The following is a 118,140-nucleotide window of genomic DNA, read 5'->3' as shown; positions in this document are numbered from 1 at the left end:
TCTCCTTCTTGGTCAAACTGCCCTTACACATTTGTTGAAAAACAAATGATATAGTCCCATTAAGCGCAAACCAGATGAGATGGCATATCGCGGCAGAATGCCTGTGGTAGCCATGCTGGTGTCAGTGACTTCTTTAGAATTCAAGGCACACTTAACCAGCATGGCTACCACAGCATTCTGCCGCGATATGCCATCTCATCTGGTTTGCGCTTAATGGGACTATATCATTTGTTTTTCAACAAATGTGTAAGGGCAGTTTGACCAAGAAGGAGAGTGATGGAGTGCTGCATCAGATGACCTGGCCTCCACAAGTGAGAAAGTTAGACTGAGGTTGACCATACGGTAGGATTTTAAGTGAGGAGTCAACACAGCAGTTCTTTACTTTTGTTGCCCGTAGTGATGCTTTYATTAGCAAACGTGAAGATAATAAGCATGGCGAAAAACGTGACAATTATTTACAAAAGGAAGTAACAAACCTGACGATAAACCTGACGATAAACCAAATGAAAAGTTGCGATCAAACAACCCAACACCTGTCCCTTCCCTGACCTAGACATAAATGACAAATCTTAAATACCTTACCTGGGAACCCTCAATAAGGACCATACTATTTATTAACCAATCCTCAATTAGCAGATTCAAATACAGCCATGAATCACAAACTGATTTGGGCAATAATCAATATTAACAATCAAAACAGCAAATGCATCCAACAGGTTTGTAGAGTCACAAGCTTGATGTAGTAATTGCATGCTAGGAATATGGGACCAAATACAAAACATTTGACTACATTTTAATACACGTAAGTGAATTTGTCCCAATACTTTTGGTTCCCTAAAATGTGGGGACGATGTACAAAAAGTGCTGTAATTTCTAAACGGTTCACCCGATAAGGATGAAATGACCTAAAATGAAAGCTGACAGTGTGCACTTTAACATCATAGTTATTGTATCATTTCAAAACAACCCAATGTGTCAGCTCACTGTATATCACTGCACTGGTTTCCCCTACTCGGCTATAAATGCACACATTCCCAGACAGAACGATGGCATCCAGGCATGCACAGGTTTTATACAGTATCATACACTCTCATTTACCTTTCCTTCACGACATGTTGGCCAATAAAAGGAAAACAGTCCAAGCCAAGGCTGTGTTCAGGAAGGCCAAGGAAAAAATGGTTAACATTGAAACATACTTTCCCCATTGCACCACTGTATAAATGCATAGTAACGTTGACAGGCATGAATCGTCCCGACGGGCTGGATATAAGCTAATATTTTGGTCGTCAATCTTAAAGCTGCAATATGTAACTTTTTGGGCRACCTGACTAAATTCACATAGAAATGTGAGTTATAGATATTTCATTCGCATTGAAAACAAGTCTAAGAAGCGGTCGGTCTGTTCTATGTGCGCGATTTCTATGCTTCCCGTGCTTAAGTTGAATTTTTGCCTCTTTCGGTTTTGTACACCAGCTGAAAATACAATATTTTTCGTTATGGAAAATATATTTCACAGCTGTATAGATGGTACAATGACTCTCTACACTATCCTGTTGTCACAGAAATKGAAATTAGKGGAACTATTAGAATTTTAGCACCGAGTCCGCCATTTCCGCATAATGCATCTTTATTTGGAACTTAGGTTTGTTGTTTTTCCTGTCTCTGTAGGCTCCCTCCATGATTGTTGAACCRTCCATTATTTTCACCTCAAGTCTCCCACAGAAAGTTAAGACTGTTAGTCTCTGTCCCCCAGGTGAAAGCCCCAGAGCAGCCTCAGCGACCCCTGACCTGTGCCTTCCCTCTGACCTGCCCCAGCGTCTCGCCCAGGGGGCCCTCTGAGGAGCGTTGTGTCTGCACTGCCCCCAGCAGCCCACGCCCTGTAGTCCTGCAACCAGATGACCCCAGTGACCCAGCCGGGGAACTGGCTGCGCACCGACCCAGGCCTTGAAATGCCTGCCTTACCTGGGGGTCTGCGGTGTCTGACTCCTGGGTCAGAAGTTAGTATTGTACAGTCATTAGCCTATTTTTCTAGGATGAACACATTTTATTTCAACARCATCTTCTAATACTATACGAAACCATAGGTTGTGTTGAGTAGACCTTGCCAAACCACTGTGGTGAAAGGACACATTTTGATAAGACAAATACATACTATGGCTGATAATTMATTTATTTTCTGGGAACTTTTTCGTAAAGCCTTTAGTTTCAGGGACTGTGGTTAGGCTACATATTTGGTAATCGGTGTGTTCGAAGATGGCTTGAAGACTAGAATACAACAAAGGACTAGAGGGCGAAGAGACTCCTTGTCTGCGATGATACTCGGTTAATAATGTATAAAGTGTGTGCTGACATTACCATGGAAGGCTGTTAMATTACATTACAAGGCTGTCTATAACCTAGGACAAGACAATGTTTACCAAACTGATCGTCTAGAGGCTGGTTTCTTAAATTAGCCTAAACCTGGACTAAAAAGCGCGTTCAGTGGAGAATCTCCATTGAGAGTGCCATTTAATCCAGGACTAAGTGTAATCTGTGTCAGGGAAACTGTCCCTTAACGTAATGAATTTAAACAGGCGAGTTGTGAAATAGGACTAATCATTTTTCTAAAGTTTTATGAACCAGAAATATGCATCACTAAAGTAATTCACTGTGTTTTGTAAATTACATTATTTTTGACTTCTGACTAATTTGGGAATAATACTAGTCATTTGTTTTCAAATTGTTCTTAAGACATTATGATGATATGTTAGTGATTTATAAACTGGGTGGTTCATGCCCTGAATGCTGATTGGCTGAAAGCCGTGGTATATCAGACCGTATACCATGGGTATGACAAAACATTCAATTTTTTCTGCTCTAATTGTTGGTAATCAGTTTATAATAGCAATAAGGCACCTCGGGGGTTTGTGATATATAGCCAATATACCACGGCTACGGGCTGTGTCCTAGCATGTCGTGTTGCGTCGTGCATAAGAACAGCCCTTAGCCGTGGTATATTGGCCATATACCACACCCCCTTGGGTCTTATTGCTTAAATATAACTCCAATAACTTTGTWCTGCTGCATTGGGTGCCATCTATTGAGCCCTGTTTATACCTGGTGCTAACATCTGTACGGATCTTGTCCACATTCTCATTATGCCCACATTTTTAGACAGGTGTAGACTATTAAAAGAACTGATCCTGACGAATTGATTGGATGAAAGGTCAGTARTGAGAATATTAATGCTGGTCCAGGTGGGTGGAGTTTGCACTGGGTGAAAAGTGATGGCATTTGTTTTGAAACTGGACTGTCATGAGCTGGGTTTCCCCATTCAAAGCCTATGGTGAAGTTGGCTCAAAAACAAGTGATGCAGGTCTATCAAGCACGTGGAGTAATGATTTAGGGCTGGATTCAATCTGCATTGCAGAAGTRTCGCAGAATTTCCATCTTATAGCTCAATTGAAATTTTAAAGGTTATATTCCTGCGTTTGCAGAGACTGAATATTCGGCTCAATCGGAAATGACCTYTTACATTATAACGCGGATCTTCCGCGATATGGATTTAATCCACCCCGTAGGAGTTTTTACATGCAAAAGTGTTGTTCGCTCTTGCTAAATCCCAATTCAACTTTTTATAATCTACTGATATAAAGAAATGACTAATTCACTGAACACTTTATTTGGCACAGAAGGTCACAGGTTCTAATCTTGCTGATGTATATTTATTGGAGAACTAAACTAGGGGTATTCTTGGTTTAGGATCAGCAACACTGATGGCTAACACTACATTTGGGTTATGTCCGTTTCAGTAGACAAAGTGTCTTGTAAAATGTAGAGTAATGTATAATTCTGCAAATAAATAATTTTACCACTGGAAGGCAGCATTGTTCCAGAGAAGTTATCTGTATCTCACACAAATGAATCATTCAGAAGTGAATTACACATTGTTGGTCTTGTTGAGTATCTGAAATGTACAAGTGTAATACCAAAGCATAAAAACATTTAAATCTTTAAGGCTTAAGTGTATCATACAAAAGCATTTTCTATGGAGTTGATTTACCACTGCGTACAGTGCATTCGGAAAGTATTCAGACCCCTTGACTTTACCCAAATTTTGTTACGTTCCAGCCTTATTCTAAAATGGATTAAATAAAAATCCTCAATTTCACACAGTGACAAAGCRAAAACAGGGTTTTTAGAAATGTTTGCACAGGACCCCCTAAATATTCAGACCTTTTTGCTATAATACTCAATTGAGCTCCGGTGCATTGTTTCCATTGATCATCCTTGAGATGTTTCTAGAACGTGATAAATTCAATTGATTGGACATGATTTAGAAAGGCACACCACTGACTATATAAGGTCCCACAGTTGACAGTGCATGTCAAAGCAAAAACTAAGCCATGAGGTCGACGGAATTGTCTGTAGAGCTCTGAGACAGGATTGTGTCGAGGCACAGATCCGAGGAAGGGTGCCAAAACATTTCTGCAGCCATGAAGGTGCCCAAGAACACAGTGGCCTCCGTTCTTAAATGGAAGCAGTTTGGAACCACCAAGACTCTAGGAAGATCCCTACTGTGAAGCATGGTGGTGGTAGCATCATGCTGTGGGGATGTTTTTCAGCGGCAGGGACTGGGAGACAGGGAAAGATGAACGGAGCATGAAGATGAAGTACAGAGATCCTTGATTAAAACCTGCTCCAGAGTGCTCAGGACCTTAGACTAGGCTGACGGTTCTTCCAACAGGACAATGACCCTAAGTACACAGCCAAGACAACGCAGGAGTGGCTTCTGGACAAGTCTCAATGTCCTTGAGTAGCACAGCCAGAGCCCAGACTTGAACCCGATCGAACATCTCTGGAGAGACCTGAAAATAGCTGTGCAGCACCTCCCCATCCAACCTGACTGAGCTTGTGAGGATCTGCAGAGAAGAATGGAGGAAACTCCCCAAATACAAGTGTGCCAAGCTTCTAGCGTCATACCCAAGAAGACTCGAGGCTGTAATCGCTGCTAAATGTGCTTCGACAAAGTACTGAGTTAAGGGTCTGAATACTTAAGTAAATGTTCTGTTTTTTTGTTTTTAATACATTTTGCTGAATTTTCTAAACCTGTTTTTGCTTTGTCATTGTGGAGTTTTGTTTTTAGATTGATCAGGGTGGAAAAAAACATATGAATCAATTTTAGAAATTGAATAAATTCCAGGTGTCGGAATACTCTCCRAATGCACTGTATTTGTCACCAGGGCTGGGATTCAATCCGAGGCACGTTGTAGAGTGCTTGACTTTAAAGATCATTTCCTAATGAGATATCTGCAGCGTTTACTGTAAATGCGATCTTCACGAATGTCGGGAACATTGCCTTTAAAAAGTGAATGGTCAGCAGTGCTCTACAGCGTGCCTGGCCGGGCCCAGGTTTAATATGCTCAACAATGTTCATTACTAATGTCAATTTTATTGTGTCATGAATCTTACCAAAAAGTCCAGTTCGATGGCACTGATGACAGTTTAAGGCCAACGACCCCGGCCGGCTCTAACCAAGTCTTCCATATTTAGATTGCACAGACATAATGGCCTTTTTATATGTTTTGGTAGTTGGGGTACTAGTCTGTTCCACTCCTTATCATGCTAAACTGTTTGGCATATGATACAGAGTATAAGGACTGGAATATTATCGGAAACAAACTTGTACCCAGGCTATCGTTTCAGGCTTTTGGCCTCATATCAACTTTGATATGAGTGCTGTAGCACCCCCTGTTTGTCACAGGATGCCATTGCCCTGGTGAGTCCTGCTCCTGCAGCCTATCCATTCCAGGTCCTGAGCCCACTGGCCTTCTCTGGTCATGCGCACCTTCACCGGGTCAAACCTCCAGTACTGCTGCTCTCGAAAGAAGTAGAGGCGCCCGTCGGGACGGGTCAGCGCACCGTTGGTTCCCTGGGGCACCCCGGTCCAGTCGGCCAGCCGGCGCGGGTAGTAGGGCTCGGATCTCAGTGTGTGCAGGTTGAGCACGGAGTAGCGGGAGCCCTTAAAGAGGACCATGTGTCCCAGGGGGGCGTAGTAGAAGGCACAGTCTGGGTGGCAGGGGAGGCCGGCCTGGCTGCTCCTCCTGGGGAAGCCAGGGTCCAGGGCACTGCCCGAGTAACGCCATATACGCTTACCTGCAGAGGGAGGGTAGGGAGAGACAATTCAGCGCAATCAACACTACTTCCTCACTGAGGTACTTTATCCTGTTTGTGCTTTAGCCAGGTCCTCTGCTGTGTTATTTCAGTGTCATCCAAACCATAGTCAGGGGAGTTGGCTAAAGCACAATTATCTGGGACCAGGTCACTTCACACGATCATTCACTGACTAAAGTGAATTGAAGGAGATTGCTTTACCTTTGAAGAAGTACCACTTGCTGTCCAGTGGGGAGAAGGCYGCGGCCTCGATGGCCAGCGGGAGGTGGCGCCAGCGCTGCTGGAGAGGGAGAGGTGCGCTCACGTTCCCCTGAGCCGACACCATCCAGTACACACTGCCCCGGAACACCAGCACTGTGTGGTTCTGGTCTGAGCACACGAAGACAGACAAGAATACATMAAAATATTATATTTAAGCAATAAGGCCGGGGGGGGGKGGTGTATGGCCAAWATACCACGGCTAAGGGCTGTTCTTCTGCACAATGCAACRCGGAGTGCCTGGATACAGCCCTTAAGCCATGGTATATTGGCCATATACCACAAACCCCCGAGATGCCTTATTGCTATTATAAACTGGTTACCAACAATTAGAGCAGTAAAAATATTTTTTTTGTCAGCCGATCAGCATTCAGGGCTCAAACCACCCAGTTTATAATATCCCAATGAATAACTTATGTGTTTGGGGGGGGGGTTTCAAATGATTGTGAGCACAGTCGTGCCCTACCCATAGTGATGGCATCAAAGACCCCCTGGCAGTAGAGGGGCTGGGTAATTTCAGGATGTCCCTCGGGCTCCTCAGCCAGCTCCCACTCCTGCAGGGCTGAGCTGAATGCCTGGCCTGTTAACCTCATGGGCCGACCCCCCAGAGGCTTCCCTGGGGAGGACAGAGCGAGGGAGACCATCAGTAGCCAACTCATCTGACCAACGGAGGGGTTGGAATGACAACTGTAGACAGAAGGGGGGCTGGGCGGGGATATGTTGGCTGGGTGGGGAGGTTGGGGGGTGGAGGTCCACTTTGCATTTCTTTTCCTGTACATACTGAATTTATTATTACTTAAACTCTGTAATATGATCAATACTTTGTAGTTATGTACCTCTTAAAAAATATGTTTTCTTTTCTTCTGAGTGGCAGCCCACAGGTACAAAACTAGTATATGTGATATGAAAGTATAGGAATTTAAATATTGTAACCGTTACCCCCCCAATGAAAAAATACTGTGTTTGCTGAAGCACATACAGATCCAGGATCAGGCCAGATAAGAGAATGAGACCATATGGAATGGGAGAGTAGATTGTATACAGACTCAAGTTCCAGTAGTTTAAGTGATGGGGTGATAAGCGATGAACACTATGATGTTGATGTATGAGCGTTCCATTGCGTCCGAGAGAATGTTTAGTCAGCCATCTAAACTAAACTCGTACAAGTGTTACTTCCACAATCTATCWGGTACATGGCCACTGATTATGAACTACCATGTGAATAAAAATGAATGTTAAGACAAATATTGGCTCACAGATTAATTTACTGCTCCAATGGGACAAATGTTGGTTGATACTTGATAAAGGAAGTCTGCATGCCAATGTATTTTTTTCCCTTTAAAAAAATATGAGAAATACAAACCAAAAACAATGACAGTATTTTCTCTAAAACGGACATCATGGGAACAAACAACCCTCCCAAGTGGAAACAAACAGAACAATATTCTCAAATAGTCAATTATATAAACAGTAAAGCTGGCCTTCCCAGGAAACTTGAGTTGCTGTGTACTGGACAAAGGGTTGCAAAGTTACTGGAATCTTCAGTAGTTAAAATCATGACTTTAGTAATGTTTACTTGAATAACAAAATGTATATAGTATTCATTTGTTATATCTGTGTCCATATTGTCCATGAGTTTCTAGTAGATAGATCATATGGTTCAAGAGAAAATAGCCTCATTAATGAAAAAATCATCTAATCAACAATGGCATCATTTTCAATTACCTCTGCAACTCATCCAATATTGACTTATTCACAACTGCCACCAGTTTGACACCAAAACATTGACACCAAATACATATTAACATAGTAAAATAAATAAAAGTGTAAAACATTTTACAAAGGATATTTCATGCTGAAACCCTCATATAAAACACCAATGGTATTCACTAAGTTGATGGTTTATTTTTAGGATAATGTTATACAGTTTTGCATTCTATTTTTTATTTTWAAATCTTACTTAATTATTTTTATATATTTTACATGTGGTAAGACCAGAGAGGGCCAGAGATGACTACAGACACCTGTGATAATCTGAAGTATCCAAAAGGGCCACTAGATGTCTTTACATAAATGACATAAAATCTTTGAAAGATACGAACATTCTGGTCATTTACTGGTATAAGTCAAGAATGTCATTCTCGTTGAAAAGAATGAAGAAAGACACATGTGGCTACTGCAAACGGATGTCAAACGAAACACAAAGCTGCATCCTATGATAAGGCTCTGGACATCACACACCCATTTTGTTTGCAACAGGCTGAGCAAACATTTGTCTTCGCAGTGATGATATCAGCATCCCTGAGGAGAGGAGGAAAATCTGAAAAGAATGCAACCTGGCAGGAAGAATAAAACAGAGATTCTTTGCTGAGAGCAGTGCTACTGTGTGTAATCTAAACATACTGTGTACTTGGGTCAGTCTCTACACAGACAATTTAAGAATATATAACAATTACTAGATTACAAACTTGTGTGGCCAAGTCTACTGCAAAATCTCATACACTGTGACGTTACATTATCACTAAGACAAAGGTTCCGTCCCAAATGGCACCCTATTCCCTATATAGTGCACTACTTTTGACCAGAAGCCCTATGCGAGTCCCTTTGGGCCCTGGTCAAAAGTAATGCAGTAAGAAAAAATACGGTTTCTGAAGCAGATGCCGCGGCCGTATACCCCGACCACAATGGTTAGAAATATGTAGGAAGGTTCTTGGTCAGATTCAGTACAGTGAAGTTATTCAGGTCAGACAGACATCTGGTTCCCATCATCACATGGTGTTAACACACACGTATTCTGCCCGCAGGGCACTGCATACCTTAATATCTCAGAAGATACACTGTTTGTTTTCATCCCATTGTTCTGTATGAGTAACCCAATACCACAATCAGCAGTGATAATGCTTAGAGACTTGATATAAAGGGGAGCAGATCTGTATCAATATATGAAATATGCCAAATGTTTTGAACTAAAAAGGAGTAGAATGTACTCAACTGTATGTCTTTTCATTTCAATTGAAAAAACAATTGTTTACAAAGGGGTGGTTGATTCTCCTCCACAAATCAAACAGAGAAAGGCATCTAGAATTGGCATGCATACAAGACTACATTTTGTTGGATCCAGGTAGGACCGCTCAATAGCCACGGAGACATTCCTGGATAAATGCCTGCAGGTGGATGGATGGGACTCATCATACAACAGCAGCATCAACCTGTGGAAACCTGTCTTACACATGCCAGGAGGGAGCGAAAACCTCCACGGCAAATTGCTACTCCATTTGTTCTACATAAAAACATGTAGGCTATGCATGCAGACTAGGGCTGAATATTTCCCAGGTATTTTACAAATGTTCCATCCCGAGAATAAATCGCTTTTCTACCGGGTAACCCCAGTATTTCCCAGCTAAAACCGGAAGTGTCATTCAAAAGCATTATAAAGCACAAGTAGGCCTATGTCTGGATTTGATTAGAATATTCAAGCCTGAGGCTACCTGAGCCTGAACCATACATTAAATACATTTTATGAGTCCTACATTGAAGACATTCATCGAGCCCAAGCCCAAAAAAGCCCAAATGATTGTTATCCAATATATATATATGATAGAGGCTACTGCACATTATGCACAACAAAAGCCAATAAATGTAGCTAGTTATATGCACTCTTGGGTAAATAAATGAAACAAGCTCCAGACAGCTAATCTTTTTGAGTGTGAACTGTATTACTACTGTACTGCATTGTCTTACACTGTATTATYTGGACTGGAATTACGCACATCGTTCAAACCATGATAAAGCAGGGAGAGAACATGCGATTCTGGTGCAGCACATACAGCTAGCGAATTAGATATTCATTTTGAAATTGAATAGGGCCTATTTGTATAATTAGTAAGCTGACGCATATATAAGCATACCTTTCAGAATATTTCCCCTGATGTTATTAGCCTACCTCCTATTTCTCTCTCTATTGTTGCTTCATCCTTTCCTCACTGTCAGCACCTTTGCCAGCGATTACAGCCTCGAGTCTCTTGGGTGTGACGCGACAAGCTTGGCACACCTGTATTTGGGGAGTTTCCCCCCATTATTTTCTGCAGATCCTATCAAGCTCAATCAGATTGGATGGGGTTTGGACGCTGCACAGCTATTTTCAGATCTCTCCAGAGATGTTTGATCGGGTTCAAGTCCGGGCTCTGGCTGGGCTACTCAAGGACATTCAGAGACTTGTCCCGAAGCCACTCCTGCATTGTCTTAGCTGTGTGCTTAGGGTCATTGTCCTGTTGGAAGGTGAACCTTCACCCCAGTCTGAGGTCCTGAGCGCTCTGGAGCAGGTTTTCATCAAGGATCTCTCTGTTCTTTGCTCCGTTCATCTTTCCCTCGATCCTGACAAGTCTCCCAGTCACTGCCGCTGAAAAACATCCCCACAGCATGATGCTTCCACCACCATGCTTCACCGTAGGGATGGTGCAAAGTTTCCTCCAGACGTGACACTTGGCATTCAGGCCAAAGAGTTCAATCTTGGTTTCATCAGATCAGAGAATCTTGTTTCTCATGGTCTGTGTCCTTTAGATGCCTTTTCCTCAGGAGTGTCTTCTGTCTGGCCACTCTACCATAAAGGCCTGTTTTGGTGGTGCTGCAGAGATGGTTGTCCTTCTGGAAGGTTCTCCCATCTCCACTGAGGAACTCTGGAGCTCTGTCAGAGTGACTATTGGGTACTTGGTCACCTCCCTGACCTAGGCCCTTCTCCCCCAATTGCTCAGTTTGACCAGGCGGCCAGCTCTAGGAAGAGTCTTGGTAGTTCCAATCTTCTTCCATTTAAGAATGATGGAGGCCACTGTGTTCTAGGGGACCTATAATGTTGCAGAATTTTTTTTTCTGTGCCTCAACACAATCCTGTCTCTGAGCTCTACGGACAATTTCTTCGACCTCATGGCTTGGATTTTTGCTCTGACGTGCAATGTCAACTGTGGRACCTTATATAGACAGGTGTATGCATTTCCAAATCATGGCCAATCAATTCAATTTACCACAGGTGGACTCCAATCAAGTTCTAGAAACATCAATGGAAACAGGAGGCACCTGAGCTCAATTTCGAGTCTCATAGCAAAGGGTCTGAATACTTATGTGAATAAGGTATTTCAGTTTTTTATTTTTAATACATTTGCTAACATTTCTAAAAACCTGTTTTTGTTTTGCCGTTATGGGGTATTGTGTGTAGATTGATGAGGACAGTTTTTAAATGTAATCAATTTTAGAATATGCCTGTAAAAAAGTCAAGGGGTCTGAATAGTTTCCGAATGCACTGTATATATAGGGCTATATATATATATATATCACTCTAGAACAGGTTTATTTACAGTATTTTGGATGCAATTTGAATGGAGTTGGAGGAGAGAAAAGACTGAGTGCTTGCGTGTGCACTGACTTAAAGCAGCGATATTTGAGTGACAGGCTGTTTTAAAACTCTGCAGCTGCATAAAAAAAATACATCTTTACAATAAAAAAAATAAGATGACCTCCGAAAGCCAGACGGAGATGGGTAAATTAGACCAGATGGAGATGGGTTAATTAGACCAGATGGAGATGGGTAAATTAGACCAGACGGAGATGGGTAAATTAGACCAGACGGAGATGGGTAAATTAGACCAGACGGAGATGGGTAAATTAGACCAGCCGGAGGTGGGTAAATTAGACCAAGACGGGGGGGAGTGGGTAAATTAGACCAGACGGAGATGGGTAAATTAGACCAGACGGAGATGGGTAAATTAGACCAGACGGAGATGGGTAAATTAGACGCGCATTCGGTCTTTATATTACTGTAGCATAGACTATTCTGCAGAAAATGTAGGCCTGTCTGTCACAAGAAAAAAAAGTTACCATGATGAGATGATAGGTCTGCATGCGTCGTGAACTGCGCTCCATACTGAGATGGGCGGTCTGTCCCCACCCTGAGCGTTGACGATTCATCATGCAGAGGCCATAGAGAAGCCAGATTTAGACAAAGCATATCATTTAACCATTCAACCCTAATGCAGAGCCCAGTCCGCCATAACAGGAGCTCTGTTCTCCAGTAACACTAACACTGGGACAACCCATCTACCCTCGTGACAGCACTGTCAGGTAAACAGTGTGTGTGGAGGTATAATAAGGTCTTAAGTGCAGTTGAGAGAGAAGATTTACTGTATACTGAACAAAAATATAGAYGCAACATGCAACAATTTCAATTTGAGTTACAGTTCATGTGAGGAAATCAGTCAGTTGAAATAAATTCATTAGGCCCTAATCTATGGATTTGACATGACTGGGAATACAGATATGCATCTGGTCACAGATACCTTTAAAAAAAATGGGCCTCACAATAGACCTCAGGATCTCGTCACTGTATTTTTGTGCAATCAAATTTCCATCGTTAAAATGCAATTGTGTTCGTTGTCTGTAGCTTATGCCTGCCCATATCATAACCCCACCGCCACCATGGGGCACTCTGTTCACAATGTTGACTTTAGAAAACCGCTCGCCCACACGACACCATACACGTGGTCTGCAGGTGTGAGGCCGGTTGGATGTACTGACAAATTCTCTAAACGATGTTGGAGGCGGCTTATGGTAGATGAACATGAACATGCAATTCTCTGGCAAAAGCTCTGGTGGACATTCCTGGACATTCTGGACAAGCTCTGGTGGACATTCCTTCAGTCAGCATGCCAACTGCACGCTCCCTCAAAACTTGAGACATCTGGCCTCCCGGGTGGCGCAGTGGTCTAGGGCACTGCATCGCTGCGCTAGCTGCGCCACCAGAGACTCCGGGTTCGGAGTCTCTGTGGCGGGCCGGGCGCAGTGCGCGCTAACCAAGGGAGCCGGGTGCACGGTGTTTCCTCCGACACATTGGTGCGGCGGGCTTCCGGGTTGGCGCGCTGTGTTAAGAAGCAGTGCGGCTTGGTTGGGTTGTGTTTCGGAGGACGCATGGCTTTCGACCTTCATCTCTCCCGAGCCCGTACGGGAGTTGTAGCGATGAGACAAGATAGTAATTACTAGCAATTGGATACCACGAAAATTGGGAGAAAAGGGTATAACATAAAAAAAATATAAAAAATTTAGACATCTGTGGCATTATGTTACTGTATTTGACAAAACTGCACATTTTCGAGTGCACAAGGTGCACCTGTGTAATTATCATGCTGTTTAATCAGCTTCTTGATATGCCAGACCTGTCAGGTGGATGGATTATCTTGGCAAAGGAGAAATGCTCACTAACAGGAATGTAAAAAAATGTGTGCAAAAAAATTGGGAAATATGCTTTTTGTGCGTATGAAATAATTCTGTAATCTTTTATTCCTGCTAATGAAACATGGGACCAACACTTTACAWGTTGCGTTTATATTTTTGTTCAGTATAGTATACAATGAGGTAATTGAGTGATGTCAGTCTGTCTCCCTCTCTTTCTAGGGAGCATTTGGACAGTTCTGCTTGTTTAATGATGCAATTCCTTTCAACACTTTTTGCTTATAAATCTGACTGAGATGGCTGTCGACGCTCCATTTAAACTKACATACAGACAGATGGTTTAATTCACAGACATGCCTTGTAGTGTATACAGTATATGACATCATTGGTTTTAACCTGAATGGAGGACATTGTATATAATTTACCATAGAGCTGCTGCACTGCAGCGATGTCATCCCAGCTGAGGACCAGGGCGCGGCCTAGCTTCCTGTAGTAGGGGGACATGAGGGAGTGGCGCACCGGTGAGTGCTCCAGCCCCAGTGTGTGGCCTATCTCGTGGGCTGTCACCATGAACAGGTTGTGGCCCTTGTGTCCGTACAGCGTCCACCTCTCTGCCATGTCGAAGTGGGCCTCCCCCCGGCAAGGGAAGAAGGCATGTGCTAGAGCTCCCCCTATAGGACAGGAGAGGAGAGGGCGTGTGAGAGGTTTGGACAGGACAGGAACTCCATTGGCCCCTCTCTGGTGCCCAGATTTGGGTGATTAAGCTCTTTCTTTACTTTAAAAGAATAGTAGGGCAAGTTTTTACGGACCATGTGACCTGAAAACTAGCTATGAATTACAGCCCAGGGTCAGGTTACATGGTCAGGAAAAAAGCTCCAGGCCCCTTGTTAATATCCAGTAGGGTGAAGATGATGTGGGGCCTGACCTGGGCCATCAAAGGCGTTGCTGGCCCCGTCATTGTGCTCGCCCTCGTAGAACGCCAGGCGGATGTCCGTGGGGCCCTCTGGGACCTCCTGGAAGGCCAGGCCTGACACGTTGCTCCACAGCTGAAAGGCGGCGCGCACCGCAAGCCGCACGGGGCCCGGCGCAAGGTGACGTGGCCAGTTCACGATCCTGTAGGTCAGGTGACGCTTGTACCATTTCTCACCTGCAGGGGCAGAGATGACACAGAGAACCATGGGTACATGCCAATGACAAAAAATAAAAAATAAAGGACTGCATGGCACACCACCACATTGCTCATTATAATAAAATAAAATACTTTTCCCACCAAGTAAGTTTAAATGTGATATGACAGTGTTGGTATTTCAACATTTGCAGTAGAATCACATACATTGCAACGTCCTTAAGAGTCTATTGACGCACATGTCAATCTAAGTTAAATAATTWAAAAAATCACCATCAACATACGTCAGTTTAAGCCAGTTGAAGCTTTTTGCACGGGCTGCGTCTCAATCCGCCGCATCCTCCTATGTCGCCTTTCCGCATCTGCGCGGAAGGTGGCCGAGCTACAGTGGTGTTTGTCAGACCTTTGAGACATACGGAAAATCGGTCTTCTCATGAAAACGTCTGCAGCGTCAAAACGGCCTACAAACTCATGAACATGATGGTGTTTCCCATTTTGCTCTACGACCCCCACAAGTGTCATGGGTCTCATCTGAAGGTAACCCATACAATGGAAGTATGGAGGTGGTTTTGTGCCAATACAAATAGGGGGTTCAATGTCCCAAAAAACWAAAATATTTCCTGAGATTTTTTATATCTCCAAAACCTTATTCGTTATGACACATTTATGTCTTTTTTTTACCATCTATAAATGTGTTATTCAATGTATTTCTATGGGCAATAGTAGTAAAGTTCCAAACTGCCTCTGGAAGCAATGTCAGCACAAGAACTGTTCGTCGGGAGCTTCATGAAATGGTTTTCCAAGGCCAAGCAGTCGCACACAAGCCTAAGATAACCATGTGCAATGCTAAGCGTCGGCTAGAGTGGTGAAAAGCTCGCCCGCCATTGGACTCTAGAGCAGTGGAAACGCATTCTCTGGAGTGATGAATCACGCTGGCATTCTGACGGACGAATCTGGGTTTGGCGAAAGCCAGGAGAATACTACCAGCCCGAATGAAAGTGCCAACTGTAAAGTTTGGTGGAGGAGGAATAATGGTCTGGGGCTGTTTTTCGTGTTTCGGGCTAGTTCCCTTCATTCCAGTGAAGGGACATCTTAACGCTACAGCATGCTAGACAATTCTGTGCTTCCAACTTTGTGGCAACAGTTTGGGGAAGGCCCTTTCCTGTTTCAGCRTGACAATGCCCCTGTGCACAAAGCAAGGTCCATACAGAAATAATTTGTCAAGATAGGTGTGGAAGAACTTGACTGGTCTGCACAAAGCCCTGACCTCAACCCCATCGGGATGAATTAGAACGCCGACTGCGAGCCAGGCCTAATCACACAACATTTTTTACTTTTAAAAACCTTTATTTAACTACGCAAGTCAGTTAAGAACAATTTCTTATTTACAATGATGGCCTACCCCGGCCAATCCCTAACCCAGACGACGCCTGGGTTAGCCTGGAATCGAACCAGGGTATGTAATGAAGACTCTAGCACTGGGATGCAGTGCCTTAGACCACTGTGCCACTCTGGAGCCCAAATTCACTAATGCTCGTGGCTGAATGGAATTAGAGCATCCAAAACATGCTCAATGGGTGACATGTCTGGTGAGTATGTTTACAGATCCTTGCAACATGGGGCCGTGCATTATCGTGCTGAAACATGAGGTGATGGCGGAGGATGAATGGCATGACAATGRGCCTCAGGATCTCGTCACGGTATCTCTGTGCATTCAAATTGGCATCGATAAAATACAATTATGTTCGTAGTCCGTAGCTTATGACTGCCCATACCATAACCCCACCGCCACCACGGAGCACAAACCGCTCGCCCACACAACGCCACACACGCTGTTTGCCATCTGCCCGATACAGTTGAAACCGGGATTCATAAGTGAAGAGCACACTTCTCCAGCGTGCCAGTGGCCATCGAAGGTGAGCATTAGCCCACTGAAGTCGGTTACAACGCCGTAGTGCAGTCAGGTCAAGACCCTGGTGAGGATGAAGTTGTGCAAAGAATGAGAGAAATAAGCTTTTTGTGCGTATGGAACATTTCTGGGATCTTTAATTTCAGCTCACGGAACATGGGACCAAAACTTCACATGTTGAGTTCATATTTTTGTTTAGTATAGTTGAAAAGTTGCTAATTAACACAATGCTAAAGTTGTCTGTGATGAGATTCAAACACGCAACCGTTGAGTTGCTAGACCTTGGTTAGCTAAAAGTGTTAAGGTTAGGGGAAGGGTTAGCTGACATGCTAAGTAGTAAATAGTTGAAAAGTTGCTAATTAGCTAAAATGCTAAWGTTGTCCGTGATGARATTTGAACACACAACCTTCGGGTTGCTACACCTTGGTTTATACCTTAGGTAACCTTCTGTAATGTACCCATACCAAACGTAATATATAACAATTTGAGTGTCTCGGATTTATGTTTACTATGTTACGTCTAGTCTATGAGACCAGGCTGGTGATTTAGGCATAATTACAGTGCATTCGGAAAATATTCAGACCCCTTGACTTTTTCCACATTATGTTACGTTACAGCTGTATTCTAAAATGGATTAAATTGTTTCCCCCGCTCATCTATCTACACACAATACCTCAGGATGACAAAGCAAAATCTGTTTTTTAGATATTATAGCAAACGTATAAAATAAAATAAATATCACATTTACATAAAGTATTCAGACCCTTTACTCAGTACTTTGTTGAAGCACCTTTGGCAGCATTTACAGCCTAGAGTCTTCTTGGGTATGACGCTACAAGATTGGCACACCTGTATTTGGGGAGTTTCTCCCTGTCTTCTCTGCAGATCCTCTCAAGCTCTGTCAGGTTGGATGTGGAGCAACGCTGCACAGCTATTTTCAGGTCTCTCCAGAGATGTTCGATCGGGTTCAAGTCCGGGCTCTGGCTCTGGCTGGGCCACTCAAGGACATTCAGAGACTTGTCCCGAAGCCACTCCTGCTCTGTCTTTCCTGTGTACTTAGGGTCGTTGTCCTGTTGGAAGGTGAACCTTCACCCAAGTCGGAGGTCCTGAGGCTCTGGAGCAGGTTTTCATCAAGGATCTCTGTACTTTTCTCCGTTTATCTTTCCCTCGATCCTGACTAGTCTCCCTGTCCCTAGCGCTGAAAATAAATCCCCACAGCATGATTCTGCCACCACCATGCTTCACCGTASGGRCGGTGTCAGGTTTCCTCCAGACGTGACGCTTGACATTCAGGCCAGTGTTTTCAATCTTGATTTCATCAGATCAGAGAATCTTGTTACTCATGGTCAGTCTTTAGGTACCTTTTGGCAAACTCCAAGCGAACTGTCATGTGCCTTTTACTGAGGAGTGGCTTCCGTCTGGCCACTCTATCATAAAGGCCTGATTGGTGGAGTGCTGCAGAGATGGGAGAACCTTCCAGAAGGACAACCATCCCCACAGAGGAACTCTGGAGCTCTGTCAGAGTGACCATCGGGAGTGACCATCGACCACCTCCCCCGATTTCTCAGTTTGGCCGGGCAGACAGCTCCAGGAAGAGTCTTGGTGGTTCCAAACTTCTTCCATTGAAGACTGATGGAGGCCACTGTGTTTTAGGGGACTTTCAATGCTGCAGACATTTTTTGGTACCCTTCCCCTGATCTGTGCCTCGACACAATCCTGTGTCAGAGCTCTACAGACAATTCCTTCGACTTCATGGCTTGGTTTTTACTCTGACATGCACTGTCAACTGTGGGACCTCATATAGACATTTATATRCCTTTCCAAATCATGTCCAATCAACTGCATTTACCAAAGGTAGACTCCAATCAAGTTGTAGAAACATGTTAAGGATGATCAATGGAAACAGGATGCACCGGAGCTCAATTTCACGTCTCACAGCAAAGGGTCTGAATACTTATGTAAATACGTTTTTTTTAATTTTTTTTTATACATTTGCAAAAATAAAATAAAAAATGTTTTCGCTTCGTCATTATGGGGGTATTGTGTGTAGATTGATGAGGGTAAAAAATTTATTGAATAGATTTTAGAATAAGAGGGCTCCCGAGTGGCGCAGTGGTCTAAGACACTGCATCTCAATGCAAGAGGCATCACTGCTGTATGCTTGACTGTATGTCCCAGTCAAGGGTTTTTTGTTGCACCCATTTGTTGGGGGGTAAAGCTAAATGCTTTTTTTCTTTACAAGACTGTAATCGCCTCATGTATACACGAGATTACACAATCTAGAAATCACTAAAGCAAACAACCACACACAGCATGCAAAGCATACAACAACGAGAGGAAAACGTCTTAGCAGGAAACAACCATTACCCAGAGATTAGTGGAACCGGCTGGAGCCTGGACCGTAACAGCCTGGCTGTATCAGCCAGAGATTTTTTTATATTTTTTATTTCACCTTTATTTAACCAGGTAGGCTAGTTGAGAACAAGTTCTCATTTGCAACTGCGACCTGGCCAAGATAAAGCAAAGCAGTTCGACACATACAACAACACAGAGTTACACATGGAATAAACAAACATACAATCAATAATACAGCAGAAAAGTCTATGTACAGCATGTACAAATGAGGTAGGATAAGGGAGGTAAGGCAATAAATAACCCATGGTGGCGGTAGTAATTACAATATAGCAATTAAACACTGGAATGGTAGAATGTGCAGAAGATGAATGTGCAAGTAGAGATACTGGGGTGCAAAGAAGCAAGATAAATAAATACAGTATGGGGATGAGGTAGATTGGATGGGCTATTTACAGATGAGCTATGTACAGGTGCAGTGATTTGGTAGCTGCTCTGACAGCTGGTGCTTAAAGCTAGTGAGGGAGCTAAGAGTCTCCAGCTTTAGTGATTTTTGCAGATCGTTCCAGTCATTGGCAGCAGAGAACTGGAAGGCGAGGCGGCCAAAGGAAGGATTCTAGGATTACTTCTGTCATATGATATGACATGACACCACGTTGCCCATATAGTGCACTGCTATCAACCAGAGCCACCTTAATCCATAATGCACTACTTTTGAACAAAGCCACCCTACTCTCCATAAAGTGCACTACTTCTGCAGCCTCGCAAGCCAACTGATCTCATGAGCTTGCATGAATGTTCAGTGTTTCCCCTATATGCACTTTCATCTACAGCGCACCGCCATTTAAGTGTAGCCACCAAATGTTTTATCAAATTGGGATGGTAAACTTAAACGTCTAAAACTCGTTTGAAGAAATCACAATGGAGCAATATATTTTTAAGTAAGATCATCTTTGAGAACTAACAATCACCCCCCMAAAAATCTAGCCAGTCAGGGAGAATCCAAAATTCCAAAAATGTCATGGCATGGGGCCCCAATTGATTATGTTATAATGTTTGAGTCACTCAGATAGCATAAAACAAGGTATACAAGTCATGGCAAAATGTGTATAATTAATTCGCTTAGAAACAGGCATTTTTCTYTCTGCCCCATGGCAAAATGTGTAGAAWGTCAGGAAATTAGCTCTAAAACAGCAATTGTCTTTGCGGCCAAGAGGGCCTCTAAAACTACCATGTAATGTCATGGGGCCCCCATTGATTTTGTTATGTTTGGGTCACTCAGATGGCTTATGCCTTGCTCTTATGCTATGGCAAAATGTATATAATTGAAGGACATTAACTTTTTTATCTGAAAATGTTTTCTCAGCCACATGGCAAAATGTGTAGAATTGTAGAAAATTWGCTTTGAAACGGCTACATTTTGTTTCTGCTGCCAAGAGGACCTCTAAAACCGCACCATTGGCAACGCCCACTACCATGCTGCCCCCCCTCATTTCTCTGCCTAGGGGTAACACTGCAGATATCTGCATAGCRAACATTCATGTAAACTCGAGAGATCAGGTGTCTTGCAAGGCTACTACTTTTGACCGGAGCCAACGCATTCCCCATATAGTGCTGTGGCCAGAGCCGAAAGGCGTGTCAATTGGGATTAGGCCTGTCAAAGATCAGCCACAGAGGAGAGATGTAACTGGGAGGTCTCACCAGACACCAGAGTTGTAGTGAGTGTAGTGCACACTTGAGCCATCTCGATCCTGGACACAGAGATAGAGACGAGGTTTAGATTTAAAAAWATATCTACCCTTTGACTAGATAACCAGCCTCTCACCCACTCCTCCCCATTAGGCTCATATGGCAAAAAATGCAATAGCCAGCCGACAGCGAGCGAGAAACATATTGCGAAGTCAGGCCTTTTCTTGGTAATCTGGACATTTCGATGATTTAAAAACTACCTAAGACTTTGGTGAATTTGTAATTGTTATCAAGAGTGCGACCTAGCAGGAGCATGCTTTGAATCTGCATCCTTGAAATACACGTGCGTGGTTTTACGCGCTATTACACACTGAGTCGAGCTAAATTACATAAGGATGGACAACATTCGTGGCAGCCATAATATAATGAGAGAAAATACATGTCAGTGGAGGCTGGTGGGAGGAGCTATAGGATAATGGACTCATTATAATGGCTGGAATAAAATGGAGTCAAAAGTGGTTTCAATATGTTTGATACTGTTCCGTTTATTCCTTTCCAGCCATTAAAGTGAGTCTGTCCTCCTATAGCTCCCCCCACCAGACTCCACTGAAGTGTGTGGCTATTACAAATCTGAATATTACGCACCATATTCTAGAACTATTGTGCATTACGAGTCATTATGGCGCAGCTGTCACAAAACGTCAAAGAGTCATGCATTGATTTCGTCAGTTGCGTTCAACTTTGAGCATTACTTGCATCTTACCAGTGTGTTTTACTTCATCCTTTCCTTATCCGTGTCTTCTCGTGATATTGAAAAGTAATTAGCTAGTCTACTTGTTTCTTTTAAAGTGATTATTATTGAACAATTGTCTTTTTCTTTTGTAATCAARAGGGATCTGCATCCATACATTCAGCCTGTCATGGATAGAAGCGTGGATGCCCATGTGCAGACGATAGCGGGCCTGTGGCGAACTCTCCTGAGGCCTTCCTGGTGAAGATGCAAAAGCTCCGCTGAGAGCTTGGTGAGTTGACTGCATTAATGCAGYCTGTCCTGGATTAAAGTAGCGATGCTATGGACGTTTCACCACAGCGCCCCCCCCACACCTGGAACTCTCCTGTTAGGAACGTTCCTGCTCCAACAAGAGGTAGCTAACTTGATTACATTAATTGAACCTGTCCTGCTGTATCATTTTACATTTGAGTCATTTAGCAGACACTCTTATCCAGAGCAACTTACGGTTGATCAACTTTCTCGTTATCTATCTCAGAATGGTCTCAGAATGGTCACCAGTCAGTGTTCAAGACGGGTCACTCAACTGAGATTGCTCTTCTGTGTCAGAGGCTCTCTTCACTGCCAAAGCTGACTCTCTCTCCTCTGTTCTCATCTTCCTAGATCTATCCACTGCCTTCGACACCAYGAACCATCATGTCCTCTTCACCCTCTCAGGGCTGGGCGTTTCAGGCTATGCAAACTCTTGGATTGCATCCTACCTGCAAGGATCTGTGTCCGCACCATGTACTCTTACTACTGATTTCCTTGTCCCATCGTGCTCTAGCGACTACATGTGGCGGGGCAGGCGCCTGCAAGCTGACTTCGGTCACCAGTTGTACAGTGTTTTCTCCGACACATTGGTGCGGCTGAATTCCCGGGTTAAGCGAGCAGTGTGTCAAGAAGCAGTGCGGATTGGCAGGGTCGYGKTTCRGAGGACRCATGGTTCTCRACCGTCRCCTCTWWCAAGTSCGTTCAAGAGTTGCAATGATGGGACAAGACTGGATCTACCAATTGGATGTCAGGAAATTTGGAAGTAAAAGGGTAAAAAAMGTTTTTTAAAGAGGCAAGGAGGGGAAAGAGAAAGTTGGAAAGAAATGAATCGAATGCAGACGTCGAGAGGTTGAAGTAGCCAAGTACAAAGAACGGTGAGCCAGGAGTCAGGACATTCGCTTATCAAGTTGTCAAGCTCATTGAGGAGCTCTCCAAGGGCACCTGATAGGTGATAGATGACAATAATGTTAAGCTTGAGTGGAAATTAGTAGACCTGTGCCATCACCGCAATGGCCAGATGCTCTYGGACAATGAGAGAAAACATAGTCAGATGAAGAAAGAGAAGCTGGAGTAGCAGTGTTCTCTGGTGTGATCCATGTCTCCGGCAGGGCCAACAAGTCAAGGGACTGAAGGGCAGCATAGGCTGAGATGAACTTCGCGTTCTTGACCACAGATCGGTTATTCCAAACCCTTCCAGAGACCCGGAATTCCACATGGGTTGTGCGCGCAGGGTACACTAAATTAGAAGGGTTGCAGCCAATCAGTGGGGAGCGTCTGTAAAGCCTACAGAGGCGCAAACAGGTATAGAAAACAGACATATAGTTGACAAAGTTACAAAAGAGCAACATGAGATAATCTGTAAATAACTAGGTAAGATACTCAAGTGAGATAATGGTGTGKAGTCTTCCTCTCTTTCCTTCCTTGAACAACTCGGGAGAACCRTCTTACAGCTGCCATTGAGGAACCACGGGAGACTGAAGAACTAACACTAATTGCYTAGCAGAGGTGGAGAGCACGCATCCCTGTACTAATTGCTGATTGCCAAGAGAGGTGAAACCACTCCCCCTCCAATACAGCCACTGATTATCAAAAGAAGTCAGAAATTGCCCTGCCCCTTATCCTGGTTGATGCAAATTATGAGCAGTCAGCAGTTCACACACCAAGTAGGCCACTGGGAAGACAGGTAGCACTTAAAGTAGATGGCCCTAGCTATAAAAAAAGACAGTACTAGACCACAACAGATAAAGACAAAAAATATATACTTATCACTCCTGGAGATATCAGGAGTCCTCTAGCTATAGATTGAAGCCAAGTGGACACTTCACCACAGWTATGGACATGGCCCCTCTCCCCTGAAGCCTTCCGAACACAGATGCAGCTGCTCCGCCAAGAGGTTGTGGAGCTTAGTGCTTCTATCAGCCAAGTTCTGGATGAACCCGAGACAACCTCCTTGGACACACCGACACCACCTCTTCCTAAAGCCGCCTGGGCCTCCAAGGGTGAGCCTCGGAGGGCCCTGAGCCGGTCCTCCATCTCCAATRTTATGGGCAAGTCATGGCTGTTCTCCATCTACCCTCACGGTGACCTCATTGGCCAACCAGTTCCTGAGGAGAAGCCTGTGGTTATGGCTGACAAGGCTTACTCAACGCCCAAGAATGTGTCTTTCTGGAGGACGATGACATGTTGTTTTGGGAAGAAGGAGAAGACTGGATCCACTAAGAACATCAAGGTCAAGAAGAAGACCAAGATGGAAAAGGTAAGATGATCAATGGCTCATCAGTCATAAATAAATATAGCCATATGTCATTATCTGCCAGTGTACCATGACCTCTCCTCTAAAGTCTTATCTCTGTTTTCTGCTTACAGGACACTGCCATGACCAGGGGATATTGCTCCACGTATTTCAACCTCTTAAAACTGCTCACAAAGTAATATGACGAAYGGGTGAAGAAGTGAACTAGGAGTTTTATCGAATCGTTTTTTTCATATAGCCTTTATTTAACCAGGATAAACCTCTGTCAAGGGAGATCTGACAAGATTCAGCAGGAAAAAACCTGGTTGCCTGATCCAAAGACAAACATCCCCTATCCATAAGGATATCCAGAATGGGAGCGATCATAACATGTTTATCAAGGCTAGGGTGGTTAATGTTGTTAATTAGGTTTTCAATCAACTTTTCTAAATGAGCCTCTGCGTGTCTTTCATATTATGATAACTTTGGGGTTCTGCCATTAGAAAAAAAGTCTGAACATCATTCCCATTGTGGTGATCTGCAAAAAATAAATAAATGTAAAGCTCCTTTTAAACACTATCATTCAGTACCCTATGTTGGTATGGGTTGTGAAGTCTTGTCAATCAAAGAGAAGATGGTCGATAAAATATTAGACTGCCCACCACCACACTATCGCAAAAGGCAGTATAACTAAAACAGTACAAATGCAGGGTCAAGTTAAGTGTAATCAGGCAAATGGTCTCGGTGGACTCATCCAGAGGAGATCAAAGACCATTTTACATGCAGTTACGTCCACGCTGACATTTGCACAGTGGGCAGTGGCCTTGAGCCATTGCCTTGATTCCAGCACTCATAGACCTCTGCTGAGTAAGACGGTCCCACCGGAGACCAACAACGGCAGGAAGTTATACTGAAGACATTCCTTGACTTCCCTTATGGAAGTAATTAGAATTATGGCCTGTAAAGTAGTGTTGGTGGGGGGGGGGGGGGGGGGGAGAAATCCCCATCTCTCTAGGAAGTGACCAAGATCATCTGATAGCGATGGTTGTTAGTAGAAGAGAACAGTGGTGGTGGTGGGAGTTGGGTCTTTCTTGTACAAGAGAGCATGTTTGAGGCAAACACAGACTTGGCTCTATCCTATCACTGGTCTGTCTGAGAGATGTAAGGGGCCAGTATCCTCAGAGGGAGACTTCCTAGAGAGCCACAGCACTGAGCCAGTGCAGCATCTATTGTACGTTAGCATCATAACGTACAGTCATATCAAATAATCACAGTAATATATGGCTTAAAAGATTTGATACCCATTCACACCTCAAACCAGCGAGAAAGCATGTGGTCAGTCAGGGCTGTGGTTCCAAAAAGGCACACACCTCTCACAAACACGGAGCATTCACAACCTGCACTGCTTATCTTGAACAAGGGTGATGGAATGTAGCCTCTGTAAATATCAGTGGGAACCTGCGTCAGATTCCCACAGCTAGTCTTCCAGGATAAGAGCTACAGTACGTCTGCTTGTTATTCCCGGGWGGCACGATAGTAGCACCTCCTTTCCTCTGCGAAAAAACAGTGGCAAATGAAAACAATCTGATCCAAGTCATTTATCGGTTTTATGTCATCAAAACCACATACAGTGAGCTCCAAAAGTATTGGGACAGTGAGACATTTTTCAATGTTTTGGCTCTGTACTCCAGCACTGAATTTGAAATTATACAATGACTGTGAACCATATCGGATGAACCGTTCAGAAATTACAACAATTTTGTACTTAGTCCCCCCCCCCCAATTTTAGGGGACCAAAAGTATTGGAACAAATTTTTATTGTATTTAATCTTTATTTAACTAGGCAAGTCAGTTAAGAACAAATTCTTATTTACAATGACGGACTACCCCGGCCCGAGCCTAACCCGGACGACGCTGGGCCAATTGTGCGCCGCCCTATGGGACTCCCAATCACGGCCGGTTGTGATAAAGCCTGGAATCGAACCAGGGTCTGTAGTGACACTTCTAGCACCTTAAACCGCTGCGCCACTGAGGAGCCCAAATTCACTTATGTGTATTAAAGTAGTAAAAAGTATTTGGTTCCATATTCATTGCACGCAATGACTACAAATTTGTTTGATGCATTTGCTGTTTGTTTTGGTTGTGTTTCAGATTATTTTGTGCCCAATAGAAATAATTGGTAAATATTGTATTGTCATTTTGGAGTCACTTTTATTGTAAATAAGAATATAATATGTTTCTAAACACTTCTACATTAATGTGGATGCTGCCATGATCACAGATAATCCTGAATGAACCGTGAACAATGAATGAGAAAGTTAGGCTCCAAATATCATACCACCCAAAAATTGCAAACCTCCCCTGTTATTGTAATGATTCGAGTTCAGCATGTCTTGGGGGTATGATATTTGTGCGTCTGTAACTTTCTCACTCATCATTATTCACGATTCATACACGATTATCCGTAATCATGGTATCATCCACATTAATTTAGAAGTGCTCATTATATTATATGAAAAGGGAAAAGTCTGGTTGAAACATCAGGGACGTGTTCGTGTTCAAAAATGTGTGTTTATTTTTGGAGTCCAGATAGTCCCTCTCCTTATCAGTTTGTTTTTCTTCTGTTTTGGTGCCCAATGAACACGACCCTGGTCTTGCCTGAGGTACACCCGACACCTGTTGTAGTCGTAGCTTTCACATGGAGGTGAAACAACATCTGCCATTACCATTCTTGTTTCGCTTAATAACACTCCTGCTCGTCATATGAGTCATTTCTCTGAAACGGCGATGACAAAGACAGCGGCTCGTCTCAGGTCTCAAAACAACAGAGATGTGTTATTTATCCAGCTAGCGAACAGAGGACAGGCCTCATCAGGTACTGACTTGGAAGTGGGAGAGACCGTCCGACGCCACTACATTCCCAGAGTATTAGCCAATCCCCTGCGAAACAGAGAGGAATGCCGAGTGTTCACAGTTCAGGCTACGAGCAGGAACAACGGGAGGGATGGCTGCCTCCTCCTCATGGTCACTGACACGGCTGTTAAAGTGATTGTTTTTCCTCTCATGTAGTGAGAGACCAGATATTCGTCTAACATAAACAGTAGACACAAGCAGAGGATCTGTGCAGGGTCAAAACATCTTAAGAGACCCAAGTATAACAGTCAACCACCACATGCATTGGGAGTCACACTGGTGTTGGTGTCAAACTGTGGCAGTGTTTCAACTGTCAATCATACTTCCTCGGAGGAAAAAGAGGTAACCTTACTGCTTTGACTGAAACGGTATGCTTATGTATAACCAAAATCCAGAATATATGTTCTGATCCAGTGGGGAATTTATGGTCCAATTCATCTGCAGTGAATATGCTAATGAGACTCCATAGAATGCAGTGTAATTCGCTAGGTACAGGTAGAGTTGAGTAGATAACCACTAGTGCCCCTGCAGCAGAGGGGTCGTTCGGGCCAAAGAGTGGGACATCAGACGCTCTTCTAAGCCTTAACTACAGGCCCTCRGTGCTATTAGTCATGGGCTTCACGACAGGAGACCCACCCAGACCACGGTGTGCACACTTTCTGAGCTCTGGAGCGACCACAGCCACAGACTCCACAAGCATATCAAAATAAAATCACACGCCGAATACAACAGGTGTAGACTTTACCGTGAAATGCTTACGTACGAGCCCTTTCCCAACAATGCAGAGTAAGAAAATTTGCCAATTAAAAATAGAAAACAGTAACACAATAAATTAACAATAACGAGGCTATACATAAAGAGTGCCAGTACCGAGTCAATGTGCAGGGGTACGAGGTACTGTAGTTGAGGTAATATGTACATGTAGGGAGGGGTAAAAGTGGCTAGGCAATCAGGATAGATAATAAAATGAGTAGCAGCGTATGTGAAGCGTGTGAAAGTGTGTGTGTGGCATCAATATGCATGTGTGTGTGTGTGTGTGTGTTGGAGTGTCCAGTGTGCATTGAGTTAGTGCAAGAGTCAGTGCAAAAAAGGGTCAATGTAAATATTCAGGTTAGCCATTTGATTAACTGTTCAGCAGTCTTATGGCTTGGGGGTAGAAGCTGTTCAGGAGCCTTTTGGTCCCCAGACTTGGCGCTCCGGTACCGCTTGACCTGCTGTAGCAGAGTGAACAGTAAATGGCTTTGATGGCTGGGGTCTTTGACAATTTTCYGGGTCTTCCTCTGACACTGCCTGGTATGGTGGTCCTGGATGGCAGGGAGCTCTGCCCCAGTGATGTACTGGGCTGTCCACAACACCCTCTGTAGCGCCTTGCGATCGAGAGCGGTGGGGTTGCCATACCAAGCGGTGACGCAGCCAGTCAATATGCTCTCAATGGTGCAGCTGTAGAMCTTTTTGAGGATCTGAGGAACCATGTCAAATCTTTTCAACCTCCTGAGGGGGAAGAGGCTTTGTCGTGCATTCTTCACAACTGTGCTGGTTTGAGAGGACCTTGTTAAGTGCTTAGTAATGTGGACACCGAGTAAGTTGAAGCTTTCGACCTGCTCCACTACAGCCTCGTCAATGTGGATGGGGGCAGGCTCGCCCCTCCATTTCCTGTAGTCCCCGATCAGTTCCTTTGTCTTGCGGATGTTGAAAGAGAGGTTGTTATCCTGGATTCACACTGCCAGGTCTCTGACCTCCTCCCTGTAGGCTGTCTCATTGTCATCTGCAATCAGTCCTGCCACAGTCATGTCGTCAGCAAACTTGGTGATGGTGTTAGAGTTGTGCGTGGCCACACAGTCATGGGTGAACAGGGAGTACAGAAGGGGACTAAGCACACAACCCTGAGGGGCATGTTGAGTGTCAGTGTGGCAGATGTTGTTACCTACCCTCACCACCTGGGGGCGGCCCATCAGAAAGTTTAGGATCCAGTTGCAGAGGAAGGTGTTCAGTCCAAGGATACCGAGATTGGTGATGAGCKTGGAAGGAACTATGGTGGTGAACGCTGACCTGTTGTCAATGAACAGCATTCTCACATATGTATTCCTCTTGTCCAGTTGKGAGAGAGCAGTGTGTAGTGCAATAGAGATTGTGTCATCTGTGGATCTGTTGGGGAGGTTTGCGATTGTTGATGTGTGCCATGACCAGCCTTTCAATGCATTTCATGGTTACAGATGTAAATGCTATGGCACGATAGTCATTTAAGCAGATTACCTTTGGGATTACAGACCGAGATGTTGAAAATGTAAAGACAGTTTCCAGCTGGTCTGTGCATGCGCTGAGAACACGGCCTGGTATTCCATCTGACCCAACGGCCTTGTGAGTGTTTACCTGTTTAAAATTCTTACTCACATCGGCCACGGAGAGCGAGAACACACAATTGTCCTGGACAGCAGGGGCTCTCATGCCTGGCTCAGTGTTGTTTGCCTCGAAGCGAGCATAGAAGGCATTCAGCTCGTCTGGGAGGTTTGTGCTGGGGAGGTTTGTGTCACTGGAAAACCCACGGTTGTGCAAATATACAGAGCTCAACAACATGAAACAAAAGCAATTGTTACCTTGGCGCGCCACTGACTACCTGCTTAGGGCACACACGCACGCACRCACACACACCTTTGAGTGTATTCCCTCACCTGGTTGAGCATAGCGTTTCCCGCGGGTTTGTGACCCATTGGACGCCATCTTGCCTGTGAAGACTGCATAGACTCTCTGGGCCCAGACCTGATGGCTGCCCTCATCCTTTACCCCACAGCGCGGTGTGCCCATCTGCTTCAGGGTGGCACCATCCAGCTGTCCTGTGACGGGCAGGTGGGACAGCCACTGAAACTCCCTGTGAGAGAGGAGGTGGTGAAAAAATKAATACAGATTAGCATACCAATAAACAATACATGAAACAAACTCTGTCTTGGTCACAATGAGGAATACATTTTGATGTCATAATTTCAGTGTCATTGTCCCTGCTGTATTTAACTCACGCAAAGAGACAATCATGTTCTCAAACCTCATTACTCAAAGAGTATATCTAATGATTATATTATACACTCATTGCTGGGACAGACCAGATACAACTTCAATAAGCACTGAGGTGTGAAGTGAAAGGTGTCGAGCCCTTTGGACACAACAATTGGCAGGAGAAATAAAAGCTTTTCCCAAGTGGGTGTGACACCTACTCCCGTTGCCTGTGGCACTGCTGCTTGGATTCCACCTGGCAATCTGTTCACCGTCTTCCCTGGCCTGTCTCCCCCTGTCTGGTACAGTTACCCCCACCACACTCCCCCCTCTCTCCCGAGCTTTCGCACGCGTCCTGCACACACGCACTGTTGGGGCGAGTGACTCTAAACTTACAATGGCTAGCCCTAAGTCGTTATATATTAGATTTTTTTCTTGTGTATTTTGCTATTTGCCTCATGACTCCTGCATGCTTTGTTGACTACGAACTTTCTTTACCCAACCGTGGGACAGACTATGTTTGTTCCCACACTCGGGACTCTGACTATCGGTTACACGACTTTTGGCCTCCCATCCTATTCTAACCACCTCTCACCGGCTTTGTATTCATGTTACCTGATGAAATTGCTATACAATATGATCTTGTTGCCATCTTGCCATCTGATGCACATTCAGATGTGACAAATCAGCACTGCAGAGCTCTYCCTGTCCTGTGCTGTGCATAGATTGTATTGCTGTTGATGATATCTGGAAATGTGAATGTACACCCTTGGCCCATCTACTGTTGCTGGCCCCAATTCTGACTGGTGCTCTGATATCGGCTTCACTAATTTCTGCTCTCGTAAAAGCCTGGGTTTTCTGCACATTAACACTAGAAGCTCATTACCTAAAATGGATCAATTGAAAGTGTGGGTTCACAGCTCCAATCCAGATGTGTTGGTCATTACTGAGACGTGGTTAAGGAAGAGTGTTTTGAATACTGATGTTAACCTTTCTGGTTATAACATTTTTCGGCAAGACAGATCTTCCAAAGGTGGGGGAGTGGCAATCTTTACCATGGATCACCTTCAGTGCTCGGTTGTCTCCACCAAGTCTGTCCCCAAACAATTTGATTTGCTGGTTTTAAGTATTAAACTTTCAAATAGCTCTTTGTTGACTGTTGCTGGGTGCTATCGTCCTCCATCAGCACCAGCCTGTACCCTACCTGCCTTAAGCTCTCTCCTGGCCCCTTACACTAAGTCTGAATTTGTCCTGCTAGGTGACCTAAACTGGGATATGCTTAAACCGCCTTACCTCACAAATAATCCTGATAGGTATCAGCCTGGTGTTTTCTGTAATGACCATAGTGATCACTGTTTTACAGCCTGTGTTCGTAATGGCTGCTCAGTGAAACGACCTGCCCTGATTTATTATAGACGCTTGCTAAAAACTTTAATGAGCAAGCCTTCCTTCGTGAACTGGCTTCTGTAAAATGGTATAGAATCAGTTTGATCCCCTCTGTGGAAGTCACTTGGACCTTCTTTTTTTATATTTTCAGTGATATTGTTAACAAACACGCCCTCATAAAGAAAATTAGAATAAAAAACAGACCCTGGTTCAACCCCTGGTTCGACCGTGATCTTGCAGAGTTACTCCACCTCAAGTATTGCATTTGTGAAAGGCCCGGGCACACGCATACTCAGGCTGACTGGCTCTCATTCAGGCAAATGAGAAATAAGTGCACTCAGGCTATCCGGAAGGCCAAAGTTAGTTASTTTAAGCAGCAGTTCTCTCTCTGTGGGTCTAACCCCAAGAAGTTCTGGAAAACTGTTAAAAGACCTGGAGAATAAACCCTCCTCACAGCTGCCCATGTCCCTTAACGTTGATGGTGTGGTTGTTACTAACAAGAAGCACATGGCTGAGCTCTTTAATCACCACTTCATTAAGTCAGGATTCCTATTTGACTCAGCCATGCCTCCTTGCCMRTCCARCATTTMCTAATCTCCCACCCATTCTAATGTGACAATCCCYAATCYTTGTCCYTYTTTTTCCCCTGCCCCGCTACAAAGTTTCTCCCTGCAGGCAGTCACTGAGTCCGAGGTGCTAAAGGAGCTCCTGAAACTTGACCCCMAAAAAACATCTGGGTCAGATGGTTTAGACCCTTTCTTCTTYAAGGTTGCTRCCCCTATCATCGCCAATCCTGTCTCTCCTTTCTGGGGAGGTTCCCATTGCTTGGAAGGCATCCACGGTTCGTCCTTCAGTGGCACCCCAAGCTCTTCTCAATTTATCAACAACTTAGCTCAGGCAGTAGGAAGCTCTCTCATCCATTTATWTGCAGATGATAYGGTCTTATACTCAGCTGGCCCCTCTGGATTTTGTGTGAAATGCTCTACAACAAAGCTTTCTTWGTGTCCAACAAGCTTTCTCTACCCTTAACCTTGTTCTGAACAGCTCCAAAACAAAGGTCATGTGGTTTGGTAAGAAGAATGCCCCTCTCCCCACAGGTGTGATTACTACCTCTGAGGGTTTAGAGCTTGAGGTAGTCACCTCATACAAGTACTTGGGAGTATGRCTAGACGGTACACTGTCCTTCTCTCAGCACATATCAAAGCTGCAGGCTAAAGTTAAATCTARACTTGGTTTCCTCTATCGTAATGGCTCCTCTTTCACCCCAGCTGCCAAACTAACCCTGATTCAGATGACCATCCTACCCATGCTAGATTACGGAGACGTAATTTATAGATTGTCAGGTAAGGGTGCTCTTGAGCGGCTAGATGTTCTTTACCATTCGGCCATCAGATTTGCCACCAATGCTCCTTATAGGACACATCACTGCACTCTATACTCCTCTGTAAACTGGTCATCTCTGTATACCTGTCACAAGACCCACTGGTTGATGCTAATTTATAAAACCCTCTTAGGCCTCACTCCTTCCTTATCTGGGATATCTACTGCAGCCCTCATCCTCCACATACAACACAAATTCTGCCAGTCACATTCTGTTAAAGGTCCCCAAAGCGCACACATCCCTGGGTCACTCCTCTTTTCAGTTCGCTGCAGCTAGCGACTTTAACGACCTGCAACAAACACTCAAACCAGACAGTTTTATCTCAATCTCTTCATTCAAAGACTCAATCATGGACACACTTATTAACAGTTGTGGCTGCTTTGTGTGATGTATTGTTGTTTCTACCTTCTTGCCCTTTGTGCTGTTGTCTGTGCCCAATAATGTTTGTACCATGTTTTGTGCTGMYACCATGTTGTTGTCATGTTGTGTAGCTACCATGCTGTGTTGTCATGTGTTGCTGCCTTGCTATGTTGTTGTCTTAGGTCTCTCTTTATGTAGTGTTGTCTCTCTTGTCGTGATGCGTATTTTGTTCTATATTTTTTTTAAATGTGGTAGGCCATCATTGTAAATAAGAATTTGTTCTTAACTGACTTGCCTTGTTAAATAAAAATAAAATAAAATCAATACCCTATAATGACAAAGGGAATACCCAATGAGTCAATACATTGTAGAAGCACCTTTGGCGGCGATTACAGCTTTGAGTCGTTGGGATCAATGTCCTGTTGGAACGTAAATCTTTTCCCCATTCTAAGGTTGTTTGCACTCTGAAGCAGGTTCTCATCAAAGATTTGCCTGTATTTGRCTGGCTTCATTGTTACCTCTATCCTTACCACATGGGGGAAAGGCGCTGTGCCGTGARGTGTTGCTTTATYTGTTTACTGTTCACTTGCACTATATAAGATGGAAAGGAGTTCCAAACTCATGGCTCTGTACAATACTGTASGTTTCCTTGAATTTGTTCTTGACCTGGGGCCTGTGAAAAGACCCCTGGTTGCATGTCTGGTGGGGTARGTGTGTTWAAAAAAAATWATTCACCTGTTTTTAACCAGGTAGGCCAGTTGAGAACAAGTTCTCATTTACAACTGCGACCTGGCMAAGATAAAGCAAAGCAGTGCGRCACAAACAACACAGAGTTACACATGGGATAAACAATAACACAATAGAAAAGTCTATATACAGTGTGTGCAAATGAGGTAAGATTAGGGAGGTAAGGCCATAGTGGCAAAATAATTACAATTTAGCATTAACACTGGAGTGATAGATGTGCAGAAGATGAATGTGCAAGTTGAGATACTGGGGTGCAAAGGAGAAGAAAAAAAAAATAACAATATGGGGATGAGGTAGTTGGGTGGGCTATTTACAGACGGGCTGTTTACAGGTGCAATGATCGGTAAGCAGCTCTGACAGCTGATGCTTAAAGTTAGTGAGGGAGATATAAGTCTCCAGCTTCAGTGGTTTTAGCAATTCATTCCAACATTAGCAGCAGAGAACTGGAAGGAAAGGCGGCCACAAGGAGAGTTGGCTTTGGGGAGACCAGTGAAATATACCTGCTGAGCGCGTGCTATGGTTGGGTGCTCCTATGGTGACCAGTGAGCTGAGATAGGGCAGACTTTTACTAGCAGAAAAACTTATAGATGACCTGGAGCCAGTGGGTTTTGGCGACGAATATGAAGCGAGGGCCAGCCAACGAGAGCATACAGGTCGCAGTGGTAAGTGTATATGGGGCTTTGGACAAAACGGATGGCACTGTGAAGACTGCATCAATTGCTTGAGTAGAGTGTTGGAGGCTATTTATGAACATTGCCGAAGTCAAGATCAGTGGATAGTCAGTTTTACGAGGGTATGTTTGGCAGCATGAGTGAAAGGATGCTTGTGGCGAAATAGGAAGCTGATTCTAGACTTAATTTGGATTGGAGATGCTTAATGTGAGTCTGGAAGGAGAGTTACAGTCTAACCAGACACCTAGTATTCTGTAGTTGTCCACATATTCTAAGTCAGAACGTCCAGAGTAGTGACGCTAGACTGGCGGGCGGGTGCGGCAGCGATCGGTTGAAGGAGCATGCTTTAGTTTACTTGCATTGAGAGCAGTTGAGGCCACGGAAGATGTTGTATGGCATTGAAGCTCGTCTGGAGGTTTGTTAACACAGTGTCCAAAGAAGGGCCAGTATACAGAATGGTGTCGTTTGCGTAGAGGTGGATCAGAGAATCACGAGCAGCAAGAGCGACATCATTGATGTATACTGAGAAAAGAGTCGGCCCGAGAATTGAACCCTGTGGCACCTCCATAGAGACTGCCTGAGGTCCGGACAACAGGCCCTCCGATTTGACACACTGAACTCTATCTGAGAAGTAGTTGGTGAACCAGGAGAGGCAGTCATTTGAGAAACCAAGGCTGTTGAGTCTGCCGATAAGAATGCGGTGATTGACAGAGTCGAAAGCCTTGGCCAGGTCGATGAAGACGGCTGCACAGTATTGTCTTTTATGGATGGCGGTTATGATATCGTTTAGGACCTTGAGCATGGCTGAGGTGCACCCATGACCAGCTCGGAAACCAGATTGCATAGCGGAGAAGGTACAGTGGGATTTGAAATGGTCGGTAATCTGTTTGTTAACTTGTATTTCGAAGACTTTAGAAAGGCAGAGTAGGATAGATATAGGTCTGTAACAGTTTGGGTCTAGARTGTCTCGCCCATTGAAGAGGGGGATGACCGCGGCAGCTTTCCAGTCTTTAGGGATCTCAGACGATACGAAAGAGAGTTTGAACAGGCTAGTAATAGGGGTTGCAACAATTGCGGCAGATCATTTTAGAAACAGAGGGTCCAGATTGTCTAGCCCAGCTGATTTGTAGGGGTCCAGATTTTGCAGCTCTTTCAGAACATCAGCTATCTGGATATGGGTGAAAGAGAAGTGGGGGAGGCTTTGGCAAGTTGCTGTGGGGGGTGCAGAGCTGTTGACCGGGGTAGGGGTAGCCAGGTGGAAAGCATGGCAAGCTGTAGAGAAATGCTTATTGAAATTCTCGATTATCGTAGATTTATCGGTGGTGACAGTGTATCCTAGCCTCATAACAGGACTTTACAGTGTCCCAGAACTTTTTGGAGTTTGTGCTACAGGATGCAAATTTCTGTTTGAAAAAGCTAGCCTTTGCTTTCCTAACTGCCTGTGTATATTGGTTCCGAACWTCCCTGAAATGTTGCATATCGYGGGGGCAGTTCAATGCTAATGCAGTAAGCCACAGGATGTTTTTGTGCTGGTCAAGGGCAGTCAAGTCTGGAGTGAAGTTTTTAGTTCTACATTTATTGAATGGGGCATGCTTATTTAAGATAGTGAAGAAAGCACTTTTAAAGAATAACCAGGCATCCTCTACTGACGGAATGAGGTCAATATCCTTCCAGGATACCCGGGCCAGGTCGATTAGAAAGGCCTGCTTGCTGAAGTGTTTTAGGGAGCGTTTGACAGTGATGAGGGGTGGTTGTTTGACCGCGGACCCATTACAGACGCAGGCAATGAGGCAGTGATCGCTGAGATCCTGGTTGAAGACAGCAGGGGTGTATTTAGAGGGCAGGTTGGTCAGGATGATATCTATGAGGGTGCCCGTGTTTACTGATTTAGGGTTGTACCTGGTAGGKTCCTTGATAATTAGTGTGAGATTGAGGGCATCTATCTTAGATTGTAGGACGGCCGGGGTGTTAAGCATATCCCAGTTTAGGTCACCTAACAGTACAAACTCTGAAGATAAATGGTAGAAGAGAGCTATCTAAGGCCTGTTGAGCAGGACTGAGGGCTCTACAGTGAAATAAAACAATAAGAACTAGCCAAGACAGCAGGAGACAAGGCATATTGACATTAGAGAGAGGCATAAAGCAATCACAGGTGTTGATCAGGAGAGCTAAGACAACAACGGGTAAATGGCGATGAATGGGCAGAGCGGGTCAGTTAGGTACATACAGGACCTGAGTTCGAGGCTGGGGCCGACAGGTAAACAAAATGAGGTACCGTGTTATTAAAACAGTCCAGGGGGCATCAGCGGTGTATGTGTCAGTGCTCTTTTTAAGCAGACTATGCAAACAATTTGGAATTTCCAACACATTCATGTTTCTTAAAAAACAAGAAGTGACGCAGTCCGTCTTCCTCGAATCTTAGCCAAGAGAGACTTGCATGCATAGTATTAATATTAGCCCTCTGGTTATAATGAAGAGCAAGACGTGCCTCTGTTCTTGACCAACTGCAGCTTAACTAGGTCTTTCTTTGCAGCACTTGACCATATGACTGGACAATGATCAAGATAAGATAAAACTAAGGCCTGCCGGATTGCTTGTGGACAGACCTCTCCCCATCTTTACAACCATTGAATCTATATGTTTTGACCATGACAGTTTACAATCTAAAGTAACACCAAGTAATTTAGTCTCCTCAACTTGTCAACAGCCACACCATTCATTACCAGATTCAGCTGAGGTCTGATGCGTATGGTTGAATCATCAGCATACATGGACACACATGCTTTGTTTAATGCGAGTGGCAGGTCATTGATAAAAATAGAAAAGAGTAGAGGCCTAGAGAGCTGTCCTGTGGTACACCACACTTCACATGTTTGACATTAGAGAAGCTTCTATTAAAGAAAATCCTCTGAGTTCTGTTAGATTGTCACGATCGTCTTTATGTGGAAGAGAGGACCAAGGCGCAGCGTGATACGAAACATCTTCTTTAATTATAACGAAGACGAAACAAACACTTTTACACACTAATACAAAAAACGACCGTGAAGCTACAAACCTACGTGCACACATGCAACATAGACATAGACAATTACCGACAACAGCCTAATGCCTATGGCTGCCTAAAATAGGCTCCCAATCAGAGACAACAATAAACAGCTGTCTCTGATTGAGAACCAAACCAGGCAACCATAGACTTTCCTAAATACCTACACTGAACACAACCCCATACACTCTACAAAACCCCTATACAATACAACCACCCAAGACGAGACAAATATACACAAACATCCCCCATGTCAACACCTGACCTAACTAAAATAATACAGAAAACAAAGATAACTAAGGCCAGCGTGACATAGATAGATAGCTCTGAATCTACGATATGGCAGAGGTTGAAAAGCCATAACAAATAAGTTTTCTAATAAGAGGTTATGGTCAATAATATCAAAGGCTGCACTGAAATCTAACAGTACAGCTCCCACAATCTTCTTATTATCAATTTCTTTCAACCAATCATCGGCCATTTGTGTCAGTGCAGTACATGTTGAGTGCCCTTCTCTATAAGCAGGCTGAAAGTCTGTTGTTAATTTGTTTACAGAGAAATAGCATTGTATTTGGCCAAACACAATGTTTTCCAACAGTTTGCTAAGAGCTGCAGCAAGTTTATAGCTTTGCTGTTAGAACCAGTAAAGGCCGCTTAACAACTCTTGGTAGCGGAATGATTATGGCTTCCCTCCAGGCCTGAGGACAAAGACTTTAGGCTCAGATTAAAGATATGACAGATGGGAGTGGCTATAGAGTCAGCTACCATCCTCAGTAGCTTTCCATCTAAGTTGTCAATGCCAGGAGGTTTGTCATTATTGATCGATAACAATAATTTTCCCACCCTCCCCACACTAACTTAACAAAATTCAAACTACAATGCTTTTCTTTCCTTAATTAGTTTTTGTTATGCATGAGTACGATGGCTCACTGTTCGTTGTCCCTGGCTAAATTTGGCTAAGTTTTCCCACTTTGCAAATGAAGTTAATCATTCAAATAACTGGCAACATCAAATGTTTTGTGATGAAATAAGCCATCTTGATTCAATGAAAGATGGAGTTGAATTTGTCTTTCTGCCCATAACTTAATTTAAAGTTCTCCAAAGTTTTTTTTCTCCATCATTCTTTATATCATTGGTCTTGGCTTCATAATACAGTTATTTTTGTGTGAGTTTGGACATCATTTCTCAATTTGTAGTAAGTCAGCCAGTCAGATGAGCAGCCAGACTTATTAGCCACTCCTTTTGTCCATCTCTTTCAACCATACAGTTTTTCAATTCCTCAACAATCCATGGATCCTTAACAGTTCTAACAGTCAGTTTCTTTATCTTAATTAATCAAGTGCAGCATCTGGATGCTCCTTATTAATCAGACCAACAAATATTTTTAACATCATCCACATAAGAGCCACAGCAAAATCGTTGTATGATCTCTATACACTGTTTTAGGCCCAGCTTTTGAACTTTATACAGCCACTTATTGTGATCACTGCATCCAATGGGTATGGGGTATGTGTGTACAGTCGTGGCCAAAAGTTTTGAGAATGACACAAATATTAATTTCACAAAGTCTGCTGCCTCAGTTAGTATGATGGCAATTTGCATATACTCCAGAATGTTATGAGAAAGTGATCAGATGAATTGCAATTAATTGCAAAGTTCCTCTTGCCAACTGAATCCCCAAAAACATTTCCACTGCATTTCAGCTCTGCCACAAAAGGACCAGCTGACATCATGTCAGTGATTCTCTCGTTTAACACAGGTGTGAGTGTTGACGAGGACAAGGCTGGAGATCACTCTGTCATGCTGATTGAGTTTGAATAACAGACTGGAAGCTTCAAAAGGTGTGTGCTTGAATCATTGTTCTTCCTCTGTCAACCGTAGTTAGCTGCAAGAAAACAGTGCCGTCATCATTTCTTTGCACAAAAAGGGCTTCACAGGCAAGGATATTGCTGCCAGTAAGATTGCACCTAAATCAACCATTTATCGGATTATCAAGAACTTCAAGAGAGAGCGGTTCAATTGTGTGAAAGAAGGCTTCAGGCGCGCACAAAGAAAGTCCAGCAAGCGCCAGGACTGTCTCCTAAAGTTGATTCAGCTGCAAGATCGGGGCACCACCATACAGAGCTTGCTCAGGAATAGCAGCATGCAGGTGTGAGTGCATCTGCACGCACAGTGAGGTGAAGACTTTTGAGGATGGCCCGGTGTCAAGAAGGGCAGCAAAGAAGCACTTCTCTCCAGGAAAAACATCAGGACAGACTGATATTCTGAAAAAGGTACAGGGATTGACTGCAGAGGACTGGGGGAAAGTCATTTTCTCTGATGAATCCCCTTTCCGATGTTTGGGGCATCCGGAAAAAAGCTTGTCCGGAGAAGACAAGGTGAGCGCTACCAGTCCTGTGTCATGCCAACAGTAAAGCATCCTGAGACCCATCATTTGTGGGGTTGCTTCTTCAGCCAAGGGACTGGGCTCACTCACAATTTTGCCTAAAGAACACAGAAATTAATAAGGAATGGTACCAACACATCCTCCGAGAGACAACTTCTCCAACCACCAGGAACAGTTTGTGTACGAACAATGCCTTTTCCAGCAAGATGGAGCACAAAGGTGATAACTAAGTGGCTCGGGGAACAAAACATCAGTATTGGGTCCATGCCAGAAACTCCCCAGACCTTAATCCCATTTAGAATTGTGGTCAATCCTCAAGAGGCGGGTGACAAACAAAACCCACAAATTCTGATAAACTCAAGCATTGATTATGCAAGAATGGGCTGCCATCAGTCAGGATGTGGCCCAGAAGTTAATTGACAGCATGCCAGGGCGGATTGCAGAGGTCTTGAAAAAGAAGGGTCAACACTGCAAATATTGACTCTTTGCATCAACTTCATATAATTGTCAATAAAAGCCTTTGRYACTTATGAAATACTTGTAATTATACTTCAGTATTCCATAGTAACATCTGACAAAAATATCTGTGGAAATTAATATTTGTGTCATTCTCAAAACTTTTGGCCACGACTGTAGATGGCTGAGGAAAAAATCTATTTAATCCATTTTGAATTCAGGATGTAACACAACAAAATGTGGAATAAGTCAAGGGGTATGAATACTTTCTGAAAGCACTGTATATCAACAGTAGAGATTTGAACTCTACATTCCAGAGTGGTTAGGAGAGGGTTCAACAGAGGATGTTTCCCAGTTCGGTGGTAGTGAGGGAATATTTTACTGCCTGCCTTTTTACATTACCCCTCCATGGGTTGGCCCACAGACCTACACCCTCCCCTAACACCATACAACCTGACTCAGCTACCAGGTTAATAGCCTTGTACTGACTCTAATCAGCCAACAGAGATGTTGATAAGTGCATTTTTCAATGTAGGACGTTGAGTGCATAATCCAATGTAAGTAATTCGATTATGACTTGGAGTCTTCGGGCCAACATAAATATTCTGCTCCACTGGGCAACAGGCTCTCTGATTAGGAAGACTACTCTATGCCCCACTGGTTGAATTGAGAAGAGAGGGTGAGGCTGTGAAACACAGTGTGAGAGAGACAGAATAGCAAAGTCTTAGCCAGTGGAGAATGTAAGGGGACAAAGAGAGAGAAACCGAAACAGAACAGAAGTGCATGAAGGGGATGGAGACAATTCAAAAGTGATAGAGAGAGAGTAGTACAGTACCGGACTGCTGTTTTGACCTCTGCGGCATTGTGTATGTGATTGTCCTGGTGCAGGTAGCCATATTTCTCCAGGAAGCCCTGCAATAAAYGTTACATCATTCTTTTTCATGAGACTCCCACACTTACTTGGCATTTAAACATGATCAAATAAGACATTAATTTGCCTCAGCTTGAACTTTTACAAACTTCAACTATTTCCTTAGGGCCTCTACATGTCTTTAAAAAGACATGTTATAGTCAMTGTCAGGTGGTAGCATGCTAACTTTCCCCCTCATCCCTCTGGGTGACTGAGGAGAGGAGTGATGGAYTCCGGACCACCCATCTTACAGAAAGAGAGTAGGCAGACCATCAGTTATCAGGTTCTAACCACTGGGCTTGATGTTAACAACAGGCACCGACAGGAAGAGGTATGATTAGAGATGTTATGGGGGGGGGGATAAAAAAAATCAACAGATGACAACTCAGTTCAGAGGTGCTAAATACTCTCGGCTGGCGAACGGCAGACAATCCTGTGTGTGTCCGACCCCTTACACACAAGGAATGTGGAGAGAGAAGTTACATTGTCAAACCACTCTAAAATGTCACAGATGTCTCAAGTTTTGAGGGAGCATGCAATTTGCATGCTGACTGCATGAATATCCACCAGAGCTGTTGCCAGAGAATTTAATGTTAATTTCTCTTCCAACATCATTTTAGAAAATTTGGTAGTACGTCCAAACCGCCTTCACAACCGCAGACCACGTGTAACCCAGGACCTCCACATCTGGTTTCTTCACCTGCGGAAATGCTCTGAGACAGTCTCAGGGAAGCTCATCTGCGTGCTCGTTGTCCTCAACAACAGGGTCTTGACCTGACTGCAGTTCGGTGTCGTAAACAACTTCAGTGGGCAAACGCTCACATTTAATGCCACTGGCACGCTGGAGAAGTGTCCTCGTCACGGATGAATCCCGGTTTGGCAGTACGTTCAACCGACATCACAACCGCAGACCACGTGTATGGCGTTSTGTTGCCAAGTGGTTTGCTGATGTCAACCTTTTGAACCGTGCCCCATGGTAGTGGTGGGGTTATGGTATGGGCAGACATCAACTAAGGACAACGATGGCATTTTCTCAATRGCAATTTGAATGCACAGAGGTACTGTGACGARATCCTGAGGCCCATTGTCGTGCCATTCATCCACCTCATGTTTCAGCATGATAATGCATTTCCCCATGTCGCAAGTATCTGTACACAATTCTTGGAAGTTRAAAATGTCTCAGTTCTTCCATGGCCTGCATACTCACCAGACATCACCCATTGAGCCTGTTTGGGATGCTCTGGATCGACAGCGTGTTCCAGTTCCCACCAATATTCAGCAACTTCACACAGCCATTGAAGAGTGGGACAACATTCCACAGGCCACAATCAACATCTGTGACCAACAGATGCATATCTGTATTCCCAGTCATGTGAAATCCATAGATTAGGGCCTAATGAATTTATTTCAATTGACTGATTTCCTTTAAGATCTTTGAAATAGTTGCATTTTCATTCAGTGTATATTGAAATACTGAAACAGCATAACAAATTGAGTTAAACATTTGTCAGACTATAATTTAGGTTTGAAAACTGAAACTGTAATGAAGGTGTTGTGTATAACCAAAGTGGTATAGGATAACTCATTTTCATTTGAGTATTTATACCTGCCAGCATGTAGCTGTGGAATCTTGCTGGAAGGTAAAATGCCTGCTAGAGCTAGATGGAAGAGACTCATCAGGTCATATAGGGAAATTAATAAATCGACAAAACCCATCCATCCCTAAGCACAAGATTTTGAAAAGACGTACGAACGTCTTGCGCTCATGCATTAGATTCTAATGGATTTTACACCGACAGCCATTTTCTCTTTGGTTTCTCATTATCATAGCTCAATCGGGGGTAGCCTGCCTACCCCTCTAAAAACAACCACTCTAAACTGACAGTTGCTGTGGGCGTATGCTACCTGGCTCAATTTAGATTAGTCAAATTATKATTTTCATTCAACTCTACACTTTATATACTAAACGCAACCATTCTGTAWTTTTTYYCCACTAATAGGTATTTTGACCAATCAGACAAGCTCTGAAAAATATCTGATTGTGAACAAATATCAGATTTGGCTACCTGTGTAAACGCAGTCTTAGTGTTTTAGAATATCTCGTCAAAAATAGTCTAGTTCTAAAAAGTTTCAAGCAGTAAACATTAGAAAACTTCTAATAAGCTACAGATAACACACGTACCTCAGCCTCAGGGGTCCCGGCCCGCCAGTCCGTTAACACCGGCGTGCAAACAGTTGACTTTATGAGTATTAGCGCAGTTATAATACATGGACCGATATGCCACAATTTATTSTGGTCCGGAGAGTCTCGCAAACTCATTGTATAACACTTGCAATACCATTAGATTAACGCAGACAAACATACATTTAAATCCAATTCAGATATTTCCAAGTACTGCTTGTCTAATGTGCAACAACCAAGGATATATCAATGTGTGTGATCCCCGTGCTGTGTCATTTTCCTCACATAGGGGAGGGACAGTACCGCCCACAGCTCATGGGCTGGATGAGAACTGAAATCAAAATACTGTACATTGAGAGCATGTCAAAACTTCCCTTCTCTTGGCACGTTGTATCGACCACATAAATATTGTTCAAATTAATTTATATATTTTATTTAACGAGGCAAGTCAGTTAAGAACAAATTCTTATTTTACAATGACGGCCTACCCCGCCAAACCCTCCCCTAACCCAGACAAAGCTGGGCCAATTGTGCGCCGCCCTATGGGAATCCCGATCACTGCCAGTTGCGATACTGCCCAGGATCGAACTAGGGTCTGTAGTGACACCTCTAGCACTGAGATGCAGTGCCTTAGACCGCTGCAACACTCAATAGACCCAAAATTTACCTGCAGACATTGAGAAAAGCTGACATGCTTAATTCAATTGCTAGTATTTGACAATTTAGCAATTAATACCCACACATTCAATATGTATGTAGATTCCCACTAGAACTTTGAAGTAAAWCACACAGGAAGACACTAAGATCAGAACAGTTTAATATCATTTGGAAAAAAGAGAAACCCAAGTAAAACAGTTCATTTCAATTTTACAAAACAATGATACGAAGTCTTAGAAGTCTACCTCACAATGCCTGGACTTAGAATCGGAGAAATGAAAATAAACAATAAACACGACATTTGACCCTGCCCACTTCAACAACCCTGCTTATCAGCCCAAAAGTCCTTTCACAGTAGTTGCACATCTTTACCCTGACCTCCCGACAAGACAGATCAGAAGCAATACATGTGATGCATTGGTAATGAAAGGAATGCAAATCAAAGTGTATATCAATCCCCCCTCCCTTCCCCTAACCCCTGGGCTGGAATGGTGTCCATGTGAATCCTTAGTATGGCCGGTCTCTTCTGTCTTCTCTATGGTCACCTCTGAGGGAAGAAAACAATAGACCCATAGTCAATTATACCATACCATGAAGGCATTGGCATTCAGTCAGATAATGCTGACTGGTGTTCAGCTARCTTAATATAAAAAATAAAATAAAAAKCACTCATTACTATTAGAGAAACAAAAAGGACAAAAAAAAGTTAACCTAATTCAATATTCTACAGTTCACTATCACATGTCAGGTACACCCTCTTCTGGTCAAATATTGAACTGCATGGGAGGGAAATGACGCAGTAATCGATTTACCTTCCTCCCATCTTGTAGCCCCTGTCACCACCATATCCACCTCCGCCATAACCACCGCGGTCACCTCCACGGTCACCACCGCGGTCACCTCCACGGAACCCCCCACGGCCTCTGTAGCCGCCGCCGCCGCCCCTGTCACCACCATACCCTCCTCTGCCGCCGCCACCACCACGATCTACAAACATAAGCCAGCTGTTAGAGCAAGTTCTGCAACAGAGAAGTAGTAGTTTATAGTATTAGTGGTTAAATGACTCAACTTCCGCCTATAGTCTACTTGAAACCCAGGTCTCTCTACCGCAGGCTCATAGCAATATCCATCATTACATACCTCCTCCGCTGTCCCCTGGTTTCGGTGTGCCACACTTGTTGCATTCGTATCGTCKYGCAAAGTTCATGTTGCCACAAGAACTGAAAAGGAGAGGGGAACAATTGTCAACCATCACATTCAAACATCATTTAGTGGCACATACAATGGATGACTCATGAAAATTGTTTTAATTGCACCTGTCCCTCTTCAAACAAAATATTGCAATAAATACCTGTTAGGACATGGCCAGTCCCCTCCCTTAATGTCAAAGTTGGGTCCACCACCACCACCACCACCACCACCGCCGCCGCCGCCTCCAAACCCACGTCCACGTCCACGGCCTCCGAAACCTAAATAGCGACATCAAATACCACTTGCTTCAACAATGGGGTTCAAAGAAAGCTCAGTTCATTCTTCAGGAGTAATTTCCCAGAAACAAAATAATTAGTCTGGCTTGCAAAAGCAGAAACACTTTAAATATTGTACCACTTATTTCTGTCTTCTATTTGTTAGTTGGGCTTGCAAAGCAGGAGTACCCACTTTTAAATATTAAAAAATGYCTTATTATAGTTATTCTTTAGCACTCCTCTTACACCATTTAAGCTAGAAACGCAGTTAACTGTAAAATGTGTAGACCGCTCTGGATTGACTTGCTTGTATATAACTGATATCTTCTATACCTTTCTAAACTATTTGTCTATCTTAATTCACTTTTTAAAGCATTCTAAAAAGGTCCCATTGTGACATGACATCCAACATTCCAYTCACTGTAAATGCAATAACGCAACTTGACACAAATCAGCTAGTTTGACACTTTGCCAACTTAGATAAATTAGTATAAAATCTTCTTCTGCTCTGCTATTAAAATCTGAACAAAAATAATCAACCGATCAAATGAACGTTTAATTTATTTTTTAAACAGAATCAATAACATTTCCTCAAACTTTTTWAAATAAACAAACGAAATTGAACACTTTCACACGTTAGAATAAGACTTAATACGCTCCACTTCTCCGCTATTCAAATCTGATATCAGAACAAAATATATGCTACCAATCAAAAAAAACTAAAAACTGCGGATTTAGGAAACTCATTACATTTTTGCCAAGCAAGTGTAATCGAAAAGTGTTGCAGGACTTTCGACTTAAACTTAGAAGGTATGACATCTTGGTCTACTTCTCTGCTATACAAAACAAAAATCTGAACAGAATTATTTACTACTATCAAAAGTTATAGCTGTTTGTCGGTGTTGAGTGACAAAAAGTAGCTAGCTAACGTCAGCTTAAAACTATGGATAGTCGCAGATGAGCCCATGGGGTAGCACAGGCAAATGAGGGTGAAAAGGGTGATTGAATTTTGAACAATAGTGTAATGAAGGGGTTGGAATCCTATTATAATTGTTAGCAGTATTATTTATTTTTTATGTTTGGAGCGCTATAGCTCTGAAGTGGTAAGGCATACAAATATCAAACTTTGTGGGAYGGTGTAAAATTATGCACAACTACATCTGGTTACACGTGGTGCAACTGCCAAATAGTGGTGCTATAAACCACCTTCGACCTCAGAGGTTAGCCCCGCCTCCTCATTCAACCTAGAGTCTTGGAATTTGGTACAAAGGTTACTCTACCCAAGGAACAAACTTGCCTCTTGGACCAATGATGTCACCGTGATGGATCAGCCGCCATTTTGAAAATGGAGTACGTGTCATCTTTTGACACCGCTAAACAGATTTCTCCAAAACGTTGTGTACAACACCTATAAACCAATATCTTCATATGTATAATAAAACGGGGCCTGGAACTGGTTGAGGGAACAGCCCCGAAAAATAAAATGTGAGGGATCAAAACAGAACCTGGAACGAAAGTGATCCATACTGTTCCGGAACAGAACCGTTATTTTACGCTCCAGGCATTGTTTTCCTATTCCCACAACAAAACGCCTACGGAAAGCCCTCTGTCACTCAGAAACAAATGTATGTCTGCAAGCTTAAAATCTTTTCCAGAGCGTGTGCAGGCTACCTGCCCCTCGCCCTTCTGAAGCATAGGCTACTGTAATGACGTTACAAGATTGATTTAGAAGATAGGGCAAGATAATTTGAATTAGCTAGAGAAAAATCGATTCACTTCACAATGCTAATTAAGGATACTATAGGCCTATTGATCACAATTCACGTTGCATTTATTAATTGACAAAATACACAAGCTGGTTAGCTAGCTAATTTAAGATTATTAGTTACCTAGCTAGCTCAAAGAACATTCAAAAGTTCCTACATGGAAGCCACTATTGATCAGTATAATTCCATGTGGACCAAATTCAGAGAATGCATGACATACTGTAACAAGATGCCCAGCGAGTCAAGCCTCCTCAACCCTCTTGCACTCCAATCCCCCCCATTTCTCCTTTGCCAAGAKTATCCATCCACCTGACAGGTGTGGGATATCAAGAAGCTGATTACACAGATGCACGTTGTGCTGGGGCCAACAAAATGCCACTAAAATGTGCAGTTTTGACACAAAACTCCACATTGAGGGGGCGTGCAATTGGTATGCTGACTGCAGGAATATCCACCAGAGCTACCAAATAATTTAAGGTTAATTTCTCTACCATAAGAGAATTTGGCAGTACGTCCAACCGGCCTCACAACCACATGTAACCATGCCAGCCCAAGAACTCCACATCCAGCTTCTTCACCTGTGGTATCATCTGAGAGCAGCCACCTGGAGGACAACTGATGAACTGAGGAGTATTTCTGTCTGTAATAAAGCCTTCTTTGTGGGGGAAAACTCATTCTGATTGACTTGGCTATGCCCTCCCATGGCTGCACCCCTGCCCAGTCATGTGAAATCCATAAATTARGGCTTAATATATTTAAATTGACTGAACTCAGTAAAATCGTTGAAATTGCTGCGTTTTTGTTCAATATACTTCCATGTGTGTCTTTAGAAAGTTTTCAGGCTCCTTGATTTATTCATACATTTTGTTGTGAACCAGCCTGAATTCAAAATGGATTAAAACTTTTTAATTTTAATTTTATTACAAATCTTACCCATCTACACACAGGACCCCATAATGACGAACAGATCCACTGATATCGCAATCTCACACAACACTGCCCTTTCCGACCTGGACAAAGGGAACACCTATGTGAGAATGCTGTTCATTGACTACCGCTCAGCATTCAACACCATAGTGCCCATGAAGCTCATCACTAAGCTAAGGGGACTAAACACCACCCTCTGCAACTGGATCCTGGACTTCCTGACGGGCCGCCCCATGTAGTAAGGGTAGGCAACAACACGTCTGCCACACTGATCCTCAACACTGGGGCCCCTCAGGGGTGTGTACTTAGTCCGCTCCTGCACTCCCTGATCACCCACAACTACATGGCCAAACGACTCCAACACCATCATTAAGTTTGCTGACGACACAACAGTGGTAGGCCTGATCACCGACAAGACATCCTACAGGGAGATCAGAGACCTGGCAGTGTGGTGCCAGGACAACAACCTCTCCCTCAATGTGAGCAAGACAAAGGAGCTGATCGTGGACTACCAGGAAAAGGCGGGCCGAACATGCCCCCATTAACATTGTCGGGGCTGGAGCGGGTCGAGAGTGTCAAGTTCCTTGGTGTCCACATCACCAACAAACTATCATGGTCCAAACACACCAAGACAGTCGTGAAGAGGGAACAACAATCCCTTTTCCCCCTCAGGAGACTGAAAAGATTTGGCATAGGTCCCCAGATCCTCAAAAAGTTCTACAGCTGCACCATTGAGCGCATCCTGAACCGGTTGCATCACCGCCTGGTATGGCATCTGCTCGTACAGCCCAGTACATCACTGGGGCCAAGCTTCCTGCCCTCCAGGACCTATATAATAGATGGTGTCAGAGGAAAGCCCGAAAAATTGTCAGAGACTCCATTCACCCAAGTCATACTGTTCTCTATGCTACTGCACAGCAAGCGGTACCGGAGCGCCAAGTCTAGGACCAAAGGGCTCCTTAACAGCTTCTACACCCAAGCCATAAGACTGCTGAACAATTAATCAAAATGGCCAGTGGACTATTTACACACCCCCATTTGTTTTGTACACTGCTGCTAATCACTGTTTCTTATCTATGCAGTCACTTCACCCCTACCTACATGTACAAATTACCTCAACTCAATTACCTCACGCACACTGGCTCGGTACCAGTACCCCCTGTATATAGCCTCGTTATTCCAATGTGTTACTTTAGTTTAATTTGGTAAATATTTTCTAAACCAACAGAGCAATTCAAGAAGAGTCGAGGGTTTGTAAGTAAGCATTTCACTAGAAGGTCTACACTTGTATTCGGAGCAAGTGACAAAGTGAAAACATGTTATACATTTTTTCAAAATTTACAGATCTCATTTACATAAGTATTCCCAACCCTGTGTCAATATTTTGTAGAAGCACCTCTGGCAGTGATTACAGCTTTGAGTTTTTCTGGTTAAGTCTTCAAGAGCGTTCCACACTTGGACTGTGCAACATTTTCCACTATTCTTTCCCCATAACTCTTCAAGCTCTGTCAAATTGGTTTTTGATCAACGGTAGACAACTATTTTCAGGTCTTGCCATAGAATTTCCACGTAGATTTAAGTAAAAACGGTAACTCAGCCACTCAGGAACATTCACCATCTTCTTGGTAAGTAACAAGATGTGGCCTTGTGTTATAGGTTATTGTCCTGCTGAAAGGTGAATTAATCTCCCAGTGTCTGGTGGAAGTCATACAACCAGGCTTTGCAGGACTTTCCCTGTGCTTAGCTCCATTCCCTTTCTATCCTAAAAAAACTCCAGTCCTTCACGATTACAAGCATACCCATAACATGATGCAGCCACCACCACTATGCTTAAAAATATGGACAGCGGTACTCCGTAATGTGATGCATTCACAACAAACAAACCGAGTTTGTATTCAGGACAAAATGTTAATTGCTTTGTCACATATTTTCCAGTATTACTTTCAGTGCCTTGTTGCGAACAGGATGTATGTTTTGGAATATTTTGTATTATGTACAGGCTTCCTTCTTTTCCCTTTGTAATTTATGTTAGTATTGTGGAGTAACTACAAAGTTGTAGATCTAACCTCAGTTTTCTCCAAACACAGCCATTAAACTCATTAACTGTTTTAAAGTCACCACTGGCCTCATGGTGAAATCCCTGAGCGGTTTCCTTCCTTTCCGGCAACGGAGTTAGGAACGACGCCTGTATCTTTGTAGTGACTGGGTGTACTGATGCCATCCGAAGTGTAATTAATAACTTAACCATGCTCAAAAGGAACATTCAATGGCTGCTTCTTTTTTTACCCATCTACCAATAGGTTCCCTTCTTTGCGCGGCATTGGAAAACCTCCCTGGTCTTTCTGGTTGAATCTGTGTTTGAAATTCACTGCTCGACTGAGGGACCTTACAGGTTCTTGTATGTGTGTGGTACAGAGATGAGGTAGTCATTCAAAAATCATGTTAAACACTATTATTGCACACAGAGCAAGTCCATGCAAGTTATAACTTGTTAAACATATTTGGACTCCTGAATTTATTTAGGGTTTCCATAAGAAAGGGGTTGAATACTTAACGCAAGACATTTTAGCTCGTCATTTTTAAATTAATAAAAATAACGAAAAACAAATCCACTGACATTATGGGGTATTGCGTGTAGGCCAGTGACAAAGAACATCAATTTAATCGATTATAAATTCAGGCTGTAACAACAAAATGTGGGAAAAGTCAAGGGAAGTGAATACTTTCTTAAAGGCACTGTACTTCCATAATTTTTTTCACTGGTACCGGGCTACCTTCAAAGGAGTCTTGTGGTCATCCTAGAGAAAAACGGACATGTGCGGGTTTTTGAGACGCTCTAGACGTTTTGGTAAGAAGACTGATTTGCGGATTGTCTCATGGTCTGACAAACACCCCTGTAGCGTTGTGTTGTGCAATATGTGATGCAGGCTTGCAGTTTGGCATCAGCTCTTGCATAAGTGATGGAAGAAATTGTGTACTAGTTTTCAATAAAGACAACTTTTTTTAAAGACAACCTTCCACCGCAGATGCAAAGGCTGCCATTGGCTTACATGCTGACCACACCGCCCGGCATCGCGTGCGTTGCAAAATAAACACACACATACCTGTTAGTCAATAATTTCATCCAAACTGCTCGCACGAGTCAACGAGCGTCTGCGTAGCCAGGTGCTAAAAATACAACTTTGTACTATTTTAGATGCTTGACGCAGTGCAAGTCATTGGTTTTTAGGAGCATACACCCACGTGGGTGATGGAGTGGCGTGTGACCCTGATTCATTTGGTGGTGGTAATTGCACATCAAAGTCGGTTGCAAACTGCCATATAAAATCCACATTAGAAGAATGAACAAGGAGAAAAACTAACCTAGTTTCCCCTTTTTATTAATTGTTACAGTAGAGAACACACAATTCTGTATGACTCAACATGGGTCAAAATTCTACAAAGAGCCAGTCCCCTCAAAAATACACAAAAAAGGACCATATACATCCCAGCTAAAATAACCCAAKGTTTCTTTTCCAGGACAAATTAGCTATCAATAGCAAGCTACCTAAATATCCATGAATGTTTCGATCCGTCTCCAAATTAATTTCGTTGGTTCACAGGTTTGGCATTTTAATGTCATGAACATGTCTGGTGGGGACAGACAAAAATATACATGGCACACGCCAATTAAATTTCTGCGAGGGCACCGACAACTCTATGGGGTTATTAATACACAAGCGAATTTGTTCCAATACTTTTGGGCCACCATAATATTAAGTTGCACGCACGCCCCTCACCCCCCAATACTTTTGGAGCTCACTGTATATATACACACACTGAGTATAGCAAACATTAGGAACACCAACCTGATATTGAGTTTCACACACCCCTACCCATCGGGGAATGGATTCTACAAGGTGTTGAAAGCCTTCCACAGGGATGCTGGCCCATCTTGACTCCAATGCTTTCCACAGTTGGGTCAAGTTCGCAGCATGTCCTTTGGGTGGTGGACCATTCTTGATACACATGGGAAACTGTAGAGCACAAACCAGTGCGCCTGGCACAGACTACCATACCCTGTTCAAAAGCACTTCAATATTTTGTCTTGCCCATTCACCTTCTGAATGGCACACATACATAGTCCATGTTCCAGTCTCCTCCCCTTCATCTACATTGACTGAAGTGGATTTAACAAGTGACATCAATAAGGGATCAAAGCTTTCACATGGTCAGTCAGTCATGGAAATACCAGGTGTTCTTAATGTCCTGTATACTTAGTGTATATACATATTTTAAAACGATTGAAACTCAGCCAGCATTTCGAAGTATATCACCCAAACCTGGTTCACGCCAGAGACACCAAATCATCGTTGACATGATCAGGCAATCCTATCCACAAACATACTTTAGAAGAGCTGAAGAAAATCTATTTTTCATCAAAGAAAATGTTCATCTAGTATTTAGCATCAAGATCATTTATTCCATTACCCATTAGGGGCATGCATCTTTCCCTTTCAAGACAATTCGATCTAGATACACGGGCCAAGGTAGGCTTTAATTTGAAACGATGAGGTGCGATTCTGTTTGACTAGAGGAACGAACCCATGAGATTTCGTTCGATGCGAATAAATGCGCTAACATTTGTTGCAAAAATATAAACATTCTAAAGAAAAGATAAAAAGAAAATCTTTCAGAGTGAAGTTCTCTTCTCCTCCCGACCGCGTTGACCATGTAGCGCAGCTCTCAAAAGTGATTGCTGTCCTTGTTATGAAATCATCAACTTTACCCTGAATCTAAAAAAAAAAAGACTAAATAAACAGTGTTTAAAGCAAAACTACTAAAACTATTGCTGATGGTGAACCTGAAGAATCAAAACAAAATTTTAAATGGATGTAAGCCCAGATCAGCAGGTTGCCAAATATGTTGTCTCCGGTAGCATACTTTCATTCCGGTAAAACAGCATTTTCAACAGTGCATGATGACAATTACATTGGTTCACACCAAGCATCTGCACAGACGGGGCTCTCTACCTGAGCAGAGCACATGCCACTTCGCCTTTCCATTCTTCAAAATGCCTTATTCGGTGGTAGTTAAAAATCAGGAATAGTCCTACCGCCAGTTGGTCAGCACGCTCTGTGCAGAGTTGTACTGCCCCGACGCATGCTACATTTGGGTTCTMAGAATGATGCACTCATATCTTAAATAATTTTACCAGATTCCAATTCGTATCTGAATTGTTATACCCTTATTGCCTGCCAATGGATTTAAAGCTCATCTTTAGCACAAAGATAATCTTGTGTTTTTGGGAAACTCACCCGCGGGTAATTACAGCAACATTTGAATGGTTTGTCACCAAAACGTGAATGAAACGTACCTCCTCCGCCACCTCTTCCTCCTCCTGCACCGCCACCCCTCTGCGTGAACTCGGCTCTTCGGGTGGCAAAAGACACTTTGAGGGGTTTCCCTTGGAATTCTTTGCCTAGAAGAAAATTAGACATGGATGAGAATGTAACAGAAGAACTGAACACAGCATAAGAGCATGGGAATATAGAGTACACCCTTACCGTCAAACCACTCAATGGCTGCTTTGGCGGAAGGTGGATCATCAAATGAGACCGTGGCCTCTCCTTTCAGTCTTCCCGTAGCCTTGTCAGAGTACAGGTTGATCATGGGCAGGCCAGTCTTCTTGTTCAACTATCAAGACAGGACACAAAGATTAAACACTAGGACACATACATCTGGGTTGCCATTAAGACTGGGAATTGCCAGGGAACTCACGATAAGTTATCACGACACTTAGGTTCCAACACATTATTATCGCAATTATCACGATTCTATATGTATTGCGATTCGATACTGGGATTTTATTGCGATTTCATGTTCCAAACATGTTGCTCACTATAGGTTTGCTGGAGAGAACATTTATTTTGTTAAGACACGGAAATAAAAGCGCTGAAAACATGTTTGCTCACTAATAAGATGGATTTCTTTTGGCCGCAGGTACAGCAGACTAGCGCTAGCTAATGCTACCTAGCAACAGACCAAAAGTTTGAGTCAAAGTATCGATATAAGATTGCAGACCTGCCAACATTTGTTTTTGCTTAAACCTTTTGTCAATAGGGGGGCGCTATTTTCACTTTGTAAAAAACCGTGCCCAAATTAAACTGCCTCGTACTCTATTCTTGCTCGTACAATATGCATATTATTATTACTATTGGATAGAAAACACTCAAGTTTCTAAAACCGTTTGAATTATATCTGTGAGTAAAACAGAACTCATTTTGCAGCAAACTTCCTGTCAGGAAGTGAAAAATCTGAAATCGTGGCTCTGTTCCAGGGCCTTCCTATTCATTTGCCTGAAATCTATGGATATACATGCACTTCATACGCCTTCCACTAGATGTCAACAGGCAGTGGGAGGTGGAATGGGGTGTCTAGCTTGATCTGAGGTCGAACAAGAGCTCTTGGAATGACGTGACCCCAATTTCCTTTGTCAAGCAAGGCGCAGGAAGGACATCGCCATTGGCTTCTGAATAGCGTTCGGTATAGACGTCTAATAACTCCGGCTTTGATTTTATTTGATACATGTGATAATATCATCGTAAAGTATGTTTTTTCAATATAGTTTTATCAGATTATTGAACGTTTATCGGGAGTTTTGGCGTTTTCCGTTCTCTGCGTTTGGTGAAGATGGACATCTTTGCGCCACATGGCTTGCTATGGTTGCTAATTCGACAGGCGAAGAGGACATTCTAAAACCAAACAACAATTTATTCTGGACAAAGGACTCCTTGTACAAGATTCTGATGGAAGCTCAGCAAAAGTAGGAACCATTTATGATGTTATTTCGTATTTCTGTGGAAAATGTTTAGTTTCATTATTCAGCGTTTTGGCGGGCGCTGTCTCGCTATAACGTAAGCTGTATGTCGTACTAAAGTTATTTTTAAAAATCTAACACAGCGGTTGCATTAAGAACTAGTGTATCTTCCATTTGCTGTACAACATGTATTTTTTAGTAAAGTTTATGATGAGTTATTTGATTAGATTAGGTGACTGTCCAAAATATCTCTGGATAATTTAGTGCATTTTGACTACGTATTCACATTGTAAAACCACGATTTGTACYGCTAAATATACACATTTTCGAACAAAATTGTGTAACATGATGTTATAGGACTGTCATCTGATGAAGTTTGTCAAGGTTAGTGAATAATTTTATATCTTTTGCTGTTTTTTTGCGATCGCTACCTTTGCGGTGAATGAATGCGGTTGTGTGGTTGGCTATTGTGGTAAGCTAATATAATTCTATATTGTGTTTTCGCTGTAAAACACTTAAAAAATCTGAAATATTGGCTGGATTCACAAGATGTTTATCTTTCATTTGCTGTACACCATGTATTTTTCATAAATGTTTTATGATGAGTATTTAGGTATTTCACGTTGCTCTCTAATTATTCTGGCTGCTTTGGTGATATTTTTTTATGGTAGCTGCAAAGTAAAACTATGAGTTATACCTCAAATATGCACATTTTCAAACAAAACATAGATTTATTGTATAACATGTTATAAGACTGTCATCTGATGAAGTTGTTTCTTGGTTAGTGACTAATTATCTCTCTATTTGGTCGGTTTTGTGATAGGTAGCTATGCGGGGGGGGGGGGAAATGGTGAAAATATGCTGTTGAGTCTTTTGCTATTGTGGTTAGCTAATAGAAATACATAGTGTTTTCGCTGTAAAACATTTTAAAAATCGGAAATGATGGCTGGATTCACAAGATGTGTATCTTTCATTTGGTGTCTTGGACTTGTGATTTCATGATATTTATATGCTAGTATTTACTTGTGGCGCTATGCTAGTCAGCTTTTTTACTGATGAGGATGCTCCCGTATCCGGGATGGTGACCAAGTATAAGTTAATAACGATGTTGGCGTTAGACTGCCTCAGTAGGAATGGTAAGTTAGACTAATGGGTACTTGGTAATTGGCTGCTATTCAGTAGGTCACTAGATATACATTCAAATGGGTTTTTTTTGGGGGGGGGGGGGGGGTAAGTCAACTTCCCCCTCAGGAAGTTAGTTTTTCAAAAATGCTAAATGCACCAACTGCCATTTCCTGAAATCTAGTTTTAAATTATTTCACACAATGTAGCCAAAACTGAAGTATTGTGTTAGACCCTAAATGAAATTGAGGTGTTCTCAATGACTCACAGTTTAAGTTAAATGTAGGGGTAATGATTATTCTAATTAAATAGGTGTCTTTATGTGGCTAGTCTAGTAAAAATAGAAGCCTATTTTAGGGTTGTTTTTTTGTACCAGCGTACTTTGACCTCAAATTGCGTGTGCGGTATGCAAAACGTGTGCAGGTTGGCAGGTCTGATATGCCGCTCCCCGTCACTAGTAGCCACGCAAGTGGACAGGGAGACGCATTCCCCGTCCAGAAACAATCCCTACATCCTAGCCACTTAGATGAAATATCTAGGCCCTATGGGGAAGGGGCTAATGGGTTGCCAATCCTTACCTTAATAATCCCAATCTGTTTGAAGTAGTTGCCCACTTCATCACTTGTGACATCTTCTCCCAGTCCCTGGACGAAGATGGTGTTGTTGTCAGAGTTGTCCTCCCCACCGCTGCCGCTACCTTGGCTACCGCCGCTACCTCCAGCTGGGGACAAACACCGAGGTACTACTCAGCAGATGCATCACTTGAACCAGCCTGTTGTTCTGTGGCATTTGCTTGCGAGAGACTAGAGGTCAGCGTTAGGCTGGCATGATTGCAGGGATAGTCAAACCCTAGATTGCTTCTTGTTACCCTGAAATTCAAACGAGCATGTGCAACTCACTTGGTTCATCCCTTGAGCCGAAGTCTCGAGGACCTGAAATACAACAAAGAGGAAAGGTGGGGAAAGCCATGAGAACCTGCACTTTGTACACTACACAACTTTATTCAACATCCATACAAGAAATCATCAACTCTACCAATAGTGTATGCACCAGGCTACGTTAACATTTAGAATAAGGCAGTTTTTACAGCTTTCTGCTGCAGTGTTGCGACATTCATATAAAATCGCTCAACACCTTACAACACGGGCAGAAATGATTGAGTTTARAAGATAAATAAAAAATTAGAAAGAACTCTCCAGTTCCTAGCCAGTTTCATCCTTCGCCACAGCACACTTCACATCCTTTGTCATTTACATTCAACCTTGTCCTCATGCAACAATACCATTATGTATAAACTTCAGGCTTCTTGTGCTAAAATATCTAAAAGAGCAATTATGAGAAATCCCCCTCCCTAAGAACAATAGGCGGAGGTCTGAGGTTCTGACAAGAAAAAGGTGACATTCAGTTTGTTCTGCTTTCTTTCCTACTCCCTACTCCTAAATCAACCTTTTTCCTCCCCAACCGAGACAGTTCTGATGCTCGTCACTTACCACCGAAATTTTTGTAGCCACCACGGTCACCACCTCTGCAGAGGAAAAATTGTAGATATGATGGGTTTCCTTTGTCACAACAGAGCTCAAAGCTCCCCTACATCCCCATCAGTATGCACTCCTGCCATGGTGTGCGACTATCGTGGAAATGCTCTTCCCACTCACATGGGAAAGTGTTATGTCTGGGATGTTTTAAGATCAAAAATGGACAAAACTGGACAGAATGCCCACTATATACACAGGTAGGTTCTGATGAGTGAAGAGGCACTGATGGCTAATGTGTAAATTTAGATTGCTACAAGACCAGATTAGCTTAGAGTATTCAATTGGATAAAGTTTTTGGATWAAAAAAAAGTCAATTTAAAAAGTACTGATAGCACGAAATGGTTTGAATAGCTGCGGCACTCGACAAGTCGAGTGTTCTTCCATTGAGTGCTTATATATGAGCTCCATTAGCTGAGGTCCAAGTTTAATTTCATTCACTGAAACCTGTAGTATAAAATGTAGATCCAAAGTTAACACAATACAAATGTCTCCATGTCAAATATACAACACTTAAATGAAACCTGTTGATGTACAGCAGCTTACAATGTTTCTTGGGTTTAACTTGTGAAAATCAGGTCACTTCAATAACAGATCATTCTGGGGGCATTGTTTAAGGCGCTCATGAGGCGGTTCTCAAAGCAAAAGGGGGGGGGGGGGGCAAAATAATCCTCATTCCAGCTAGAATATAGTCTTAACTTTGCACAGAGAGTTTTCAATAGCGAAAAGCATCCATAATAACAGCCAGCAGGATTCGTAGCACGTTTGATATACATGTGCAGAAGCATTACAACTCTCCTCTGATGTCTATTACTTGTCAGGAACCATGTAAAATGAAATCTCGATGGTCAGAAATGTTGAGAATGTGACAGCACTGCGGCAGAACTACTGTACTCGTTATTCAATGCCATTACCAAAGTGGTTGTTAAAAGCTTCCAATTACAAATGTCTCAATTACAAATGATAGCCAAGGATAAGAAAAGTAAATCTTGATAAAATAATGGTTTAGGCTACAAGTCTTCTACACTGAAAGCTACTTGGCCAAGATCTATAATTGCTTGTCAAATACAAAAAGTTTCCAGAACTGCCATTGTAGATAGATTGCAATATGAACTGATGACTGGCAAGCGACAAAGTCCTGACTATTATATTCAACAGCCTTGTTAATGAAGATGTACAAAAGCTGGGGTCTACAGGATCCTTGGCTGGTGAAGYGACTCAATCCTCAACACCCTATCTAGTTCATAAAGGGGGTCAGGTGAACAGTGTCACCTTAACTCCTTGCACCACAGGAGTCAGTAGCAGACACCCCACCATGTCATCTGTCCCACAAGCCATTTGAGCTTCACATTCATTGAAATTTGCTAGCAAGGCCATAATCAGCCAGAATGTTGCATGCATATTTATGATTGAGATGGAACACAGGTTATATCCTCACAAGTCACTTAAACCACATAAATACAATTCTAATTCTATGAGTGAAGCCTCAAGGTAAAACATATAGCACATCTAGGGCTGGGCGATATCGAATTAATGTTTAAGCGCGATGTTCCAAATTCTGTATCGCAAGATAAGGTTTTTATTTTTGGTTAGTTTTTATGAGCGTTGTCTTCTGGTCTCGTCTCCTTCACGCCTTCCCACACAGAAACCAAGCCCCTCAACCTGCCACTCACAACAAGACATACTATTCAGTGAATTAGGAAAGTATTCAGACTCCTTCCCATTTCGTTACAGTCCTTTTCTAAAACTGATTAAATTATTTTCCAATCAATCTACACACAATACCCCATAATGACAAAGCGAAAACAGGTTTTTAGAAATGTATTAAAAATAAACAGAAATACCGTTACATAAGTAATTCAGAACCTTTGCTACGAGGCTCGAAATTGAGCTCAGGTGTATCCTGTTTCCATTGATCATCCTTGAGATGTTTCTACAACTTCATAGGAGTCCACCTGTGGTAAATTCAATTGATTGGACATGATTTGGAAAGGCACGGACACACGTCTATATACGGTCCCGGAGTGGACAGTGCATGTCAGAGCAAAAACCAAGGAACGAGGTCAAAGGAATTGTCCGTAGAGCTTCGACACAGGATTGTGTTGAGGCGCAGATCTTGAGAAGTGTACCTGCATTGAAAATGTCTGCTGCATTGAAGGTCCCCAAGAACACAGCGGCCTCCATCAGTCTTAAATGGAAGAAGTTTGGAACCACCAATACTCTTCCTAGAGCTGGACGCCCAGCCAAACTGAGCAATCAGGGGAGAAGGGCCTTGGTCAGGGAGGTGACCAAGAACCCAAGTCACTCTGACAGAGCTCCAGAGTTCCTCTGTGGCGATGGGAGAACCTTCCACAAGAACAACCATCTCTGCAGCACTCCACCAATCAGGGCTTTATGGTAGAGTGGCCAGACAGAAGTCACATGATAGCCCACTTGGAGTTAGCCAAAAGGCACCTAAACGACTCTCGAACCATGAGAAACTCTTTGGCCTGAATGCCAAGAATCACACCTGGAAGAAACCTGGCACCATCCCTAAGGTGAAGCATGGTGGTGGCCGCATCCTGCTGTGGGGATATTTTTCAGCAGCAGGGACTGGGAGACTAGTCTGGATCGAGCTAAATATGAACGGAGCAAAGTACAGAGAGATCCTTGATGAAAACCTGCTCTAGAGCGCTCAGGACCTCAGACTGGGACAAAGGTTCACCTTCCAACAGGACAACGACCATAATCACACAGTCAAGACAATGCAGGAGTGGCTTCGGGACAAGTCTCTGAATGTCCTTGAGTGGCCCAGCCAGATCACAGACTTGAACCTGATCGAACATCTCTGGAGAGACCTGACAGAGATTGAGAGGATCTGCAGAGAAGAATGGGAGAAAGTCCCCAAATAGAGGTGTGACAATCTTGTAGCGCCATACCCATGAAGACGCGAGGCTGAAAATCGCTGCGAAACGTGCTTCAATAAAGTACTGAGTAAAAGGTCTGAATACGTCTTTTTACACACACACATATGCAAACATTTCTAAACACCTGTTTCTGTTTTGTCATTATGGGTTAGTGTGTGTAGGAAAAACTATTTAAATCAGTTTTAGAATAAGGCTGTAACGTAACAAAATGTGTGAAAATTTAAGGGGTCTGAATTTTGTATATGCAATGCATTTGGAAAGTTGTGGACACGCGCTCAAATTAGTGGCTTTGGCTATAATTTTTAAAAGATTGAGCACACAGCCGCCATAGACGACCATCGGCAGAAGAACAGCCTTACTGAAGAGCTATGACTTTCAACGTGGCACTGTCATTGGATGCCACCTTTCCAACAAGTTAGTTCTTAAGATTTCTGCCCTGCCATGGTCAACTGTAAGTGTTGTTACTGTGAAGTGGAAGCGTCAAAGAGCAACAAAGGCTCAGCAGCAAAGTGGTAGACCACATAAGCTCACAGAACGGGACCACCGAGTGCTTTAGTGCCTAAAATAGTTTGTCCTCGGTTGCAACACTCACTTCGGAGTTCCAAACTGCCTCTGGAAGCAACATCAGCACAAGAACTGTTTGTCGGGAGCTTCATGAAATGAGTTTCCATGGCCCCCCCAAAAAACGCACACAAACCTAAGATCACCATGAGCAATTCCAAGCAAGCTGCTCAAGTTGTGTAAAGCTCCCCGCCATTGGACYCCGGAGCAGTGGAAACGCGTTCTCTGGGGTGATGAATCACGCTTCACCATCTGGCATATCCGACAGACGATTTCGGGTTGGGCAGATGCCAGGAGAACACGACCTGCCCCAATGGCATAGTGCCACTGTAAAGCTTGGTGGAGGAGGAATAAGGGTCTGGGCTGTTTTTAATGGTTCGGCCCCTTAGTTTCAGTGAAGGGAATCTTAACGTTATAACTTACAATGACTTTCTAGACAATTCTGTGCTTCCAACTTTGTGGCAACAGTTTGGGGAAGCCCTTTTCCTGTTTCAGCATGACAATGCCCCCAGGCACAAAGCGAGGTCCATACAGAAATGGTTTGTCGACATTGTTGTGGAAGAAATTGACGTGCCTGCACAGAGCCCTGACTTCAACCCCATTGAACACCATTGGGATGAATTGGAACGCCGACTACCCGACCTCACTAATGCTGTTGTGGCTGAATGGAAACAAGTCGCCGCAGCAATGTTCCAACATCTAGTGGAAATCCTTCCCAGAAGAGTGGAGGCTGTTATAGSRGSKAGGGGGGGGGGGGGRSGRMGACACACGACATACTCCATATTAATGACCATGATTTTGGAATGAGATGTTTGGCCATTTAGTGTAACTTCGTCCTCTGACAAGCAGTTTAAACTAATTGCATTGGATGTTGTCTAACAGAATTTCATATAGACTAACGCTTACATTATTTTACAGTAATAGACAAGAACTTAGCCTTTCTAACAATAACCTTATGTCTCAACTCCCAAAATGTAGAACAGAGCAGACCCTACTAACACGAGAGTATCAACATGTGGAGTAACATGAATGCTCAGTTTGACGCGTGCGGCACCATGTACYGCTAGCATAATTTTAGCCACAGACTTACTGTATGTGCTAGCTGACTGGTCTGTTTCATAAATGCTCAATGAGCATAACAAGACGCATTTACAGTTGAAGTCGGAAGTTTATAGACCTTATCCAAATACATTTAAACTCAGTTTCACAATTCCTGACATTTAATCCTAGTAAAAATCCCTATCTTGGGTCAGTTAGGATCACCACATTACTTTAAGAATGTGAAATGTCAGAATAGTGGAATGATTTATTTCAGCTTTTATTTCTTTCATCACATTCCCAGTGGGTCAGAAGTTTACATACACTCAATTAGTATTTGGTAGCATTGCCTTTAAATTGTTTAACTTGGTCAAACGTTTCAGGTAGTCTTCCACAAGATTCCCACAATAAGTTGGGTGAATTTTGGCCCATTCCTCCTGACAGAGCTGGGGTAACTGAGTCAGGTTTGTAGGCCTTCCTGCTCTCTCACACACACACTTATTCAGTTCTGCCCACTAATTTTCTTTAGGATTGAGGTCAGGGCAACTTTGGAAGTATGCTTGGGGTCATTGTCCATTTGGAAGACCCAATTGTGACCAAGCTTTAACTTCCTGACAGATGTCTTGAGATGTTGCTTCAATATATCCACATAATTTTCCTACCTCATGATGCCATCTATTTTGTGAAGTGCACCAGTCCCCCCTGCAGCAAAGCACCTCCACAACATGATGCTGCCATCCCCGTGCTTCATGGATGGGATGGTGTTCTTCGGCTTGCAAAACTCCCCCCTTTTTCCTCCAAACATAACATTGGTCATTATAGCTAAACAGTTCTTTTTCCTTGCTGAGCAGCCTTTCAGGTTATGTCGATATAGGACTCGTTTTACTGTGGATATAGATACTTTTGTATCCGTTTCCTCCAGCATCTTCACAAGGTCCTTTGCTGTTGTTCTGGGATTGATTTACACTTGTCGCACCAAAGTACATTAATCTCTAGGAGACAGAATGCGTCTCCTTCCTGAGAGCTATGACGGCTGCTTGGTTCCATGGTGTTTATACTTGTGTGCTATTGTTTGTACAGATGAAMGTGGTACCTTCAGGCGTTTGGTAATTGCTCCCAAAGATGAACCAGACTTCTGGAGGTCCACAATTTTTTTCTGAGGTCTTGGCTGATTTATTTTGATTACCCCATGATGTCAAACAAAGGAGGCACTAAGTTTGAAGGTAGGCCTTGAAATACATCCACACCTACAATTGACGTCAATTAGCCTTTCAGAAGCTTCTAAAGCCATGACATCATTTTCTGGAATTTTCCAAGCTGTTTAAAGGCACAGTCAACTTAGTGTATGTAAACTTCTGACCCACTGGAATTGTGATATAGTGAATTATAAGTGAAATAATCTGTCTGTAAACAATTGTTGGAAAAATTACTTGTGCCATGCACAAAGTAGCTATTCTAACCGACTTGCCAACTATAGTTTGTTAACGTCTTATGGCTGCAGGGGCAGTATTGAGTAGCTTGGATGAAAGGTGCACAGAGGGGCCCAGAGTAAACGGCCTGCTCCTCAGTCATAGTTGCTACTATATGCATATTATTATTAGTATTGGATAGAAAACACTCTGAAGTTTCTAAAACTGTTTGAATTATGTCTGTGAGTATAACAGAACTCATGGCAGGCAAAAACCTGAGAAGTTCCACTTCCTGTTTGGATTCTTTCTGAGGTGGCAGATTTTCAACCAAGCTCATTGAAATTACAGCGAGATATTGATGAGTTTTCACTTCCTACGGCTTCCACTAGATGTCAACAGTCAATAAAACTTTGTCTGATGACTAATGTGAAGGGGGGCCGAAGGAGACAGGAATTCACCACTGCCACGAGCTGACCATGCTTTGACCACGCGCGTTCACGTGATAGGCAGCTCCGTTCCATCGCTCAACTGAAGTCAATCTAATTCTCCGGTTGGAACGTTATTCAAGATGTTAACAACATTCTAAAGATTGATTCAATACATCGTTTGACATGTTTCTACTGACTGTTATGGAACTTGTGGACATTGTCACGTTATAGTGGACGCGCTTTGTGACTTTGGAATTGTTTACCAAACGCGCTAACCAAAGTAGCTAATTGGACATAAATAACGGACATTATCGAACAAATCAAGCATTTATTGTGGACCTGGGATTCCTAGGACTGCATTCTGATGAAGTTCATCAAAGGTAAGGAAACATTTATCATGTATTTTCTGGTTTCTGTTGACTCCAACATGGTGGCTAATTTGGCTATTGTTCTGAGCGACGTCTCAGATTATTGCATGATTTGCTTTTTCCGTAAAGTTTTTCTGAAATCTGACACCGCGTTTGCATTAAGGAGAGGTATATCTATAATTCCATGTGTATAACTTGTATTATCATCTACATTTCTGATGAGTATTTCTGTTGAAACGATGTGGCTATGCAAAATCACTTGATGTTTTTGGAACTAGTGAATGTAACGCGCCAATGTAAACTCATATTTTTTTATATAAATATGAACTTTATCAAACAAAACATGCATGTATTGTGTAACATGAAGTCCTATGAGTGTCATCTGATGAAGATCATCAAAGGTTAGTGATTAATTTTATCTCTATTTCTGCTTTTTGTGAAAGCTATCTTTCGCTGGAAAAATGGCTGTGCTTATTGTGGTTTGGTGGTGACCTAACATAATCGTTTGTAGTGCTTTCGCTGAAAAGCATATTTGAAATCGGACACTTGTGGGATTAACAACAAGATTACCTTTAAAATGATATAAGACACATGTATGTTTGAGGAATTTTAATTATGAGATTTGTTTGAATTTGGCGCCCTGCACTTTATCTGGCTGCTGTCATATCGATCCCGGTAGCATGATTGCAGCCATAAGAAGTTAACAAGAAATATGTGGAGTGATTGAAAAATGAGTTTTAATGATTCGAACCTAAGTGTATGTAAACTTCCGACTTCAACTGTATATAAAAGGAATTGTCAACTCGTTCTCATTCTGAGAAATAAGCATCTTATCCAGGTAGGCCACTTGATTTCAATATTTAAACTAGGTGAACTGGCAGGCTGTTCCAAGAGTTGGAGATGGACAAGCGGGTCTATTAATAACAGTTCTACCTTGTTAGCAAGCAAATAGATCTTGAAATAAAAAAGATCCCCTGGCTACTCACTAGCACATGGGCTTGTGCTTGAGAAATTGAGCCCTGTGTTCATTTTCTATGCCTGCTTCAAGACGTTGGTCATTATTAGTGGATGTTCATGGTTAAAAAAWAWATATATATATATWTWTWTTTWTWTATATATATTTTTWTTATTATTATTATTATTATTATTTTAATCATTTTTCCATACAAACTTGAAAGCCAGAAATCTGTGTATTGCAAAAAAGCGGGTGAAACTATTTTGATAAAATAATGGTTCTTATGGTTGTGGAAGGCTTATATTTAGCCTAGGTATAATTTTACAAGCCCTGAATTCATTAGATTATTCCTGACCATTTGAAATGCAGTGTGTTGACCTTTAAATGTGCAACAAAGCGTAGAGAACTTTTCAAAAATCGAGATATCGTTAATCGTCCATGAGTGAGAAAAAATAAAATCGAAATGACTTTAGGCCATATCGCTCAGCCCTAAGCACATCCCAGGTGGACATTGATGTGGGGGGGGGGCTATAGCAGGATGGGGTAGGGGGTGACGAGGTATTAGTCCATGTGGATGAGGAGTGGTGTGATGGATCAGAATGGGTTATATCATGCATTGCGTTGGAAGGAACATCTACCTGGCATGGGTGTTGCAGAAGTACCTTGCGGGTGGTCACGCTCTGGAACTTACCCAATACCGGATGGAGGGCCGTCTCTTCCACCCCTGTCGTATCCCCCGCGCTCGTACCCACCACGCCCTCGGCCTCTATACCCGTCAGAAGAGCCCCTGTCTGAGCCCCCATCATCTCCACCATACCTCCTGCCTTGACCGCCTTCACCTGGGGCAAAACACAGGCACACAAGCCCTTTGAGTTATGTGGTGTTGTCTTTCTTTGCGCACGTTTGTATTTCCGGTTATATATATATATATATATGAATGGCACTTTGTTTTATATATATATGAGACTTTTCTGCAATAAAAGTTTTTTCTTTTCTTTAATGGGTGGCATTCAGACATCTTAAACAGTCCAGTCTGGCCGATCAACCTTGGTCATAAATTGCTGATCCTCCAAATCATAATAAAACAAGGTATGCAGACCTTTGCAGGCCATTTGATCAAGAAAAATCATTGCCATGTAATATATACAGTGCATAGGGAAAGCATTAAGATCCCTCGACTTTCCACATTGTCACGTTACAGCCGTATTCTAAAATGTATTACATTTGTCCCGCCCCTCAATCGACACACAAAACCCCATAGAGACAAAGCAAAAAAACAGGTTAGGACATTTTTGCAAATTATTTGAAAATAAAAACCTAAAATATAACATTTACTTAAGTATTCAGACACTTTACTCAGTACTTTGTTGAAGCACCTTTGGCAGCGATTACAGCCTCGAGTCTTCTTGGGTATGACGCAACAAGTTTAGCACACCTGTATTTGGGGAGTTTCTCCCATTCTTCTCTGCAGATCCTCTCAAGCTCTCAGGTTGGATGGGGAGCAACGCTGCACAGCTATTTTCAGGTCTCTCCAGAGATGTTCGATCAGGTTCAAGTCCGGGCACTGGCTGGGCCACTCAAGGACATTCAGAGACTTGTCCCGAAGCCACTCCTGCGTTGTCTTGGCTGTGTGATTAGGGTCGTTGTCCTGTTGGAAGGGGAACCGTCGCCCAGTCTTGATGTCATGAGCAGGTTTTCATCAAGGATCTCTCTGTACTTTGCTCCATTCATCTTTCCCTCAATCCAGACTAGTCTCCCAGTCACTGCTGCTGAAAAACATCCCCCACAGCATGATGCTGCCACCACCATGCTGCACCGTAGGGATGGTGCCAGGATTCCTCCAGATGTGATTCTTGGCATTCAGGCCAAAGAGTTCAATCTTTGTTTCATCAGACCAAAGAATCTTGTTTATATGGTTTGAGAGTCCTTTAGGTGCCTTTTGACAAACTCCAAGTGGGCTGTCATGTGCCTTTTACTGAGTGGTGGCTTCTGTCTGGCCACTCTACCACAAAGGCCTGATTGGTAGAGTGCTGCAGAGATGGTTGTCCTTCTGGAAGGTTTTCCCATCGCCACTCTGGAGCTCTGTCAGAGTGACTTGGATTCTTGGTCACCTCCCTGACCAACGCCCTTCTCCCCCGATTGCTTAGTTTGGCCGGGCGTCCAGCTCTAGGAAGAGTCTTCCATTTAAGAATGATGGAGGCCACTGTGTTCTTGGGGACCTTCAATGCAGCAGACATTTATTGGTACCTTTCCCCAGATCTGTGCCTCGACACAATCCTGTCTCGGAGTTCTACGGACAATTCCTTTGACCTCATGGCTTGGTTTTTGCTCTGACATGCACTGTCAACTGCGGCACCTTACATAGACATGTGTGTGCCTTCCCAAATCATGTCCAATCAATTAAATTTACCACAGGTGGACTCCAGTCAAGTTGTAGAAACATCAAGGATGATCAATGGAAACAGGATGCACCCGAGCTCAATTTCAAGTCTCATCATAAAGGGTCTGAATACGTTTGTAAATAAGGTATTTTATTTTTTGCAAAAATGTGTTATGGGGTATTGTGTGTAGACAGAGGAGATTTTTTTTTATTTGATCAATTTTAGAATAAGGTGTAACATAACAAAATGGGAAGGGGCCTAAATAGCTTCCGAATGCACTGTAAATTGATAGAATAACTAACCTTCACTTCGACCTTTGTAGCCTCCTTGAGATTGTTCATAAGAGCCGCCACCGGCGGTGCCGCCATACGAACTTGGCTGACTGTATGACGACTTGTCAGCACCACTATATCGTGAGAAGTTTTCACAACAATTATTCCCGAGACACCAACAAAGACTTTAATAATGAACAAAACAGATTACTGAAAGGTAACATTTGCAATGAGATTAGTCCAGTAGAAAGGCAAAGTACATAACGGCAAGGAATACTGTGTTTATGTAGTGCCAGTGGCCTTACCCAGCAGCGGAATCCGAACCTTGTTGCCCATAGACATCATAGGGCGGCTGGCCATAGCTTGCCGCCTGTGTTTGGCCATAACCCTCTGCTGGAGAAACAAAAATGGAAATGTTATGTATTAAAAACAGCAACTTCTAGACCTCAAATAATTTCCCAAGACTCCAAAAATGTAACATACCAGACTGTCCATAGCCAGCATAACTCTGTCCACCAAATGAGCCACTTCCATTTCCTTGACCGTAGCCCTGCAATATGCATTTAATTGTCATTATCTGAACAAAAGTGGGATGAAATTAACATAGAAAATAGTTTCATACAACATTCAGTGAGAAATTGAGGGGCCACACATACCGGCCCACTCTGCTGAGCTGGAGGATAAGCTCCATAGCTGTGGGAGGGAGAGCTAAAGTTAGATATCTTAGAGATTCTCCTGAACTTTCGTATACTTCTTAGCCTGTAGTTCTGAAAGTAGCACTCACGAGCCAAAATTGGTGCCCGAAAATTGCATACGGTCTCACATGTGCGCACCACGTCATTGCCCCCCAGTGTCCCACCCCCCCTTACGCTGTGTCCACTGCGCCGTTGGGCCCGCCCAGCAAACTCATTGGATAACACTGGGCAGGCCTCAAATGAGAGGGGGAGAAGCTCATTGGCTAGATCTAGAATTGCTTGGGGGCTCGCACACTTTGGGGAAAATGGCATGGCACAGCTTCAAGAAAAGAGTTGCTTTCAACCTCGGGATTTCATGGCTAGTTGAGGTAAGAAAGTTATTCGGCTCATAGATCATGCATGTATGAACTACACATTGACATATCCAGCCCAAAGCGGGAGCAAAAAATAAAAATAAACTTTTAGCCACCAAAGTACTGGAACATGTCTTTAATGCAACATGTACACCCCCCAAACAACCGATTTGGAAATGCATTTCTAATGAGCAACATCAGATGTCCACTTATGGATGAGTTTGTTGCTAGAGCATTTAACATAACTTAGACTCCCGATGTCTCAAAGCTATTGGTTGGACTCAGTTGTGCATTGTTCTGGTTGCAGAAAACAACCCCGCCACAATATAGCTGGTTTCACCCAAAAAAAACGTTTCCTGTCAAAGGCATATGTATAAATCTTTAGGAACTCTATTTACCAGATGTAAAGTGAAATGTCCCTTGCTATCAAATAAACATCTGAATCCAACTTTTGTCTGAACAGCACCATATTCCTGTAGATTTAGACAGCAGGCTGCCATAAGACAACACACTTCATGCTAGACATTCTACCACAAAATATACCACTGTGTACACAGCAGGAATATAGTGTGGTTGGGACAAATTGTATTCAGACTTATATTTGATAGCGAGGGTCACATTTCACATCTGGTAAGTATAGTTCCTTGAGATGTTATATATGCCTCTGGCAGGAAACGTTTTTGAATGTTGCCAGCTATATTCTGGTAGGGTTATTTTCCGTCGCCACCCACCAATACAATTCAGGGAGTTCAACCAATACAGACTCCCTATGTTGAGCCCCAAAGCTACCACAACTGGGGATGTACTATCAATTAGTTTACCCGTCAAGAACATATCGAATTAAATATTTAAAGTGATCAAGCATTGTGTGGCTAATTGGAGAGTTTACACACAAATTTATGCAATTGCTTAAGTGGTAACTAAATATAAGTTTCATGGCAACTTGAAAGCGCCGAGTGGCTAATGTATTCATTGTGATTTCACGTTACCTTTGAGCGCCAGGCTGACCGTAGCCCGAATCTGTGAACGAGAAGGATATGGGTGATTGGGTGGCAAAATTGCTACAATGTTCGCTAGCTGGTTAGCCAATGAGCCATCTAGCTGTTAGTTAGGCATTGAACATGTCTCCTAATATGAATAGCAAAGATCGTACCAATAGGACGTAAACCTGTAACGTTAGCTAACTTATCTCGCTATATTACTTTAACTTATTTCGATATCAAGTAAACTTAGTTTGATAAGCTGTGACTTATATTAAATGTTGTTCCCATCTAATGTTATCATAAAGATAATGCATGCAAGTCAATAMGAAATGCATATAAATACCCGGTGTAAATAGCAGGCCTTGGATAGCTGGCGTTAGCTAGCTAACTATCGTTGCTAATAATATGCGTGATACTCGTAGACTAGCTAGCTAACGTTAGCGTGCTAGTTAGCACCGTGCTAACAGGACCACGCTGCGCGACAAAAATGGCGGTCAATTCTCATCTAAAAAGGGAAACTAAACAAGAAAGATGGTTGAGCGAATCAAAATAACTAAGTGTGATTTTACACAAAGCGGCAGACGTTATTTTCGAAAGGGTAATAAATTCGCCAACAAACTATGGCTGGTGTTCATTCTCTAATGGTCGCGCTTGAAAGCTTGTTAAACTAACGCTACTTTAACTAGCTAGCGTGCTAACTGAGCCAGCAGTCTCATTAAATGTTTTTTTATTTTTAAATGTGACACATAAAATTCATATTGAACACATCGCATACACTTAGTTCACAATAAACTTACCAGAGGCCATTCTCCTCCGTTCTTTATTTTTTTTTCTCGATGAATCACTTTTCAACAAATTAAAAACCCGGTAACAGCAGCGCACAGTCGCACATACACTGCGGCAATTGTGAACTCTAACCTACTGCTGGGATGAACCAACTTTTGAGTACATTTACATTTTTTCTTACGCATAATAATTTGAAACCAAGTAACCTTCAAAACATGTGTGTTGAACATTGTTAAGTTCGTATTGAATAAATGTGTCATAACTAGTGACACGGCACATGTTATACAGTAGTTTGCTAAAAATGAATACCCCTATTGTTAAATAATTGTGTGTTCCATGTAGAGCCGTTCTCTTCTTTCCCTTTGATTTCATCTTTAACAGCCCATTGCGTGGGAACGATCTAGCCCAAAGGTTTATACTATAACGCAGAATTCAAGGACTTAGCTAACTTCCCAAAATAGTCTGAAATAATTTAGTATTTTTCAGAAAGATGAAATTCAAATGGCCATTGTATCTTTGACTCAACAACCAAAAATAAATTAGTTTAGCTTTCTTTAAAGGGAAGTTCACTMATTTTTCATGTGGCCTTATATTCACCCTTTCTGTGCTTGTAGTTTATACCCAAACAGCTTTTTAAAAATATTTTGTTTTGAGGTATGATTGATCCTGCTTTGTAGTATACCCCCTTTGTGGCTGTGATATATTTAAATTGAGACTAGTTGTGACCAGTTATTATGCCTGCTCATCTCTGGTAAAGGGTAGACAGCAGTCACATAGGGCCTCCATCCATCAAACATACTTTAATCCATCTGCTCTTCTTGCATCCATCCATCCTTCCATTTAATAATTGAAAATAACAATACCATTTCATTTTCTAAAATTTGATCAGATTAACAGGACATGAATAAACTTGACTATTTATTTAATATTTTTTATTCATTTTAAAAAGACATGCCAAGTTACATTCATTCAGTTGAGACACATATTACTTTATAAAATGGAATGTGGACAAAAAAGTAACAGGAATGGAATCTATGTCTTCACAGAACATGGTTTCTCTCCAATATTTTTTGAAAAATGTCAGTGAAGTGAACAAAGGGATGCCAAATTTAAATGGGAGACAGTTGAAAAGAGGTGGTAGAAAGTAAATCTCGACAAGTTTGAGCAGCATCCGTCACATTTAACATCAACAAGTCAGTTAAGAACAAATTCTTATTTTCAATGACGGCCTAGGAACAGTGGGTTAACTGCCTGTTCAGGGGCAGAACGACAGATTTGTACCCCGTCAGCTCGGGGATTTGAACTTGCAACCTTTCGGTTACTAGTCCAACACTAACCACTAGGCTACCCTGCCGAGTATTTAAGTACAGATATGCATATTATTTACTCATCCCCGCCTTCCAGGCTTACTTGTTTTTTCTATGTCAACCATTTGCATTTCCATCCGTTTTGTCACCAAAGCCCCATATACTACCCACCACTGCGACGGGTATGCTCTCGTTGGCTGGCCACTACATATTCGTCACCAAACCCACTGGCTCCAGGTCATCTATAAGTCTTTGTAAAGCCCCACCTTATCTCAGCATAGCAGCACCAGCCCCTAGCACGCGCTCCAGCAGGTATATTTCACTGGTCATCCCCAAAGCCAACACTTCCTTTGGCCGCCTTTCCTTCCAGTTCTCTGCTGCCAATGACTGGAACGAATTGCAAAAATCACTGAAGCTGATCTCCCTCTCTAACTTTAAACATCTGCTGTCAGAGCAGCTTACCGATCACTGTACCTGTACACAGCCAATCTGTAAATCGCACACCCAACTACCTCATCCCCATATTATTACTTGCACATCTATCACTCCAGTGTTAGTGATAAATTGTACTTGTAATTATTTCACCTCTATGGCCTATTTATTGCCTTACCCCCTTACTCTTCTACATTTTTACACACTGTACATAGATTTTTCTATTGTGTTATTGACTGTACGTTTGTGTAACTGTGTTGTTTTTGTCRCACTGCTTTGCTTTATCTTGGCCAGGTGGCAGTTGTAAATAAGAACTTGTTCTCAACCTGGCCTACCTGGTTAAATAAAGGTAAAATTTAAAAAAATATGTTTTTACATTTGCATCAGGTATACAAATTCTACAGGGAACCTAAAAATCATTTTCATTGATATTTAGAAAGGCAGTCTCATGGAAAATAAAAGCCAAGAATTTCTCCTCAATAGAGGGATTGACTACTTAATTACACCATGATTCTTTTTTCATGCCTTGCTAAAGGTTACTGTGATTGATTAGAAATGTACAGTAACATCCTCATTGCATAAAAGGCTAAATATCCCTTATCCAAATGCAAAAGGTAAACAAACACTAATATTTTCAGTGACTGATTTCAGAGACAAAAAGATCTCACTTTTTATTTCACAAATCAAAATATTTATAATGCATTCTGAATACCCAGATTAGGTCAACTTCCTAAAGAAAAGACTTGCACCGTATGAGTTTTGTATTTAAGCCCACCCCCCCCACTTTGCACCGTACAATTATGTACAGCTACAATATATCATCTCACTCACGATGTCGACAAATGTGATACTACATTTGACACTGCCAAACTGATGGCCGACTGACATGAAATATCAAATCAGAATGGAGGATAACCAACCATTATTGTGGTGCATGAAGGCTTGTGTTGCTCCATGGAAATAAAACAACCAGAGATGACGGCAGCGATATCCTTCCCCGGTGGTCACAAATCTTGGTCCCGGAGAGCTACAGGGTGTGTAGGCTTTTATTCCAGCACGGCACAAACACACCCATCTGAACTAATCAAGGTCATGATGATAAGCCAATCAATAGAATCAGACGTTTTAGTGYTTGGCGGAAAACAAAAGCCGGCACACCCGGTAGCTCTCCAGTACCAGGGTTGGTGACCCATTATAACCATTACTGACACAAACTGGCACAAATAAAGGATGTGGTTGGATCCTAGGGGTTTTAGCTCCAGACGTCCTGCGAGTACCGTCCCTTGGTCATCAGTTTCTTGATGTAGTCGGTGGCCTGAGTGCGTGTCATGCCGCCCAGCTCCTCTGCTATCTCATAGAAAGCTGTCTGCACATCCCTGGCCATGTTCCGCGCATCCCTAAAAACAGGAGCATTTCTCTATAAGACATTTGTCTTTTAACACTTGTTTGAGGATTTTGTGAATTCAGGAGTGCTTTCAAGAAATATGTAAATTCAATTTCGAACAACTTTATTGCCATGGGGCAAATGTTACTGGAGAGGATCCTTCCTTACCCGCAGATGTATATGTGTGCGTTGTCTGTGTGGATCTGCCTCCACAGGTCCTCCTTGTTGGTCCTCAGGAGATGCTGCACGTATACCTGGAGAGACAGTGAGAGGAAAGAGAGATCTATCATCCTCTTGAGCTTCCAGTCTCCTTCAAGCAAAAAACTGATCTTGCAAAGAAACGCATTCCTCTTTCCTCATGAGATGAGGCAGCACAAACTCAATCCCTCAGGTATCCTCTGAGGGCTAGCCTAGGACTGTATGGAGTATGTGTTGACCGTCCCCACTAATAGTACACCTAATGGTACAGAATCAGACAGGTATAGATAAAAGGTCTATACTACCAACAACCATGATCGGCAACACTCAAGAACGCTATGGAAATAGGAGTACAATTTTGTCTTGGTGTCCCAACTGCAGGGTGTGTAGGCTCAGATAACAATATGGCTGTATGGTGGCCTACGACTATCTAGTCAAATTCTAGCTACCAGAAAAGTACTGTTCACCATTTTAAATAAATGTTTAAGGTCCTAGTGCTGAATAACTAATAAAACAAGTATACCTTTTGCTCCTGGTCCCGAGAGAAAGCGATGTTGAGCTTCGTGATGACACCCGTTCTCTCAGCCTCCTCCAACTCCTCCTGGTACAGATAGTCCTCGTTCTTGTGCCTGCAGCCAAAGTACAAGACCGTCTCCCCCACCTCCTTGCCTACAGGAAAAWGCAGACCAATTGGCTTACTTGTATCCATACAAGACCATTAAGGTGCTTTATTTTAGTCAATGTCACACAGAACATGACAACTCATAAAGAAAGACTATGCAGCATAACAAAACAATCAGGAAATCGACACACCAGCAGCATACCACCCTGCATACCACTGCTGGCTTGCTTCTGAAGCTAAGCAGGGTTGGTCCTGGTCAGTCCCTGGATGGGAGACCAGATGCTGCTGGAAGTGGTGTTGGAGGGCCAGTAGGAGGCACTCTTTCCTCTGGTCTAAACAAAGATCCCAATGCCCCAGGGCAGTGATTGGGGACACTGCTCTGTGTAGGGTGCTGTCTTTCGGATGGGACGTTAAACGGGTGTCCTGACTCTCTGAGGTCATTAAAGATCCCATGGCACTTATCGTAAGAGTAGGGGTGTTAACCCCGGTGTCCTGGCTAAATTCCCAATCTGGCCCTCAACCATCACGGTCACCTAATAATCCCCAGTGTACAATTGGCTCATTCATCCCCCTCCTCTCCCCTGTAACTATTCCCCAGGTCGTTGCTGCAAATGAGAACGTGTTCTCAGTCAACTTACCTGGTAAAATAACGGTAAAAAATAAATAAATAAATAAACATACACAAAACATTTCCATGCATCTATGCCTAGCTTCTATTACGGCGTCTACCATGTACCTTGCTGTTTCAGCCACCCTCGCTCCTGGATGAAGCCCATGAAGGGAGCGATGCCGGTCCCAGGACCGACCATGATGACTGGGTTGCTGGCCTTGAAGGGCAGGCGGAACTGAGACTTGCGGATGTACATGGGGACTGTGGACTTGCGGCCGTTGTCCGCAACCAGTTTGTTCTTTAGCCAAGTGGTGGCCACTCCCTTGGTGAGGCGCCCCGTTTTAGTCGTGTACTCCACTAGCACAGCACAGATGTGGATGCTATTGGGGTGGACCTACAAAGAGAAGGCATCATTAACCACTCTTTTTAGAACACACTATTGACCTACAATGGACGCTTAAAGGTCCAATGCAGCTGTTCTCAACTAAAATAAAACAAAATTAGCTTCTTAGCAAAGACCAATATGTCAAACAAGAATTTTGCTAGGACTGTCTGGAAGTGGTTTGAGTGGGGAGGGGGAAACTGAAAATGTGCTGTTATTGGCAGAGAGGTTTGGAATGTATTGGGCTATTAACGAACTTACCAGATGGTGATGTCACCATGGAAGGCCAAAACTCCCTCCCACAAAACAGGCCRAAATTTCAGGCTCTCTTTTAAAACAGCTCTTACACTAAAAGGGAATTATCATAATTTTCCCACTTTCAAAGTATTATTCCAACCTCAGTGTGGAAATATATATAAAACACAGGATGCTAAATTATTTGACTGCAGTGGGCCTTTAATAAAACTTGGTCGTTTGACATTATCTGAATGTACTTCCTAGTGGAAGACAGCATCCGCTAAATAACTATTGTAAATGTAACATGAAAAATAACTGTATTGACATAGGAGCTAGGGTGTGGGGTCATTAGGGGTGATGTACTGGCGTATATTCACTAGAAATCATACGAAATAAATGCCTGCTTTAGTTTTTTCTGTTGCAAAACGTTTTGCTACAGTGCATGGATACACCCCTGTATATAGGCTCACTTTGGAGGAGGAGGCAATGGAGTAGTAGCGGGCCTGCAGGCGGGGCATGAGCTCACACAAGTGGTCGATGGGAGGCCGCAAGGATGGCAGATCCTCCAGGATGGCCAGGATGTTCCTGTTGTCTTCCAGCACAAATCTCTGGTACAAAGCCTAGTGGAGACCACAACAACAACACTCAGCTGGGATAACATGGAGTAGGTAGRAGTTGCCCTTAACCACTGATCTGTAGTCAGGAATCTGAGATACATGAGGGTCAGATATATTTACCATCCTCCTAAATTGGTTAAGGTTGGCGTTAAAATGATCCTAGATCTATGTTTAGCGGAAACCTTTCACATGGTGTTATAGGCTTATCAAGGTTGAGCTCAATTTCATTTAAATTCAGTCAGGAAGTACATTTAAATTCTTATAAAAAAAAWTCTCACTGCTTTCTGAAGTTTGCTTCCTGAATTGACCCCAAGTCTGACGCTTAAGCGTACTTTCCCACTACCAATAACCCATCTTCGGTATGTGGAGGTAATCTTGACTACTTTGATTCAAATAGGAGTAGAGTTAACACGGTGTCAGAGCCACACACCTTGCCCTCGGGAGCAGACGAGGCCATCTTGTGCATGTTCTCCTGGTCCTTGGGGTCGGTGGCGTACTGGGCCAGCTCGTACAGGACGTTGGTGCGAGGCGGATGGATGATGTCCAGGTAGTGGGTCAGAGCCGTACGGTAGGTGGTGGGGCAAGGGAATGGGTGCTTCTTATTGGACTCCTCTGATAAACGGCATCAAATAACATCACATTAACATTGGTTATACATTAAGGGACAGTTTCCCAGACACAGATTAAGCCTAATCTTGAACTAAAAAGTAATCTCAATTACGCCTTTTATTTTTAGTCCAGGACTAGGCTTAATCTGGGTAAGGCAAACCAAACCTAAGACTTAGAGTAATAAGACAGTTGGTGAATACACAAAACCTTCTTCTGCTTCAAAAAAAGTAAATACAGTGAGAGTAACATTTCAAGAGATGTCCAAACAGAATGTGTGTGTTTAAGGATCTTCAAAAGACATTGAGAGATATTCGGAGGACTGAGTCAAGGTGTTGCGTCAGGTCAGTGCCGTACCGTCAAGGTTATTGAGAGAAATAACCGTATCAAGGTCCACGCCAAGGATCTGTCCCAGCTTGTTCACGATCGCCGTGTCATTGGTGGGATATACGGCAACGTGGTCTCCCGACTCATATCTACAAAGACAGAATGACAAAGGGTTTTTTCTAGTTATCTTTCCACTATGTGAAAAGGCATAATTACATCCAAGAAGTGTAGCCTATTCCTTTTAAGGAAATACTGTCTGGGAGGTAGAGATAGATTGGTAACTATACAGAGACAAAGTTACGTCTCTCTTGGCTCTCTCTCTTACCTAATCTTGGAGCCTGTAATGTCGACTTCAAGGTGCATGAGATGCCTGTTGCCTGCTTTGTTGAGCTTGCGGTTAACAATGACTGGAGCCAGGAAGGGGTTTTTTGCATCAAAAGGCCTGGGGGAAAAGGATCAATAGAATTTCAAACCAGTGAACTGTGCACAACAGCATGCAGCGACAACATAAGGTGAATCATAGAGGTGAACATAGATGGATGAAGCAGTGTTGCACTTTAGCATTCCAACAAGGAAATCCCCTTTAGCTCCACTAGGGGGCAGTAATACTCGTTTTGAGTGAAATCTATAAAACATCATTTAAACTCTGTAGCAGATAATGATTGTAATGATAAGTGAAGAGGATAGGGTAAAATAACTCACGGTTTCTGGGTCTCAAAGCTCTTCAGACTCCCCAACTCTCCTGTGTACACCTTGTTCATGTTGATGTCATTGTGCTCCTTGAGCTCGTACTGACGAATGCTAATGTAGAGCGAGAGGGCCTACAGTTAATCTGCAAATCGCTCCTGCCATACTCTTTGTGTGTGTGAATTGTGGAGGGACATTTTTCATGTGAAAAAGACAATAAATTGGGCTAAGTACCTGGAGTCCTCTCCTGAAGCCTCCACTCCAAAGTGCTCGCACATGGCTGGCCAGAACTGCTCCCTCCATGTCACAAAGTCCTCCTCCAGGCTGAACAATGAAAAGAAGCAGAAAACACCCTCTTATTTTGATCTCGACATCAGGGGTCTGAAAACATCRGTCACACTTTGATTCGGGAGTGATCCAAGGTTATGTACCAATTATTTCTCCTTCCTCACAAAGTGTGCACTCGTTCACTTCCCTCCACTGATTTGAAAGGAAATTGCTGGTATAAGAAATATGGTGGAAACTTCCATTAGCCCATGCCTCCACTAATTCAACGCCTTTAGATTTGTGGGAAGTAGTAAACAAGTGCACTCTTCAGGAGAAAGGAGATATTGGGACGCACCCCTCCAACGCAGCCTCACTCACTTGCCGTCGTCGTCTCCCATGCCCAGGTCGAAGACCCTCTTGGCTCCCAGCTCCTCCAGCCTCTTGTCCACATACGCTCCCATGGCATTGTAGTGTTCATATGTCTTGTTACCCAACGCAAACACCTGCAGGGAGAGACATGTCAACATCAGTTCAACATATTCAATATAAGATAGTATCCTATATACACAATATTTAAAACACGCACACAAGACACACAGAGACATGCACACACACTGAATGCAAGCTCCTGCTGCTAGTACATTGTGAAAGTTTATCATCTTTCACTCAGTGTAATTAATGCTGTTTTTTTGGTCTAGGACAGAAAGACAATGGCAGGGAGTGAAAGGAGCCCAAGTGACCATTCAGAGTGCCCGGCCAGATTCACTTAAGTCAGAAGTTAAATTCTTCACCCCATTGAGGGCAGGACCGTTGGATAGACCCCGACAACGCCCAACCAGCCAGGATGGCACGCATGTCAGCTATGGCTGAAGCCAGAATTCAACCAAACACATAAAGCCTATTTCTTGCATGTTGTCATTACTCATCTCGGTCTCGCACTAAAGTTCATCGATGTGAAATACATTTGCCAAGCGTTCACTTTCAAATGTGTATGGAGCCAATATACGTGTTTCTCGGGCAAACTCTGTCCCTGATTATGAATGACGGGGAGGAGAAAGAGAGCGAGAGAGACAAAGAGATACTCACTGTGTAGTTGACTCCATTCAGTTCCCCGTCACTCTCCTGCAGCCAGTCATAGAAGTCCTGGGCGTTGTCTGTGGGGTCTCCCTCACCGTAAGTGGCCATGCAGAAGATGGCCAGGGAGTTGTCAATCTCAGCCAGACGGGACAGCTCACACTGTGAATTAAAAGATGCCAAGACATTATAGAGATTTGCTATTACACAGGCTGTACGCCATTCAGGGTACTAGTAGCTTTTCAATTGTAAAGAACAGGTCCTTGGCTCAAGAGACTAATACTGATCTGTGCTATAAAGCCTGTGTGAAAAGCAAACAAACCATGACTGAAGCGAAACCTGGACCAGTGTGAGTTGCGGGTCCAAGACCCAGGACCAGAGTACCAGGTATTGTGACGTGGCAACACGAGTCGCATGGTACTTTTTGCCCGTTGTAAACAACCTAGCTTGCTAACGTCAGGCAGAATGCAAAAATCGCACCCAATTTTTGTAAAATTCTAAAACGATCCAGGAAACTGGAACCAGGGTACCGAATTTCAACGCCCTAAGATTGTTCCTTTGAACCATATAAACCCTGATATTGAAATGTCGTTAGTTACCATGTCGTATTCCTCGGGGTCGGCAGCCATACCCTTCATACCGTAGCGCTGGGCGTCTTTGGACAGCCGGTTGGCAAACTCCTCGCCCGTGCCTGTCTGAGAGCCGTAGAATACCACAATGTTCCTACCCTGGAGAGGGAAACAGCAGCAACAGTTGGAATGAGGGCCAGGAGTTTTTTTACTGACCACATGACCTGGAGCCAGGAAAAAACTCCAGGCCATAGTTATAACCAAATCCCAACCCACCCTGCTGCCATTCAACTTTTTGCTGTCCAATAACGAGGTAAAATACTACATTATACAAGTTAGAGTATTATGTTCTGTGATAGAATAAATACACTAGGAATAGCTTCCTAATATTTAGTTGCAACCCCCTTTTGCCCTCAGAACAGACTCAAATTGCCGTAGCATGGACTCTACAAGGTGTCGAAAGCTTTCCACAGGGATTCTGGCCCATGTTGACTTTAATGCTTCCCACAGTTGTATTTATATATATATTTATATTTATATTATATTTATATATATTTAAGTCATTTAGCAGACGCTCTTATCCAGAGCGACTTACAAATTGGAAAGTTCATACATATTCATCCTGGTCCCCCCGTGGGGAATGAACCCACAACCCTGGCGCTGTCTCTTATACACATCTAGATGTGTATAAGAGACAGGTACAGGTGACACAATATTCTATAGGATTGTGAAAATCCTATAGAGTACCACAGTGTGAGTCATAATACCCACAAAAACAGAGGTCAAACAGGGAAATAGTTATTCCACCATTCATTTCTCTCACTGGAGATATTAGAAACACATAAAATAAGGGTTTAGTGAAGGCTTACTCTGGTGTGACGTTTTGATAACCATGTAAATCTCTCTAGAACAAGCTGACTTGTATTTACCCCCCAAAAATGAAACGCTAATAAGCTGCTAATGTGGCTATCATAAAGAACTACAAATGCCACGATCTGGACGAGACTGCCAAATCGATTCAAAGGTAAGAATCTCTGGGTTAACTATGTTAGCTAAATGTACTATTGGTATTTATTAAGGATCCCCATTAGCTGCAAAATAAGGCAGTTTATACAATTTCAAAAACATTACAATACATTCACAGATTTCACAACACTGTCTGCCCTCAGGCCACTACTCCACCACATACAGTTGAAGTCGGAAGTTTACATACACTTAGGTTGGAGTCATTAAAACTCGATTTTCAACCACTCCACAAATGTCTTGTTAACAAACTATTGTTTTGGCAAGTCGGTTAGGACATCTACTTTGTGCATGACAAGTAATTTTTCCAACAATTGTTTACAGACAGATTATTTCACTTATAATTAACTGCATCACAATTCCAGTGGGTCAGAAGTTTACATACACTAAGTTGACGGTACYGTTAAACAGCTTGGAAAATTCCAGAAAATKATGTCCTGGCTTTAGAAGCTTCTGAWAGGCTAATTGACATMATTTGAGTCAATTGGAGGTGTACCTGTGGATGTATTTCAAGGCCTACCTTCMAACTCAGTGCCTCTGATTGACATYATGGGAAAATCAAAAGAAATCAGCCAAGACCTCAGAAAAAAAATTGTAGACCTCCACAAGTCTGGTTCATCCTTGGGAGCAATTTCCAAACGCCTGAAGGTACCACGTTCATCTGTACAAACAATAGTAAGCAAGTATAAACACCATGGGACCACGCAGCCGTCATACCGCTCAGGAAGGAGATGCGTTCTGTCTCCTAGAGATGAACGTACTTTGGTGCGAAAAGTGCAAATCAATCCCAGAACAACAGCAAAGGACCCTGTGAAGAAGCTGGAGKWAACAGGTACAAAAGTATCTATATCCACAGTAAAACGAGTCCTATWTCGACATAACCTGAAAGGCYGCTCAGCAAGGAAGAAGCCACGCTCCAAAACCTCCATAAAAAAGCCAGACTACGGTTTGCAACTGCACATGGGGACAAATATCATACTTTTTGGAGAAATGTCCTCTGGTCTGATGAAACAAAAATAGAACTGTTTGGCCATAACGACCATTGTTATGTTTGGAGGAAAAAGGGGGMGGCTTGCGAGCCAAATAACACCATCCCAACTGTGAAGCACGGGGGTGGCAGCATGTTGTGAGGGTGCTTTGCTGCAGGAGGGACTGGTGCACTTCACAAAATAGATGATATCATGAGGCAGGAAAATTATGTGGATATATTGAAGCAACATCAAGACATCAGTCAGAAAGTTAAAGCTTGGTTGCAAATGGGTCTTCCAAATGGACAATGACCCCAACCATACCTCCAAAGTTGTGGAAAAATGGCTTAAGGACAACAAAGTCAAGGTATTGGAGTGGCCATCACAAAGCCCTGACCTCAAYCCTATAGAAAATGTGTGGGCAAAACTGAAAACGCGTGTGCGAGCAAAGAGGCATACAAACCTGACTCAGTTACACCAGCCCTGTCAGGAGGAATGGGCCAAAATTCACCCAACTTATTGTGGGAAGCTTGTGGAAGGCTACCCAAAACGTTTAAACCAAGTTAAACAATTTAAAGGCAACGCTACCAAATACTAATTSAGTGTATGTRAACTTCTRACCCACTKGGAATGTGATGAAAKAARTAAAAGCTGAAAGAAATAATTCTCTACCATTATTCTGACATTTCACATTCTTAAAATAAAGTGGTGATCCTAACTGACCCAAGACAGGGATTTTTACCTGGATTAAATGTCAGGAATTATGAAAAACTGAGTTTAAATGTATTTGGCTAAGGTGTATGTAAACTTCCGACTTCAACTGTATCTACAGTACAAAACCCATGTGTACGTGTGTGTATAATGCACATGTTATCGTGTGTGTGTGTGTGTGTGTGTGTGTGTGTGTGTGTGTGTGTATGCATGTGTCTGTGCCTATGTTTGTGTTGCTCCATAGTCCCCGCTCTTCCATAAGGTGTATTTTTATCGTTTTTTTTGTTTACTGCTTGCGTCAGTTACTTGATGTGGAATAGAGTTCCATGTAGTCATGGCTCTATGTAGTACTGTGAACCTCCCATAGTCTGTTCTGGACTTGGGGACTGTGAAGAGCCCTCTTGTGGCATGTCTTATGGAGTATGCATGGGTATCTGAGCTGTGCGCCAGTAGTTCAAACTAGGTTTGCAATTTGGGCAATATTCAGAGGTGGAAACTTTGTGGAAATTAACAGAAATATATGCAAATTATTATTAATACCATTTAAAATGTAGATGTTTTTTGCATTGGATATATTTACCATATAATGGAGACAGAAACAGAAACATTAACCTTTTACCTAATCATAAGTAGACATAATTGCAAATGATTAAATCCTTCCAATAGAAACTTTAAAAACGATTTAGTTACGAATTGAACTTTAATTAAATTAGTTGACTCTTCACATGGGATGATGTCACTGAACAACAAAAGGGAATATTGAATGACCCCCAATGATCCATCGCATCTCCCAAAAACGTTAAACATACATCTGTAAAATGGTAGTTTAGAAACTAAAGCTTGGTTGTCTTCCTGTCAGGCTTCCATGTCTTCTCCCTGGACCTCCTCAATGTCCACCTCTTGAACATCAGACTCAGAGGTCTCATCTTCACTGTCACTTTCCAACCTTGTTGAGGATGGCTCATTGTCAGGTTCAAAAAGCCAGAAATTTGCCTGGATGGCCACCAATTTTTCAACCCTTGTATTAGTCAGCCTGTTGCTTTGGTGTGTGTGTTCCCAAACAGTGACCAGTTGCGCTCTGAGGCGGCTGATGTTGGGATTTAGAGGATGGAGGCAACAGTGGAAAGAGCCTCAGATCCACAAAGTCCCTTCCACCAGGTGGCTGATGAGATATGTTGCCACGACTGCCATATTGCATCTCCATCACAAAGCCATTGCTTGGAAGTGTGCTTCGCCAGACTGCCAAGAACCATGCCCTCATCCAAGCCAAGGTGGCGAGACACAGTAGTGATGACACCATCGGCCTTGTTGATCTCTGCACCAGACAGTAAGTATGCTGTGTACACGCTGCGACGTGTATGGGCTTCAGGCAGAAGTCTTCATGCTTTTTGATGTATTTCAGAACCACGGTTTCCTCTGCTTGGAGCAACAGTGGGCAGGGCATTACAGATTTCTTCTCTTACATCTGCAAGCAGTCTGAACATCAGACAGGATGGCATTGTCACACTCAATCAAAGCAATGGCTACTGCTATAGGTTTCAGTAGTTTCAGGCCGCTTACCACTCTCCCCCAAAATACATCATCCAGGAGGATCCTCTTGATGGGGATGTCCGTATCGGCAGATTGTGATATGGCCATTTCTTGGAAAGACTCCTTCCCCTCCAGGAGACTGTCAAACATGATGACAACACCACCCCAATGGGTGTTGCTGGGCAGCTTCAATGTGGTGTTCTTATTCTTCTCACTTTGCTTGGTGAGGTAGATCGCTGCAAAACTTGATGAACCTTCACATACCTAACCATTTCCATGGCTCTCTTGTAGAGTGTATCCATTATTTTCAGTGCCATGATGTCCTTGAGGAGCAGATTCAATGCATGAGCAGCACTGCCAATGGGTGTGATATGAGGGTAGTAACTCCTCTACTTTAGGCCAAGCAGCCTTCATGTTCCCAGAATTGTCTGTCACCAGTGCAAATACCTTCTGTGGTCCAAGGTCATTGATGACTGCCTTCAGCTCATCTGCAATGTAGAGACCAGTGTGTCTGCTGTCCCTTGTGTCTGTGCTCTTGTAGAATACTGGTTGAGATGTAGTTAATTATTCCTTGCCCACCTACATTCGACCACCAATCAGAGATGATTGTAATACAGTCTGTTTTCTCTATGATTTGCTTGACCTTCACTTGAACTCTGTTGAACTCTGCATCCAGTGAATGAGTAGCTAAAGCATGTCTGGTTGGAGGGGTGTATTCTGGGGGAAGAACATTCAGAAATCTCTTCCAATACACATTGCCTGTGAGCATCAGAGGTGAACAAGTTGCATACACCGCTCGAGCAAGACATTAATCAGCATTTCTCTGACTACGTTCCTCCATTGAGTCAAAAAAACTTCTGATTCCAGGAGGACCATGAGCTGTTGCTATTTAAAGGTGTCTGATTCATCATTTTCACCTTGAATAGAAGTAGAGGGACTTTGGTCAGAGGTTGCTTGTTGTGAGCGCTGTGGGAACTTTATGCACTTGGCCAGATGATCCTGCATCTTTGTTGCATTCTTCACATATGATTTGGCACAGTATTTGCAAATGTACACAGCTTTTCCTTCTACATTAGCTGTCTCCACACATCAGATAGTGTCCGTGGCATTTTCCTGTAAATATTAGAAAATAATGAGTCAAAAAAAATATATACAATTCCATGTACAGATAAATAGTTAAGCAGTTAGATTAAACAACTCCTTTGTAAGATAAATGTTTTAAAATGAAACATATGGAAACAAGTGAATTAACACTCTTCAGTTAGCAGGCTCAAGCAAGCTAAAACCCACATGGTAGCAAAAACTAACTAGCAGAAATTGTTAACAAGTTAGAAATGATTTAAAAAACACACTTTGCGGTAGGCTACTATTTACACGTTAACAAAAAATAATGTATGTCAAAGAAAATATATTCACCCCACCCAGTATTGTAATGAAAACTCACCAGTAAACATGTAGTCCTTGGCTCAGACAGTGTAGTAGTGTGGGCTCAATAGCATCTCATTAGTGTGCAAGACCTTGAGAATCAGCTGTACATGTGATGGAAGAATGCACTGTGCATGGCGAGGGTTGCAATTCCATTGAATTGGGGATAGTTTAACCAAAATATGCCACAAGACCTAGAATTGCCTTGTGTGTATCCCACAAAAAAGGTTCACTGTTATAAGCTAACTTTTTTGATGAATTTAAGCAAAATTCCCCGTCTTAATGTCCCATGGAAAATTTCCGGGAAAGTTTACGACCATTTGCAACCCTAGTTCAAACAGACAGTTCTGTGCATTGAATGTCAATACCTCTCATAAATGCATGTAGGGATGAAGTCAATCTCTCCTCCACTTTGAACCAGGAGAGATTGACATGCATATGATTAATGTTAGCTCTCTGTGTAAATCCAAGGGCCAGCTGTGCTGCCCTGTTCTGAGCCAATTGCAATTTTCCTAAGTCCCTTTTTGTGGCACCTGACCACATGACGGAACAGTAGTCCAGGTGTGACCAAACTTGGGCCTGTAGGACCTGCCTTGTTGATAGTGCTGTTAAGAAGGTAGAGCAGCGCTTTATGGACATACTTCTCCCCATCTTAGTTGTATCAATATGTTTTGACCATGACAGTTTACAATCCAGGGTTACTTCAAGCAGTTTAGTCACCTCAACTTCCACATTTTTTATTACAAGATTTAGTTGAGGTTTAGTGTTTAGTGAATGATTAGTCCCAAATACAATGCGTTTAGTTTTAGAAATATGTAGGGCTAACTTATTCCTTGCCACCCACTCTGAAACTAACTGCAGCTCTATGTTGAGTGTTGCAGTCATTTCAGTCGTTGTAGTAGCTGACGAATAGTGTTGAGTCATTCGTATATATAGACACACACTTTACTCAAAGCCAGTGACATGTCATTAGTAAAGATTGAAAAAAGTAAATGGGCCTAGACAGCTGCCTTGGGGAATTCCTGATTCTACCTGAATTAGGCTGGATAGGCTTCCAGTAAAGAACACCCTCTGTGTTCTGTTAGACAGGTAACTCTTTATCCACAATATATCAGGGGGTGTAAAGCCATAACACCTACGTTTTTCCAGCAGCAGACTATGATCGATAATGTCAAAAGCTACACTGAAGTCTAACAAAACAGCCCCTCCAAACGTTATATTATCAATTTCTCTCAACCAATCAGTCATTTGTGTAAGTGTTGTGCTTGTTGAATGTCCTTCCCTATAAGCATGCTGAAAGTTTGTCAATTTGTTTACTGTAAAATAGCATTGTATCTGGTCAAACACAATTTTTCCCAAAAAGTTTACTAAGTGTTGGTAACAGGCTGATTGGTTGGCTATTTGAGCCAGTAAAGGGGGCTTTACTATTCTTAGGTAGCGGGAAAGACTTTTGCCTCCCTCCAAGCCTGGGGGCACACACCTTCTAGTAAGCTTAGATTGAAGTAAATGGCAGATTGGGGATAATAGCGGACGATATTGCCACTCCTGTAATTTTCCATCCAAGTTGTCAGACCCCGGTGGCTTGTCATTGTTGATAGACAACAAATATTTGTTCACCTCTTCCACACTCACTTTACGGAATTCAAAATTACAATGCTTGTCTTTCATAATTTGGTCAGATATACTTGGATGTGTCATGTCAGCGTTTGTTGCTGGTATGTCATGCCTAAGTTTGCTAATCTTGCCAATGAAAAAATAATTTAAGTAGTTATCAGTTGGTTTTGTGATGAATCATCCATCTGATTTAACCTCTTGAGAATACAGGGGGTGCTATTTTCGCATTAGCATAATTTGCTCTACAGATTAAACTGCCTCTTATTCAATTATTGCTCTTACTATATGCATATAAATAATACCATTGGAAAGAAAACAATCCCTAGTTTCTAAATCCGTTTCAATTTTGTCTCTGAGTGATACAGAAGTCATTCAACAGCACTTTCCATGACCAAGAACATAAAATCAAGATGTTTATGCTGGCTTCAAAGCTCTGCCTATATATGGTCGTGCCTCCTATGACCCGAAACACAACTCACTGGCCTTCCTCTGGGTGTCTAGAGGACGTCAGAGGAAAAATTTCTTGTCTATCTGGGACTGACGTGAAATGAGAGCAAAATCTTTGGCATGACCGACAACTTCCGGTTCTTTGTTGCATGGAAATTGGAGCTACGTTTGTCTTCTGTTGTGCAGCCATTATTATCTCCGTGTCGAAGTTTGTTTGATACATGTGACCAGATCATCGTAATGTATGTTTTTTCAATATAGTTTAATCAGATTATTTGAATTTTTTAGGGAGTTTTTCGGTGTTCCGTTGTTAGATTTTAGTATCGTTTGAGAAATCCGTGCCACTCGACCGGTACCTGTGCTAAATGGAGTGGGAAAGGAACGACTCTGATACGGAACCAAACACTCATCTTGACAAAGGACACTTTGATCAACATTCTGATGAAAGATCAGCCATAGTAAGACCCAATTTACGATGTTATATCATATCTGTTGTGCATGTGATCTTGCCGTGGGCGCCCAGCCGAATCTGCCTGGTATAGCTATGCTAATTTAGCGCTACATTTTGTTTTCGTTATAAAACATTTAAGAAATCTGAAATATTGTTTGGATTCACACAGATGTTGGGCTTTCAATATCTGTACGCTGTGTATTTTTCTGAAATGTTTTAAAATGAGTAATTAGTTATATGACGTTGGTCTCTGTAATTGTTCTGGCTTGGTCGGCCACTTTTCAGATTGCAGCTGCATTGTAGAACTGTGATTTATACCTGAAAAATGCACATTTAAAAAAAAAAACTATGGTATACCATAAATATGTTATCAGACTGTCATCTTATGAATTGTTTCTTGGTTAGTGGCTATATATATTTTTATTTAGTCGAATTAGTGATAGCTACTGACGCAGGGAAAAACTGTTGGGAGTGAAAAAATCCTCTCCTTTGCTAACGTGGTTAGCTAATAGATTTACATATTGTGTCTTCCCTGTWAAACATTTTAAAAATCTGAAATGGTGGCTTTATTCACAAGACCTGTATCTTTCATCTGGTGTCTTGGACTTGTGATTTAATGATATTTAGATGCTACAAGTTACTTGTGACGCTATGCTAGCTATGCTAATCAGTGGGGGGTGGGTGCTACCGGATCAGGGTTGGTGACTCGTGAGAAGTTAATGAATGATTGAGCTGAGTTTGCCTTTTTTCCCCCAAAATGTCATTTAAGGTGCACCAAAGTTTTTACTATCATTCTTTATGTAATTTCTTAGTTTCATAGTGTAGTTTCTTCTTCTTTTTATTCAGTTTAGTCACAGGATTTCTCAATTTGCAATACGTTTGCCAATCGGTTATGCAGCCATACTTAATTTGCCATTCCTTTTGCCTCATCTCTCTCAACCATACAATTTTTCAATTCCTCATCAATTTAACAATTTTTAGTCATTTTCTTAAATGGGTGCATGCTTATTAGTGACTGGAATAAGCAATTGTGTCACGTGCAGTGTCTGTTTGCGCCTTATTACACACCACAGACCAACAAACATTCTTTACATCAATAGCATAAGAATCACTACAAAACTTATTGTATGCCCTCATACACTATATTAAGCCCAGCCTTTAGAACTTGTGTTCCTAGATATGGCTACTATATTGTGATCACTATATCCGATGGATCTGGATACTGCTTTCAAGCAAATTTCTGCAGCATTAGCAAAGATGTGATGCATACATGCTGATGATTTCATTCCTGTGCAGGAATTTGATGCTAATTAGCATTTTCGAACCCGAGAGTAAATTGAACCGAATATTGATAAAACTCATCTTTCCGAGAGAGATTTACATGGTTATCAAAACGTCACGCCAGGGTAAGCCTACACGAAGCACAACCCTTATTTTAAGTGTTTCTAAAATCCCCTATGGAAAAACTATTGGTTTTATGGCTATTTTCACACCTCCACTGTTGGGCTCTATGGTCTCAAGGCATCCTTCTTTAACCTGTCTCCTCCCCTTCCTCTACAATGATTGAAGTGGATTTAACAAGTGACATCAATAAGGGATCATAGCTTTCTATGTCATGGAAAGAGCAGGTCTTCTTTATGATTTGTATACTCAGTGTATTTCACCATTCATGGTTCCCATGATAAATCATTAGACAGTGAGCAACAGAGACAAGACTAAATGATGGCGTAAAATACCATCATTATTGTATTTATTTCATCTCCTGATATCTGGGGACTTTGCAGCCAAATCACACTTGCTTACTCAAGCCTATATCAATTTCTCAAGATCAGCTAGTAACGTTACTGAGCAGATCTAGGTTAAATAGCAATTTGAAATCTTTCAAATACATTTAGTGTTTGCTCTTTTCTGCCTGGATTGCCAGATGGCCAGGGTTTTCACCTTTTCGAACATTCTATTGACTCTATTGTACCAGAAACGCTCAATCCAGCCCAGAACATATTTCAAATGATTTCAAATAGCATTTGAACCCAGGTCTGGACTGAGGAGTCCGGAGGATCCACTGCAATCCGTCAAGCTGTCCTCTACCTAAGAACCATTATGTAAAGCCAGTCTAGTAGCTAGACCATTGTCCTTCCCACCCCCAATATACCAGAAAATAGAAAAACACTAACTGTTTTCTTCATCTTCTCAATAAAACTAGTCTCTCGAGTAGAAGGTGCTCTGAAAAAAAAAGAAGACAAATGTTATGTACTTTCAAAGTCTATTGAGAAAATCATACACTGAAAAATCATTCTTTCACCACTATATGCTGGGACATAAAACACTGCAAATCAATGATGCTTTTCACAAACAAGAAAAGCACATGCCTGGTACAGGGACGATCACTTTTCACACTATGCACATTAATAGGAATGTTACAAGCATGTCAATGGAGGACCTTCACACTTTCCTATAGCCTGGTTGCCAGATCGATTTGCGTTTCAGCCAACATTGCTTGGCATGACAGTGAACACCACAACAGAGGAGTTGGCTAAAAGAATGCCAGGCTATCTTGTTTAAGAACCTATTCTCACTACGAGAGACTGCCAAGAGAGTGAGAAAATACCCTCGGCTAGACCTTTTACTGCAATGTAAACTTGTTAACTTGTCACATCTTCGACGGCTGCTTCCGGAGGTAGCGCATGTCACTGGCCCGATTGTCTGATCTTCATGTCTTAACGTAATGATGGACTGTCATTTCTCTTTGCTTATTTCAGCTGTTCTTGCCATAATATGGATGGTCCACAAGTTAACTTAACAAGGCACACCTGTTAATTGAAATGCATTCCAGGTGACTACCTCATGAAGCTGGTTGAGAGAATGCCAAGAGTGTGCAAAGCTATCAAGGCAAAGGGTGGCTACTTTGAAGAATCTCAAATATATTTTAGATTTAACACTTTCGTTTACAACATGATTCCATGTGTTATTTCATAGTTTGTCATCACTATTATTATACAATGTAGAAAATAGTAAAAATATAGAAAAACCCTGGAATGAGTAGGTGTGTCTAAGCTTTTGACTGGTACTGTATATAAAAAATTGAGACTATCACATTTTGTGCCATATGCCACAGTCTAAAGGGAGACTGTACTTCCTGATTTGGCCTGGTTTAAGATTTGGTTCATTAAGAAATGCAAGCGGCCATGACTGAATTAAAACCCGAGTTGGTCTCGTGTGTGTGTGTGTGTGTGTGTGTTCGCAGGTGGGACGCTTTAGCTGGTGTGTGACTGACAAAATTGGTTCGACTGTGGATAGCTTAGCCGTGGCTAGTTAGGAACCATCAAATTACACAATGTAAATGAGACAATATGTTCATGTTGCACACCATTTAGTTGTCATTAAACGCTTTCAATATTTGTATATACATGTCTACTATATTAGTTACGATGTTGTAAAGTCATTGAAATTTGGAGCCATTGGAATTTTAACATTGTCCCATATGGATATCCAAAGTAAACCCACATTTACCACAGGTATTCTGCTCAGGGTGTGCAGCTGCACTCTGAATTGATGATTACTTCTGTGCTGCCAAATGTGGGCAGGATGGAAACAAACCCAACCGTCATTTGTTGTGATGCAGTCACGACCATAAGTCTCACAAAACTCAGTTTTGGACGAGACCGATTTTATGACCAAAATTACCCTATTTACACTTTGTAGTCAAATTTGACAGTAGAATAAATGTTCGACTCATATCAAATCATAAATGTTATTGGTTACATACACATACTTAGCAGATATTATTGCGGGTGTAGCGAAATGCTGGGTGCTCCTAGCTCCAACAGTGCAGTAGTATCTAACAATTCACAACAATAGACACAAATCTAAAAAAGAATGGAATTAATATATAAATATTAGATTGAGCAATGTCGGAGTGGCATTTACTAAATTACAGTAGATTAGAATACAGTATATACATATGAGATGAGTAAAGAGGTATTTAAACATTATTAAAGTGACTAGTGTTCCATTATTAAAGTGGCCAGTGATTCCAAGTCTATGTATATAGGGTAGCAGCCTCTAAGGTGAGGATTGCGTAACGATGGAAGCCGGCGAGTGATGGCTATTTAACAGTCTGATGGCCGACCTTGAGATGGAGACTGAAAAACAGCTCAGTCCCAGCTTGGATGCACCTGTACTGACCTCGCCTTCTGGACGATAGCGGGGTGAACAGGCCGTGGCTCAGGCGATTTATGTCCTTGATCTTTTTGGCCTTCCTGAGACATCGGGTGCTCAATGACACATAGGCTGGGGGGGGGGGGGGGGTTCTACTATGCTAACATATGGAAATATTTTAAGACGGTCATAGCAAGGTTCATTTAGCTGTTTGATTTGTAGTTTTAGGCACTTAAGGTATATTAAAAAAATATATTTAACAATTATTTGATGAAACATTGCATTTGGCCTTATTGCTTAGTCCATAGAAATGTATTGAACAACAGCTTTATAAATGGATTAAGACAGTCAACCCCCCCCACCCCCAAAAAATTTAAATTAAGTTTGATCTGAAGTGCCTGTCCTATATCTGAGAGAGAAAAGAGAAAAAAAATAATGTTTTGATGCATTTAACACCTTATTTTAGGCACGGAACTATCTTCATATACACTTCCATAATGTTTCTTACTGCTTACCGGCTACCTTCAGACTAGTCTTGTGAGGCTTGTGGGCATCCTAGAGCAAACCACATGTTAGTGAGCGACGCGCCTTTCCACAGAGGGGTCATATTAGTGTGTAGCCCAAACGGTTTAGATAGACAGAAGTTGGCAGATCGGATGTATCAACTTCATACAAGTATCGCGATGCTTGTAGGGGTCGTAGAGCAAAACAGAAAACATCATACTTGTGAGTCTCACATCTTTCCATAGAGGGCTCAAAATACACTGACCAAAAATAAACGCAACATGCAACAACTAGCGATTTTACTGCGTTACCGTTCATATAAGGAAATCAGTCAAGTCATTAGGCTAAGGATTTCACATGACTGGGCAGGGGTGCAGCCATGGGTGGGCCTGGAAACGCATAAGCTCACCCATTGGGGGAGCCAGTCCCAGCCAATCAGAATTAGTTTTTCCCCACATAAAGGCTGTATTACAGTCAGTTTCATCAGCTGTCCAGGTGGCTCGTGTCAGACAATCCCGCAGGTGAAGAAGCTGGATGTGGAAGTCCTTGGTTGGCGTGGTTACACATGGTCTGCGGTTGTGAGGCCGGTTGGGCGTACTGCCAAATTCTATTAAAAAAAAAGTTGAAGGCGGCTTATTGTAGAGAAATTAACATTCAATTATTTGGCAACAGCTCTGGTGGACATTCCTGCAGTCAGCATGCCAATTGCACGCTCTCTCAAAACTTGAGACATCTGTGGCATTCTGACAAAGGATAAAATGCTCACCAACAGGGATATAAACAAATTTGTGCACAACATTTGAGAAATACGTTTCTTCTGGGATCATTTATTTCAGCTTATGAAACAGGCAGTTTACATGTCGCGTTTCTATTTTTGTTTAGTATAATAAACATAAGAGACCAGCAAAATGGATGAGTGTGGCGGTATAGCAGGAACAGCGGCGTCTAGTGGTCAAAACCTGGTACTTTCACACTACTTTATGGTAAATGATGCAAGCGACTTCAACTACTAATTTCTCCACAAAGGGGATGCCGCCATGAAGGCATTATCAAGTGCTTGTCAAATTGTGAATGAGACTATTGGTGTGTACAGACTGCGCAAAAAACAAAGCAGAGCTCATGCCTTTCAAGTGACTTTAAAAACAATCATTAGAGCCTCATCATGCAGCCTTACAATGCATTAAAAATCAAAACATGTAGCCCAACGTTTGCAGAACAACTAAAGTTACTAGAATAACTCTAAATTAAGCAAATAGGAGTACCTATTTCTTTGTTAACCGCTCCACACAGACTAGCCGCATGTCCACACTCCCTCAAATAATTGAGAAAATATTTATATTTTATTCAGCTTTGTTCAATTGTATTCTTCATACTATAAAATAATACCACGGTATTATAAGCAAATCATGTCTGCTAAATGAACTAGTGTAGCCCACAGCCATTTGGCATAGCCACATCAGGACCTAAGATAAGGACAACTCAGAGTATGCTATTCTTTTCTTCTGAAATAAACACAATTTTCTTCATATCATGCTTCTTTAGACTTCTCTAAAATAAATAATGGATTCATTGTGAAGATGTAGGCTATATTACATGGATTTATGGAGAAGCCTCTCGACAGCTGCCTACCCATGGGACAGAAGAAGCTTCTTACAGAAACCCCAAAGCTCAGGGTACGATTTGGCTGAGGAAGCCATACAGGAACACATCCAGCCTCGTCTCTGTGGGCCGGAAAGAGAGGAAGTGCTTACTTTTGGCCTCAAGGGATAGGAAGTTCCCACATTACCTGTAACAAAACAGTTGAAAAGAAATAAGTGAAAACTATTATTTAGATGAATCATTATATTACATCAGACATATAGTTGTGTATACATTTGGTAATAAATCCAGAACAAAACCTCTTCCAGAACTATTCTATTAAACTGTTCCTACCAGCAGAGACACCTCCTGACAACTGCTTGTCGAGCAGAAACTTATGCACAAGACTGCTCATCCTTTCCTGACACCAGTCTGGGTCGGAGTATATGACAGTGCGGTCCAAACACACCAGCCGTCTTATGGTGGGGTATTCCAGGGGGCTCTTGTCCTGCACTTTCTTTTGGATGTTTGACAGCCTTCATGCAGTCCCTCCTAAACTCTCCTTACACTGTTTTTTCTCAGCAGGGACAGTGGGCCGTAAATAGTGCTGAATGACTTAATACAATAGAAAACTATCCTCACCATAATTTGATAGAAAGTAATACTTTAAATTCTCACATTACCTTGAGGACTGACTCGACATAAGCTTGGGTGCCAACTTCCTTCGGGGCTGGCCCAATTATTTGTCAGAGACACCCAGTCTGATCATCTGCAATGTCCTGGAGGAGCTCCCTCTTGACAGAACGCCTCAGACTATGCCAACAGGAAAACTCAAAATGTAATGCAAATACCATTTTAACCACATTCGTCATTAAATGCATGTATTTTTCCAAAACTCTTATCCTTATCATCCTCATCCTTATCATCACCTCCATCACCATCATAAGCTTCATTTCATCAATAGTATAATCATTTCATCAATAGTATAATCAGTGACAAGAGATTTAATCAAAACGGCAATATCAAATTGTGCACTGCTATAATGTAAATCATTACCATTATCAACTCTTTGCAGTGGAGTGGCATCACTGGCTCGTCAATCTGGTACTTGGTCAAAAAGGGACTGAAAGTCCTGGAGACAACCATGAAGAACTGCAGTTTGACCCAAGATGAGCTGATCTTGCTGAGCTGTTTCTGTGTCAAAACGACTCTGTTCCAGGGGTTGGGAGTGATGCGAGCGGTRTAGTCAGCCTGTAACGTTAGCCGTCTACCGTAGTTTCAAGTCAACCTCCATTACCACTTCACCACAGCCAATCTCTGCTAGCTAACAGATTAACGCACAAGCCGTGTTGAAAGAAAATATGCCAACAGTCAAGAGTGACTCACTGACCTCTGTTCGCTGCAGGAACGTTACAGGCTGACTACACCGCTCGCATCGCCTGCGCGAAGTGTTGCAAAATAAATTTAGAAAACTATATTATTCAATTATTGTACCAACACTGCTCGCGCGCGCCAACGAGCGTCTGCGTTGCCAAGGGCTAAAATAAAAGTCAGTTCTATTTGAGACGCAGATTGCGCTGCAAATCCTGCCGCCTCTCCCATCTCCTCATTGGTTTATAGAAGTAGGTACCCAAGTGCCATCTCATCATTGGTTATACCCATGTGGGAAAGACAAACGAGGTCAGTGGCGGTAATGCACCTAATTTATGAAAGTTGCCAATTGCAATATAAAGTCAAGAGAAGAAAAAGCCTGGAAGGAAGAGAGATGACTAGAAACGATTCGGTTGACCGTTTTATGAGTGGATTAATTGGCGGAGTAGAGGATCTTGTGCATTTCAGGTAAAATAACAACTCAATGTTTATATCCCAGGACAAATTAGCTAGCAACAGCAAGCTAGCTAAATAGGACCCACGGACAACCTGGTCTGGGCAGGTGTGATGTAGCTAATGTTTGTATGATGTTGTCGTTTGTATGTGTATGTTTTGTATAGTTTATAAAATCTTCCCAAAAAATGTAATATACTTCAGGAACGCTAATCATTCACAACTAGGAGCAGTGTGAGTCACCAATAGAAATGGGAAACATGCTTTTGTCCTCAAGCAAACTTAACCACACAGAATTAAAACAGATAAACTGATCTAACCACTAAATCCTTGAACGGAGAAGAATCTGTTCATGTCACTCGCCAGGGGGCGATCAGAAGTTCTCAGAAGACATGAAAAAAAAAAAAMAATRAAAGCACAAGCAGTAGACTTGGCTCACATGCGATGCCTGTGAGTTTCTTTGAATGAAATTCATTGAATAAGTCCAGATTTTTGGTACGAAGTTACATATTGACCTATCTACTGAGCTGTGACCAAAGCTCAGGCCAAACCTCAGTCACTGATAAGATAAGTGAGAGGAAGGCAGGGCAAGCATGACAGCACAGGAGAAGCTACTCACGGAGAGGTGGCGGGGCCAGGAAAAGAAAACAAAGGTCGCTACTGGGCCCGGCTGGAACATTTAGTAAATTCCCCAGGCGCGTGAGCCTGTGGGTGCACTCTGCCACTCAGGCAGTTTTGGCTTACCCTTCACCTCTACTTGTAGCAATAAAATGTGATTGCACTGACTTATTACCTAATTAGAGGTAATAAGTGCACTGCCAATCACTTCCATTATTTTTGCATTCACACTATGGACTACACTCAACTTTAGACCACTGAGGTATATGAACACAGAGAAATTATTAATGTCCTCTTTCGTGAACAGTAACAATACAGTAAACAGGGCGAGGGCTTTACTTTGCCAAACAGCAGCTTAATCAATGCAAAAATAGAACTACCATTACAGCAATGTGTATTATTAAGTCCACATTATGGTATGTAAGCTACATTATAGCCCCTCCCTCAGAAAATACACACCAGCACTGTAAACTGTAGGGCTTTGACGATACCAGTATTGTGATTTTTGGAGGGGGGGCATGGCAAAAATGAAAACACGAAGCAGAACAAACAAGTTGGTCCTTTAAAAACCTGCCATCTAAAATAGTGTGCTATAGCTTGAAAAATAAACGTGACTGGATGACAAAATAATGTTTGTTTTCAACATTAGAGCTATTTTCCTAAAGAAATGTAATCCGCTTCGTGATTTGTTTCCTTGCCACGATACTAACGAGGTGTACCCTAGTAAACCGATCTCTAAACCATGATGCATTGTGTGCGTCCAACCCTAAACATACAAGTATTACGTAACAAAAGGAACAACAAGCAGACAAGGATTTAGTTAGGCCCAGAGAGACAATAGTAATATAGTAGTAGCACTGTAGCGATCCTATTAAATTACTAGAGGGGCTATGTCATAAACCCTCAAAGTTACATAATGGCAGCCATAATGGTCAGGGAGAAATCTAAAACCAGTCTAATTGAAATGAATGTCAGTAGAGGTATAGGTGATGCATTTCCTGTTTTTTAATAACTCAGGAAAATAAAGGCATGCGATGACTATAATTCCATTACACAATTTGATACAACCTAACATATTGTCCTACAATTTACACAGGTTTTATACATATTTTCTGTACAAATAGCATCTAAAACAGTGTTTCCCAAACTCGGTCCTCGGGACACCAAAGGGTAGACATTTTGGTTTTTGCCCTAGCACTACACAGCTGATTCAAATAATCAACTAACCATCAAGCTTTGATTTGAAGCAGCTGTGTAGTGTTAAAAACCAAAACATGCACCCCTTGGGATCCTGAGGACCGAGTTCGGGAAACGCTACTCTAAAATATACAATATTATTCGAAAAGTATTCAGACCCCTTCTCTTTTACAAAATGTTGATCCGTTATAGCCTTATTCTAAAATGTATTAAATATATTTTTCCCCTAAATCTACACACAGTACCCCATAATAACGAAGCTAAAACAGGTTTAAAAATTTTAGCAAATTTATAAAAAATAAAACAAAATTCTTATTTACATAAGTATTCAGACACTTTGATATGAGACTTTAAAATTGAGCTCAGGTGCATCCTGTTCCCATTGATCATCCTTGAGATCTTTCTACAACTTCATAGGCTGTTTGGAACCACCAAGATTCTGCCTAGAGCTGGCCGCCTTGCCAAACTGAGCAATTGGGGGAGAAGGGCCTTGGTCAGGGAAGTGACCAAGAACCCGATGGTCACTGACAGAGCTCCAGAGTTCCTCTGTGGAAATGGGAGAACCTTCCAGAAGGACAACCATCTCTGCAGCACTCCACCAAATCAGGCTTTTATGGTAGAGTGGCCAGACGTAAGCCACTCCTCAGTAAAAGACACATGACAGCCCGTTTGGAGTGTGCAAAAGGGCACCTAAAAGACTCTCAGAAACAAGAGAAACAAGTGTGACGTCTGAAGGAAATCTGGCACCATCCCTACAGTGAAGCACGGTGGTGGCAGGGACTGGGAGACGAGTCAGGATTGAGGGAAAGATGAACGGAGCAAAATATAGTGTGATCCTTGCCTGCTCCAGAGCGCTCAGAACCTCAGACTGGGGCAAAAGTTCACCTTCCAACAGGACAACGACCCTAAGTGTACAACCAAAGCAATGCAAGAGTGGCTTAGGGACAAGTTTCTGAATGTCCTTGAATGGCCCAGCCAGAGCCCAGACTTCAACCTGCTCGAACCTCTCTGGAGAGAGGTGACAATAGCCGTGCAGGGACTCCCGAGTAGCCCAGTGGTCTAAGGCACTGCATCGCAGTTGCTAGCTGTGCCACTAGAGATCCTGGTTCGAGTCTAGGCGGCCGCGACCGGAAGACCCATGGGACGGCGCACAATTGGCCCAGCGACATCCGGGTTAGGGGAGGGTTTGGCCAGCAGGGATGTCCTTGTCCCATCGCGCTCTATTGACTCCTGTGGCGGACCAGGCGCAACGCACGCTGACACGTTTGCCAGGTGAACAGTGTTTCCGACACATTGGTGTGGCTGGCTTCCAGGTTAAGCGGGCATTGTGTCAAGAAGCAGTGCGGCTTGGTTGGGTCGTGTTTTGGAGGCCGCATAGCTCTCAACCTTCGCCTCTCCAGAGTACGTACGGCAGTTGCAGCGATGAGACAAGACTGTACCTACCAATTGGATACAAAGAAATTGGGCAGAAAAACAGCTAAAAAATACAAATAAAATAGCCGTGCAGCGACGCTCTCCATCCAACATGACAGAGCTTGAGAGGATCTGTAGAGAAGAATTGGAGAAACTCCCCAAATACAGATGTGCCAAGTGTCATACCCAAGAAGACCTGAGACTAATTGGTGCTTCAATAAAGTACTGAGTAAAGGGTCTGAATACTAATGAAAAATGTGATATCAGCTTTTTATTTTTAATAAATCTGCAAAAATGTGTAAAAACCTGTTTTTACTTCGTCATTATGGGATATTGTGTGTAGAGTGATGAAGGCAATTTTTTAAAATCAATTTTAGAATAAGGTTGTAACGTAACAAAATGTGTAAAAAGTCAAGGTCTGAATAGTTTCCGATAGCACTGTAAACAGCACATAAATGTCTGATTTTGTTTTCTTGGAAAGTTGTGAATGCTACAGAATTACTTGATACAATATCAGTACTTGTTACATTGACAACTTGTTTACAAGGTGTATAGGGGATGTTGTTCCCACTGACGATTAAAACCTATCCAAACCAAAAACTGTGGATAGATGGCAGCATAACTCAAAGCGTTAACCACCACATTTAACCACGGCAAGTTGACTGGCATTATGGTTGAGTATAAACAGTCCAGTCATACAGTCCAGTAAGCCACCAAACAGGCAAAACGCCAGTACCAGAGACAAAGTGGAGTTGCAAATCAACGGCTTAAACACGAGGCGTATGTGGCAGGGACTCCAGACAATCGTGGATAATAAAGAGAAAACCAGCCACGTCGCTGACACCGACGTCTTGCTCCAGGACAAGCTAAACACCTACGCCCGCTTTGAGAGAAACAGTGCAGGCCACCACAGCTCCCGTAGACTGCGAGCTCTCGTTCTCCGTGGCCGACGGGAATAAGACATTTGTGTCTTAACCCTCACAAGGCTGCTGGACCAGACAGCATCTCTAGCCGCGTCCTCAGAGCCTGCGCAAACATATTCAAATCTCTCCCTATCCCAGTCTGATGTCCCCACTTGCATCAAGATGTAAACCATTGTTCCTGTACCCAAGAAAGCTAAGGTAACTGAACTAAATGACTATCGACCCGTAGCATTCACTTGTCATCATGAAGTGCTTTGAGAGGCTAGTGAAGGATCGTATCAGCTCCACCTTACTAGACACCCTAGACCCACTGCAATTTGCATACCTCCCCAATAGATCCACGGATGACGCAATCGCCATCGCACTGCCCTATCCCACCTGGATAAGACGAATACTGATGTAAGAATGCTGTTCATTGACTACAGGTCAGCCTTCAACTCCATAGTACCCTCCAAGATCATCATTAAGCTCAGGGCCTGGGTCTCTGAACCCCGCCCTGTGCAACTGGGTCCTGGACTTCCTCACGAGCCACCTCCAGGTTGTGAAGGTAGGCAACACCTACTCTGCTGATCATTTATTTCAGTTACCTTCACAACAACATCCCCTACCTAGGAAAGGGCTGAAAATAGTAATATATGTAGCCTTAGAAATAAAAAAAACTTGCTAACAACCGATAACATTCATGAACTCAGAAAAAAAAAAAAAAAAGTCCCTTTTTCAGGACCCTGTCTTTCAAAGAGAGTTCGTAAAAATCCAAATAACTTTGCAGACCTTCATTGGAAAGGGTTTAAACACTGTTTCCCATGCTTGTTCAATGAACCATAAACAATTAATGAACATGCACCTGTGGAACGGTCGTGAAGACACAAACAGCTTACAGACGGTAGGCAATTACGGTCACAGTTATGAAAACTTAGGACACTAAAGAGGCCTTTCTACTGACTCTGAAAAACATCAAAAGAAAGACGCCCAGGGTCCCTGCTCATCTGCGTGAACGTGCCTTAGGCATGCTGCAAGGAGGCATGAGGACTGCAGATGTGGCCAGGTCAATAAATTGCAATGTCCGTACTTTGAGACGCCTAAGACAGCGCTACAGGGAGACAGGACGGACAGCTGATCGTCCTCACAGTGGCAGACCAAGTGTAACACCTGCACAGGATCGGTACATCCGAGCATCACACCTGCGGGACAGGTACAGAATGGCAACAACAACTGCCTGAGTTACACCAGGAACGCACAATCCCTCCATCAGTGCTCAGACTGTCCGCAATAGGCTGAGAGGCTAGACTGAGGGCTTGTAGGCCTGTTGTATTGGAGTGGCCATCACAAAGCCCTGACATCAATCCCATAGAACATTTGTGGGCAAAACTGAAAAAGCATGTGCAAGCACCGAGGCCTACAAACCTGACTCAGTTACACCAGCTCTGTCAGGAGGAATGGGCCAAAATTCACCTAACTTACTGTGGGAAGTTTGTGGAAGGCTACCCGAAACGTTTGACACAAGTAAAACAATTTAAAAGGCAATGCTACCAAATACTAATTGAGTGTATGTTAGCTTCTGACCCACTGGGAATGTGATGAAAGAAATAAAAGCTGAAATAAGTAATTCTCTACTATTATTCTGACATTTCACATTCTTAAAACAAAGTGGTGATCCTAACTGACCTAAAACAGGGCATTTTTACTAGGATTAAATGTCAGGAATTGTGAAAAACTGAGTTGAAATGTATTTGGCTAAGGTGTATGTAAACTTCCGACTTCAACTGTAAATACTACACATTCATTGTTTTACACTATCTTTTCATAGCACTGGCAAACCATGATCGACCAACTCCCTGACCAACATGGCTGACCTTTGGACCAGCATAAGAAGGTTCATGTCCATTCTTGTAATTCAATGAGTAACACAGTAATAATACTGTAATTGTGCTCTTAACGCTATGGTTAGGCCCTTGTGACTTATTTCAACACCAATACTAGGTGGATTTGGTGAGAGATGTACAGCAAGCACCTGGTGTGCATTTAGCACACAACGAGCGGTACTCACGGTTGGTCGAGCTTCTTGAACTCGGGGATGGGCTCGGCCTTCTTGCGGGACATGAACCAGTAGATGATGAGGCCGGCGATGAGGGTGAAGAGGAAGATGTCCAGGTTACTGAAGAGAGGCTCTTCCTCCTCCATGGCCTCCGGCTGGGTGCTGCTCTCCGATTCCACGTCCGGCATCGTCACACAGGGCTGCCAGGACAACCAGACAGGGCAGAGGTTAGAGGCCAGGAGTAGTGCTGTCCAACTAAAAAAGATCTTTGTCGACCGAAAGTCTGTTCTTTCAACCAATCGATCGGTCAAAGTTTTAAACATGTATTTTTCCATATATAGACACACCCTATGTTTTTTAATAAAATCAACTATATGCATTGAGCTTAACTGATGCTTTAAGCGCACTGTTTGATGAAATAAGACAACAAAAAAAAAGTGTGAGTCAGATAGCAAGAAAAAAAGAAAAAAAAACGACCATACTGCTCCCACTCCTACTGGCTTTTGCAGTCACTGACATTACTCTTGAAGTTTCCGGTAATAGGCTACACGAGGAGTCGGCAACCTTTCTCATGTGGAATGCCAATTTATCTTACCATTTCTACTGATCTGCGTGCCAGTTACGATTAAGCCAGGGAGTGCTTGGGGATAAAAATAAAGAGGAAGCAGCCTGCACAAAAGGGCAGAGAACGGAAAGGGAAGCGTGTGTTATGAAGAGTGTGAGAAGAGAGAAATATCTGTCTGATTACCCCCACTGTGTACCGAACCGGTTTGGCTAAGGACCCAAGTTTTTGGATTACCCCTGGAGAACGGAACAGACAATGAGAACGGATTGTGAAATGGTTGATGAATTCCCCCAATGTGCAAAAATCCCTAATAAAACATTTGCATTCTAAACGAAACAAAAAAAAGAAAATGTCCCTTTTTCAGGACCCTGTCTTCCAAAGATAGTTCGTAAAAATTCAAATAACTTCACAGATCTTCATTGTAAAGGATTTAAACAGTTTGCCATGCTTGTTCAATGAACCATAAACAATTAATGAACATGCACATGTGGAACGGTCGTTAAGACAAACAGTTTACAGACGGTAGGCAATTACGGTCACAGTTATGAAAACTTAGGACCTTTCTACTGACTCTGAAAAACACCAAAATAAAGAATGTGCCTTAGGCATGCTGTAATGACCCATGAGGACTGCAGATGTGGCCAGGGCAATAAATTGCAATGTCCGTACTGTGAGGCGCCTAAGACAGCGCTACAGGGAGACAGGACGGACAGCTGATCGTCCTCGCAGTGGCAGACCACGTGTAACACCTACACAGGATCGGTACATCCGAACATCACACCTGCGGGACAGGTACAGGATGGCAACAGCAACTGCCCGAGTTACACCAGGAATGCACAATCCCTCCATCAGTGCTCAGACTGTCCGCAATAGGCTGAGAGAGGCTGGACTGAGGGCTTGTAGGCCTGTTGTAAGGCAGGTCCTCACCAGACATCACCGGCAACAACGTCACCTATGGGCACAAACCCACCGTCGCTGGACCAGACAGGACAAGCAAAAAGTGCTCTTCACTGACGAGTCACGGTTTTGTCTCACCAGGGGTGATGGTCGGATTCGCATTTATCGCCGAAGGAATGAGCGTTACACCGAGGCCTGTACTCTGGAGCGGGATCGATTTGGAGGTGGAGGGTCCGTCATGGTCTGGGGTGGTGTGTCACAGCATCATCGGACAGAGCTTGTTGTCATTGCAGGCAATCTCAAAGCTGTGCGTTACAGGGAAGATATCCTCCTCCCTCATGTGGTATCCTTCCTGCAGGCTCATCCTGACATGACCCTCCAGCATGACAATGCCACCAGCCATACTGCTCGTTCTGTGCGTGATTTCCTGCAAGACAGGAATGTCAGTGTTCTGCCATGGCCAGCGAAGAGCCCGGATCTCAATCCCATTGAGCACGTCTGGAACCTGTTGGATCGGAGGGTGAGGGCTAGGGCCATTCCCCCCAGAAATGTCAGGGAACTTGCAGGTGCCTTGGTGGAAGAGTGGGGTAACATCTCACAGCAAGACCTGGCAAATCTGGTGAAGTCCATGAGGAAGAGATGCACTGCATTCCTTAATGCAGCTGGTGGCCACAACAGATACTGACTGTTGACCCCCTCCCCCCCCTACATGTCTGTGGAACTTGCTCAGTTTCAACTTGCTCAGTCTCAGTTGTTGAATCTTATGTTCATACAAATATTTACACATGTTAAGTTTGCTGCAAATAAACACAGTTGACAGTGAGAGGACGTTTCTTTTTTTCTGAGTTTAGTTTGTATAAAGTGTATAAAGTTTAAACATGGCTCTGGGCTAATGGCCTGTCGAGATTTCTAACTTTATAATGAAACATGAAGAATAAATGCTAAGTTGTAAGAGCAGGGTTATTGTTGTTGACAGCCTATGCTGATTAATGTTTAGCAATTCACATGTAATGCCCACGTCTGCCAGAGTGCAACAGGTCACAGGAGTTCATATCATGCCTCTTTCCTTATCTTGAGGTTCATGAGCTACCATATCGCTCATTTATTAACTTTGGACAAAATAGACAAATTAAAACAGCCATCAAACAATATACCTAATAAAACAATGCCTCAATGTATTATTACACTAATAACAAGAGACAGGAACTAAGTTCAGTTTAGCCCAGGAACTACTCTAAAGGAGCTTACCATTACTCCCTAAGGTCCAAGGACTTTATATGTTATTTTCAGAGATAGACTGGCTCTGGCAGCCAAATACTCCATCTAAACGTGAATCGATGCTCAAATTGCGATACGGTTATAGAAACACAAAGCCCTTTACTTTCATATCACATCAAAATAATTTCGCTAATGTAAAAAAATATACACGGTTTTAACCGGCTTTAATCATCACAGTTGCAGTAACAGTATTTTTCAATGACAACACGTTTCTGGCGGACTTCTTCAGTTACACACAGGTATTCAGAGCATGCTAGATAGCTAATTAGCACGGTCTTTTGTCTTCCGTAAACACGCGCTGTAACAGAGATATGGCCGTGTGGGAACACTAACCCTATAAAAAGTGTATCAATTAAACCTTGTTTAAAAAAAAATTCTAGCTGGTATGAAAGATAAAGAAAATTCTTATGCATCCAAAACCATACCTCAAGCGATGTGTCTCAATGTTCAAACAGAGCGTCGGGGTTCTTAACAAAACATCCCCGTTCAGAAGACGCCTTCATCTAATGACTTGTGTAATGGAACAGAGTAATGATCAAGAGCTACATTCAGTCAAGCGATGCCCAGAGATCTTTTTTTTAAATATAATTGCTTGAAAAAATGTGTAGCTTGGCTGCTGAGGCAAGGAGACCCCTAGCTCCGCTAAAACCATTTACAACTTTGTGCTGTTTTCAAGGGATTGTTAAATATTTGGTTTTAATATCATGACTTCTTCAAGAGCATAGTCAGAAGTACACATTGCCGATTATTGCAAAAGTAGTTTCATCAAGGTTATACAGCCAGTACCTGCCTGATGTTCACGGTCAGTCAACATCAATTGATAAAGTAATTTCAGATACGTGAGGGTAGCCCAACCATTTGGCATGTAGCTAGCTATGCAAACAACGTGTCATTTAGCTTGCTTCATCAGAGATTAGGCTTTTATTTATTTATTTTAAAGCTTGTCATCGGCAAGTCCTCATCCTAGTAAAGTGGTCAGTCAGACTTCTGTCAATACCACTATAGATGGCAAGCAAATCAAACAATATTTGGATATAGCCATCTAACTAACCCTATTGACGTGATGTTATTAGCTAGCTAGCCAATTTAATGTGGTCAGTCGAATAGACGTGGTCCATCAATCAATCAATGTAGCCTAGCTATCATGTCTGTCAGCCGCAATCGTGATTAAACACTTAAAACCCATGTTGAAAAGGGGATAATGTCAGGCAGGCCTACGTTGGTTGGATAAAAAAAAAGTACATTAGGTCTACTTATCACTATGTTTAGCCAACTGTACAACGTTTCTACAGGTAGCTTCCAAAGTAAACATGATCAAGTATCGTTAATAGTAACATTACATCGGCAAATGCGCCCTTCTGCTGCTTGACAGGCAGAGCGCACAAAGGGTTGGAAAGTAACCTAAACCACCTCATCAGGTATCACTTCTTCACTTATTTTATCACTCAAATATCAAATTTATGGTGGCCAATATTGAGAGATATCGTCAGGCTACCCTCACGTATCTAAAATTGTGATCAATTGATGTTTACTGATCATGAAAAGCATCCAGTTAACTTACTTGCTGTATAATCGGACATTTGTCGTTCTGACTATGCTCTACAAGTGATGATATTACAACCAAATACTGTTGTTAACATGTATTTAACAATGCCTTAAAAAGGCACGCAGTTTTATTGATAACGACCAATATAACTTCGAATAGAGCTTGACCACGACATTAGCAATCAAACATCAAATCATACAACTACTAGCTGACTCTCCAAAGAAAGTGACAAGTGGCAAAGCTGTTAACTAAAAACAGGGTTTGGTATATCAGTAAGTGAACTAGCTTAAACTAAATAGTAAGCTATAGAAATGAATATTTAGCCATTGGCTAGAAGCTAACGTTAACTGTACTTGCTGAAAAGTTTGTTAGTTGTACTTCCTTGACAGTTGGCTAGGTTATGTAGCAAGCCTTGTCGAGCTAGCTAAGTTTGAATGAAATTTGATTAGAAATTAGCTTTATTACAATCCATTCTCATGACATTAATCCTCAGTGCTGCCAGAGAAACAGCACTTCAGTATATTAAACATTTCCACATCGCTAGACTTTCAGTTAGCTACTTACCTTCCAGTCTTCACTGTCAACAAAAAGCACAACACAATGCAGAAACTTCACGCAATGCTATGACTCTGAAGGACTAAACCAAACCAGTTTTCTCAAGGGGTGTAGTATTTCCTACTCAAGAGTGGACATACACGTCACGACAGGCTATCTGTAGTCAAGGTCAGATCACTTGTACAGAAAGACATCAAATAATCACCCATTCTCTTTGTCTAACAATTCAATTAACTATGCTTAGTTACTTATTAAAAACGATTTTCTTAGTATCTCACTTTGCAGAATACACATTTTAAGAAATGGACTAGTCCATAAAGACGTTACCCAATGACTTTGTAACCGTAATAATAAATCACAGATCACAGTGCAGTGGTCCAGGGGTCAAGGTTATGTATCCACCGAATAGTACAAAGTGTCTTCACATCTCTGAAGCAAGTTACCTTCAGTCATATTGAAAGATTAGTGTGTATTTTGATTGGTGATAGTAACAAGGACAGATAGCAGTATAGCACGACCTGAACCCAGTGGTGTAAAGTACTTAAGTAAAAATACTTTAAAGTACTAATTAAGTAGTTTTTTTTAGGTATCTGTTCTTTACTGTACTATTTATATTTTTGACCAACTTTTACTTCACTACATTCCTAATGAAAATAATTTACTTTTTACTCCCTACATTTTCCCTGACACCCAAAGTACTCGTTACATTTTGAACGCATAGCAGGAAAGGAAAATTGTCTAAATTCACACACTTATCAAGAGAACATTCCTGGTCATCTATACTACCTCTGATCTGGCAGACTCACTGAACACAAATGCTTCGTTTGTAAAGATGTCCGAGTGTTGGAGTGCTCCTTGAGTCATTTTCTATTAAGGTATCTTTACATTTACTCAAGTAAAAGTGGATATAGCCATCTAGTTTATCCCCTGAAAGTTAGCAAACCAACCATATTGACATGATCTGTTATTAGCTAGCTAGCCAATTTGATGTGGTCAGTCAAATAGACATAGTCCATCAATGTAGCCTAGCTCTCATGTCTGTAAGCCGCAATCGTGATTAAACACGATTGTTTTTCGTGATTAAACACGAAAAACAATGTAGAAAGGGGATAATGTTAGGCAACTTAACTAGGTAGGTAGGCAGCCCCCCACACACATGGTATATAATATATTATTTTAGCAATAAGAGGCCATGTTATTGCACAATCCCAATCACACTGTGACTATTATTCTATCCTTTTTTTTTGTTTAAATGACTGAAATGTCTAAGCCACGCCATAAAAATGCTGAAATGCTGTGCCATTATTGTATTGAGCAGAAACATATTCATATTTAACCCATTCAGAAATCTCCATGATTATAGAAAGTTCTGGAGAAGCTCTTATGGAGAAAATCAGCTGATGCAGTTTCTGTGTACCCTCTTCATCTCTCCATCTCACTGACCCTTGGGTTTTGCCTGGTCCTTGCTCCTGAACTTGGTGTGGACTACTGCAACAGTAGTGAGGAAGTTGCCCATGAACAGAATGAGGAAGGAGATCCCACACATTGAGACCTAGAATGACATAGCAGAAATTGTGAATATTGTCGTAAGATGGGGGAAGACAGCTTTTTTATTATTATATTGTCTGCATTTATGGATGGGAGACTTATCAAAAGGGCATAATACGTTTAATTAAGAAATCAACACTTTAAAAGCAACCCCAAGAAACAGTACAGATGAAGATTAAAAATTCAGCCCTACTGTACATTTTACTGTATAAATTATTGTTGAAAACAAGTCTAGGTTGGAACTGTTGCTGTTACAAGTAATAATTTTTATTCTGAACTGGAATAAACTGATTGAAGCAAGATGCTTTTTGAGACAAACACTTACACAGTTCTGGGTTGCTCATCTGCAGCAGGAAGCGGTCTCCTGCCTGAGAAAGCAGTAGATGTTCTGATCCAGTTTGGCACCACATACCTATGCAAGTCAGGGTTCTCAAGTACAGAAACAGTGTCAATGCTGAGCATGACCTCAGTGTTGCACTGTCAAAAACTGAGCCCAGAATAGACCTGCTTGTTGAAAACTTCAACCAGCCACAGACCTCTCATTAGGACTGTGTGTATGTTTGTGTTTTCTGGTCTACATCTGTGTGATGTGATCAATCAGTTTATTCAAATTCAGAATAAAACATATGTATTTTAAGAGCAACAGTTCCAACCTAGATTTTCTATCAACAATAACTTATACAGTAAGATGTACAGTAGGCCTGAATTTGTTATCTGTACTGTTACTTAGGGTTGCACGATCAAAAAGCCTGTGTCTGTTCTATTATACATCTGTGTGACGTGATCAATCCGTTTATTCCAGTTCAGAATGAAATTATTTATTGTATTTTAACAGCAACAGTTCCAACCTAGACAGGTATGTAAGAGTGTTTTTAATGGGGAAAAATAAACATAAATATATTTATGGATATTTCATTGTTGTTTGTTTTTGTTTATACTGCATTTTCTTTAGGCATAATGTACCGATATTTACGTATAGTTGCATATTTTCCTAAGCTTGGGTCCCAGGAAAACACATAATTTCTCATTTGGGTCCCAGTCTGAAAAAGTTTAAGAACCCCTGCTTTACAGTCTTGGAGCCGATCCATCCTGAACAGAGAGAGTCCGTTGTAGAGTTGCCAAAACTGCAACACAAAACATCAATTACCTACTTTACACACACATATTAAATACACACAAAACAATTAAGTAATACAAAACGCATGCACGCACACACACACACAAAACCCCAAATGCCAGGTCAATCAAATGTTTAGGGCAGAACTGGGTTCAAATAATTTGAGCACTTGTTTGAGTCTGCCTGGAGTGCCAGATGGGCAGGGTTTGCAGTTTTGGGACTATTTTATTGGTTTATTAAGCCAGGCAACCTCAAACAGGCACATATAAATGATTTGAAATGATTATTTCAAGTTTAAAACCCAGGTCTGATTCAAGAGCCTCTAAAACATGACAACATGAGCATAATTCTACAATATAACTGAAGATTTACAGTGCCTTCAGAAAGTATTCACACCCCTTGACTTTTCCCACATTTTGTTGTCTTTAGCCTGAATTTAAAATTGATAAAATTAAGATTGTGTCACTGGCCTACACACAATACCCCATTATGGCAAGCCTAAATAGGTTCAGGAGTAAAAATGTGCTTAACCAGTCACATAAGTTGCATGGATTTATTCTGTGTTCAATAATAGTGATTTACATTTATTTATGACTAACCTATCTCTATACCCCACACATACAATTATCTGTAAGGTCTCTCAATCGAGCAGTGAAGGTCAAGCACATATTCAATCACAAAGACCAGGGTGGTTTTTCAATGCCTCGCAAAGAAGGGCACCAATTGGTAGATGTGTCATTTAAAAAAAATAATAACTGATGCTGAATATTCTTTTGAGCATGGTGAAGTTATTAATTACACTTTGGAAGGTTTATCAATACAGCCATTCACTACAAAGATACAGGCGTGCCTCCTAACTCAGTTGCCGGACAGGAAGGAAACTGCTCAATAATTTCACCATGATTTTTTTAAAACAGTTAGAGTTTAATGGTTGAGATATGAGAAAACAGAGGATGGATCAACAACATTGTAGTTAGTACACAATACTAACCTAAATTACAGAGTAAAAAGTAGGAAGCCTGTATATAATACAAATAATCCACAATGTGTATCCTGTATGCAACAAGGCACTGAAGTAATACTGCAAAAATGTGGCAAAGAAATTAACTTTATGTCCTGAATACAAAGTGTTATGTTTGTGGCAAATCCAACAACACATTGCTGAGTACCTACCACTCTTCATATTTTCAAGCATGGTGGTGGCTGCATCATGTTATGGGTATGCTTGTTATCGGCAAGGACTATGGAGTTTTTTTTAGACAAATAAACAGAATACTTCTAAGCACAGGCAAAATCTTAGAGAAAAACCTGCTTCAGTCTTCTTTAACAGACACTGGGAGACGAATTATCACTTTTCATCAGGACAATAACCTAAAACACGAGGCCAAATCTACACTGGAATTGCTTATCAAGACAACATTGAATGTTCTTGAGTGGCATAGTTGGTTGTGACATAAAATCGGCTTGATAATCTATGGCAAGATTTGGAAATGACTTTCTAGCAATGATCAACAACCAACTTGACAGAGCTTGAAGAATTTTAAAGCAATAATGGGCAAATATTGTACAATCCATGTGTGCAAAGCTCTTAGACTTACCCAAAAAGAGTCACAGCTGTAATCACTGCCAAAAGTGTTTGTAACATGTGTTGTCTCAGGGTGGTGAATACTTGCTGCCGAATGTATGTAGTCATTGAACACTGGTCACTTTAATATTGTTTACATACTTACCCCCTTCAAATGTATATACTGTATTCTAGTCAAGGCTCATCTTATATAACTACTGCCGTACACACCTTTTCTTTTCATATACTATCCATATCAAATCAAATGTATTTATATAGCCCTTCTTACATCAGCTGAAACTCAGCCTAAAACCCCAAACAGCAAGCAATGCAGGTGTAGAAGCACGGTGGCTAGGAAAAACTCCCTAGAAAGGCCAAAACCTAGGAAGAAACCTAGAGAGGAACCAGGCTATGAGGGGTGGCCAGTCCTCTTCTGGCTGTGCCGGATGGAGATTATAACAGAACATGACCAAGATGTTCAAATGTTCATAAATGACCAGCATGGTCAAATAATAATAATCACAGTAGTTGTCGAGGGTGCAGCAAGTCAGCACCTCAGGAGTAAATGTCAGTTGGCTTTTCATTAAGAGTATCTCTACCGCTCTTGCGGTCTCTAGAGAGTTGAAAACAGCAGGTCTGGGACAGGCAGCACGTTCGGTAAACAGGTCAGGGTTCCATAGCCGCAGGCAGAACAGTTGAAACTGGAGCAGCAGCACAGCCAGGTGGACTGAGGACAGCAAGGAGTCATCATGCCAGGTAGTCCTGAGGCATGGTCCTAGGGCTCAGGTCCTCCGAGAGAGAGAAAGAGAGAATTAGAGAGAGCATACTTAAATTCACACAGGACACCGGATAAGACAGGAGAAGTACTCCAAATATAACAAACTGACCCTAGCCTCCCAACACAAACTACTGCAGCATAAATACTGGAGGCTTAGTGTCTATACACCCCATCATACATATACAGCGCCTTCGGAAACTATTCAGACGCCTTGACGTTTCCACATTTTTGGTAGGTTACAGCCTTATTCTAAAATTCATTACAATCTTCACACAATACCCCATTATGAAAAAGCAAAAACTGGATTTCAGACAATTTTGCTCATTTACAAAAAAAGAAAAATATATCACATTTATTAAAGATTTCAGACCCTTTACTCAGTACTTTTTTGAAGCACTTTTGGCAGCGATTACAGCCTTCAGTACTCTTGGGTATAATGCTACAAGATTGGCACACCTGTATTTGGGGAGTTTCTCTCATTCTTCTCTGCAGATCCTCTCAAGCGCTGTCAGATTGGATGGGGAGTGTCACTGCACAGCTATTTTCAGGTCATTCAGGCCAAAGAGTTCAATCTTGGTTTCATCAGACCAGAGAATCTTGTTTTTCATGGTCTGAGGTCGCTTTCCACAAACTCCAAGCAGGCTGTCATTGTCACATTCGTCGTAACGATGAGACCAAGGCGGAGCGGGATGTGAATACATTATTTTTTAATTAACAAATGAAACACTAAACAAACTAACAAAACAACAAAACGAACGTGAAGCTATAAATAACTGAGTGCTGACATGCAACTACACATAGACAATAACCCACAAAACCAAAATGGAAAATGGCAACCTAAATAGGATCCCCAATCAGAGACAACAATAAACAGCTGCCTCTGATTGGGAACCAATTCAGGCCACCATAAACCTACATTTACCTACACATACAAAAAACCCATAGATAAACAACAACCCTAGACAAGACAAAAACACACACCCTCGTCACACCCTGACCTGACCAAAATAATACAGAAAACATAGATAACTAAGGTCAGGGCGTGGAACAGTATTCTCGCCGGTGTTTGGAGGATAGGTCACGTCCCCGTTCGCCGCACCATGGTATTTTGCCACGTAGTAGCGAGAACATGATCCCCCCCCAAAGGTGCGGACTCCCGATCGCAAACGTAAACTTATAGGGGAGGGTCCGGGTGGGCATCTACCCACGGTGGCGGCTCTGGTTCTGGATGGCCGCCCATCTTTACACTGGTCCCTTTGCCTTTGTTGAGCTGAACCGTGGCTCATCGCCAGAGACGCCGGGCTGGGGACGTCGCTGGAGACGCCGGGCTGGGGACCGTCGCTGGAGACGCGGGCTGGGGACGCGTCGCTGGACCCGGGCTGGGACCGTCGCTGGAGCTTCCGGACTGGGGACCGTCGCTGGAGGTTCCGGACTGGGACCGTCGCTGGAGGTTCCGGACTGGGACGTCGTGGAGGTTCCGGACTGTGGCGCGGTCGGACTGTGGCCCGTCGTTGGAGGTTACGAACTGTGAACTGTCGCCGGAAGCTCTGGACTGGGTACCGTCGCCGGACGCTCTGGACTGGGTACCGTCGCCGGACGCTCTGGACTGCCGAGGCGCACTGTAGGCCTGGTGCGTGGTGCCGGAACTGGTGGTACCGGGCTGAGGACACGCACCTCAGGGCGAGTGCGGAGAGGAGGAACAGGACGTATTGGACTCTGGAGGCGCACTGGAGGTCTGGAGTGTAGAGCTGACACAATCCGTTCTGGCTGGATGTTTATTTTCGCCCTGCAAATGCACGCACTGGGCTGTGAAACACTAAACAAACTAACAAAACAACAAAACGAACATGAAGCTATAAATAACTGAGTGCTGACATGCAACTACACATAGACAACTACACATAGACAACAACCCACAAAACCAAAATGGAAAATGGCAACCTAAATAGACATACAAAAACCCCATAGATGAACAACAACCCTAGACAAGACAAAACACACATACCCACCCTTGTCACACCCTGACCTGACCAAAATAATATAGAAAACATAGATAACTAAGGTCAGGGCGTGACAGTCATGTGACTTTTACTGAGAAGTTGCTTCCGTCTGGTCACTCTACCACAAAGGCCTGATTGGTGGAGTGCTGCAGAGATGGGAGAACCTTCCAGAAGGACAACCATCTCCACAAAGGAACTCTAGAGCTCTGTCAGAGTGACCATCGGGTTCTTGGTCACCTCCCTGACCAAGGCCCTTCTCCCCCGATTGCTCAGTTTGGCCGGGCGGCCAGCTCTAGGGAGAGTCTTGGTGGTTCTTGGGGACCTTCAATGCTGCAGACAATTTTTGGTAGCCTTCCCCAGATCTATGCCACGACACAATCCTGTCTCCGAGCTCTATGGACAATTCCTCCGACCTCATGGCTTGGTTTTTGCTCTGACACGCATTGTCAACTCTGGGACCTTATATAGACAGGTGTGTGCCTTTCAAAATCATGTCCAATCAATTGAATTGACCACAGGTGGACTCCAATCAAGTTGTAGAAACATCTGAAGGATGATCAATGGAAACGGGATGCACCTGAGCTCAATTTCAAGTCTCATAGCAATGGGTCTGAATACTATGTAAATAAGGTATCTGTTTTTTTTGTTGATTTAATACATTTCTAAAACTTGTTTTTGCTTTGTCATTATAGGGTATTATGTGTAGATTATTTAATCCATTTTAGAATAAGGCTGTAACATAAAATGTGGAAAAAGTCAAGGGGTCTGAATACTTTCCGAAGGCACTGTATGTGTGATTTATTATGCAATCCCTGTGCAACAAAGTAGCCTCAGTGTGACTCACTATTATATACGTGACAAAGCAAACTAACTCCAGCTCAACTAATCTCACAGTCAGAGGAATCCCACGGCCAGATCCCATACTCACATGACCAAAAAACAGGAAGGGTAGAAGAAATGTCAGCCCTCGCCACATCCAGGACTGAAATCCTTCTAAAAGATAGATGGGCACAGAGTAGACGTAAATAAATATATCTCTTTGTAACTATGTAGCTATAACAAGGCGCGTCATTATTAGACTCTGTCTCACCCACAGTCAGGTACCTGTTGTGTCTTTATCCCAGGGTTCTTAGTCTGTACAGACAGCCACTCTGATAGTAGTACTGCATACAGTGACCTATGTCTGTGTTGCCAGAACATACTGATATAGAATTTTGTTATCATTGTTCATAAATTTCAATTAACCTAATCGGTCTGCAACCCAGAGTTTGTAAAGTTCTGGTTTCAATGAAACAGACAGAATTCCCAGYTTACAAAAGTCAAATCAATGTTTATTCACGAGAGCTCTCCAGTTCATATCCAAAAACATTCATTTTATACCATTCTCCTTACTTACGCACACACAAACATTTAGGAGAGCTATCTTCTTCTCCAGAATTCTCACCACTGTTTATCACTACACAGCCGACAGTTCCATTCCCCCAAGATTAGGGAAACCTGTAGGGGTACTCCTTGTCCTATCATACATTTCTCAGAGTTCTAGCCGGGTCGGTTCAAACACAGTTTAATTGTTYTGTGTTTTCTTTAGGCACACACACACATTCCTCTCTTCCCCAGTCCAACCTAGTTGGACTTATGTTTAATATTTTCATTATTCCTTATATATGCTACATAACCTATAATCCCTAATGGTTAAGTTTCCGGGTAGAATTATTTAATCATTATCTTTAACCTTATAAATTATTTTATCAATCCACCCTTAAAATTCCTCAAACATACATGTATTTTATACCATTTTAAAGGTAATCTTGTTGTTAATCCCACCAAAGTGTCCGATTTCAAATAGGTTTTTCAGCGAAAGCACCACAAACGATGACTAAATAATACACACTGATATATCAAACACTATATGGAAACATAAATGTTATACAACAATAACCCAAACCAATACATGTATTTACATTCGATTACTCATCAATGACTGTTCTAAGCTTATATCCAATCATAACTCTTCCGGTTTAGGATTTTCATCATAATCTTCATGAAAGGAACAGCCTCTACCTAAACATTGAAAACAGTCTCATCTAACATTGGCTCCTCGTAGTTAAAAGAAACAGAACCCTCTCCTAGGACTGGAAGTCTGTATTCGCCATACCACTTGTCGGAGCTCGGAATCGGTCCGTATCTCACCATCTGTTGCGTCATTAACCTCTCCAGAGTCCTGGTGATCAAACCTCTCACACATAGGACCAAACAACATCTACACAGAACCAAAACACTCATACAGGTGAAAGTTGCCCACAACACAGTGATTGACATTTTTCCATTTCCCAAACCTACTGTCAAACCAATTTGTTAGAGAATTATCCACCCCTGAGTTCTCTGCTAATTCGCAAGCTAATGTGATTAAACCAGCCAGGGCCTTGGTCACTGATCCGTCTGGAGCTGTGTTATCAGGGATGAAGGTACAACATTCCGCTCCAAATATCACACATACCCCCCCCCCCTTCTCAGCCAGTCTATTCTGCCATACCATCAAACTAGTTGCAGCTGTTTGTTCTGCTAACCCTTTTATTGCATCTGTAGTATAATTGATGAAACGCTGTTGGTTATAGTAGATATAATTTATCCAAAGTACATTTTTATTGAGAGTTGACCACCAGAAAATGCTTGATTCCAATCCAGTCCATATCTGATTCCTAGCTTTGAACTCCAATGCTATCAATGTAAACTCTATAATCAAAGGACCCTGACGGAGCACTCCTTTCTTTTCTACCTGGCCCTAGGTCTTTGTGTTGGATAAGGGTGAAGGGCATGCCCAACTGTACTAATGTACAAATACCGATCCATTTGGTAGGCAGGTTAGGCCACAGCTGCATATCTCCACACAACCACCAGACATCCGCTCTAGGCCTTTTTATCTTACTAAAGTCCTCGGAACTCAACCTCCCAGTCAGGTCCCTCGTTGTCTCGTCGGTTGTAACATTCTCTGTCCTATTGCATGTCCTTACTTCCTCTGCATCCCGTCCGTGTGTGTTGTATCGAGCCATACAATAATATTTTCATTCTGCTACTGTGAAAGGGGGAAGTCTGGATGTAATAGGCACATGGAGATACAGATAATGCAGATCAGTGCAACTGTAATTGTCTGGCTTCACTGCCTTCATGAACAGCTTTACCATACAGGCCATTCCTCTGGGTGAATCAATTCCATCTAGTTGAAAGGGGATGGTTGTCAACTGAGGTTTGGCTGTGGCGCAGGCATAACATTCTTCTTTAGCTACTCATCTAGCTGTATACTGAATCTATTCTAACCATAGGTTGGAATCCCCAAACCCAGTTTCCACCTCAATCACTTCCTTAAGATCTTTCGTCTGAACTATCCGCACCGGTCCTTGACTCTGGACGACTCCACGGGTAATATCTGTTTTGTCAGGGGTACTATTTGTATTCTGGCTGGCTGTAAAACTATCACCGGCTCTAACCTCTGCTACCCGGAATGGTACTGTAGTGTCGACCGAAACCTGGTCAAAACCAACATACCCGAGGTCCTTTTTCTTTACGTCTTTAATGGTAATTCTTACCTTGATGCAATACTTCCCTTCCTTCGGATTACAGTCAAAAACCCTCACCTTCACTATACTCTACCTCCTTCCCTACTGGGTTTGTGGATTTATATAGCCCTCTCTCTCTGTGTGAGCTATGACCTGATTCCATGAACTGCAACAATATTATAAAAAAATWAATAATAAT

At 42.5% G+C, this 118,140-nt stretch overlaps 3 protein-coding genes and 1 long non-coding RNA gene across 12 annotated transcripts; 1 reads left to right on the top strand and 3 right to left on the bottom strand.

Moving 5' to 3' along the window:
- The first annotated feature begins 1,405 nt into the window (after positions 1–1,405).
- LOC139022621 (uncharacterized) lies at positions 1,406–3,859 on the top strand. Its single transcript, XR_011473806.1, has 2 exons — positions 1,406–2,902; positions 2,987–3,859. It is a non-coding gene; the product is annotated as an uncharacterized lncRNA (long non-coding RNA).
- Positions 3,860–3,915: 56 nt separating this feature from the next.
- On the bottom strand, positions 3,916–43,841 carry mmp28 (matrix metallopeptidase 28). The gene is made up of 8 exons (XM_024014056.2): positions 43,398–43,841; positions 41,141–41,217; positions 29,560–29,756; positions 14,552–14,773; positions 14,052–14,297; positions 6,878–7,027; positions 6,355–6,522; positions 3,916–6,135 (listed from the first exon to the last, which is right to left on the bottom strand). The coding sequence occupies exons 1-8, from the start codon at positions 43,533–43,535 to the stop codon at positions 5,738–5,740; spliced, it is 1,596 nt and encodes a 531-aa protein (XP_023869824.1). The 5' UTR covers positions 43,536–43,841; the 3' UTR covers positions 3,916–5,737.
- Positions 43,842–44,197: 356 nt separating this feature from the next.
- LOC111982634 (RNA-binding protein FUS) lies at positions 44,198–70,937 on the bottom strand. Its single transcript, XM_024014229.2, has 16 exons — positions 70,813–70,937; positions 70,022–70,052; positions 68,641–68,677; positions 68,468–68,534; positions 68,290–68,377; positions 68,015–68,118; positions 66,023–66,170; positions 57,625–57,659; positions 57,034–57,066; positions 56,713–56,855; positions 53,760–53,889; positions 53,570–53,674; positions 45,406–45,523; positions 45,195–45,274; positions 44,867–45,041; positions 44,198–44,601 (listed from the first exon to the last, which is right to left on the bottom strand). The coding sequence occupies exons 1-16, from the start codon at positions 70,820–70,822 to the stop codon at positions 44,562–44,564; spliced, it is 1,344 nt and encodes a 447-aa protein (XP_023869997.1). The 5' UTR covers positions 70,823–70,937; the 3' UTR covers positions 44,198–44,561.
- A 2,245-nt stretch (positions 70,938–73,182) lies between these two features.
- LOC111982641 (NADPH--cytochrome P450 reductase) lies at positions 73,183–107,496 on the bottom strand. Of its 9 annotated transcripts, XM_070433916.1 has the most exons (17): positions 95,213–95,440; positions 94,581–94,672; positions 93,424–93,558; positions 90,464–90,512; positions 80,151–80,279; positions 79,564–79,713; positions 78,856–78,980; positions 78,445–78,534; positions 78,226–78,324; positions 77,849–77,965; positions 77,554–77,672; positions 77,021–77,202; positions 76,444–76,593; positions 75,481–75,748; positions 74,646–74,791; positions 74,093–74,178; positions 73,183–73,937 (listed from the first exon to the last, which is right to left on the bottom strand). In XM_070433916.1, exons 4-17 carry the CDS (start codon positions 90,473–90,475, stop codon positions 73,793–73,795), a joined length of 1,818 nt encoding a protein of 605 aa, XP_070290017.1. In that variant the 5' UTR covers positions 90,476–90,512; positions 93,424–93,558; positions 94,581–94,672; positions 95,213–95,440; the 3' UTR covers positions 73,183–73,792. The 9 variants fall into 9 exon arrangements, with proteins under 9 accessions (XP_070290017.1, XP_023870009.1, XP_023870012.1 ...); XM_024014241.2 differs by lacking the exons at positions 93,424–93,558; positions 94,581–94,672; positions 95,213–95,440 and adding exons at positions 102,552–102,739; positions 107,390–107,496; XM_024014244.2 differs by lacking the exons at positions 93,424–93,558; positions 94,581–94,672; positions 95,213–95,440 and adding exons at positions 102,552–102,739; positions 106,066–106,089.
- Positions 107,497–118,140: the final 10,644 nt, after the last annotated feature.

The sequence above is a fragment of the Salvelinus sp. IW2-2015 genome, linkage group LG22 (genome assembly GCF_002910315.2).
Source record: "Salvelinus sp. IW2-2015 linkage group LG22, ASM291031v2, whole genome shotgun sequence".
NCBI classification, from domain to species: Eukaryota; Metazoa; Chordata; class Actinopteri; order Salmoniformes; family Salmonidae; genus Salvelinus; species Salvelinus sp. IW2-2015.
Note: the sequence above shows the minus strand (reverse complement) of the source record. Positions and strands in the feature narration are given on the sequence as shown.

Bases quoted from the DNA above. Each gene is read 5' to 3' on its own strand.
- LOC111982641 (XM_024014240.2), bottom strand. From the start codon at position 94,944: ATGAGCAGTCTTGTGCATAAGTTTCTGCTCGACAAGCAGTTGTCAGGA. The intron at 79,714-80,150 runs GTAACTAACGAC...TTTAATTCACAG, and splicing joins ACCCCGAGGAATACGACATG to TGTGAGCTGTCCCGTCTGGC. The intron at 77,966-78,225 runs GTGAGTTATTTT...CTTTTCCCCCAG, and splicing joins AGCTTTGAGACCCAGAAACC to GCCTTTTGATGCAAAAAACC.